We start from the raw sequence: 144,179 nt of genomic DNA on the forward strand, positions 1-144,179 counted from the left end.
AAATCCTCCATCTTGAGTTTCCACAACTCAAAACATTGACCATTAAATTTCTTGATATCTATATTTCCACTGCTCCCCATATTCTTTCACCACTAGAATCGATCTCGTAGATCTCCCATTGAACAGGGTCTATCATGGGCCTGAGTGAAACCCCTCAGTAACAAAGGCATCCCCTTGAAGCCAAAATAGCTCTGATACCAAATGTAGGTTTTAACGCCATACAAAAATTAGCTGCATACAAATTCTAAAACACAGAAAATAAACAATGCGAGAGCATAACACATAAAACACATATACACAAAGATTTTCCCCTAGATCCCAAATCGGGACTACCAGCTTGATTTTTCATTATATTCCTTTCAATGTTACAATACATATTTATACATCCGAAGCATCCAATACCATGGACCAAAAACCATCGCGTCCAATACCATGGACATAAAACCATCGCGTCCAAAAAACATGTGTGTAAATCATGCACAAAACCATAGGTGGGTCTGCCCAACCTAACATAGGTTATAAAACCAAAATTTTCCAGGGCGTTGCCCCGGACCCCATAAAGTAGGGTTACGGGTGCCCCTAAAACCCTCTGTTACCTCCCCCCCTCTAATCCCCGATTAACTACATGGGCTAGTCATGGAAAGAATATAACACAACCCAACATGATCCACTTCACCTGTCTCCTAGCTATGTGTCTCGTGAATGCCTTTTCTTTGTTGAAGATCACATCATAACCATGGTCTTCTAAAACTGCTACAAAGATGAGATTTTTATTTAGTCCTGGAATGAACATAACATCCTTGAGTTTGAGAGGAGATCATGACTCCCTCTGAAAGGTCACTGCACTGATCCTGGTAGAACTGTACCTTTCGTTGTCTCCAAACCCAATGTTCATCTTGAGATCTTTCTCCTCCAAATCACTGAAAAATTCTATATTCCCCTTCATGTGAAATAAGGAACTTAGGTCCAAGTACCACACACTCTCCATCACTGTTCTCACCATGCATGAGATGAGAGTGAAGTAAAGCTTGAACTCTACTACCAAAACTTCACTTGTTTCTGCTACTATAGGATCCTTCTTGCTTGCCTCATTTTGTGGAAACTTTGTGGCATAGTGCCTGAATTCAGGAAAATTGAAACACTTGATTTTGTATATATATTTCTTCTTTCCCTCTTGGCTATAATTATCCTTACATTAGGACTTCTTCCCCTTGGCCTTCATTCCTTTGTTAACTAATGAAAATTCCTCATCCTCTTCTTTGGATGAGGTCCCATCTCTGGTATTCTGCCTTATTTCCTCCTACACCAAGTCGGACCATAGGCATTCCCAATTTGGTAGTCTCTCCCTCCCATTCACAAAATCTTAGTAGTTGTGCCCGATCTTAGGAAGGCCTACAAAGGCTAGGATTACCAAATAATCTTATAGAATGGTAACAACAACTTTACCAAGTTCATCACGACATTGTTTGAACTTGCTCAAGTACTGGGGAACAGTGTCGTTCTTCTACATCTTGATATTTTGAAGTTTATCCTTGAGCGCAACCTTCCTTTGGTCACTACTATTCTGGACCAAATCTTTCATTGCTTTCCACGTTGCATACAATGTCTCTTTCTAGTGGATATTTATGACAACGTGGTCATGTACTCCCTCCAATAGGATTCTTCTTGCCTTGAAAACACACTTCTTCCATTCTACTAGATCCTGGGCATCAATTGCAGCTGGTTTTAGAATATCATTGTCAATGAATTCCTTAAATCCATATCTTCCAACACTTCCTCCATTCCATCCTTCTAAGTAACATAATTTGAGCTTCCCTCAAGTGAATACTCGAGTCCTATTCCATAGAAATCCATCCTTCTAGATATGAAGAATTGATCCTGCAAATCTGATCCTCCTACAATAACAACTTAGAAATTTATTGCCTACTGTGAATCCTGCTCTGATACCATATAGAAATTAATTTGTAGATTTAAAAATGCTCATGAAATTTACTAAAACACAAGACTCGAAGTTACTTTACAGGTCTACAAAACTTAATTCACCATATAGAGAACAAATCATAGACACGCAAAAGGAAACATCACACATCCACATATATTTATCTAGGGGAAAGAAACTACTCAAAACCACTTCCTATCTATATTGCATTAATCAAAGAATAGAGATGAAATACATATGCTTTCTCAAGCCTGAGCACACCAGACAAGTGTATAGTCTATCCCTCTACCTAACTGACTGATTGTGGCCAACACTTAGCCAACTTTCAAGCCCTCCAGGATCTTATTTCCTTGTGTCATTCCTTGATGAATTAGGCCCCTATTAATTAGAAAATTCCCTCAATTGGATTACGCAATTCCTCTAGGTCCTTCCTTTGATTGCATGCACCACCTATACACATTGGAATAGTCTACAATTGATAGGACATTGCCTTGGCATCTCCATCTCAACCGGGTAACTCAAATTCTTTACATGCATGAACTAATTTAGGTTGATTTATTAATTATCTGGATCATCACTGAGTGTGGTTGAAGTCACACTTCCACAACTTGACCTTCCACTACTTCCTCCAATAATTAGAACTAGTTTAACTGACCATAACTCAATTTAACTGAATTAAATTTCTACAACTGAAATTAACTGAAATTATGTTGCACCAACTTACTTCTAGTCGTAATTTCTTCCACAAGAGCACATTTATCACGCTTATCTCCAAACATGTGACCAAAAGCATATTTAAAGGAGCAACCCCCCATTTCATTTTCACCGCCTCTTTTTCTATGGGATTTCATGTACATAGTGCAAAGAGCATCCCAAAATCACGACATGCCTCTGCAATCTGCAACTGAGACCTAGCGATAGGACCCACGTAAGTATTCACACTCTCTACTTTTCTATTTGTGATTTTGTATTTTGTTGGCATCTATTGTTTTGTCTTCCTATCATTTGATATTCCTAACATATCATATTTACTCACCCTTAGATATATGTCTGTATGCATCTAAAGATCCTCTTTTACACCTTTTCCCTACTTCCAATCTTACCCCCATTCCATACTTTGTCAATTTTTCTATCTATTTTCGTAAATCCTTCTTCACCTTATTGGATCGATGGAATCTGAGACAATAATCCTTCCCCTTTATCCGCCAATAACATCACAACAAATACTATTTTTCTCACATTGCAACTTTCTCATCGCCACTAACATTTGATCCCACCTTATTGCAATCTCCCTTTGCAAATTGTGATCACACCTAGCCTAACCCATTGTTTGTCATTATTTTAAAATAGGCTTGTACGTGGTGATTTCCCAATGTACTTCCACTTTTTCCTTTTGTTTCAATCCATTCTCGCAATCTATGACTAAGCCTATCACAATCTATCATCACAGTTTGCCACTGAAACCCAATGGACTGTGGTTTTGTACACTATGCCACTTACTAGAATGGTGAATAATTTTGTGTTTTTCTCAAGGCCAGCTCAATTCAAACTGGTCTCATTGTTGCTCACCTACAAGGGAAAGAACAATTAGATAAGGGTTAATAGTGAGCCGCATATGAAACACAAGGTCACTAAGTTGGAGGGTCATATTGAACCAATTAGTGTTGCTTAAGAAATACTAGGCAATTGTTTCCTTAAATCAGATATTGGTTGTTATCAAGCACATCCATCTCAAGTTCTACTAGGTACATAGCCATAACTCCTTCCCTGTAATTTGTCTAATGGAATTGAAACTTGTATTATAGATGTAATTAGTCCTAGCTTAGTTACTAATTTTGTAAATATTGATGTTTGGATTCTCGACTATGATGGGTCAAAAACATAGGATGGAGCTGGTACAAGTTGCATCCTCATGGACCGAAAGAAGAACAAGACCTTGATATCCTGTCACTTAGAATTTCAGTGTACCAACAACACCACCGAATATGAAGCAATGGTTTTTGGTTTGAAGAAGGCCATAGATTTCAATGTATAGTGCTTAAAGGTTTTTGGTGATTCTGAAATCATCATAAGGAAGGTACGAAATACAATTCATTGTATTTCACCTCATCTTAAAAACTATCAACAAGAGGTATGGAATTTAATTTCTTCTTTTAAAGATTTCAATATCGTATCAGTGCCTAAAATCAGTGATGCTACTGAAAATACATTAGAAAATATAACATCTAGGTTTACACCTAATAGAGATGGTTTTTCTAATTAGATTGTCTATATACCCACCATTCCTGACAATGTAACTAATTTTTGTGTTTTTGATGATGATCAAAATTTTTTTGACGTTCTCACCAATGTGGACATTTTCAAGGATTCAATTATAGATGAAGACAAACATGATAAATCTATGGAAGAAATAGACAATATGTGCAAGGGCAATCTTATGCAAAAAGTTTTTGTATCTCTAGAGAAGTTATACAATCTACAAAGTTGATTCACATGACCACCCAACACAATAATACAAAGCTCTAAATTATTGCATGAACATATTAACTTGGGAATAGAAAAAGATCCAAATGATTTGTAAACCTTGGTACTTATTTCACTCATGAAGAATGCCATTCATTTATTTAATTGTTCAAGAATTACTGGGATTTTTTTCATGGATGTATGATGAATTCATAATGTATGATGAGAGAATTATCCAACATGTAATTCCTATCAAGGAAGGGGTCAAACCATTTCAACAAAAACTACGAAAGATACATCCAACTCTGGAACCCTTGATATAGAAAGAATTAAAGAAATTGTTGGATGAAAGAATTATTTTTAAATTCAGACACTCTACTTGGTTTGCAACTTAGTTCACATAAGAAAAAAGTCTAGTGAAATCCACTTATGTGTGGGCTTTAAAAATTCAAATTGTGCATTAGACAAGGATAATTATTAAGAGGATAAGATTTCTCAATTATCTTCTTACTTGATTTGTTCAATGAACTCTTTCAAATCTTGCATGATGACATCTTTACTACTTATTTCTCCAAGTGGGCCCACAAAAGGGATTTTATGATCTCGTGCCAATGACTCTAAACTACTGTGCAATTAGAAATAGGGAGCTATAGTGTTGATCATTCTCAACAAGCTATTTATAATTTTACGTTTGTAGCCTAAAATATTCTCTATCCAATTGGATTTCTAACCTATCTTTCTTTGCCAATGGTTCAATATTCAGATACTTATTGTCCCAATCCTACATTAGATCCACAATTTGGCATGCAATGTTTATAACCTTCAATATTTCTTGATATTTTTTATGGGTTTCAACCAAGGGAACCATCACTTCATGTAAGAGGATCATCTCATTGTAAATTTTCTTCATAATATCCTCTGTTGGCTTCAGTCCTTAAAGTATGGAAGACTGCAATTTTGTCGTGCTAGTACTAGTAGAGGACAACTTTTGATTCTTTGCAACAATATGATCAACTTGTTATTTTATAGAAGTCAACTCCTTTTGTAGTTTTTCATTTCGATTCAAAAGATACTTTTTATTATCATGTGATGTTGTTGCAAAGGCCATGTTTTCTACAATGACTGCTCGAGGATTCTTCCTATTATTAGATGTTATAACCCTTTCTATGTCGATGACAACAGGGTGAACAAGGTCATTGGGATAATACCTTCGCCTCTCCTATATGATCCTCTTCTTCCACTGGTCGAAGGTAAAGTTTGTTATATCCATGACCCTATCATCAGGTGGAGGAGAAATCCCCATCTCACTAAAAGGAAGATGCTCACTAGTGAGAGGAGGTTCTTACTGAATATTTGGCTCATCTTCAATAGGTTCAATATCTTCCTCATCTTCTAAATTTGCCTCTATGTCACGTGCCATTCATTCCTCCTCCATCTAATTTGGATTTTTGAAGGAATGAAATGAAATACATATATAAGTAGAAACATAGAGCTACAGTGAAAACATAACTTTAATTCAATAATAGCAAAGTACTTAAAATTCTTTACATGCAGAATAAAAATAAACTCGCTGGGGTGATGGTAGCTTATCTCATAGAAGAGATGTGGTAGCTACATGCCTTCTAAACAAAATTACAATGAGGCTCAGAGGTATTTTCATCATAAAGAATAAGTGTGAAACGCTAACCTTAGGAGATGAAGCACCAACATTTTTGGGCCCCATCGGTGCAAGCCGGACAACCAACTTCCTGGGGGTCGTAACTTTGGCATACGATCTCCATTTGGTGATTATAATACCTCGTTTTGAATATATCCATGAGGTGGAAACAATATAATGTGTGAAATAAATTTTGGCACTTTTGTAGTCTTTAAATTTTCCCAAAAATTGTCTTTTAGTACCTCAAAACAACTCAGGAAGTTTAGGATGCGAAAAACTACCAAAAAGATAAAGTTGTGTTAGAATTAAGGAAAATGAAAGGAAAGAGTGTTGGGTGTCCAAGTGGAATATGCAAGTAGCCACCAATATCCACCTAGATTAATCCTGCCCCCTTAGGAAGCAATGGTCCCCATTGCATTGAGTCCCTCAATGAGATGGTGAATCTTCTACTAAACTTGGTCCCTCTTGAGCCACTTGCCTTAGTACAGGAGCTTACTGACTTTGACAACTTGATATAGTTGGATCCTATGTTTGTGAGTATTATTGTTATGTGTTTCCATGATCCAATTAGTTGTGGCCTATTCAATGCATTTTGGGTTGAGTTATGTTGGTGTTAGTTGTTCTGCAATGTTTGATGTGTCTAGAAATGGTGGGAAGTATGGATGAAGGCAGTCCACATTGAACATTGGGTGTAGACCGAGGAATGGGGAAATGATGAGCTAAAAGGAATTATCTCTCATAGTCTTGGTGATGGTTTTAGGCTCATATCAGAGCGTTTGGAGCTTCCGATGGGATCCAACAAATCTTTCTTTCCACAAATGCAACCAAACATTTTCACCCACCTAAACATTATGTGGCACTCGATGCTGATCATGTCATTGTTTGTAATTAGCATTAGAATTGTCCAAGATGTCATGCACATTCTAGTGGATGTGCTGGATGTATTCAATAAACCTCGCTTCTTTATTAGCCTCAGACTGTACATGTGCATATTATGTTTGTGTATTCGCATGATCCATGGCAACATCAATCTCACACAATGGTTGAAATCCCAGAACCACTTGAAGGGGATTGCAGCTAGTCGATCTATGAAGAGTTATGTTATAATTGTGTTTCACATAAGGAAGGTTCTCATCCCAGGTTCGTTGATGATTAGAGTTGTATATGCGTATTATGTGCACTATCATCCTGTTGACAACCTCTATCTGACCATCAGTCCAGGGATGAAATGCACTGAACTTGGTGAGCTTGGTTTCCAATAATGTCTAAAGGCTTGACTAGAATGTTCTTAGAAAATTGTTATTCCAATCTAATATAATGGTCTTTGGGATCCCAAAACGTACTCACACTTGTGCAAACAAGAGTTTGGCAGTGTCCTTTGTTGTTACTCTTCTTTGAAGCTGCCAATATAGTCATCTTAGAAAATCAATCCATGACCATAAATACACAGTCATTACCATGCTTGGTAGAAGGAAGGCTCAAAAGATAGTCCATGGAGATGGATTCCTTCTGTTGGATGGGAGTAGGTAGAGTATTGTATAGGCCTTTATTTTTTATGGTTGTCTTGGCGATGGCACAGGAAGTGCATGATCTGATATATTTTCCAATGTCCCATCATATTTTTGGCCATTAAATAATTTTGTAGTATGACCATAGTTTTATCCACACTAAATAGTCCTACGACCCGAATGTAATTGGCCACCCAAATAAACTTAGCACGCTCACTTGAAGGAACAAAAATGTGTCGCAGGTAGCATAATAATGTGTCCTAGAGGTGGAAATCTATAACTTGATTTTCATCCACTAGCATCTAGTATGTGGTAGCAAACTCTGAATCATTTTTGAATAGTTGAGGCGATCCAGAGGTCTCATGGCCACAAGAGTTGAGAACAGTAGTCAGTTTTGCAACTCAGGGGAGACTAAGGAAATATGCAACATGATTGGTGCTACCCTTCTTGTATTTAATGTTCAAGTAGAATTGTTGCATACATGTAGACCACTTCTGATGCCGATTGTTTTGAAACTTCCCTTTTGTCTATATAAAATGAATAGGTGAGTGATCTGTGTGGATGATCATCTCCTTCACCAAAACGTAATGTTTCCATTGCTAGCACACCTGCATGATATAATACATCTCATTATCATAAGTGGGGTATTTTTGAATTGTATAAAAAAGTGTCTCACTGTGATAGTCCATTTCCGAATTTTATCGTATAGTGTCTCACTTTGATAGGCCATTGGATGCCCTTTCTAGGTGAGAATTGCACCAATAGAATAGTCAAAGGTGTCTGTCTCAATTTCAAGTGGTTGATGTATGTTTGGAAATGTGAGTACAGGTGTAGAGAAAAGGCAGTGCTTCAACTCAAAAAACAACTTCTATTGAGACTCGTACTAAGAAAAATTTTATTTCACTCTACCCTTTGTAACCTAATACAAAGGCCGAGTGATATGATAGAATCCCAACATAAACCTCAGATGAAAATTGGTAAGGCCCAAAAAACTGCAAACCTTTGTTAGGGTGGTTGTTTTTGGCATTATGGCCAATGTGTTGTCTTTGATAGCAACATGTTTGAAATATATGGTCTTGATGTCAACTTGATGATTATAGAACTATTGCAGATGACATGACTGATTGTACAAGTGTTATGGTACATGGATTACTAAGGATATGGAAAAGAAATGTCATTTCAGTTACAGAATGCATGGAAGTTGTGAAGATTGAAAATTATACATGGCCCCTATGAAGAAGAGTCATGTACATACACAAATTATGTGAGTAAAAGTCACTTACATAATCTAAACCATGGAAAATTGGATACCAGGGGCCATTACCATGGTAATTTCCCATAGTATTATGTCAACAATGTCTATTTGATCCCGTCAATAGAGACTAACAAAATTACCAAGGAATTTTCCTATGGTATTGGAAAAGGAAAAAACTATATAAGGAGATGGAGATAAAGGAGATAAATGTGCAATGGAATGGTTTATTCATGTGTCATTTTATCTGGAATAAGTGTGCACCATGGAGCAAGGAGATGGCTCAAATTTGATATATCTAAAAGTGTAGTGAAGAATAATGAATATACTTGTTTGATCTATTTATGTTTGTATATAACAATGTTAGATATGTAACTATGATGATGGTATTATCTAAATGTAGTGATATGTGACTTTAACAATATGTGTGTTGAGATCTGCATTTGATAGATGTTGTGTTCTGTAGAGAATAATTGATTCAATAGTTTAATCTATATGCAAGTTTTCTTTAGTATTGTCATGTACATTCGCGGATATGATTTAGTATTGTCGCATATAAACTCCGTGATAATACATTTAGTATGTTGAAATCAATATAAGGTTTTAACATGTATATACGTAGGTCTAATTAATAATAGTAGCATATATATTCTGAGTTAAATTTGGTCAAGGTTTGAATTGTTGCTTGATGATGATAGTTGATGAGTTATATTGTATTTGTTGTTGTTTGTCAATGATGTCTTGAACGGGATGGTTTGTATATTCTATGGTTTGGTTGTGCATTGATTTGATCTAGTTATAGTGGTTGGTTCAATATTCAGTGGCTTGATGTTTTAGCGATTCAGGTGGTTTACAATTCTTCAATGATTCATATTTTGAGATTCAATACTTCAATTTGGCATATTGGTTTGTGCTTATTGTTGGTGTGGGTCCAATTTGAAAATATGATGAAAGGTGGCCTATAGGGTTTGATTATTCTTTGAGGAAATGGATTCAGTTTGAAATATTATGAAAAGTGGTCCACGAAGTACTGAGAGTTGCAGCCTTCATTGAAGGGGTAGGAGTTTCCTTCTAGTAGGAGCTAGTAAATGAGATCAAGGGGTTGTTACTCCCTTCGAGTGGGTGCTAGAGAATGAGTGAAGGTTTTAGCCTCTTATAGGTGGGTGTCTGCATGATGGTAAGAGTCTGTGCCAATAGAAGATGTAATGAATATTTTCTTTATATAATAAGAAAGAAGACAAAAATGACAACAACGGTGGCTTTCTACCACATTTCATTTCCACCTAAAATCCTAGTGTCCATATGTGTTAATGTGTTTCTTATGCTTTTATGATTTATCTACTCTTTACTTCTCATGGATATTGCATAATAAATGACTCGAGAAATAATAATGAAATGATTAAGTTGAACATTTTACGGAAGTTATGAAAATTAATTAATATGGATATATGTGATTTGCATTCACTAAAGGCACGTACACACGCGACTTGCATGAATAATAGTAGTGTACATCATTATAAATGTGAAATTGGAAGTTAAATTAAATTAAAAAGATTGATTATGTAGAAATTCCTTGTAGATTCAAACTTCTTATGTAATATGTTGAAACAAAAGGCTTGGATCTACTCTAATCATTAGTGGAAATAATTAATCGATCGAAAAATCACAACATAAACATGAGAAAAGATTCATTCACATATGCTCATAGATTTATTTAAGGGGAAAGATTGCTGCTCAAAACCCCTTCCTATCTGTATATTTCATAAGATAAGAAAAATAGAGAAGATTTACGATGCTTGCTCTAACCTAAGAAACCTCTGCACTAGTACAATCTATCTCACTACCTCACAAGATGAATTTGTCCAATACTTAGCTAATTATGTTGTCTACCAAGCTCCTATTTCCTTATGTTGTTTCTTAAGGAATTAGCCCCCTATTATTTATAGAAATCCCCATCTTGAATTACGTAACTTATATATGCCCTTCTTTGACTGCATGCACCACCTTTATAACTCAGAAAAAATATATACATATGATAGTACATTTCCCTTGAACTCCAATATCAGCTAGGTAACTCGAATTTCATGCGTGCATGATTTAATTATGGTTGATTTATTAGTTAACCAGTTGAACACATGAAGTTACACGCCACTGCTAGACCTCCTACAAGTTCCTCTAATAGTTGGAACTATTTTAATTGACATTAACTCAGTTTAACTGAATTAAACTATTACAACTCAAATTAAACTTAACCTAGGATCCTAAAATTTAGGAAACACTCTACATGACTCCATTTAGGCCCTCAACTCAAATTAACTGAGCGAAATAAGGGAAATTAACATAGTTAACTCATTCTCATTGTCTTCTGATGTGGAATTACAATTTCGTCCTAAATTAATTCAAGGGAAAATTAAATCAGGATTTTCTTGCTGCCATTTTCAACACTCCCTCTCTACAAGAAAGGGATTATCTGCTACCCCGATCCTACCTATACTCAAATTAACTGAGCCAACTAAGTGAAATTCACTTAGTTAACTCATTCTCATTGTCTTGTGATGTGGAATTACAATTTTCTCCTAATTTAATTCAAGGGAAAATTAAATCAAGATTTTCTTCTTGTCATTTTCAACACTCCCTCTCAACAATAAATGGATTATCTTCTACCCCAATCCTGCCTCTATGGAACTTGAATTTGCATCTTGAAAATTCCTTTGTAAAAATACCTGCATTCTTGTTCCTCTGTAGGAATGTACTCCAACAACATGATTCTCCTCTACACACAATCTCGTAGATGGTGATACCAGATGTCGATATGTTTCAATAGATCATGAAAAATGGATTTGTGAATATTTTGATACAACTTTGATTGTCACATTAAATCAAATTGGGATCCATCATCTGACAAAATAACCCAACAAGAATCTTCCTCGTCCATATAGCTTCACAAACTACTAGACTAGTAGCCATGTACTCTGCTTATGCTGAACTGAGTGCAATTGATGTTTGCTTCTACTGTACTGAGAAAATGTTGTTGAACCAATACTAAAGATGCCTCTTAATGTTCTCTTCATTTCTGGTGGAATACCCACCTAATCTACATCTGTGAATCCTTGCAGCTTCACTCCCTTTGTCCTTTTGTATGAAAGACCAAACTGAGTGGTTCCTTTAACGTATCTGAAGACATGTTTAGCTGCCTCACAATATAGTTTGGTTGGCTTAACCATAGCTTGAATAAGTTGGTTAACTACATAACACATGTCTCATCGTGTGTTCACCAAATACATAAGTGAACCCACAAGCTACTTGTAAATAGTAGCCTCCACTACTTCACTTGAAGCAGCATCTTCCTTCCTCTAATTCCCTGCTAGAGAAGTCTCCATGGGTTTGTTTCTCTCCATGTGGAACTTCTTCATTATCTCATTAGCATACTTTCCCTGAGAGACAAACAATTCCCCATATCCTTTCCATACTTCCATGCCGAGGAAATAATGCATAAGCCTGAGGTCCTTCATCTTGAATTCTCTTACAATATCTTCTTTTCAATATTTGAACAACTTCTCATCATATACTAGAATTAAATCATTGACATATAATACTATAATCAATAATTTAACTTTGACCACAATATGGTAAAGTTTTGCATCTGCATCACTTTTTGTGAAGCCCAACCTAGTGAAATAACTGTTAATCCTGGTGCACCAATCACGAGGTGCTTGTTTCAATACATACAATGCTCACTTGAGTCTATAGACATATGACTCTATATCTAAGGTCTCATATCATTTTGGTCACTCCATGTACACATATTCCTCAAGCACTCCATTGAGGAATGTTGTCTTCACATCCATATGATGTATCTTTCATCCCATCTTCATTGCAAGAGCTATAATTGATATGATTGAAGAGTACCTTGCTACTGGAGAAATTTCTCCTCATAATCCATTCCCTCCACCCAAGAGAACCCCTTGGCCATAAATATGGCTTTGTGTTTCTCGATAATTCCATATTCCACTTGCTTCACGTTGTAGATCCACCTTGAACCTACTACTGACTTGTTGTCCAGCCTTGGGACAACTTCCCAAAGATTGTTTCTGACTATGGAATCATACTCCTCTACCATGGCATCAACCCATATTGGATTCCACACTGGTTCATCGAATGAGGATGGTTCTGTCTCAACTAGCTCATGCATCAAATCCATGTACCCAATACACTGATCTGGTGACCTCCTATGCCTTCATTGTGATATGGGTGCTCCCAAATTCTCTCTAGCATCACACAATAATTTTTCAGCTTCCTTGGTGCGCTTCCTTCCATCTCTATATGTCTCTGCATGAGTGGGTACTTCCACTCTCTTCTCCTCTGCTTGTGGTTGCTCCACATCAACCAGAGGTTCTTCCTTTGGAGCCAAAATATCCTCATCTGCATGTAACTAAATCTCCCTCTCAAGGGAACATCTCATGGCCTTCTCTTCATCAAACTTCATAGCTCTATGAAAAAATGTCATGTTGTGAGATGGAAATTACACCCGATAGTTGTGTGTATCAGTTTACCCCACAATTATGCCCAACTCAGATGTCGGCTCTAGATTTTTCCTAGCATCCTTGGTAATATGACAGTAAATTAATGAACCAAATATCTTGAATTGTGACACATTTGGTTTCTTCCCTAAAAAAGCTTCTTCTGGTGTAATCATCTTGAGAACCTGATGAGGACTCTTGTTATGCACATATACAGTTGTGTTGCATGCTTCAGCCCACAAGTGCAATGGTAGGCCCTGATCATGTAACATCGCATGTGCAACTCCCACAATACTTTTTTTTTTCCTCTTAGCCACTCCATTTTGTTGTGGGTTATGGGGTTTTATTAACTACCATCGAATGCCTTCTAATGCAAAAAATTTCTTGAACTCATTAGATACATATTCACCACCTTTATTTCTCATGAGAGCCTTCACTTTCCTACCAATGTCTTTCTAAATAAGTGCTTTAAATTCAAAAAATTAGGATAATGTCTTGTCCTTCTTCTACAAGAAAAAAATACAACTCACTTGAGAAATCATCTACAAATATATCATAATACTTGTGCTTGGTTGTGGAGGTTGTTGAGAACGGTCCACACACATCTGAGTGAACTCTTTCAAGGGATGCATGCACTTTACTATCCTTATCATGAAAGGTGTCTTTGGTGTAATTCCCTAGTGTACACCCTTTGCATGTATCTCGCTGCTCTAGTGCACCCTTGGGAAGTCTTGTAGAAATATGTTGCATGATCTTCAAGGCTCCATGTTGCAAATGGAAAAGTCTCCTATGGCATAATTAACCAATGTCTTGGCTCTACACCTTCTCTTCTTTCGTGGTCAAAGAAACGTAATCTTTTATATCCAATTTGTAGAGGTTATTCAATCGAACCCTGATCCACTTCACTTATCCCATGGAGATATGTCTAAGGAAATCCTTTCCTTTGCTAAATATCACATCGTAGCTAGGGTCCTCCAACATATCAACTGAAACTAAATTCTTCTTCAAACCCAGAACATACATGACATCTTTTAATGTGAGAGGAGAACTAGACCTCCTCTGAAAAGTAATTGTACCAATACTGGGTGCGCTATACCTTCCATCATATCCCATCTCGATGCACATTTAGAGGTCCTTCTCCTCCAAGTCACTGAAAAATCTTGTTGCTTCCAATCATATGGAATGAGGCTCCATTATCCAAATACCACACACTACCCATCATGGATGTCACCATATATGCAATGAGTGTCAAATCCAACTCGAATTGTGAAGCTAGAGCTTCACCTACCACTCCTTCTGAGGGCTTCTTTCCAAGATTCTTGTGCAAACACTTCGGGGCATTGAAGTGAAAAACTTCTGGAGAGACAGAAATATATATGGAAATATTTTATTGAAAAGATGAATTACAGATGATGATTGATTACAATGGGGTTTCTGGCTTATATACCGCCATGGCACCCTTTGGGAAAGGGCATGATCTTATGATCGTGCCCTTTCGTCTAATTAAAATTAAAATTAAATAATAAACCTAAGTTAACTAATTTTTTTACATAACATTGCCTTCCTCTCGAAAGAATTCTTTGTCCTCAAAGCATAAGTAACGACGGATGTTGTTGAAGAATGATTCATTCTCCCAGAAAGCGTCTTCTTCGGGTAAGTCCTTCCACTTGATTAGATATTCCAAGATGATCAAGGTCGCACACTTTAAAAGGTCTTGGATTAATCTCTCAAGTTCCACTTTTTGGTGATGTGGATATCAGTATGGCTTGATGTTGACAGGGTCTGACCCTGCCTTGACTTCTATTGTATGCTCAATTTCCCTATTAGGCGGTATCTTCATAGGTAGGTCTTGAAATACTTTTTCATGCTTCCAAATCAGATCTTGTATCTCTGGTGACTCTTCTCTGGTCATATTTGCAGATAACATTTCTAATTGGTGACATTGTATTGCATAAGCAGGTGCTCTTCTTCGACTCAGCTTCATCATCTGAGATGATGATACAACTTGATTTTCTGGTGCTTGGGATCCGTGTAGTTTGTACTTCTGACTTCCCCATTTGAATTTTATAAATTGTACTTGATGGTTGGTGGCATAAGTACCTAAAGTTTGTAGCCATTGGATACCTAAGACTACATCTACTCCTCCTAATGGTACCGTGAAGAATGGAGACTCTAGATTAAAGTCTTGAATCTGCAAATTGACCTTATGTCATTTCCCTACCTTTTCAATCTTCTTACCATTAGCTACCATCACTTTCATGTTTGGTAAGGGAAATGAAAAGATATTGAGTCTCCTTGCCACGGTTGCATCTACAAAATTGTGTGTGCTTCCAGAGTCGATTCTGGTGAGAATTCTGGGGCGTCTTCTGTGTCTTCTATGTCATAATCTTCACTGTTTGAATCATTGGTTGCTTCACAATTATATAGGTTCTTTGGTTCTTTTCCTTTAGCACATCTATGTTTGGGGTCCCACTTCTCACCACACCATTTACATTTACCCTCTTTTATCCTTTGCATTTCCACATTAGATTTTTCATCTTCACGATGATGTGGTGGAACATATCTTGTATTATTTGAATCCACATACTGGGGTATCCTTCGTCTTGCATAAGCTTTTTCTCCTTTTGACCAAAATATTAGTTCGGATTTCTTTTCGGCCGTTTTTTCTTTTCATCTTGCTACTTCTATAGATGTAATGTCATGCATCTCAAGTTCTGCTTGTAAAAGGGTTTTGAGTCCCGAGATGTATGACTGAATTAGACGAGATTCTGATAACCCAGGTACTCATGTTACTAAGGTCTCCCATTCTTGAGTGTATTCATCCACACTTCCTTTTTGTCATAATTTGATGAGTTTTGAAAAGAATTCTTCTTCCTTTACACCTTGGAATCTTTTGAACAATGCATCTTTAAATTTTCTCCAGCTAATGACGTGTGTTGTCTTTTTCCACCACATATACCAGTTATATGCTTCTCCTTCCATTTTCATGGATGCATGCCTGAGCTTTTCGTCATCGTCATTGATGTCATATATCTCAAATTATTCTTCTACTTTATTTATACATGCAACATTATCTTCTTCGTTTCCATCGAATTTAGGCATCTCGACCTTTGCCCTTCGCTGGTATGTTGCTACTGGTTGAGCGAAAAAAGGGTGTTGATTGGTAAACTTATCCCAGAGTTGCTTGTTTGTAAAGGCTGTGTTACTCGCTTCTTGGTGGGGTATCGCTGATTTTTTTGGGGATTCAACTTTGTCATGAGAGTCTGACGAGATGTGTTCTTGATTCTCTTCACCTTCTTTTAGTAGTTTTTCGGGTGTACAATTCGACCTTTTACACAGAATTTTCATCATTTTTAAGACCTCTCTGATCCCTGCTTCTGTCTGGACATGGTAATTTTCCATCTTTATTTCTATTTGATTTGTCGTATCGTGAAGATTTTTGATTTCATCAACTTGCTCCCCAAGCTTGATCTGGAATTCATTTAATCTTTTATTGACCTCATCGTGGTTGCTATTTATCCTATGCTCCGCATCCAACAATTTTTTTTGGAAATCCGCCATTGTCATTGTCGACATTGAGCGGGTTTGCGGGGGCGTGTATTTATTTGCCAGCTAAAATATTTTTCCTCCCCTTTTTTTTATTAGCTAAAATAATTTTTATACATATAAATTTTAATTAATTAAAATAAATTTAATTAATTAAATTAACTTATATATATATATATATATATATATATATATATATATATATATATATATATATATATATATATATATAACTTTTTAATAAATTAAAATAATTTTATTTAATTAAATTAACTTTTATATATATATATATATATATATATATATATATATATAACTTTTTAATTAATTAAAATAAATTCAATTAATTAAATTATATATATTATATATAATATAATTAAATAAAGTTATGTAATATATATCTATATATATATATATATATATATATATATATATATATATAAATTAATAATGATATAACTATATTATATATATTAGATATTACTATCGAACAGTCACGTTTCTTGATGGAACCCGTTGACTGTCCAAAAAAAATATCGAAATACCACCGCAATGGAAAAATGAATCGGTGGCTCAAGGATTTTCGACGGTTGGGTGTGCGCGTCGGTGGAGTGGATGTCGGGTCGATAAGAAAAACGAAGTTGGGGCACGGTTGGAACAATGACGGGGCTATTTGGCAAGCGCGCGGTCGGAGCAGGCAACACTGTCAGGAGAGGAGGGATACGTTGACTGTCGGGGCGTGGACGGAGGCAAGGCGTGTAGTTAGCAGATGCGTAGCACAACACTTGTGATCTGTGCGGAAAATGGGTGCTGACAACGCAATGGTGGAAACCTGATAGTTGATGGTTACGGTTAGTACAAATGCCGGGGAATAGGGTGTTGACAACAATGAACAGTGAACGACGGAGTTGAGGAAAACGGCTATGCAATAGTTACACAAGAGTGAACCCTCCCTAACACCAAATGGAGTGGTTGGTTGTAGACAGGGAGGTGGAGTCAGCGGATGGAAAGGGGTGTGCGTATGGAAATCGTAATTGGCAGTGGATGAATATAGTCTGAGGAGCGAACGCGCTCTGATACCAATGAAGTGAAAAACATCTGGAGAGACAGAAATATATATGGAAATATTTTATTAAAAAGATGAATTACAGATGATGATTGATTATAATGGGGTTTCTGGCTTATATACCGCCATGGCACCCTTTTGGAAAGGGCATGATCTTATGATCGTGCCCTTTCGTCTAATTAAAATTAAAATTAAATAATAAACCTAAGTTAACTAATTTTTTACATAACAGGCATAGTGTCCCAGCTCATGACAATGAAAAACTGTAATATTTGATAAGTCTTTCTTCTTTCCTACTTGACCAGAATCTCCTTTGGATTGGGATTTCTTCCCTTTCCCTTTCTTTGCATTTCTAGTCAAGGAAAAATTCTCCTCATCATCATGCTTGGATGAGGTTCCATCTCTAGTGTTCTACCTTATCTCTTCTTGAACCAAGTCGGACCACAATCACTCCCAATTCAGTAGCTTCTCCCTCCCATTCACCGAATCCTAGTAGTTGTTCCAGATCCTAGGAATTCCTAGAAGTGCTAGGCTTGCCAAATCATCTTCAACAACTGTAGTATCAACAACCCCAAGTTCATCCTGACATTAGGTGAATCTACTCAAGTACTGTGGTATTGTGTCACCCTTCTCCATCTTGATCTTCTAAAACTTGTTCTTCAATGCCAGCTTCCTGTGGTGCTAATTTAAGATAATAATGGTCAATTACTTCAATGTTCCTTATCACCCAGATGACAATTTCCAATTATATTAACTAGCAATCAAATTAACTTATACATATTGACAGTAAATAAAAATAGAGCATAAAAACATATGGAGAAGACAAGACAAGACAAGAGGAAACAAGATGTGGTAGGTGTCAGGGACAAATCCCAATGTTGGAAAACCCTTTGATCAATTCTTCTTATTATTCTTCAATAGTTCAGCAGAGAGAGAGAGAGAGAGAGAGAGAGAGTACAAATATGAGAAATACAAGCCCAAAACAGTTCTACCAAATCAGTAGAGAAATCAACAGCCAATGCATCCCTAACTAGAAATTCAACGGTGGTCAAAGCTTGCACAAATTGTTGTCCAAGAAACTCAATCAACAACAGAAGAATGTGACCTAATAAGGGAGTCAAATCCAACCCAAAACCAACTTGGTCAACTGAGTCAAAGTCTGTTATAACTTTGTTATCAAACCAAAAGGTCAACACAGCAGTCAAGTCGGTTAAACAATCCGCAATCACCTCAAAATTTGTGCCAAAGAATGTAACTTGCAGAGATCGGAATTATTCCCACAAAATAGAATTCAAAACTGGTCAAATACTCCAAGTCAACACTAGTCAACACATGCCCAAATCCCTGAAATTTTCGTCCTCCAAAACCAGTCCAGAAATTTTCCTTCTTCCACACATGGGAAGGAGAGAGAGCCTCCAAATTGTACGAACCAATAAAGAGAGGAGAGAGAATAACATGTGATGAGATGAGTGATGTCCAAATGAGAGAAGGGTCACTTCTATTTATACACTTTATTGAGGGTGAGGAGACACATCCATTGGGCTCCTTGAGCTTACATTTGACTGAGGCCAACCTTGAAAATTTGTCCATGAGAAAGAATAAATTAAAAATTCCATTTCTGCTTATCAAAATGAGATGATATTTATATCATAATTGTACCTCTTGAAAATATTAAACCATTGCAATAATCTCCATCATATGAGCTGTCTTAAGGTGGGCATTGGCCCTAGTTTCCAATTTTAAAACTCCCTCTAAATTGGGGATAATTCCACGTGCTAATCCATCATCATGCCAACCTGTCATCCTGTACCACCCCTACCATCACTGCCCTATAATGATCTGCTCTACTGAAACATGATGTAATAATGAAGAAGAAGTGATCAAGAGTGATACATAATAACATATCACTCTCCACTGGAAAAATTCAGTCCTTGATCTTCGATCAAGTTGTTGAACATCATGCATCCTAGTCATAGGCAGTACAATAGTACACAATGCATCCATCGGTAGTGCTATGGTCCCTAGCCATCGTTTACCAACTGATTGGTTATATGAGAGCTACTTCCCAAGAGTCTCAGACTCTATTGGTAGGATGTGTATTGGGGCATTAGCAGGAGAATGTGCACCACCCATCCTGCTCATATGCCATAGGAGAAGGTGAACCACTCATCCTATGCATATGTCAATCACGGGGGAAGATGAACCACTCACCCTACATGCATGTGTCTGGGTTGGGGAAGGTGAACCACTCACCCTACACACATGTCAACCATAATGGGGTATCACAGGGGAAGGTGAACCACTCACCTTGTATCCAGCGCACCACTAGGGGAAGGTTAACCACTCACTCTATGGTCGCTCATAGCTTCAAGAAGTACTGCAGGACCCCAGGAGCTCCTAGAGCTTTATGTCCAATTCATATGAGACCGTTATAGGAGGTTTGTTCCACGAATCCAAGTCTCCCTCAAATGGTTAGGAATTTGACCTTTCCCAAAGGCTTCATCAGAATGTCTGCAACCTTCTCATCCGTCATGATGTGTTGGAGCCTAACTACTCCCTATTTTACCATATCCCGGATAAAGTGGTACCTAATATCAATGTTCTTAGAGCAGTCGTGGAACATGAGATTCTCAAATAGATGAATCTCACTTTGGTTGTGATAGAATATCATGGTGGTATCTAGAATTTGTTCAAATAGCTCATTGAAGAGCTTCCTCACCCAAATTGATTCACAACAGGCCATTCTCGCAACAATTTATTCAGCCTTGATGGTGATTAGTGCAACCAATTCCTGCTTCCTTCTCATCCAAGGTATTAAAGCATACACCAAAGAGAAGTAGCACCCATACATGCTCTTATGATCCATGACGTTTCCAGGCTAGTCAACATTTGTATATTCATGTAGCCTAAAATTCTTAGCAGTGTATCTTAGGCCATAGTGGATTGTGCCTTAGAGATATCTCAAGAGATTCTTGGTAGAAATCCAATGAATGTGATGAGGCTCGACCATATATTGACTCAACATGTTCTCAGTGAAGTATATGTCAGGATGAGAGTTGACCAAAAATATCAGGACCCCCACAAGTTGATGATACTCAGTAGGGTTCACCAATCTAGGCCCATAAGCGCTTCCACATAGCTTCTTAAAGTTGAGTTCCATTGGAGTAGTCATGGACTTGCAGTCCACCATCCCACATCTCTCAAGTAGATTCATAATATATTTTCCTTGAGGAAGGAAAATCTCACCTCGCTTTTGCTAGACCTCCAATCCTAGGAAATAATGCATCAGTTCTAGGTCCTTCATCTCGAACTCGGACACCAAATCCCTCTTCCATTTATTAATTAGAGGATCATCACCTGTCAAAAATAGATCATCCACATAAAGGAATAGAATGAGAGGTTTTTCCTTTTCAACCTTGAAGTATAGGTTCGGGTTAGCATCTCCCCTAGTAAATCTCAGCTTCATAAGATAACTATCGATCGTCCCATACTAGGCCCTAGGGGCTTTCTTCACCCATAGAGGGATTTCTTCAACTTGCATACATGTGTCTCATGATATTTAACCTCGAACCCCTTGGGTTGTTCCACATAGACTTCCTCCTTAAGCGAACCAGGCAAGAAGTCAGTTTTGACATTCAATTGGTGAAGATTCCATCCTTGTAAGGCATCAATGACTATAATCGAGCAGATGGTGGTATATCAAGAAACTCGTGAAAATATCTCATGGTAATCTACTCCTTCCTTTTGAGAGAATCCTTGAGCTACAAATCTGGCCTTGAATTTCTCAGCACTCCCATCAGCTACATGTTTGATATTGTAGAGTCATTTTGAAGTGACCACGAACTTGTCCTTGGGTCTAGGAACCGCATCCCATACATCATTATTCATGATCGATTCATACTCCTCATTCATCACATCCTTCCAAACCCGGTGTTTGACAGAATCTGCAAATGTACAATGCTCAGATTGAACAATGGTACTCATGGTAGCTAAGTACCCTTGGTACCTATTCAGCTTCTTACTTTCACGAAATGTCCCCCTTGGTGCAATATGTTTCCCAGCATATTCAAGAGTATCTTTGATCCACAAATTCCTTTTCGTTGAAGTAGAGGGCTCACTAGCAAGTGGATCAATAGGATCCATCAAACCTTCAAAATTAGGCATCGATTCATCAAATAGAGGTTCATCCTGTTTATTTGCATCAACACCACCACTGTCCTTCCTTAGAATAGGAAGGTATTAGATATTTTTTAGAGAATAATCTTTATCGAAAGTGACATCATAACTTAATTCCACTTCCCTTTGATCAGACACATAGATTCTATATGCCTTCAAAGTTTCACTGAAGCCCATAAACTTTCCTTCTCCCAGATGCATCTAGTTTGTTTCTTTTCTCATTCAGTACATGGAAATATATGGGACAACCAAAGATTCTAAAATGAGAGACATCTAGTTTCTTACTAGTGAACACGTCTTTGGGTGTCTTGAAGTCCAAAGCTTGATGTGGGCATTGGTTTTGGACATACACAGTGGTGTTGGGAGATTCTCCCCATAAGAAATTTGGAAGACCTTGATCATGAAGCATGGCACGAGTGGCTTCCATGATAGTATGATTCTTCCTTTCAGCAACACAATTTTTTTCACGATTATATGTGGTGGTGGTCTCCCTCTTAATGCCAACTTCTCTACAATAGTCTTTGAATTCATTTGACTCATATTTGGTATCATTATCGGTCCTCAATATTTTGATCTTCTTCCCTGTTTGATTCTCGACCAAGGATTTGAAATAGCGGAACCACTTGAATACTTCATCCTTCTTCTTCAAAAAACAAATCCATGTTTTGTGATAGAAGTCATCCACAAAAATGGCATAATAGAAATATCGACCCAAATATGTCATGGCAACATACTTGATAGATCAGAATGGACCAATTGAAGAATATCGGTGGTTTGAGTCTCACGTGAGGGGAATCGTCCCCTTGTATGTTTTCCCGGTTCACATCCCTGACAAGTACCTTCATGATCTAAGTTGAATTTGGGCATCCTTGTGACCATCTTCCTTACATCGGGTAAGGGTTTGAAATGAAGGTGAGCAAATCTTCAATGCCATAATTTGGATTGAAGAGAAGTGTCACAAGTCATTGCTCCCAGTGGACTTCCTCCAACTTGATAGATACTGTTGGCTTAGTGGGTCCTGACCCAGGTTCAGAGTTAAGTTTTTCCAAACAAATCCCTATACAACAATGTAAACTTTGAAACGGGAACTGATATTGTTACCCGTTTCGTAGAGATAGCTAAAAAGTGACCTGATTTTGAAAAGGGGTGATGCAGAACACAGATGTTTTTTTTAGAGCATAGTTTTTGGCACTTTAGTTTTTTTTTATGTACATCACGTTTTAGAATGGTAGTGATTTTCATGTTGATTTAAAAAAGTGAGCATTCTGCATCACACTCCTTTTTGAAAAGCCCTGTTTTTTGGCTTTAAATTTTTTAATGTATAAAATGTAAATAATTATTTAGTAAATTTGATAATTTTTGAAGTGGTCGTTTTCTTCACATTTTCTTGTTTTTTATTATAATTTTAAATTTTTTTTTCGTGAGGTTTTTACTGTTTTGAATTTTTAAATTAGAAGGTCGATATTTAGACTTTTCGATATTCTACATATTTATACATCCTTAATTAATTTTTCAATCGACATGAAATAATTGTTTCTAAAAAACAATACTTTTTAACAATGGACATAAAAATAACAATTTTTAACATAAATATAACTAAAGAACTACACGTTTTGATAATTTTTTGTTAGAATTGACATGTCAAAATCACAATTTTTATACGATAATTTTAACTAAAAATGGTTAAATAATAGATTTTTCTATGAATTTCATGTCAAAAAAATAATAAAAATCACTTTTTTTTCAAAAAATAATGATTAACTTAAAAATCAATGCAAAAATCACATATTACCAATATTGAACGTATAACAACCCTAATTGAGTGTTTATTCTTCTCATAAAATGTCAAAGTCAAAACATTGCAAAGCTTGATTTAAAAGCATAACTTAAATTTAATCAACAATGTCACGTAATCCAAACTCTTCGTCCTCTAGAGTTTCATCATTGTCCTCTTCCACAATATTTTCTGTTTCATTTTGCTCATTTTCCTCTTCTAATGGGTCTTTGATGTCTTCGAAACTCCCAATGTATGTCTTTCCAAACATTCCATGTAATGGTGGTTGGGGTTCCTTTGCCTTTTTTGCCACACGTGATTCACTAAAGTCCCCTTTCTTCAACCCAATTTCTTGCATTGCATCTGGAAGAAATTGAAGAGCATTAATTCTTTGCTGAATGAAATTGCAATGTACTGGATCTTTTTCAATTGCAATGCAATTTCTTCCTTTTTGAAGGCAACATGCTAGTGTTGTGCCTAATTTTCAAGCACAAAAGAAATAATGAACTAAATTAGTACAATGACATATTAATTAAAAAAATAACATATTGGAATTCAATTCCATATAATAAAACTTACCTGAGCCAGAAAATAAATCCAAAACCCAATCTCCTTCATTTGAACAAATGTCTATAAGATAGTTAATCAATAATTGTGGTTTTTGATAAATGTTAACTATCTCTCCTTTTGCTTCTTTGTCTTCATATGTTAGTTTTCTCACAACAGCATCATAACTCAGTATTTGGCTATGACTCTTTCTGTCTACCCGATTAAAAATCATAGACATATGGCTATCATCTTTTGCCCAACTATCAATATGAATGAACTCGCAATCATTTATAAATTGTTGATCTTCATTGTGAAGAAGATTTGACTTTTCCCTGTAACATGAAATAGTAAAAGTTAAATTAACTTGTACATAAATAAATTTTTCAACATTAATCAAATATACATTTTAAACATCTTACCATGTAAGCTGCATCCTTGAATTTGTTTTCCCCTTGAAGCTTGACAATATCATTGCCAATTGTGTGTCTAAATGAAATGTCACAAATCTCAATAATGGTGATTACGTGACTTCTACAAATCCCTCAACCACTTTACTAAAAGCTTGATCAGTATAAGGGTCACTATCATAGTCAATGTTTGGAATATTGAAACCATGGGGAATATCTGCAATGACTAGGGCATAATCCCTTTTAGGTATGAGTTTAGCAATGTCTTCAGAGTCGCCTTGTATTACTTGATATTGAATAGTGTCTAGCCCATTCCAAATGAAATGATTAAGAGTTGGATCAAGTTGAATATCCTTAATACGTTTCTTCCTCAGTCTTTCGATCTTTATTTTTTCGATAAAGGTTTTGAAACTATCTGGCACTCCATTATCATCCTTCCTCATCTTTTATTAAATAAACAAATATATGTGTAAGTTATAAATTAAAAATATTACACAGGTGAATAAAAATGAATGTATAAATCAAGATACCTTTTTAAATGCAAGATAAAAAGCTTTTAATGTTGATGTAGAACTTGAATATGGATAGTTGCGTACGACATCATCCCAACTATCTTCATTCAACAATCTAACCATTTGTTCTTGAATTTTCATGTAAACTTTGTGATTGCATAGATAAAGTAACAAAAAGTTAATATAATGATATGTATAACAAATACTACCAAGAACGGCATGTTTTATTTAAAATATAATTATAATCTAGAAATAAATAAAAATATTTCAAGAAACTTACTTTTGAAATTCTTCAGACATTTCCTCCAATGATAATTCCCCTGACCTCACACGAGATAATATTGTTTTGACAATTTTTTCATCTTTCACTCCTTGCATCGCCCTCCAAGGTGTGATAGTCATATCGTCTGGAAGATGCTTCATTTCAGGAGCTAATTTACTGTTGCCACATATGAATGGCTTAGACTTTTTGACCTTCTGGTTTTTAATGGCAATGTCTTCCCACATGCCAAAAATCTCATCAATCAACCTCAAAACATCTCCAGTTCTAAATGCCAATTGGAAAATGTTATCAACACCTCTGAATAAATCACTATGTTTGCTGCCCTTTCCACCTTTTGAATTGGTTTTCTCTTCAATTTGATATCCTATTTCCATACAACATTCCTTTCGGAACTCTGCAGTAACTTTTGTCCTATCCCCACCACATTTTTCTTCAAATTCACTATGAATAAATCTAACCCTTTGGATGAAAGTCATAGACATCCTATATTCATTATCTGAATTATGATCCCATGCCACTAACTTTGCTTCTGTATCAGATAAACCAGCGTAAATGATATATTTCATTGTTTCAAAACGTGGGTTATTAGGATATTCCTCCATCAATTGTCTTTGAGCTTCTACAGAATGGTTCCCCCCAAGCACAAAATAATTGTATTCAAAACATTTTGACTTATCAAATGCTTCTTTGTTGGGAACTTGAAGTGGATCAACAAGAAGCACATAATTAACCACATGAGCATATGGATTGTACCTCATCAATATCTTCAAGTTGTGAACATGCAGATGATGTGGCTTTCTAACTTGATATTGACATTGTCCTTCACTTGCTTTATAGGTTTGCCTGACATTAAGCTGAAATTTGTGACCACCATCAATTAAGTTTCTCTTTGTCAAATTCTCTCGAATGACATTTTGTTTTGTTTTGATAATGCCATCTTCTAAATCAGCTCCTGGTGTAATGATTTCTCTGCTTTCTTTTGAAGTTTCACTAGGTTCTTGACTGCTGGTAATGACTACTTCAAAATCATCAACTCTACTTTTCTTGGTCATAACATTCCCACCAGAGTTATTCTTGGGCATTGTTACTTTTGGATTTTTATGGCTCTTCTTAGTTCCAATGTCATCTTCAGTAATGACAACATATGTTTCATCGTCAATTTCAACTTCATCGTTCTCAAAAGTAACTTGTTTACCCTTGCTAGATTTATCCACCAGAGACCTTTTTTTCTGATTCTTTGGATGTAGTTTTGTAGCATTATCAACTACTTCATTTTGCCTATTTTCCATATTTTCTTCTGACACTGAGTAAAAAATGCTGACAACTTTCATGATATCATTCTCAATGAAATGAATGCCTCCCAACCTAATTGAACAACTTTCAACGAAATTCTGCCAAACAAAATATCATATGTCAATAAAAAACAAAGTTAAAAAATATAGTGAGACACTTTCAAAAACGCAAAATACAAATATAAATAATAATACTTACGATGTTTTGTGTCGTCTCATTTACGATTTGACTACACAACTTTGTAGATACCTCTCTCATGTCATACAATGAATATGATAGTTGGTATTTAACCCTTTCATGTGACTTGGGAGCTTTTGTAAGTACGTAAACAACTTCAGTGTCCGGTACCGAACACATATCTACGACTCTTCCCATCACCTCAAAAATTCCATTATCATTCGGTATATCGATATATCGATATATAGATATATATTCACATTTGCGCTTTCTCTTTCTTTCACATACCACATTCTTGATGGAAATTTCACCTCTTTCGAATTCTTCCAGTCTCAAATCATCTTCTTATCACTTGAGGAACTTGAAAGATTTGTAGTCATGAGCTCAGGTGGAGTTCGTTCACCAATGTTTCATTTAGATGCACCTTTATGAGTCTTTGGTCCAGAAAGATTCACTCAAATTCTCTTTGATGCCATTTTCCTGAAAAATAGAAACACATAAATCAGTAAATAATAAAAACATATTAACTTAAATTAACAATGAAAACATATCATAAATTTTAAGTAACAATCGCCCCACCCACCGCCCCTCATATTCCAAAAGGACATGCATTAACATTCCAGTGTAAAAAAGTAAATCACGAATAAAACATTTTTCTCAGGCACCCTCACCCACCCCCCCCGCACGGCATGGGCGCCCTCACCCACCCAACCCCCCCAAGCATCCCAACCCCCCCACCCCGGCGACCCGGGCGCCCTCACCCGCCCCACCGCCCGGGTGCCCCGGCCCAACCCCCACAACCCTCTCCGGCCCGAGCGCCCTCACCCACCCGCCCACACTAACTCTCTCCCTACTCCGCCCCTGTCCCACCCGCCCGACTGACCAACCCAGGCACCCTCACCCACCCCTTCGGGCGACCTCCCTACCTCTCCCCCAACCCGCGCGCCCCGCACCCCCTCACCCGCCCGCTCTAACCCTCCCAGCGCCCCACCCCTCCGGGCGCCCTCGCCCGCCTGCCTGCCACACCCCTTCGGGCGCCCTCACCCAGCCCCCCGCCCGGCACCCTCACCCACCTTCCCACCTCACTCGAACCCCCCTCCGCCCGGGCTCCCTACCTCTCCCCACACCCACCCGCCCGCTCCAACCCTCCCGGCGCCCTCACCCCTTCGGGCGCCCTCGCCCGCCCATCCGCCCGACGCCCTCACCCACCTGCCCGCCTCAACTGAACCCCCCTCCGCCTGAGCTCCCTACCTCACCCCCAACCCGCCCACCCCGCACCCCCTCACACACCCCTCACCCACCCGCTCCAACCCTCCCGGCGCCCTCACCCGCCACCCCGCCCGACGCCCTCACCCACCCGCCTGCCTCACCCGAACCCCCCTCCGTCTGGGCTCCCTACCGCACCCCCTCACCCCGCACCCCTTCACCCGCACACCCCGCACCCCCTCACCCGCCCTCTCCAACCCGCCCGCCCCGCCCCTTCAGGCACCCTCACCCGCCCGCCCACCCCACAACTCCGGGTGCCTTCACCCGCCCCCCCGCTCGGTGCCCTCACCCGCCACCCTGCCCGGCGCCCTCACCCACTCGCCTGCTTCACCCGAACTGCCCTCCGCCCGGGTGCCCTCGTGCAGGGGCCACCCGGGCCGCCCGCGCCCTCGCCCGGTAGGCAGGGCGACCCTGCCTGCCCGGTGAGGGCGCGGGCGGCCCGGGTGGCGCCTGCACGAGGGCGTCCAACCTCATGCAGGCGCCACCCGGGCCGCTTGCGCCCTCGCTCGATAAGCAGGGCGACCCTGCCTACCGGGCGAGGGCGCGGGCGGCCCGGGTGGCACCTGCAAGAGGTTGGGCTCCCTCGTGCAGGTGCCGCCCGGGCCGCCCGCGCCCTCGCCCGGCAGGCAGGGCTACGCCCCCCCTCATGCAGGCGCCACTCGCGCCGCCCGCACCCTCGCCCTGCAGGCAGGGTGGCCCTGCCTGCCAGGCGAGGGCGCAGGCGGCTCGGGTGGTGCCTGCACGAGGGAGCCCAACCTCGTGCAAACGCCACCCAGGCCGCCCGCGCCGGGCGAGGGCGCGGACGGCCCGGGTGGCGCTTGCACGAGGGCGCCCCCACTCGTGTAGGCGCCACCTGGGCCGCCCGCGACCTCGCCCGGCAGGCAGGGCGATTCCGGGAATCGCCCTGCCTGCCGGGTGAGGGCGCGGGCGGCCCAGGTGGCGCCTGCACGAGGGCACCCACCCTCGTGTAGGCGCCACCCGGGCCGCCCGCGCCCTCGCCCAGCAGGCAGGGCGACCCTGCCTGCCGGGCAAGGGCGCAGGCGGCCCGGGTGGCGCCTGCACGAGGGTGCCCCTCTCGTGCAGGCACCACCCGGGCCGCCCGCGCCCTCACCCGGCAAGCAAGGTGATTCCGGGAATCGCCCTACCTGCTGGGCGAGGGCGCGGGCGGCCTGGGTGGCGCCTGCACAAGGGAGCCCACCCTGATGCAGGCGCCACCCGGGGGCGCCCGTGCCCTCGCCCGGCAGGCAGGGCAACCTTGCCTGCCAGGCAAGGGCGTGGGCGGCCCAAGTGGCGCCTCCACGAGGGCGACCCCCCTCATGCAGGCGCCACCCAGGCCACCCGTGCCCTCGCCCGGCAGGCAGGGTGATTCCCGGAATCGCCCTGCCTGCCGGGCGAGGGCGCGGGCGGCTAGGGTGCGCCTGCACGAGCCTCGCTCATGGGGCTGAGCGAGGGTGGGTGAGGCCGAGGGCGGAGGGGTGGTGAGGCGGACGGGGGGAGGCGGGTGAGGCGGGCGGGTGGGCCTGGGGGAGGGTGGGTAGGGCGGGCGGGCGGGCGATTGCGGGTAATGGCGCCTGGGCCGGGCGGGCGAGTGAGGGCGCCCAGGCCGGGCAGGCGGGTGGGTGAGGGCGCCCGCGGGTGAGTGGGGCGGGCGGGCTGGTGAGGGCGCCCGCGGGTGGGTGGGGCGGGCGGGTCTGGGTGCCCGCAGGTGGGTTGGGCAGGCGGGTCAGGGCGCCCGTGTCGGGCGGGCCGGCGGGTGAGGGCACCCGGGGGTGGGTGGGGCATGCGGGTGAGGGCGCCCGGGGGAGGGTGGCCCGCCCGGAGGGGTGAGTCGCCCGGGAGAGGGCGTCGGGAGGGGTTGGGCCGGCGAGTGAGGGCGCCCAGGCCGGGCGAGCGAGTGAGGGGGGCGTGGGTGGTTCGACCGGAGGGGTGGGGCGGGCGGGTTAGGGTGCCCGTGCCGGGCCGGGCAGGCGGGTTAGGGGGGACGGGGTGGGTGGGCCGGGCGGGTGAGGGGGCCCAGGTCGGGCAGGCGGGTGAGGGGGGGCTGTTAGGGTGCCTGGAGGGGCTGGGCGGGCGGGTGAGGGGGGTGCTGTTAAGGCGCCCGGAGGGGCCGGGCGAGGGGGGTGGGGCGCACCCACGGGTGTTAAGAAAATGAGGTTGACCGGGCCCACCATGCTCACGATTTTTCATTAAACTAATTTAATATAAAAGTTTTCAAGAAAAAAAAATTTACTTACCTTTTAATTGCGAGAATTCTTCGTTGATTATGTTGTTGATAGCGATTTAGCTGCTCCACAAATTCATGACCTCTTTCAACGATTTTCAGAAAGCCTGGATGTGATGTTAGTAATAGTGATAATGAAATTTTAATAGGTAAGTGAAGTTACAAGGATGTTTTATTGTACGGTTAATATGGGATAATTTGTTTTACAATATTATAAAGTGAATATTATAGATTTTTTTTACAACAGGTTGAATGTGGGATAATTTGTTTTAAAATATTATAAAGTGAATATTGTAGTATTGGAAAGCGAATATTATATGGTTTAACTATTATAATAATTAATGTAGAAGTTGTAGTGTATAATTTTAATTATGATTTCATAAAAAAATTTAGTTTACATTTTCCAATAAATTGTAGAACAAAGTAATAAAGGTAAATAAATTTAACGGACTTTTTGTAGGGAAATATTTTCGCGAAACGTTTTGGAGGGAAATATTTTTGCGAAAATTTTTGGAGGGAAAATTTCATTCTTTAAGCTATATAATATCTTTAAGAGACTCTACATTTGTATCATTCAACATCTTCTATTTGAAAGGGATGGATTGTTCTGATAGTGAACTTTCGATTTATACACCATCAACTTCTTCATCGCGTAACAACTCTATTCATATTGATGAACATAGTGGGAATTCTTCCACTATGAATAGAAAGTCACTTCTTCCACTTAGTCCTGATTCTAAGGACTATGAGAGCAGCACTGATGAAAGAGGGGATGGAGAATTTCAAATAAATAAAGAGTCACAGATTCCACTTAGTCCTACTTCTAAGGACTATGAAAGCCGCAGTGATGAAGAGCATGATGGTGAAGTTTAAAAGAACGGAGTGTCACGATGTCCACTTAGTCCTAATTCTGAGGACTATGAGAGCAGCAGTTTTGAAGAGCATGATGGTGAAGTTCAAAAGAATGGAGGGTCACGGTGTCCACTTAGTCCTAATTCTGAGGACTATGAGAGCAGCAGTTTTGACGAGCATGTTGGTGAAGTTCAAAATAATGGAGTGTCACGGTGTCCACTTAGTCCTAATTCCGAGGACTATGAGAGCAGCAGTTTTGAAGAGCATAATGGTGAAGTTCAAAAGAAGGGAGTGTCACGGTGTCCACTTAGTCCTAATTCTGAGGACTATGAGAGCAGCAATTTTGAAGAGCATAATGGTGAAGTTCAAAAGAAGGGAGTGTCACGGTGTCCACTTAGTCCTAATTCTGAGGACTATGAGAGCAGCAGTTTTGAAGCGCATGATGGAAAATTTCAAAAGAATGGAGTGTCACAGTGTCCACTTAGTCCTAATTCTGAAGACTATGAGAGCAGCAGTGATGGAAAGCATGATGTTGATTTTCAAAAGTATGGAGTGTCAAAGTGTCCACTTAGTCCTAATTCTAAGGACTATGAGAGCAGTAGTGATGAAAAGCGTGATGTTGATTTTCAAAAGTATGGAGTGTCACGGTGTCCAGTTAGTCCAAATTCTAAGGACTATGAGAGCAGTAGTGATGAAGAGTGGGATGATGAATTTCAAAAGATTGGAGTACCACAGTGTCCACTTAGTCCTAATTCTGCGGACTATGAGAGAAATAGTTATGAAGAGCGTGATGATGAATTTCAAAATAATAGAGTGTCACTGTGTCCTCTTAGTCCTAATTCTGCGGACTATGAGAGCAACAGTGATGAAGGACAGGATGATGCACTTAGTCCTAATTCTAATGAGTATAAAGGTAGCAGTGAAAAAGGACGGGATGTAGCATCTTCAATAAGTAAACAGTCACATTTTCGACGTAGTCCTAATTCTATGGACTATGAGAGTAGCACTGGCAATGCATATGAGGAAGAATATCCATTAAACATCGAGTCAGATTTTCCATTCAGTCCGAATTCTAAGGACTACGACAGTAGCACTGAAGAAGCAGAAGATGAAGAATATCCTCCAAGTCAATATTTGAAAAGCAGAGCTGATCATAGTGTGGATAACATTCCTCTTAATGATGATGAAAAGCCTTATACAAATGATGATCAAATGATGGAGATGTTGCCAAGAAACATTGTATCAAGGAGTAGGAGCAGACCTTTTCATATCAATGCAAGTTGTTCTAGTTATACAAGGGGTAGAGCAGAATATCTGACGAGAAGAAGTTCTATCAGTGCTCTCATTTCAAGTGAATGTTGCCAAAAAGATTGCTTGAAACATATGGATTTCAAATTTGCATTAGAAAGCAGGAAGAGATATTTGTCAATGAATAAAAGCATGCAAAATTCATATTTAGTTGGGTGCATGCAATCTACATTGTCAGGTTATGATTATCATATTGGGACTTTTTTATCTGTAGAAAAGGTTTCAAAATGTTTCATTCGGTTGGGAATTTTCGTCTCTCGAGAATTCAAGAAAATTTGGAAAAGGATCCCACATTTTATTCAGAAGTACGTCATAAAAGACAGTTTGGTCCATTATCAAATACTGCAATGTCATGGATGAAAGATTTCTTTTCAAAGCATGGAGAGTGTATTCCAAATGGAGAGACAATACATATTCCAGATAATTTTTCAAGACAAGAAATCTAGAACTTATACAAAGAATATGCAGAAGGTGCTGAGGGACATGGCCAGTTTATTACATATCAATATTTTGTGAAGGTATGGAAGAAAGAATTCAACAATGTCCGTATTCCTAAGAAGACAAGGATGGGGATTTGCAGTACATGTGATTCTCTTAAATAAAAAAGGGACAAATGTGAAGGCTCAAAAAGAGGTAAGCGTTCATAACTTTAACTTTTAAAATTGTATAGTCATCAACTATGAAAACATATTTCTTAATGAATCTCTTTTATGTTGTGTAGATTTAATTCTCAAACAACTTCAGGAGCATCGCGAACAACAAACAAACAAAAGGAAGAAGTTGTACAAGCATCGAAAGAAGTGTTATGATAATCTGAATAAATATTTGGGTTTGATAATTGATGGTATGGACCAGAAGAAAACACTTTTACCAAATTTTGTTCGCAGACCCAAAAATTTACAGGAGGAAAACTTTATTAAATTTCACTTGGTCGGTTGTATGGTCTTCAATGGGAAAATGTTGCCAAGGGTGTACTTCACAGCTCCAAATATTCATAATGATGCAAATCTAACCATAACCATAATTCATGATGTGATATCTCATTGGTCTGGTAATCTTCCTGAAGTTTTGTATCTACAATTGGACAACACTTGCCGTGAAAACAAAAATCAGGTTGTTTTTGGATATCTAAACATGCTTGTTGAATTGGGAATTTTTCAGAAGGTAAAGGTTGGTTTCCTTCTTGTTGGGCACACTCATGACCATATTGATCAGATGTTCAGTCGTTTTTCAGTCACATTGAGGAGGAAGGAAGTTTGGAGCTTGCCATCACCAATTGAATGTATTAAGAAATCATACATGCCAGAGCCTACTTTTGATGTGTTGGAAGAAACTATTGACATGCGAAGTTTTATTCTGGGATCATATGGTGAGGGGAAATGCATTGAACAACTTAATGACGTTAGCTTCCAACATCAATTTCGTATCAAAAAAATTGATGGGAAAACACTAATATGGGGCAAGAAGTATTCAACTACTACAGAATGGGCACCGTCATCAGGATTGCAATTTTTGAAGTTCATTCCAGATCATCTAATATTTGCATCAAAAATATTGTTATTACAATCATTTGGTGAAGTTCAAAATGCACGTAGACAGAACAGGGATATAAATTATTCTGATTGCCTGGAATAAATTAAAAAATGTATTAGATATACATATGAGTACTTTGACATTGCTGATTCAGTTTGGTGGGAGTCGTTTTTCAATAATCAAAGTGATATCATTTCGACAACAATAAATGAAGATATACCTTTGAAAAATCCATTTATTTGGCCACATAATGTGTCGAATGAACATGAGGAAGTAAACATTGTTGAGCAACAACAATCTCAAGGTATTATTAATTCTTCATAGGCAGAGGAAAGAGAGATGTATATTGGTTCCAGAAGATCTCGTGCACAACGTGAAGCCATGGAAGACCTTTATAGGGGTTCAGTACAGGATATTAAGGAGGGTTGCATGATTTCAGTGCTAGCAGATGGAGATCCCAATGGCTATCCATTTTGGGTTGCTAAATTTATAAAGGTCTTTACAGAAAATGAGGATGTTACAAGTGTTGAAGTACATTGGTATGCCACAAATACACACCCATTCAATGGTGTGTATAAGCCAGAGATGGTAGTTGACAAAAAAAATGGCGGAAAAAGAAAAGAAAGGGTACAAATGTAAATTGCCGCCGCACAGGCATATTAAAATTGGAGGATGTAGACATACTTGTTTATGACTTCAATTTAACAAAGATAGGAACTCTTCACTTCAAGACGATAGAGATTCTGAAAAGGTTGTTACCAGAAGGAACAGTGTTGACATGGGAAACACCTGAAACTAGTCCTAGATCTAGAAGAATTTTGAAACCTGAAATGTTGGGCATGCATTTGGACTCAGATGGGGCACTAGTTGATGAAAGAGAAGAATATGGAACATCTTCGTCAGCATCCAGTCACTCATCTGAAGATGTGAATTCTGATGGTGTGCTAGAAAACATGAGTGATTTTGACTAATTATTTAAGACAGTTTATATAACTGATGTATGCATCGTATCTTCAAATAAAATTAATGTTTTCCATATGGTGTTAAATGAGAAGTTATGAGGCATTTTTATGTTGCTGGATTATATGTCTTAGTTATGATAAATTTTATTGTTTAAAATATCTACAATGCAATATTAAATTAGAGATATAAAATATGTTTTATTCAATATACAAATAATGACTTTTGAATGCATTTAGTGATGTAATTTGTTCATAATGTCATGGTTTTTTTTATTTTATAGTTGAAAAAATTTCAATTTTTTTTGTATCTAGCATGTTATGGTTGAAAACATGTTAAATTTATACTTAGGAAAGAAAAATGATATTCTACCAAAAACATTAATGTGTTTTTTCCCACATAAACAACTTTGTTTGACACATATAAATTTGGTTTTATTAGCATTTTTTTTAAATACTGAAAATTGACCCTAAAAAAAAAAATCATTGTTCGAGTGTCATCACTTTCATTTTGAAGCTATATTTTGCACGAAAATTTCATAGTAAATTTTGTAGTCACTGCCAATTTTAAAACATGTTCAAAATTGACGCCTAAAAAATAAAAACATCGTTCTAGTATACACACTTTTCGTTTTGAGCACTGTTTTTGATGTTTTTTTGGGGTTTTTTGGCCAGAGTTCCCGTTTTGAGTTTATAGTTCCCGTTTCAAAGTTTACATTGCTATATTACTACTGGCCCTTTTGGCATCAATCCACAAAGTGCAGACTTAAGTCTCACCCAAAGCAGTATTTGGGGACACTGGAACCAAGTTTTCGCACCCAAAGATGAGCATGATGTTATTTTATGCCCTAAACCTAACTTCACATAAATCGATAAGCCTCTAAGGCTTATCGATATAACTTTCTTTAACCAGATTTTATACCTCTGTGAATGTTCATGGTTGTCTTTTGTGGACCCTAAACAAGTGAATCAACCACTTACGAGCCTTTGTGATTACTTCTAATTTCGTTTATGCCCAGAACGACTTAAGTGTTTGATAACTTTAACATGCAATAAGTTGTTCTTCGTGTAAACAGTTAGTATTACTTGCATTCATATAGCAATATAAATCATATAAAATCACGCATCAATACAGTATTAATTCATAAACCCATCATTCATCATAATATAATAGTGCATTCATTCATAAAAGAAATAAATAGACAAAACATAGGAATGGCTGGAATATTCTATTTATTAATGCTTTAGTTCTTCTTGCAGACTCAAGATTTCCATGTGTACTCAGTTGTAGGGGTCCGCACAATCAATTGTAGACTTTACTCTAGGCCTCTGTGCACATAGTTGTAGAGCCTCTTTTCTACTATAAGACTTCTTTGCTCTTCCCTTAATGACCCATTACATTTGTCTTCATTGATATCTACTATGCCTTAGACTCTTGAAGAATCTCATTCTTATACAATCCCATGGTCCGCATACCATGGGTAGGTCTATACAAGCCGACACAACTTAAATAAAAGAGGGTTAAAACCCCTTATGACACTTTACTATCTACACACTCTGTGACCACAACTTGTGGAGACTTTACACTTTTTACAAAAAAAATTGGGCTTTTTCCCCAAAACTTGGGCTTTTTCCCCAAAATTGACCCTAGGGGACCCTGTCCCAATAGGCCCCCAACACAAATGTCATGACTCACCCCTGAGTCACTCTGCTAGCGCGGAAATCTTACTGCAGAAACCTCCCAGATCTACTTGTGCCATTGCTACCTCAATTGCGCTCTGCGTGGCTGCCTATTTGATCTACTCCACTAGCTTCTCTGTTGCAGGTCCTACGCTGTCTTCCTTGATCTTCTGTTGTGTTCGATGTAGGCTTGCCAGCTTTTCCTCAATGGTCACAGAGATAACATAGGCCTCATCTAGCCAAGGCTCTAATATGGCCTTGAGGACGACCTCTTTCCTTTTCCCTGCCTCCACCTATTCTAGCAACTGTTTTGCTTCATATAGCTTAGCCAATCATTGTGATATGGTGACAGTGCATGTCGTCGCTGTTACTTCATCGTACTATTGCTGCAATTCACGGGGTTTTGTGTTTAACCTCTATAGGTTAGGATCTTCTTGTAGTGTCGTGACTACCTCCATGGCCAGCTCGAAGAGTGTGGTGCAATCCCTCACCGTGGTATCTACTACTATGACTCCATCCTTCACAGTAGTTTCACACTATTCTCTAACCTCTGGTAGAGTTGAAGGTTGTGACTTCAACTTGAGCTCTGTTATCTTCAGGTTCAATTCAAACTAAACCTTGGCCACTTCTGTTTTTTCATCGCACACACTTGCAACTAGCTTCTTGATCTTTGCGTCCAACGACACTTCCTCCAGTATATGAAGATCAGGGAGTGTCCTCCATGCCTCAGCCACCACAACTACTGTTTTTTCATTTTGTACCTAAAGCATCTTCCATGATTCCAACACTTTTGTCTTCTCCACGAACATCTATTCATTGTTGACCTTGTACTCGCTGATCATGCTTAGCACACGCTCCTCTCATGCCTTAATTTCTACGATCACACCTGCTTGCAGTGTGTGAAGGAACTCGCTAGGGATTGCAACCAAGTTGAGGCCCACATTATTAAAATTACTGACAATAGACTTGCCAGTGTCTGCCTCCATGTTTAGAGCTCCGTCAGGCAGCGTGACTACACGGAGATCCATAGATCGAACCAGCTTTGTTGCTTGACTATTCCCCGGGGCCAAGTTGGTTGATGCAGCACTGCCCTGTCCTGCACCTTCCTGGAGTCTAGTTGTTTGGATATGTAGCTCATGCATACCTATTTGTATGGCACTTAGTGCTTGCTTCTGCTACTGCTCAAACTGCTGCAGCAGTTCTACTGTTGTATCCCACACCTTATCTCCAATATCATCCAAGCTGCCCTCTGTCAAGGTAATTCTATCTAGATATGACTTAGAGGCTTTTGTATTCTTGCGCGGTCCTTCCTTTTCCTGCTCCCTATACCGCTTCACTTGGAAGGGAGTGCTCTCCGACTTATCTCCACTGCCCTTCTTTGACCACTCTTCTTCCTCCATTTGGGGCGAAGGAGATTTCTGACTTTTGTCAGAGCGGCACTTCTCATGTTATTCCCATTCCTTTGCAGTGCACTCTTCTCCTACTCGTGCCTTATCCTCAATCTCCTTCTTCCTCTTCTCAGACAACTACTGAACCTTCAGTCTAGCCGCTTCCTTTTTCTGGTTTTCCATGGACTTGCCAGTCCCGGTGGCCAAATCAGATTCTGAATGCCAATCTGCTGGCCGACACTTGAGGACCTCTACAATAGTGTCATCCATTGACAAGTAGGGTAATTTGAACCAATTTTGATCAAGATCCTTCCATGCCTAGATATAAACATGGTGGAAGTCTGCTTTGAACTCTGTGTACCTAGATAGCTACTCATACACGGTTGGTGACAACTGCGACTTTTGGTGGATGGTTGTACGAATGCTTGTCTCCATCAGTACCCAAAAGAATTTTCCTTCTCTAACCTGCGCAGTGTCCTTTATGCCCCATAGAGATGCAAACTTGGTTACTTTTGGTAAATCTATCTCGATTGGAGGGAACTAGCTGTCCTCCAGTAACTCCCATGTGACCAGCACAATCGATAGTAATAGCCATGAATAGTGAAAGGCCTTACTTTGGTCCTATGCCTCTATGTAGTTCATGAGGAACTCGTTACATAGGTAGTGCACCTAGTTGAATTGTATTCCCTCCATGCACTGAGCTACCAAATAGACCACTGGTGTTGGCACCCCGTCCGCGCGACACTTCCTCATGATTTTGCTAGCCAAAATTTGAGTGGCAACCTTCACCACAGGGTCAGTAATGCTAGTAATGGAATACCCACGCGGCTTCTTGACAAGTTTGAAATTGTCCTTCATCTTCTCAGTGAGGTCACACTCGCTTGTCTTTCCATCAAACGCCTTGGCCGGATTTAGTTGTGAATGAGGTAATAATGTGATTCGATGGATCAGCATATTGGTTATGGGGATCGTCTCACTTAGCCACAGGCACCCGTCGTGCACCAGGTACAACAATTGCTTGATGACAGTTAGGTTTATTGGGGCACGTTGGTAGTGAGGCACCCATAGTAGTTTCAGTAACCCCAACTTGTTAACTCCATGAATCCATTCCAGCGACTCTAGCACGGTGACACCAAACTCCTTGTAGAACACCCTCCTCATGAAGGTGTCTATCGCTAGGTTGGGGAACCAATTTAGGTCCGCCAAATCCCAATCTTCAAGCTTTAGATGTGGGATCCATGCCAAGCGCAAACTTTCAAAGGGTAGTTTCTCCAGTAACAAGGGTGTGTTAAGGAGGAACTGTCCCTCAGCTGGGTCTTTTGGTACTTTTACTTTGCCCTGGTGTGGAGGGATCCAACTGCTTAGAAATAGGGTCTACTCCCTCAATATCTATGTCTTCTATGCCCTCCTCTACTTCCAGATCTACCACCTTCCCCTTCTCTTTTGTAGTTAACTTTTCTTTCCACTGCGCCTGTGTAGCTACATGTTTCCTTGGGGACTCACGTAGCAACATTGGCTTCTTCTTCTTATCCTTCTTTGGCTTGAGAACCTCTCTTGTCAGCATAGGATTTGGCCTAGGTGACCTTAGGACCGTAGGCACTGTTGTGGGAACCTCTATACTCACATCCTTAGGGGAAGATCCCTCAGAGGCAATATTCTCTTTAGCACTTGCAGTTTCTGAGGGACCTAGTTCTAACATGATGTCGTAGATAATATTTCTATTTGATTCAGAATACTAAGCGAACACGAGGCTTGCGATAAAATCCTCAAAGAACTCACGGTTCATTTGCAACAGATAGCACAAATCATAAATTCTTAGAATGCAAAGTGTTTCTCGTTGGACAACCACCTACAATTTATAGGTGAATTTGAATTCAAATTCGATCATTCCCTCCAAAATCTGTTCATAAATGTGAGATTGGTGGCAGATTCCCTAATATTTCACTCTTGATTTCAGCCTTAAATGCCTTAAATGCTGAACCCACACTCCTCTTAACCATCTCCTAGCAGTCAAATCATGAATAGTGATGATAACGATCACCTTTTGGTTGCGCTGTGTGGTCTCCAACCCTATAGCGCAGCTCCCTTCGCACAACTCTACAACCCGAGCAGTGTAGTTTATAGTCCCATGCCTCCTTGCAGCTACATGGAGTGCTAAGACTTTGCTACCATCATGTAGTCATCGGGCCAGATCCCCAGTGTATGTAATCATCTTCCATTTACCTTTTCCAGAAATGGATCTCTATTCAATTTCACAAGCTGAACTGCTTCACCATCAGTAATCTCTTTGATCACATATGGCCCCATCTAGTGCATCTGAAATTTTCTTGGAAACTTACTGTGATATAATAAAACTAAATCATTTACCTTGAATGTGTGCGGTTTGATGTGCCGATCATGCCATGCCTTTTTGCGGTCCTTCTGAACCTGTTGATGGAATCCAGCCAAAAACCTGTCTTCTTCGAGCTCTGTTAGCTATGTGAGTTGTTCTTCTAAGGCTCTGTGGTCCACCATCCCTATGACTTCCACTATGTGTAGAGTAGGCATGTTATACTCCATAGGCATCACAACCTCTACGCCATAGACTAGCCTAAAAGGCATCTAACTCGTAAGCTTGTTACAAGTAGTTCTATAGGCCCATAACGCAGCTGTTACACACATGTCCCAATCATTCCTCTACACATTGCAGACCTTTGTCAGTGCATTCTCTAATAACTTATTAAACACCTCAACCATCCCATTGGCCTAAGGATGATATGGCATACTCTTTTGATGATAAACTTTTAATTCTTTTGTTAGTGCGTTGATCGTTTCATTAGGGAAATGTGTACCACAATCGGTCATTAAAATATTCAGGCAACCAAACCTGGTCAACGCATACTCAAACAAAAATTTCACTGTTGTTGCCCTTGTATAGTCCTTTACACGTTGTGCCTCCACACATTTGGTCAAATACTTAGTCGTGGTGATGATATACTACACACCTATCTTCTTACTTGGAGGTTGAATCAGGTTGACAAAATCAATTGTCAATTTTGTTAGAGCCTAAATCTGCCTTAGGCTGAAAGAAGGAAAAATTCAGGATAACCACAAACCACGCTCAGCCTCATAGCTAGCCCTATGAGGACAGGAGAGGGCTCTCTCCAGGTCACACTCAGTAAAAATACACAATAGGGTCTGAGATGACTTAAAATGAATAATGATTTTAGGCTAGTAAATAGATATGAAAAAGAGACAATTTTTGAATGACTGAATTTTCTGGGCTGTGTGGGACCAAAGGACCGCATGAGCTGGGAAATTAAATCAAAGACACAAGATATTTCGTGAGGCAAGATAGGCGGGAGGTTTAGCAATCAGATTTAAATAAAATGGAGTGGAAAGATTGTTGAGAAAAGCTAAAAAGGGCATACACATGAATCCTTTTCAGACAGAAGAAGATACACAAAATATGAATGCTTTACAAGGCAGAGCATAAATTGAATTCTACCTCTTCTACTTAAGAGAATTCAACCAGAAATGATTATGAATGGATGGTAAACATAACAGAATACATATGAAACATAGAAAGAAAAACACATTTGCTAAACTCACACCACAAGGATCTCATGAATCAGAGCTACATCATTCTATTAATTTCCAAGCCAAAACTGTACAATGAAAGTGCTGAGTTTTTCTCCACGCTATTCCCAAAAACTCCAACCCTTTACAAATGACTTTCAACACAATAAATAAGCTTTTGCATGAGAAAGTGGATCGAACCAAAGTTGGGGGATTGTTTAATCATTACAATGGAAATGAAAAGCCAACCATCAGTAACAGGAGCAGCGTTACATTTAATTTCCCTGATGATCAATTAAAAAAAACTAAAATATAGCGTAGATCTTTTGGGGGGGACTGTTCGCCTTCCTTTTGGTCGTTTTAATAAAACTATCATTTTAATAACATGGCCTTTAAATAAGATGCGCCTTTAATGAAGAGAAAACATATATTGTTAATGAGCGGGCCCACCTGCAATTTTCATTTAACTCACCCACGCGCCAATATTCACTTTCAACTATCTTCACTTCTAAACCACAGTACCATAGCCAAAAATCATTGAAAAGGATTTGAAAAACTTACTTGCAGAAAATCGCACTGAAACAAATCGAATTCTTGTAGAGCGGAAGTGATTTGGCCTTTGGGTCTCTGTGCGCCGCGCCAAAATATGTATGCGTCGCGCCACTTTGGAAGTGGTTTTGAGGCACTTCCTGGAGTCAAAATTGAGCCCAAGTGTGCTTCCTGGAAAGCCCTGCCTGTCTAATTTCCAGCCCAAGTGAAATGTTTCAATTTGGATGTCATTTTCTCCTCCAAAACTTCAATCTCCCAAGACTGCTTCTTGTGTGTCAAAATAAGGGCAGAGAGGTCATTTTTTTGGGTGTTTTTGACCTCCTGAGGACTCAAAACTTGCCCAAAATTCTTAGCCATGCACCAGTAGTCATGATTTTCCATGGAAAATCCATAAATATAAAATTTTTGTCATTTGGAGCTCCCTAGAAAAAGCGTGCGCCAGGTGGCGCGGTGCACAGGGAGAAAAACCTTGTTTCTTGTGCAAAAAATTTCAAAATGCAAAAATGTGCTCCAAATTTCTTGAAACTTGGGCTGTACCCTCTCCATCACATGTCATCGTGGGCCAAATAGGCTTTAGCCAAGATTCAGAGCCGATCTCGCTCTTTTTGCCTCTTTTGTCCTTTTGTCACCTTCCTCAATTTCGCCTTTAGGCTCCTGATTCTCGCTTTGGAGCTCAAGTTTCGGGCCATGTAATGGTAAGTCATGCGCCTCAGCATTGATTTTTCCCTATTGGCCTTCTCCAACAGCTTCTCCAAGTGAATTTTCACTTTCTCTAAGACATACTCCCGGTCCTCATCTCTTTGCTCCATGGGTCTACCTTGTACTGCCATGATGTGTTGTCGGTTTTCCTTGATCAGTTGCAACTCTATCTCAGCTTGCCGATCCTCAAGTTGTTTGTCTCTCTGGTCCAGGTATTTCATATTCCATTTAGCTCTCTCCAAGTCAAGGGATAAGGCTTGGATCTCTGTTTGCTGCTCCTAGATGATCTCTTTAAGCTGTGCACTTTGCGGACCCGTATTTGTATCATCATCATGAAGGAGAACGAAGTCGGTCTCTCTTTCACTTGATGGCCCCTCATCATGCATTGGCTCCTTACCTCTATCCTGTATGTATAGTGTTGATGTCAGAAGCGAGGCCCCTTCCACCCCAGGTGGAGATAACACTCGCTTTGATGCTGCAAACAAATTTCTAGCGCCCCTCTGATATGTGATGAATAACGGCACACTAGCGGTTTCATGGCTCTCATAGTGATGAGAAGGCCCCCCTATCTCAAATCTAGTCTCTGAAGGTCCCTGTGAAGCTTGGAAGAAGTCATGAGAGATGAAATCATCCCAAGTGATACCCTGTAAATCAAGTTGATGCACCATCAAAATCTTGATGAGAGCAAAATGACAAATGTTGTTGAACTGCTGCTCAGGGGTCTTGTGTTGCACAAGGGCAGTCATCCTCTCTATGTTTTGGCATATGAAATATGGGATGTTCATCATGTGTACCCGGGTGAAATGCATGAGCAACCTGATGTGATAAGCATATAACCGGGAGAAACAACCTTCACAACTGAAATACTTCATAATTAACTTCATTAGAGGGGCATATTCATCTTTAAGATATCGGAAGGGAAACACCCTCTTAAGCTGCCTCAAGAAACCAGGTTTAACATATGGCTCATAATGCTGTCGGTCAACTTTTTGTCTCTTGTTCCATGGCTCTCCAATATTAGGCATGCCGGTAGCTAATGAGATAGAGTCCGGTGTAAGTGTGAAAGTAACACCGGCCAAAGTAACTTGAGCACCATGTAAATGTAGAACAAATAGGCGAGCCAACTCATGGTGAAATTGAACATTTGCAACCTTTTCACAAAACTCATAACATGATTGAAACTGAAAAAAAGAGACGGCAAGAGGGCATGCATGCAATTCTGTGAGGGTATTTGGTTCTTCTCTAACATGTTTGCCACTTTTATGATGCCTCTGGGGTGCACGTTCTTCCGTGGGTGAGTCACTATGAGTTTCCACCTCATAGTCGGATGAATGATCAGATGACATAATTGATGCTATGAAAATTGCTTGGAGAAATGAATGTTGGTCGCAAGACTGTGTTGGACTGCTGTTGTAATATGGTCGAAATCTGTCACCGAGGGAGCAATGTAACAAGGGACTGTTAGGGAGGGAAAATACGAAGGGATTAGGAGTATTAGGATAGATTTTATTTAGGGCAATGTAGGAGGGTTTGGGAATTTTTCCTAGGGTAGGGTTTGGGGGTTTTACATTGGGCAATGGGTGAAAGGAAATCGGGGATAAGGGTGTAGTAGTTTTAGGGGATAGGGAAATATGACATTCAAAGGGATATGGTATAAGGAAAAAGGGACAGATGGGATGGAAGGGGAACCTTGGTAACAAAATGATGAATTTGCAAAACTTAACAATAATTGACATAAGGATTTTTAGAGGTAGAGTTTGGAAATTTTGTTTCAAACATTTGGAACCATAAACCACCATCACACAACACAGAAAAATGGATGAACCACTGAGATGTTGACCCTACCTATCACGTCCAAGCAATTCAATGGTGATTTGGAGGAATTTCGGGCTTTTTTGGGTGTTAGACTGTATTCGCCGCGCGGTACCAGTGCGTCGCGCCCGTTCCAAATGGCACTGGAGGATCACGTACAATGTGCTGCGCCGCCTAATGTATGTGCCGCACATGCCAAGACACCTCCAACTTTACCCAAAATGTGCGCTGGCTCACCCAATTCACTTTGAAATGCTTCTCTCCGACCTTGGCATTTAAAATGACCTTGATCCTTATGAGAAAATCTGTATAAAGACATGGAGACATGGTTTTGATTTTTGTTTCTTCAAAACCCACTTTTGCAACGTTTTGTTTTGGCACTTTTTCCACAATTTAATGCAACTCTGTTTTTCACATTTCCTTTTTGGATTTTTGACTAAAATGATGAAATTTTTAGCAATTTTTTGTAGGGGTAGCTGACATGGAATTTGTAAAAGGATGATCAGAATCTGTTTTTTTGAAGTACTTCATGGTGGAGAACTTTACATATTTATCATAAACATTAATTTGACGATTTCCTCATTTGACGATTTCCTCTTCAAAATAGAGTTTTGAAGAGGAATCACCCTTGAGCATTATGGATGATGAAAATCTGGGGATGAAACTTGTTGAACCTCCCTCTAGCCTACTGGCATTATTGGGTACTTTGAAAACACAACTTATGAAACCCTAGACCTATGACCGACATGATTTTTTGCCTCATCAAAAGACCAAATATTGATTGTCATTTAATGAACTTTGATGAACAAACCTGAGCCATCAGGTACAAAGCATGAGGGTTAATGACTGACAAGACCCTTCAGTCAGATTATGGCATGCCCCTAGCGGAATGCAGCTAAGTGAATGGAGCTAGACACCTAAAAATGAAATGTAGAAAGAGCTTTGATCTCCGACGGAGGAATGACAAGACCGACTCTAACATTGGCTCCAATGGGGGATGGTAGCTCCTCGAAGGTGCCAAGAACGGCAGATCTTTGGGAGAGCAGACAGTGCCTTCGTCCATTGGGCTATGGAATCATTATTTCGACAAACAACACAAAACTCTTGACTCATTTATTGAAAAAAAACTTGACTCAAACTGACTTAAATTTGGACATAAAATGACTCGAAGACTGACTAGACAAACTCAAACCAAAACTGAAATAAAATGGTATTTATAGTGACAATGGAAGTAGCATAAACAACTCAGAAATGGTACCACTTGAGCAGCCGACCATTGATCGGCCCTCTTGGACAATCTTCCCCGTTCATTTCCTTCAGGAGAAAGGCATTCCGACCTTGATGTGTTGCAATCTTGAAGGGACCTTTCCAGAGATTCTCGAATTTACCGTGCTTACACTTTTCCTCATTCCTTGCATCCCAATTCAGTACCACATCATCCAACTGAGATTTGTTCGCCTTTGCTTTTTTGTCATAAATTTTCTTAATCTTCTCCTGCAACTTGGATGTGTTTTGAAAACTTCTTCTCTGGTCTGCTACAAATGGACCACTTGATTCAATCATCACTGCATAGGATCGTCTTCACTGCCGGCCTCCTGAAGAATTTGGACTATCGGAGCTATGAGAGAGGTAGGAAACACTGTATCAACTCCATACACAAGCTCAAAGGGGGACATTCCAATGGATTTATTCTGACTGACCTGATCTGCACAAAGTGCATTGACCAACTTCTTATGCCAGCTCTTCTTGTTGATTTCCAGCAGCTTCTGAATGATGTTGACTAAACATTTGTTAGAAGACTCTGCCAACCCATTGCCTTGCGAATGATAGGCAGTCGAGTGACCCAAAATGATGTGATATTTATGACAAAACTCTACCATCCTTTTTTATTTGAAAGCTGCTGCATTATCAGTGATTAACTTATTCGGGCAACCAAAGCGAGACGAGATGTTATTTTCAAGGAATGAAATAATTACCGCATCTGTAGCTTGTCTGGTGGGAATTGCTTCAATCCATTTCGTGAAATAATCTGTTGCCGTGAGAAACCACCGATGCTGACCAGAAGAAGCGGGATGAATTTTACCAATGAAATCCAATCCCCATTGCTGAAAAGGGGCATTCACCTCAACAGGCTTAAGCGGCAAAGGCTGTAATTTCTGCCTTCCTTCAAAAATCTGACATTTATGGCAACTCTTGACAACCTTATATACATCAGCAAACAATGTCGGCCAATAGTATCCCGCTCTCAGAACTTTATTTTCTGTTGTTTTCCAAAAAAGGTGACCACCACAATCTCCTTCGTGGAAATCCTACATGACCTGCTTCGCCTCTTCTTCCACCAAGCAATTCAACAGAACGCCACCGGGATCTTTCCAATAAAGTGCAGAATTTAGAATGCAAAACTTAGCAGCCTTTAATTTGAGAGTTCTACTTTTGTTTCTAGTCATGCTGGGCGGTGGTGACAAATTCTGAAGCACATATAAGATATCTAACTACCACGAAGAAAGAGAAAATCTTTCAGATACCTGGATTGACGAACCTTCCTCATTCTCATCGGACATAGCAATGATCAGATTTATTTCTAAGGCGTGCAAGTTTGATTCCGCCATTAACTTTGCCAATCCCTGTCCTTTAACAAGCTTTGTGGGCTTTATCTCCACATCATACTCCAACAAAGTTGCAATCCACTTGCCTCGTCTTCCTTCCGCATCTATCTACACTAAAACATCTTTGACAACAACGTTAGGAACATAAGCCAAAATATGAGAATGTAGAATGTATACCCGAAAATCTTTCAATGCTTTCATAAGTGCGAGGGCTTGTTTCTCAATGATGTTGTACTTTAAGGCTGCATCTCCAATAGCTCGGCTGAAGAAAGCAATTGGTCTTTCGTGATCATCTCTTTTCTGCATCAACACCACTGTCATAGTATGCTCCGAAGCGAATGAAAAGAATATAAAATCCTGAGTGTATTCCGGGTTGATTAGAACTGGAGCTGAAGAAAGAGCCAATTTGACTAAATTGAAAGATTTTACAGCCTCTTCTCTCCACTTCACTTGGCTGTCTTTCTAAAGCATGTTTGTAATCTCTCTTAAGTGTTCAGCAAGATTAGGTACAAAGCGGCGTAAAAAATTCATTTTACCATTGAAAGATTGAATCTCCTTCTTATTTCGGGGCAGATTGATCTGCTGAATTGCTTGTACACGTGCTGGGTCAATACAAATTCCATCTTTTGAGATAATGTGCCCAAGTAGTTTGCCTTCCTCCATGGCAAACAAGCTCTTTTTCGGATTCAGCGACAGGCCATATTTTCTGCACTTTTGGAAAACAGTTTTCAAATGATACATGTGTTCTTCATCTGACTTGGAGAACACTATCAGATCATCAAGGTACACAACCAAAAAGACATCCTTCTCATTGGCGAAATCCAAGTCCATTGCCCACTGAAATGTGGCACCCACGTTCTTCAAACCAAAAGGCATTTTAGCATAGTGAAAAGTTCCTCGCGGAGTGGTGAATGTTGTCTTGTCTCGGTCATCTTCATGGACAGAAATTTGGTTATATCTAGAATAACCATTGAGTAGTAAGATATGAGATGCTCCAACTACTCGCTGAAGTATATGATCCATTTTGGGTAGTGGATAGTTATCTTTCAATGAAACTTTATTGAGATTCCTAAAATCAATGCACAAGCGAATCTCACCTGTCTTCTTTCGTACGGGCACCAAATTAGAGACCCAGTCCGAAAATCTAATGGGAGCGATGATTCTTGATTTGTGCAACCTGTTTATCTCCTTTTCAATTGATGGTAGTAGTTTTGGATTTAGCCTTCTCAACTTCTGTCTGAAAGGTTTCTGATTAGGCTTAATGGGTATAGTGTGATGAATTATATTGGTATCGTATGTCTTCAAGGCAGAATAGTCTCAAGCAAACACATCATCAAATGAAGACAGCAAACTGATATATTTGGCTTTTATCTTTTGTGGCAACGCTTTAGATAGTTTTACCATTTTAAGATTAGCAGCGGTTCCGATATTGACCTCTTCAACACCCTTCTCTGTTGGCTGCAGTGTTGGTTTGAGGGCTATGTCATCTTGATCAAAGAGTTCTTCTAAAGGTATCAAGCCTTTAGGAATAATGTTATCCTTTAGCTGCAACACATCCATAAAAATTCTCAAGATCTTCAATAAAACTATGAACATGGCTACAACAGTCCTGAACTAAAGCCAAGGATGGATACGATTCTTTATTCCTTTCAAAGAATATTGTATGAAAATCTTTTAAACAATGAATAGAAGCAGGTGGCAAACTTTCATACCAAGATCGGGCTTCGTCTTTCAGAGTAGCCATAAACATTTTCATCAAACAGTCTTCAGGAGAATTGATCTTTAGTTTATGCACATGAATGTGAAATTTTACCAGATGAAGGGCAACGTCATTACCTTCCATATTTCTGAACATAGGCAAATTCTGAAGCCAATCCACCTTGGGCATTTTATTCGGAAAACCTGGGATGTGATCTCGGCTCATGGGAGCGTATCGTCTTGCAACCCGCTCCATTTTGAAAATCTCAAAGATACTGATCTCTCTGCAGTGGAGTCACCATGAAGGACTGATTGCTGGATTCCTCAGTGAATGGAGTCGCCAGGTGAATGATTTTAGCCTTCTTATGTTTGATCGCTATTCACCATCAACAATCTGCTCTAAACTTGAGATATGTATTGGGGCAAAACAATCTTCAAGCAAACCATTTTCTTCCCCAGTGTGGTCGCCACTATGTTAGAGCCTAAATCTCCCTTAGGCTGAAAGAAGGCAAAATTCACGATAACCACAAACCATGCTCAGCCTCGTAGCTAGCCCTACGAGGACAGGAGAGGGCTCTCTCCGGGTCACACTCAGTAAAAATAAATAATAGGGTCTGAGATGACTTAAAATGAATAATGATTTTAGGCTAGTAAATATATATGAAAAAGAGACAATTTTTGAATGACTGAATTTTCTAGGTTGTGTGGGACCAAAGGACCGCATGAGCTAGGAAATTAAATCAAAGACGTAGGATATTTCGTGAGGCAAGATAGGCAGGAGGTTTAGCAATCAGATTTAAATAAAATGGAGTGGAAAGATTGGTGAGAAAAGCTAAAAAGGGCATACACATGAATCCTTTTAAGACAGAAGAAGATACACAAAATATGATTGCTTTACAAGGCAGAGAATAAACTGAATTCTACCTCTTCTACTTAAGAGAATTCAACCAGAAATGATTATGAATGGATGGTAAACATAACAGAATACATATGAAACATAGAAATAAAAACACATTTACTAAACTCACACCACAGGGATCTCATGAATCAGAGCTCCATCATTCTATTAATTTCCAAGCCAACACTGTACAATGAAAGTGCTGAGTTTTTCTCCACGCTATTCCCAGAAACTCCAACCCTTTACAAATGACTTTCAACACAATAAATAAGCTTTGCCATGAGAAATTGGATCAACCCAAATTTGGGGGATTGTTTAATCATTACAACGGAAATGAAAAGCCAACCATCAGTAACGGGAGCAGCGTTACATTTAATTTCTCTGATGGTCAATTAAAAAAAAACTAAAATGTAGCGTAGATCTTCTGGGGGGGACTGTTCACCTTCCTTTTGGTCGTTTGAATAACAACTATCATTTTAATAACATGGACTTTAAATAAGATGCGCCTTTAATGAAGAGAAAACATATATTGTTAATGAACGTGCCCACCTGTAATTTTTGTTTAACTCACCCAGGCGCCAATATTCACTTTCAACTGTCTTCACCTCTAAACCAAAGTACCATAGCCAAAAATTGTTGAACAGGATTTGACAAACTTACTTGGAGAAAATTGCACTGAAACAAATCGAAATCTTGTAGAGCGGAAGTGATTTGGCCTTTGGGTCTCTGTACGCTGCACCAAAAGATGTATGTGTCGCGCCACTTTGGAGGTGGTTTTGAGGCACTTCTTGAAGTCCAAATTAAGCCCAAGTGTGCTTGTTGGAAAGAAATACTTGTCTAATTTCCAACCCAAGTGAAATTTTTCGATTTGGATGTCATTTTCCCCTCCAAAACTGCAATCTCCCAAGACTGCTTCCTGTGTGTCAAAATAAGGGCAGAGAGGTCATTTTTTTTTGGGTGTTTTGACCTCCCGAGGACTCAAAACTTGTTCAAACTTCTTATCCATGCACCAGCAGTCATGATTTTCCATGGAAAATCCAAAAATATAAAAAAAAATTCATTTGGAGCTCCCTAGCAAAAGCGTGCGCCGGGTGGCGCAGCGCACAGGGATAAAAACACTGTTTCTTGTGCAAAAAATTTCAAAATTTCAAAATATGCTCCAAATTTCTTGAAATTTGGGCTATACCCTCTCCATCACATGTCATGCTGGGCCAAAGAGGCTTCAACCAATATTCGGAGCTGATCTCGCTCTTTTTTCCTCTTTTGTCCTTTTTCCACCTTCCTAAATTTCGCCTTTAGGCTCCTGATTCTCTCTTTGGAGCTCAAGTTTCGGGCCATGTAATGGTAAGTCATGCACCTCAGCATTTCTTTTTCCCTATTGGCCTTCTCCAATAGCTTCTCCAAGTGAATGTTCACTTTCTCTAAAACATACTCCCGGTCCTCATCTCTTTGCTCCATGGGTCTACCTTGTGCTGCCATGATGTGTTGTCGGTTTTCCTTGATCAGTTGCAACTCTATCTCAACTTGCCGATCCTCAAGTTGTTTTTTTCTCTGCTCCAGGTATTTCATATTCCATTTAGCTCTCTCCAAGTCAAGGGATAAGGCTTGGATCTCTGTTTGCTGCTCCTGGATGATCTCTTTAAGCTGTGCACTTTGCGGACCCGTATTTGTATCATCATCTTGAAGGAGAACGAAGTCGGTCTCTCTTTCACCTGATGACCCCTCATCATGCATTGGCTCCTTACCGATGTCTTATACCTGTAGTGCTGATGTCAGAAGTGAGTCCCCTTCCACCCCGGGTGGAGATAACACTCGCTTTGCTGCTGCAAACGAATGTCTAGTGCCCCTCTGATATGTGATGAATACCGGCACACTAGCGGTTTCATGGTGCTCATACTGATGAGAAGGTCCCCCTATCTCAAATCTAGTCTCTGAAGGTCCCTGTGAAGCTTGGAAGAAGTCACAAGAGATGAAATCATCCCAAGTGATACCCTGTAAACTAAGCTGATACAACACCAAAATCTTGATGAGAGAAAAATGACAAATGCTGTTGAATTGCTGCTCATGGGTTTTGTGTTGCACAAGGGCGGTCATCCTCTCTATGTTTCAGCATATGAAATATGGGATGTTGATCATGCGTACCCAGGTGACATGCATGAGCAACCTTATGTGATAAGCATATAACCGGGAGAAACGGCATTCACAACTAAAATACTTAATAATTAACTTCATTAGAGGCCTGGCATATTCATCTTTAAGATATCAGAAGAGAAACACCCTCTTAAGCTGCCTCAAGAAAACAGGTTTAACATATGGCTCATAATGCTGTCGGTCAACTTTTTGTCTCTTGTTCCATGGCTCTCCAATATTAGGCATGCCAGTAGCTAATAAGATAGAGTCCGGTGTATGTGTGAAAGTAACACCGGCCAATGTAACTTGAGCACCATGTAAATGTAGAACAAATAGGCGAGCCAACTCATGGTGAAATTGAACATTTGAAACCTTTTCACAAAACTCATAGCATGACTGAAACTGAAAACAAGAGATGGCAAGAGGGCAGGCCTGCAATTCTGTGAGGGTAGAAGGTTCTTCTCTAACATGTCTGCCATTTTTATGATGCCTTCGGGGTGCACGTTCTTCCGTGGGTGAGTCACTATGAGTTTCCCCCTCATAGTCGGATGAATGATCAGATGACATAATTGATGCTATGAAAATTACTTGGAGAAATGAATGTTGGTCGCAAGACTGTGTTGGACTGCTGTTGTAATATGGTTGAAATCTGTCACCGAGGGAGCAATGTAACAAGGGACCGTTAGGGAGGGAAAATATGAAGGGATTAGAAGTATTAGGATAGATTTTATTTAGGGCAATGTAGGAGGGTTTGGGAACATTGCATAGGGTAGGGTTTGGGGGTTTTACATTGGGCAATGGGTGAAAGTGAATTGGGGATAAGGGTGTAGTAGTTTTAGGGGATATGGAACAATGACATTCAAAGGGATATGGTATAAGGGAAAAGGGACAGATGGGATGGAAGGGGAACCTTCGTAACAAAATGATGAATTTGCAACTCTTAACAGCAATTGACATAAGGATTTTTAGAGGTAGGGTTTGGAAATTTTGTTTCAAACATTTGGAACCATAAACCACCATCACACAACACACAAAAATGGATGAACCATCGAGATGTCGACCCTACCTGGCATGTCTAAGCAATTCAATGGTGATTTGGAGGAATTTCGGGTGTTTTTTGGGTGTTACACTATATCTGCCATGCCACCTGTTCTATGCGTCGTGCGCTACCAGAGTGCCATGCCTGCTCCAAATTGCACTGGAGGATCACGCCCAATGCGCCGTGCCACCTACTGTATGCGCCGCGCCTGCCAAGACACCTCCAACTTTACCCAAAACGTGTGCTGGCTCACCTAATTCACTTTGAAAAGCTTCTTCCTGACCTTGGAATTTAAAATGAACTTGATCCTTATGATAAAATCTATATAAAGACATGGAGACATGGTTTTGATTTTTGTTTCTTCAAAACACACTTTTGCAATGTTTTTTTTTTGGCACTTTTTCCACAATTTAATGCAACTCTGTTTTTCACATTTCCTTTTTGGATTTTTGACTAAAATGATGAAATTTTTGGCAATTTTTTGCAGGGGTAGCTGACATGGAATTTCGCAAAGGATGATCAAAATCTGTTTTTTTGAAGTACTTCATGGTGGAGAACTTTACATATTTATCATAAACATTAATTTGACGATTTCCTCTTCAAAACAGAGTTTTGAAGAGGAATCACTCTTGAGCATTATGGATGATAAAAATATGGGGATGAAACTTGTTGAACCTCCCTCTGGCCTGCTGGAATTATTGGGTACTTTGAAAAAACGACTTATGAAACCCTAGACCTATGACTAACATGATTTTTTGCCTCATCAAAAGACCAAATATTGACTGTCATTTAATGAACTTTGATGAACAGACCTGAGCCAACAGGTACAAAGCATGAGGGGTAATGACTGACAAGACCCTTCCGTCAGATTATGGCATGCCCCTAGCGGAATGAAGCTGAGTGAATGGAGAGAGACACCTAAAAATGAAATGCAGAAAGAGCTTTGATCTTCGATGGAGGACTGACAAGACCGACTCTAACATTGGCTCCAATCGGGGATGGTAGCTCCTTGGAGGTGCCAAGAACGACAGATCTTTGGGAGAGAAGACAGTGCCTTCATCCATTGGGCTATGGAATCATTATTTCGACAAACAACAAAAAAATCTTGACTCACTTATTGACTAAAACTTGACTCGAACTGACTCAAATTTGGACTTAAAATGACTCGAAGACTGACTAGAAAAACTCAAACCAAAACTGAAATAAAATGGTATTTATAGTGACAATGGTAGTAGCATAAACAACTCAGAAATGGTACCGCTTGAGCAGCCGACCATTGATCGGCCCTCCTGGACAATCTTCCTCGTTCATTTCCTTCAGGAGAAAGGCATTCTGACCCTGATATGCTGCAATCTTGAAGGGACCTTTCCAGAAATTCTCGAATTTACCGTGCTTACGCTTTTCCTCATTCCTTACATCCCACTTCAGCACCACATCATCCAACTGAAATTTGTCTACCTTTGCTTTTCTGTCATAAATTTTCTTAATCTTCTCCTGCAACTTGGACGTGTTTTGGAAAAGTTCTTCTCTGGTACGCTGCAAATGGACCATTTGAATCAATCTTCTCTACATAGGATCATCTTCACTGCCGGCCTCCTGAAGAAGTTTGACTATCGGAGCTGCGAGAGAGGTAGGAAACACTGTATCAAATCCATACACAAGCTCAAAGGGGGGCATACCAATGTATTTCTTCTGACTGACCCGATCTTCCCAAAGTGCATTGACCAACTTCTTATGCCAGCTCTTCTTGTTGATTTCCAGCAGCTTCTTAATGATGTTGACTAAAGATTTGTTAGAAGACTCCAGCAACCCATTGTCTTGTGGATGATAGGTAGTTGAGTGACCCAAAATGATGTGATATTTATGACAAAACTCTACCATCCTTTTTGATTTGAAAGCTACTGTGTCATCAGTGATTAACTTATTCGGGCAACCAAAGTGAGATAAGATGTTATTTTCAAGGAATGAAATAATTACCGCATCTGTAGCTTGTCTGGTGGGAATTCTTCGATCCATTTTGTGAAATAATCTGTTGCCGTGAGAATCCACCAATGATGACCGGAAGAAGCGGGATGAATTTCACCAATGAAATCCAACCCCCATTACTGAAACAGGGAATTCACCTCTATGGGCTTAAGCGGCAAAGGCTGTAATTTCTGCCTTCCTTCAAAAATATGACATTTATGACAGCTCTTGACAACCTTATATACATCAGCAAACAATGTCGGCCAATAGTATCCCACTCTCAGAACTTTATTTTCTGTTGTTTTCAAAAAAGGTGACCACCACAATCTCCTTTGTGGAAATCCTCCATGACCTGCTTTGCCTCTTCTTCCACCAAGCAATTCAACAGAACGCCACCGGGATCTTTCCAATAAAGTGCAAAATTTAGAATGCAAAACTTAGCAGCCTTTAATTTGAGAGTTCTACTTTTGTTTCTAGTCATGCTGGGTGGTGGTGACAAATTCTGAAGCACATATATGATATCTGAATACCACGGAGAAAGAGAAAAAGTTTCAGATACCTGGATTGATGAACCTTCCTCATTCTCATTGGACATAGCAGCGATCAGATTTATGTCTAAGGCGTGCAAGTTTGATTCGGCCATTAACTTTGCCAATCCCTGTCCTTTAACAAGCTTTGTGGGCTTTATTTCCACATCATACTCCAACAAAGCTGCAATCCACTTGCCTCGTCTTCCTTCCGGATCTGTCTGCACTAAAACATCTTTGACAGCAACGTTAGGAACATAAGCCAAAATATGAGAATGAGGAATTTATACCCAAAAATCTTTCAATACTTTCACAAGTGCGAGGGCTTGTTTCTCAATGATGTTGTACTTTAAGGCTGCATCTCTTATAGCTCAGCTGAAGAAAGCAATTAGTCTTTCGTGATCATCTCCTTTCTACATCAACACCGTTGCCATAGTATGCTTCGAAGAGAATAAAAACAATATAAAATCCTGAGTGTATTCCAGGCTGATTAGAATTGGAGCTGAAGAAAGAGCCAATTTGACTAAATTGAAGGATTTTACAGCCTCTTCCGTCCACTTCACTTGGCTGTCCTTCTTAAGCATGTTTGTAATCTCTCTTAGGTGTTCAACAAGATTAGGTACAAAGCAGCGTAAAAAATTCATTTTAGCATTGAAAGATTGAATCTCCTTCTTATTCCGGGGCAGATCAATCTACTGAATAGCTTGTACACGTGTTGGGTCAATACGAATGCCATCTTTTGAGATAATGTGCCCAAGTAGTTTGCCTTCATCCACGACAAACAAGCTCTTTTTCGGATTCAACGACAAGCCATATTTTCTGCACTTTTGGAAAATAGTTTTTAGATGATACATGTGTTCTTCATCTGATTTGGAGAACACTGTCAGATCATCAAGGTACACAACCAAAAATACATCCTTCTCATTGGCGAAAGCCAAGTCAATTTCTCACTGAAATGTGGCACCCGTGTTCTTCAAACCAAAAGGCATTTTGGCGTAATGAAAATTTCCCCACGGAGTGGTGAACGCTGTCTTGTCTCGATCATCTTCATGGATAGAAATTTGGTTATATCTAGAATAACCATCAAGTAGTGACATACGAGATGCTCCAACTACTCGCTGAAGTATATGATCCATTTTGGGCAGTGGATAGTTATCTTTCAATGAAACTTTATTGAGATTCCTAAAATCAATGCACAAGTGAATCTCACCTGTCTTCTTTCGTACGGGCACCAAATTAGAGATCCAGTCTGAAAATCTGATGGGAACGATGATTCCTGATTTGTACAACCTGTTTATCTCCTTTTCAATTGATGGCAGCAGTTTTGGATTTAGCCTTCTCAACTTCTGTCTGAAAGGTTTCTGATTAGGCTTAATGGGTATAGTGTGCTGAATTATATTGGTATCGTATGTCTTCAAGTCAGAATAGTCCCAAGCAAACACATCAGCAAATGAAGACAACAAACTGATATATTTGGCTTTTATCTTTTGTGGCAATGCTTTAGACAGTTTTACCATTTTAGGATTAGCAGCTGTTCCGATATTGACCTCTTCAACACCCTTCTCTGTTGGCTGCAATGTTGGTTTGCGGGCTACGTCATCTTGATCAAAGAGTTCTTCTAAAGGTATCAAGCCTTTAGGAATAATGTTATCCTTTAGCTGCAACACGTCCATAAAAATTCTCAAGATCTTCAATAAAACTATGAACATGGCTACAACAGTCCTAAACTAAAGCCAAGGATGGATACGATTCTTTATACCTTTCAAAGAATATTGTATGAAAATATTTTAAACAATGAATAGAAGCAGGTGGCAAACTTTCATACCAAGATCGGGCTTCGTCTTCCAGAGTAGCCATAAACATTTTCATCAAACAGTCTTCAGGAGAATTGATCTTTAGTTTATGCACATGAATGTGAAATTTCAGAACATAGGCAAATTCTGAAGCCAATCCACCTTGGGCATTTTATTCGGAAAACCTGGGATGTGATCTCGGCTCATGGGAGCATATCTTCTTGCAACCCGCTCCATTTTGAAAATCTCAAAGATACTGATCTCTCTGCAGTGGAGTCACCATGAAGTACTGATTGCTGGATTCCTGAGTGAATGGAGTCGCCAGGTGAATGATTTCAGCCTTCTTATGTTTGATCGCTGTTCACCATCAACAATCAGCTCTAAACTTGAGATAGGTACTGGGGCAAAACAATCTTCAAGCAAACCATTTTCTTCCCCAGTGTGGTCGCCACTATGTTAGAGCCTAAATCTCCCTTAGGCTGAAAGAAGGCAAATTTCAGGATAACCACAAACCATGCTCAGCCTCGTAGCTAGCCCTACGAGGACAGGAGAGGGCTCTCTCCGGGTCACACTCAGTAAAAATAAACAATAGGGTCTGAGATAACTTAAAATGAATAATGGTTCTAGGCTAGTAAATAGATATAAAAAATAGACAATTTTTGAATGACTGAATTTTCTAGGCTGTGTGGGACCAAAGGACTGCATGAGCTGGGAATTAAATCAAAGACGTAGGATGTTTCATGAGGCAAGATAGGTGGGAGGTTTAGCAATCAGATTTAAATAAAATGGAGTGGAAATATTGTTGAGAAAAGTTGAAAGGGGCATACACATGAATCCTTTTCAGACAGAAGAAGATACACAAAATATGAATGCTTTACAAGGCAGAGCATAAACTGAATTCTACCTCTTCTACTTAAGAGCATTCAACCAAAAATGATTATGAATGGATGGTAAACATAACAGAATACATATGAAACATAGAAATAAAAACACATTTACTAAACTCACACCACAGGGATCTCATGAATCAGAACTCCATCATTTTATTAATTTCCAAGCCAAAACTGTACAATGAAAGTGCTGAGTTTTTCTCCATGCTATTATCAGAAACTCCAACCCTTTATAAATGAATTTCAACACAATAAATAAGCTTTGCCATGAGAAATTGGATCAACCCAAAGTTGGGGGATTGTTTAATCATTACAATGGAAATGAAAAGCCAACCATCAGTAACGGGAGTAGCGTTACATTTAATTTCTCTAATGGTCAATTATAAAAAAATCGAAAATGTAGCGTAGATCTTCTGGGGGGGACCGTTCGCCTTCCTTTTGGACATTTGAATAACAAATATCATTTTAATAACATGGAATTTAAATAATATGCGCCTTTAATGAAGAGAAAACATATATTGTTAATGAACGGGCCCACTTGCAATTTTCGTTTAACTCACCCACGCGCCAATATTCACTTTCAACTGTCTTCGCTTCTAAACCACAGTACCATAGCCAAAAATTGTTGAACAGGATTTGAAAAACTTACTTGGAGAAAATCGCACTGAAACAAATCGAATTCTTGCAGAGCGGAAGTGATTTGGCCTTTGGGTCTTTGTGCGCTGCGCCAAAAGATGTATGTGTCGCGCCACTTTGGAGGTGGTTTTGAGGCACTTCTTGAAGTCCAAATTGAGCCCAAGTGTGCTTGTTGGAAAGCACTGCCTGTCTACTTTCCAACCCAAGTGAAATTTTTTAATTTGGATGTCATTTTCCCCTCAAAAACTGCAATCTCCCAAGACTGCTTCCTGTGTGTCAAAATAAGGGCAGAGAGGTCATTTTTTTGGGTGTTTTTGACCTCCCAAGGACTCAAAACTTGTCCAAACTTCTTAGCCATGTACCAAAAGTCATGATTTTCCATGGAAAATCCAAAAATATAAACTTTTTTTCATTTGGAGCTCCCTAGCAAAAGCGCGCTCCGGGTGGCACGGCGCACAGGGAGAAAAACACTATTTCTTGTGCAAAAAATTTCAAATTGCAAAAATGTGCTCCAAATTTCTTGAAATTTGGGTTGTACCCTCTCCATCACATGTCATGCTGGGCCAAAGAGGCTTCAGCCAATATTCGGAGCCGATCTCTCTCTTTTTGCCTCATTTGTCCTTTTTCCACCTTCCTCAATTTCGCCTTTAGGCTCCTGATTCTCGCTTTGGAGCTCAAGTTTCGGGCCATGTAATGGTAAGTCATGTGCCTCAACATTGATTTTTCCCTATTGGCCTTCTCCAACAGCTTAGCCAAGTGAATGTTCGCTTTCTCTAAAACATACCCCCGGTCCTCATCTCTTTGCTCCATGGGTCTACCTTGTGCTGCCATGATGTGTTGTCGATTTTCCTTGATCAGTTGCAACTCTATCTCAGCTTGCCGATCCTCAAGTTGTTTGTTTCTCTGCTCCAGGTATTTCATATTCCATTTAGCTCTCTCCAAGTCAAGGGATAAGGCTTGGATCTCTATTTGCTGCTCCTTGATGATCTCTTTAAGCTGTGCACTTTGCGGACCCGTATCTGTATCATCATCATGAAGGAGAACAAAGTTGAACTCTCTTTCACCTAATGGCCCCTCATCATGCATTGGCTCCTTACCGCTGTCTTGTACCTGTAGTGCTGATGTTGGAAGTGAGTCCCCTTCCACCCTGGGTGGAGATAACACTCGCTTTGCTGCTGCAAACAAATGTCTAGCGCCCCTTTGATATGTGATGAATACCGGCACACTAGCGGTTTCATGGCGCTCATATTGATGAGAAGGTCCCCCTATCTAAAATCTAGTCTCTGAAGCTCCCTGTGAAGCTTGGAAGAAGTCACGAGAGATGAAATCATCCCAAGTGATACCGTGTAAACTAAGCTGATGCACCACCAAAATCTTGATGAGAGCAAAATGACAAATGATGTTGAACTGCTGCTCATGGATCTTGTGTTGCACAAGGGCGGTCATCCTCTCTATGTTTTGGCATATGAAATATGGGATGTTCATCATGCGTACCTAGGTGAAATGCATGAGAAACCTAATGTGATAAGCATATAACCAGGAGAAACGGCCTTCACAACTGAAATACTTCATAATTAACTTCATTAGAGGGGCATATTCATCTTTAAGATATCAGAAGGGAAACACCCTCTTAAGCTGCCTCAAGAAACCACGTTTAACACATGGTTGATAATGTTGTCTGTCAACTTTTTGTCTCTTGTTCCATGGCTCTCCAATATTAGGCATGCCGGTAGCTAATGAGATAGAGTCCGGTGTAAGTGTGAAAGTAACACCAGCCAAAGTAACTTGAGCACCATGTAAATGTAGAACAAATAGGCGAGCCAACTCATGATGAAATTGAACATTTGCAACCTTTTCAAAAAACTCATAGCATGACTGAAACTGAAAACAAGGGACGGCAAGAGGGCATGCCTGCAATTCTATGAGTGTAGTCGGTTCTTCTCTAACATGTCTGCCACTTTTATGATTCCTCCGGGGTGCACGTTCTTTCGTGGGTGAGTCACTATGAGTTTCCACCTCATAGTTGGATGAATGATTAGATGACATAATTGATGCTATGAAAACTGCTTGGAGAAATGAATGCTGGTCGCAAGACTGTGTTGGATTGCTGTTGTAATATGGTTGAAATCTATCACCGAGGGAGCAATGTAACAAGGGACCATTAGGGAGGGAAAATATGAAGGGATTAGGAGCATTAGGATAGATTTTATTTAGGGCAATGTAGGAGGGTTTGGGAACTTTGCATAGGGTAGGGTTTGGCGGTTTTACATTTGGAAATGGGTGAAAGGGAATCATGGATAAGGGTGTAGTAGTTTTAGGGGATAGGGAACAATGAAATTCAAAGGGATATGGTATAAGGAAAAAGGGAATGAAGGAAAAAGGGACAGATGGGATGGAAGGGGAACCTTGGTAACAAAATGATGAATTTGCAACCCTTAACAGCAATTGACATAAGGATTTTTAGAGGTAGGGTTTGGAAATTTTGTTTCAAACATTTGGAACCATAAACCACCATCACACAACACACAAAAATGGATGAACCACCGAGATGTCGACCCTACCTGGCACGTCCAAGCAATTCAATGGTGATTTGGAGGAATTTTAGGCGTTTTTTGGGTGTTAGACTGTATGCGCTGTGCCGCCTGTTCTATGCGCCGCGCGCTACCGGTGCACCACGCCCATTCCAAATTGCACTGGAGGATCATGCCCAATGCGCCGCACTGGCCCAGTGTGCCGCGCCACCTACTGTATGCACCGTGCCTACCAAGACACCTCCAAATTTACCCAAAACGTGCGTTGGCTCACCCAATTCACTTTGAAATGCTTCTCTCTGACCTTGGCATTTAAAATGACCTTGATCCTTATGAGAAAATCTATATAAAGACATGGAGACATGGTTTTGATTTTTGTTTCTTCAAAACCCACTTTTGCAATGTTTTGTTTTGGCACTTTTTCCACAATTTAATGCAACTCTGTTTTTCACATTTCCTTTTTGGATTTTTGACTAAAATGATGAAATTTTTGGCAATTTTTTGCAAGGGTAGCTGACATGGAATTTGGCAAAGGATGATCAGAAATATGGTTTTTTGAAGTACTTCATGGTGGAGAACTTTACATATTTATCATAAACATTAATTTGATTATTTCCTCTTCAAAACAGAGTTTTGAAGAGGAATCACCCTTGAGCATTATGGATGATGAAAATTTGGGGATGAAACTTGTTGAACCTCCCTCTGGCCTACTGGCATTATTGGGTACTTTGGAAACACAACTTATGGAACCCTAGACCTATGATTGACATGATTTTTTTCCTCATCAAAATACCAAATATTGACTGTCATTTAATGAGCTTTGATGAATAGACCTGAGCCAACAGGTACAAAGCATGAGGGGTAATGACTGACAAGACCCTTACGTCAGATTATGGCATGCCCCTACTGGAATGTAGCTGAGTGAATGGAGTGAGACACCTAAAAATGAAATGCAGAAAAATCTTTGATCTCTGACGGAGGACTGACAAGACCGACTCTAACAGATTTCTCAAATGGCTGCAATGATACCTGCAGATTCAAAGGGAGATCATCCTTCATGATGGCTTGTCGGTTCTCTGACATGCATTGCATGCCCTACAATATGCCTTGGAATCCTTATGCAATGTGGGCCACCACAACCAGCACGTAAAATCTTTTGCGATGTTTCTTTTCCTGCATAATGGCCTCCCACAACCCCTCCATAAGCTTCAGCGAGGATACTGCTTCATTTAAAATTCGAGAGTATCTCGTCTGATCCCATTTTATACAAGTGACCTGTAATAACATAAAAATCTACCACGTGCACCACCAATTCCTCCTTCTGTTGACTAACGTATCCTTCTAGAGTCGTTCCCGTAGTCAAGAAGTGGATAATGTCTGCAAAATGATTGTCTGCTACCTGCACTGCAAATAGCTATGCATCAGGCAACAGCTCCTCTAAATTGGTAGGCTCCTCTCATGTTTCAATCTGCGACAGATGATCTTGCCTTACATTCAATCGCCCTGGCTTCACAATTACTTCGAAATAATAGTCCTGAAACAACAACAACCATCTGCATATTCCCCCCCCCCCAACACAGGCTTGTTGACTAGGTATTTTAATGCAGAATAGTCTGTATACATCTTAAAGTGTCTGCCTAGCAGGTAATGTCAAAACTTCTAGAGTGCATACACCATAGCCAACCCTTCGTGCTCATTCGTTAAGTAATTCTTTTCAACCTTAGACAATTTCCTGCTCACAAATGGTATCAAGTGATCCAATTCTCCTTCATCGGCCTGTGTTAGTACTTCTCCCAGCGCAATGCATGATGCATCCACATGCACATGAAATTCTTTCTTCCAATCCAGGAAGACTAAGATTGGCGCAGTGACCATTTTCTCCTTCAATACATCTAGACTCTGCTAACATTCTTCATTCCAACAAAAGGTAGAATCCTTCTTCAATAGCTTTTTCATCAGCACGGTAATCTAAGCATAACTCTTAATGAACTTTCAATAATATCCAATATGACCCAACATTGCGCATAGCTGTTTAACACTCCTTGGTGCCTCCAAATTAATTATGAAGACGATCTTAGCAGGGTCCACCATCAATCCTTGTCTGCACAGTACATGACGTAGCAAGATTCTAAAAGGGATGCAAAATAAGCACTTCTTCAAGTTTAGCGCGATTGGATACCTCCGGCATGTATCCAGCATCAAGCGCAAACTAGCTACATGGCATTTGACTAGTCCAAACAATGTCCAATCATCAAAATATACCTCCAAAAACTTGTGAATGAACTCTTTGAATGCCGCAATGACTACACGTGAAAAGATTGTCGACACATTCTTAAGTCCAAAAGGAATTACTGTATATTGAAAGCATCCCCACTCAGTCACAAAGGTAGCCTTGTTCTTGTCTTTTGGCACGATCTTTATCTAATGGTATCCAGAGAATCCACCTGTGAATGAATATGCTTCCTATCCACCAACATTCTCCAATACCTCCTCTATGAATGGAGTTGGAAAAGGATCATGAATGCAAGAATTGTTCAGTTTCCTGAGATCTACGCAAATCCTTATCTCATCCTTCTGCTTATTTTCTTGAACTACCATTGGACTCACCCAATTAGATTCTTCAATTGGTTCAAAAATACTCACTGCCAACATCTTGTCCAACTCCAAGTGGACCTTTTCCTTCTACTTAGGATTAAGGCGATATGCCCTCTACTTAATAGGCTTCACATCTGGTTTCAAAGTTATTTTCATCACTCCCAAATCACCTATGATGCCTTTTAAGTCTGAAAACTTTTTGGGGAACAAATCCTAGTACTCGCGGAGCAACTCAGCGACCCTATCCACCGTAGCATCATCCCAATAGTCTCCTAGCTTTGCAAAATTTGGCTTCACCTCTGTGCCAATGTTCACTATTCTGGTTTTCAGTGACACAGTGACATTTTTCTTCTGGGATATTAATGTTCCTTTGGTCCTCCACTTCTTCTTCAGCAGTCACATTGTAGCACTCTAGCGTATGGCACAGCTGGGTTGTCCAATATGGTTGAATCAAATCCAAGGGATCCTGTGGGATTTTGAATATCATTTCCTTGACCTCCTGAATGCTTCAACAATGCATTCTAATCCATCTTCAAAGCTGAGTGTGATTAAGAATCCCTGTCTCAAAATATCCCACTCGTCAGTGTCATGGAGGAGCTCTGTCTCCAGGTGCCAATTCATTGGTATTACATCCAAAGTGTGACAGAACAAATGCACCCACTCTAGTTGTGGCGCTGCTCCATAAGCATTAATCCATTTTGCTAAGTGATCACGCGGATCACTACTCCCATCATATTTATCTATCAGTTGCACTTTTGGGCAACCAAACCATACCCTCATCATTTTTCTGTATTCACGCCATCCATCAAAACTATCTTTGTGTGTACCCCACCATACTGCGGGTGTAGCATGCAGCGCCAAATCCAGTGCTTGGAAGTGATGCTTCTCAGGCACTTCCCTTTCAAATGAAGCCATTTATCGACATTAGTTAGACCATCATAATAAGGCAATCTCCTTACCTCCGATGAGACACAATGCAGTGATTTAGTCATCATGTTACAGTGTAGCGTAGATACTTCATGCAACCTATTCTGCAAGTGTTCCAACTCCTCGTCTAAATCAGATGTACAAGAACTTTCGTGGTCCCATGAAATGCATCCATCTGTTGTTAGTTTCACCCAATCTTGGGCTCACACTGTTATTTTGTAGATCTAGTCCAAATCATCATTGCTTTCATAATCATGGACCAGTTTAGTATAACACGGTCCTTCTGCAGGGTCCAAAGGTACTACTACACAAAGCGATTTCCTCTCAAATGACATTGTCCACATCTTTAAATTGATCACCACATTCATGTCAATAACCTAGTAGATCCCAAGGAGTGTAGGGTATGGATTGCTATCATCAACAATTTATATCACTTCGAAATCTGCCAATGCGCTCACGCCTTCAATATCTACTGTCACTACCTGCAATTTTCCCATGGTGATAATATTTTGTTGATTTTCCATTCTCAATTGCACCAGAGACCACTACATCGCAGGTCTCCCCATTCTTTCCCATGCCTGTTTAGGAAAAGCATTCGCATCCGACCCCAAATCCAGAATAACTTGATCCATTTCATACTCTCCTATTTGCATAGTGAGTCTCATCTCACGTCCTATTCTTGCCTTATGCTTATCAATTTTTTTGACTACGTGCAGGCCTTCAAGAGAATTTTCTTTTTCGACACACTTATTTATCAACTCCTATAACCCTTTCACAACCTTTCTATCATGAAGCAACTTCATACATGTCTCCAGGAACGTGGTAAGCGTGGAAGGGTCCATTTCTTTAGACTGCTTATCTTGACTCCCTGAGGTAGAAGCCTCAACGAAGCTTTTCCTTGCTTCCTTGCAGGTTTCTTTCAAATGCTCCAAATCAACCCCAACTTCTTTTTCTGGAGCCTTTTGGAACCATTCACTCTCTTTAGGTTGCTTTCCCTTATCCTCGCCAGTCGTCATTCCACTTCATAGCACGATATTCACATTAGGATCCTCTTCACGGGGTTGATCCCTCATCATCTACAGGTTCTAGGTAGGCTGCGTCCCTTTTCCCGCATCTTAGCTATTAATACTAGGTAGTTTTCTGTTGCGTGTTCAAACTGAGTATAGTATCAACGCGATATGTACATCGAGTCCTATACTCCTGTGCGTAGTGTCCCAACACTCCACAATTGTAGCAAATGACTTGTCGCTGACCTCTTACAGGTCATCCTTTGTCTCGGCCTCATCTACGCCCCTAATATTCTCCTTACGCTCCCCCAACACCTTGATCCGGAGGCCAAGTTTTTGTTTGCATCTAATATGTAGATGTTCTCTCCATCATTAAATCATAACTATGGCAGTTGCACTCATCGTGACTCACCGATTTACAAAATTTGTAGAAGAGCTGTTGAGGTATCTGTACAAATTTCTGCAACAAGTGACAATTGTCTGTCACATGTTTTCCAGCTACCTGACAGATAGTGCACCACAGTGCGAGACCCATACTTGTCCCTACTTGAGCTTCCGGTCTTAGAGGTATCAACCCTCCTCCTGCAAAATAATTTGCGAAGATAGGGAAATAATCTTTATTATGCCCCTGACTCTTACATTTGAAACACCAAACTTCTTCACGCACCTCTGGTCGAGTTCTCTAGCTTTCTTTAGACTTTGGAACTCTAGGAAAAGATTTTGCAACTCCGTGTGAATCTATTGAACTCCGAAAGAAACATCTTGAATTGGTGTCTCATGCAATCTCTAGGGCTTCCACCTGGGTCCCAATATTTTTCCGTGATAAAGTAACCCTTAGGTGAGGCAAGAGTGAAGCTACAAACCATTTGTGGTGTTGTCCATTTGTAAGATTCATGTTAGCTTCGCGGATCTTGCATTTCAATCTCTGATCCAGCTCCTAGGGTGTTTTTCTAGGCTTCACCATGATTTCCTTGAACCCAATGATTGATTGCATTTCAAACTTGGGCTACTGAATTCCTTATTCAGTGCAGTCTGAATGTCTGCCAAAGCAGTCGTCAGGTTATCGGTGCAATAATTAATGTACCATGTTAGCGCACAATCTTGTAAAGTAGTAACCAATGTTGTTTTCTTCACTTGATCATCTGTAATATTCTAGGCTGTCCACCCAGCCTTCGCAACAAACTAAACTTGGTCCAGGTCCTCATTTCCCAAGCCCTTAAAAATGGGAAATTTCACTGCATTCGCCATATTGAACGGTGGTAGAGGTGGTGGCGGAGTGGGCAAAGGTGTATGTTGTGGAGGTGAAGATAGAGGTGGTGTGGGTGGATGGTGTATTCATGGGAACCCTTGCCTTATTAACTAGATATCGCTCTACGGTGAAGCCTGCGCTGCTCCTTCATTGTCACTCAGAGGAGGCTCAATTAGTGGGCTATATTCAGGGCCTATTCTCCCTCTATCCTTGAATAGATTTCCATTTCGCATAGCTCCAAACATCAAGGTAATTGCATAACCCGCTTTGCACGCAAGAGAATTTTAATCCAAGTATTCAAAGATATTAAATACTTACCTCGCGGTCCCTTGAAGAAGTGTCTCTCTACTTCATTGTAGCTAACTGAGTTATCAACCGTGAATTTTGTCACTAATCCTTTGATGATGTGATCAAGCCAGTTATTGACAGTGCACGTGATCTTGTCTTCAGAGGCTTCCAATATCCACACTAACACTGGGGTCCACACTATTGGACCGTTAAGCCTCCACCTTCCTTGGTCGTCTGCTAACTTAGCGATCCACTCATATAGCTCGATTAGGAAGAAACAAAAGAAAATTTCGTGTATCTCTATGTATGGATACCTATCCAACCACTGTTCTTTCATCAATTGTAGATTTCTGTTTTCTTGCACTAGGAATTCGTAGACCTTTCTATCCAACCACTCCTCAATTTCTTTCTTTTCTACATTCTAGTGATGCGACATCACACATCTCCTATGTAGATCTCGGTCCTCGGAATGGAACCATTTTTTGGCTTAGTGGGTCTTCAACCAGGTTCAGAGTTAAGTTTTGCCAAGAAAATCCCTATACTATTGGCCCTTTTAGCATCAATCCATGGAGCGCGGACTAAATTCTCACCCGAAGCAGTATGGGGGGATGCTAGAACCAAGTTTCCAAACCCAGAGATGAGTGTGATGTCATTTTATGCCCTAAACCTACCTTCGCATAGATCGATAAGCCTCTAAGGCTTATCGATATAACTTCCTTTAATTACATTCTATACCTCAGCGAATGTTCACGACTATCTTTCGTGGACCATAAATAGGTGAATCAACCACTTACGTGCCTCTGTGATTACTCCTAATTCTATTTCTTCCCAGATCTAAGCATTTGATAGCTTTAACATGCAACAAGGTATTCTTCGTGTAAACAATTATTATTACTTGCATTCATATGACAATATAAATCATGTAAAATCATGCATCAATACAGTATTAACTCATAAACCCATCATTCATCATAACATAATAGCGCATTCATTCATAACAAAAATAAATAGACAAAACACAAGAATGGTTGGAATAATCTCTTTATTAATGCTTCAGTTCTTCTCTTCGCACATAGCTGCAAAGCCTCTTTTCTACTCTAAGACTTCTTCGCACTTACCCTTAATGACCCTTTACATTCATCTTCATTGATATCTACTATGCCTTAGACTCTCTAAGACTCTCCTTTTTATACAACGCCATGGTCTATGGACCATGGGTAGGTCTATACAAGCCAACACAACTTACATAAAAGAAGGGTAAAACCCTTTATGCCACTTTACTATCTACGCGCTCCGTGACCACAACTTGTGAAGGCTTTACACTTTTTACAATAAAATTTGGGAATTTTGCCCAAAAATTGACCCTAGGGGACCCTGTCCCAACAGAGACCTTCAACCCTGCATCCAAGAGTGAACGCAGCTCTTGGGTTCCTTTACCAAACATGAATATTCCCATCAATGGATGTCACCTTAAAACCTTTGTCTTCCATCGCACAAATAGAAACCAAGTTCTTTTTCAGATTAGGTACATATAACACTTCTTGTAAGTGGAGGGTTTTACCTTGATTTAAGTGAGGAGTAACAGTGCCAATTCCTTTCTCGGGACAAGCCACATTATCCCAAAGAATAATATCCATATTTGTCTTCTTTTTAAAAAAGTTTGAGAGAGCTTATTTGTAACCAATGAAGTGTGTTGAGGCACCACTATCAATCAACCAATGGTCCAATCTATCTAGATGAGAGGCAGTGGAGAGGGCAGAAATAAGGTAAAATTATTTTTTCTCTACAACATTAACTTCTTCATACCTAGATTTTCTCTACTTCTTAGGAGGATGACCATTTCCATTTCGAGCAACGAGATCATTCCTCTTTCCTTTGTTGTTGAACCTATTGTCCCTTTAATTCTCATTTCCCTTGAAGTTTTATTTATTTATTTCATCATCTCTTGGAGTATCCTTATTGTGAGGACACTCTCTAGCGAGTGGAAAAACCTGTTTTAATTGAAGCACCTTCATTTCCTTCCTTCTATGAATCCTGCCTTGAATCCTTGTCACCAATTCCTTGGACCAACATTGTTCTTTCTGTTGTTGAATTGAGGCTTCTGTGATCCATATCAAGTTTACTAGAGATTTTTCGGTGTAAATCACATGATATTTCATTTGATGACATGTTTCGAACCAACCAGCGTGGTTCATCATCAGGACAAGTTGAAAAATCACATCAAGCTTTGCATGGTAAATAGTCAGAGCAGAACCTCCAATGGCTATAATTCATGACCAGACAAGGGCTATATTGACCAATGGCTAAATTTTGACTGGGGATCAAGACCAGGGGAAAAAAAAATAAGATGATTTAATATAATAAATTGGAAGAGGGACACTTGTCGACGCATTTTGAACCAACCAGTGTGGTTCATCGTCAAGACAAGTTGAAAAATCAGATCAAGCTTTGCATGTTAAATAATCCGAACAGAACCTACAATGGCTATAATTCATGACCAGACAATGGCTTCAAGCTTTGCATGTTAAATAGTCAGAGGAGAACCTCCAACAACTATAATTCATGACCAGACAACAGCTTCAAGATTTGCATGTTAAATAGTTAGAGTAGAACCTCCAACGACTATAATTCATGACTAGACAACGGCTTCAAGCTTTTCATGTTAAATAGTCAGAGTAGAACCTCCAAGGGCTATAATTCATGGCCAGACAATGGCTTCAAGCTTTGCATGTTAAATACTCAGAGCAGAACCTCCAATGTTTATAATTCATGACCAGACAATGGCTTCAAGCTTTGCATGTTAAATAGTCAGAGTGGAACCTCCAACGTCTATAATTCATGACCAGAAAACGGCTTCAAGATTTGCATGCCAAATAGTCAGAGAAGAACCTCCAACAGCTATAATTCATGACCAGAGAACGACTTCAAGCTTTGCATGTCAAATAGTCAGAGAAAAACCTCCAACGGCTATAATTCATGACCAGACAACAGCTTGAAGCTTTGCATGTTAAATAGTCAGAGCAGAACCTCCAACGACTTCAAGCTTTGTCGTTGGAGGTTCTGCTCTGACTATTTAACATGCAAAGCTTGATCTGATTTTTCAACTTGTCCTGACGATGAACCACACTGGTTGGTTCGAAACGCATTTACAAGTGTCCCTATTCCAATTTATTATATTAATTTTTATTATTTTTTTCCCCTAGTCTTGATCCCCAGTCAAAATTTAGTTGTTGTTTGGTCATGAATTATAGCCGTTGGAGGTTATGCTCTGACTAGTTAACATGCAAAGCTTGATCTGATTTTTCAACTTGTCCTGATGATGAACCACACTGGTTGGTTCGAAACGTGTCGACAAATGAAATATCATGTGATTTACGCTGAAAAATCTCTCGTAAAATTTTTCTTTCTCTTAGAATGAGTGGAGAAGGCAGTAGGATTGTTTCCATTCAAGGGCTTGTTGAGGATGGTACAAATATCATAAATGCATGCCAAAAATAGTTCTTCTAAATCAGCATCCAATGTAGCCTTAACTGAAAATTCAACGGTGGCCAAAGTTGCACCAAAACGTCCTCCAAGAAACTAGGTCAAAAACAGAAGAATGCATCCTGCCATGGGAGTAAAATTCAACCCAAAATGAGCTCGATCAACCAGGACAACTTATGCTATAATTCTACTGTCAAACCAGAAAGTCAACGTGGTAGTCAACTCAGTCAAAAAATTCATAATCACCTCGAAATTTGTGCCAAAGAATGCGGTTTGTAGAGATAGAAATTCTTCCTACAAAATAGAATTCAATGTTGGTCAAATACTCCAAGTCAACATTGGTCTACGCACGACCTAATCCCAAAAATTTTTGGCCTCTAAAACTAGTCTAGAAATCTGCTTTCTTCCACACATGCGCAGGAGATAGAGCCTCCAAGTTGTACGAACCAATCAAGAGAGGAGAGAAAAGAAGATGTGATGAAATGAGTGATGTCCAAATGACAGAAGGATCACTTCTATTTATACACTTCGTCGAGGGTGAGGAGACACATCCATTGGGCTTCTTGAGCCTACATTTGATTGAGGCCAACCTTGACAATTTGTCCATGAGAAACAATAAATTCAAAATTCCATTTCTTCTTGTTAGAATGAGATTATTTGTATATCAAAATTGTACCTCTCAAAAAGAGCAATCCAATGCAATAATCATCTCCATCATGTGAGTGTTCCTAAGGTGGAAGTTGGCCCTAGTTTCCAATTTTAACATGTAGTCATTGTTGTTCTGAAACAAGTCTATCAAGGCTTGCCACATTGCATATGGGGTATCCTTCCCATGGAGATTCGAGACAATATGATATTGAAATCCTTCTATTATAATCCTCCTCGCCATTTCCACACATTTCTTCCACTTTGCCAGATCTTGAGAATCATTTGATGCAGGCTTAGGAATATCATTGTCTATGAATTCCTTTAACTCGTTACCTTCCAACACTTCTTGCATCATGTCCTTCCCATAAATATAATTCGTGCTAGCCTCAAGGTCATACTCAAGTCTCAATCCATAGAACCACATCTTGGTGGCTTTGAAGAATGATCCTGCAAATTTGATTTACCTACAAAGGAAAACTCAGGTTCTTCTCTTCTATTGTGATTCCTGCTTTGATACCATGTAGAAATTCCTTATAGATTCAAAATTCTTGTGTAATATGCTAAAACAAAATACTTGAATCTACTCTTCTCATAAGTGGAAATAAATAATTGATAGAGAAATCACAACATAAACATGAGACAAGATTCAATCACATATGCTCAATGATTTATCTAAGGGGAAAGTTTGTTGCTCAAAACCCATTTCTCTTTGTATATTGCATTAGAACAGAAAAATAGAGAAGATTTACAATGCTTTCTCTAGCCTGAGCAATGTCTGCACTAGTATAGTCTATCTCACTACCTCACAAGCTGACTCTGAACAATACTTAGCCAATTTTGTTGCTTTCCAAGCTCTTATTTCCTTGATTTGTTTCTTAGGGATTTAGCCCCCTATTAAGTAGGGAAATCCCCATCCTAAATTGCAAAATATCTATAGACACTTCTCTGACTCCATGCACCACCTGTACAACTTGAAAAAATTATACAACTGATAGTACACTTCCCTTCAACTCCAATCTCAACTGAGTAACTCAAATTTCATGCATGCATGAGTTAATTATGGTTGATTTATGAGTTAGCTAGTTGAACACATGAAGTTGCACCCCACTGCTAGACCTCCTTCTAGTTTCTCCAATAGTTGGAACTAGTTTAACACATATTAACTCATTTTAACTGAATTAAACTATTACCACTCAAATTAAACTCAACCTAGGCTCCCAAAATTTAGGAAACACTCTACATGACTCAAGTTAGGCCCTCAACTCGAATTAACTAAACCAACTAGTTGAAATTAAATTAGTTAACTCATTCTCGTTGTCCTGTGATGTGGAATTACAAATTTCTCCTAATCTAATTCAAGGGAGAATTAAATCAAGATTTTCTTGGTGTCATTTTCAATAGATTCACACCCCCCGCTCCCCCTCATAGTATTTTTCCTAACAATTTCTATCAGTGAAGGTCCATCAAAAGAAGCATGCTTTCTTAAAGGGAGATCTATGAAGATGAGAAGTCATGAGGGAATATTTTCCTCCAAGCCACCTTTCTTTAATGGTACTAACTTTTTGTTTTAGAAGGTTAGAATGAGAGTGTATTTACAGTCACTAGGATTTGATGTATGAGTAGTTGTTTTAGGTGGATATGAATACCCAAACTCCATTCCCACAGATAATCCAAGAAATAAATAGTATGAGAAAAATGCAAAGGTAATGAATTTTATCTTGGGTGAATTAGGTGAATCTGAGTTCGTGAAAGTCATGCAGCTTAGCACCGCAAAGAAAATGTGCGATAAACTGATCCAGAGATATGAGAGTGAAACTAAGGTAGAAAGTGCCAAACTTAATTCATATAGAATGAAATATGAATCTCTTAGAATGCATAATGATGAGAGTATTGAGAACTTTTTCCTTAGATTAGACGAGATTGTCAACACAATGAAAGGTCTTGGTGATGAAATAAAGGATTCTATTTTTGTTGAAAGTATTTTAAGATCTCTAGAACCAAAGTTTGATGCCAAAGTCTCTTCCATTGAAGAAATGCATGATTTGAAGAATCTTACCATTGAACAACTCCATGGGATCTTGAAAGCTTAGGAGATGAGAAATCAGGATTATTAGGTGTGAGGGAAGCAACCTTCAAAGCTAGGTACAAAGGGAATGAAAAAGAAAAGTCTAAAGATACAAGATACATATTAGTTGAGGAAGAAGTGAATTTTGTGAGAAAGTTGCAAGTGGGAACTGGAAAATTAAAAGGTAAGCTTCCCTTTAAAAAAATTTCTTGTGGAAGAGTAGGTCAATATGCATCCAAATGTCCATATAAAGAAAATCATGATAAGGAATAAAAAGGAAAGAATGTTGACAAGAAAAATACCAAAAAGAAGTTTTCTACCAAGAAAAGTTTTTATTCAGATAGTCAAAGCACATCTGATGATTAAAAATATTCATATTTATTGAGAAATCTTTCGGCATTCATCACATTGAAAATATTTTTTCGATATGTTTCAAACCATCTAGTATGGTTCATCATCGGTACAAGATGGAGAATTAGATCATGGAACCAGATTAAATAGAGAGATCAATGTAGAAACCATTAATAATTTTAACGGTTATAATACAAGTTTTGAAAAAGAATGTTAAAATGGACGTAAGTCAAATATTTAGATTTAGATTAAGTCAAAATTCGGAATAAAATATAAATAAAATTAATTTAATTGGAATAAAATGTTTTATGAAATAATATTTTAATATATAAAGTCAAATATTTAGTTTAAAATATAAATAACTAAGAATTAAATTAATTATTAAGTTTGTTATCACTTCATACTTTTCCTAGGCTGAGGTAGAAAACTACAATGGTAACCATAAAACCACTTTTAAAGCTGGGATCTAGCCCTTCCTGCTTTAGAGAGGGATCTCTCTATATGATTTAGATTTCTGCTTCAAATTTTATGCTGGCTATTTGAGTTCAAGATGGGTTTTTTGATAGTTTGGTTGAAAGATGCAGGAAAATTCCATTGGGCATGGAGCCATGAACCTTTGGGTAATCAATCACAAACTAACAGAGTAGTTGTAACAGGGCAGGATAAACAAACTTTTGGACCTTAAAAAATGTTTGTGGGGTGAATAGGATGAGTATGATTTAATTTCAATTAAATATAGAGAATACTGAGATGAATTCTATATTTAACATTAGAAAGAAAACATGGCTATTGCTAACAAGCCAGAGCAGAGTACACTTAAGAAAATTTAGCCCTTAAAATTCTTGCAACAATAAAGAGGGAACAACCTATGGAAATTGAGAGAAGAAACAATTTAACATAAGAAGCACATTACAAGTTGTTTGACATGGGAATCCTAGAACAAAACTCTCTGTATTTTTGCAAATTGATCACTTTGAGTCCAATCCACATACATAATCCAACCTCCTTTACATCTTTAGAATTTGTTTATATAATGCTTTACATAACAATTTTACAAAATAATAGTCATTACTTAATTACAAAAACAAATATATTTGAAGTATCTCTTAAGTTCATGTGCGAAAAAATAAACTTAAAATATATTCCATATGTACTAGCACAAATATAGGAAAATATTCATGGATTCAAGAAGAATAAATATTTATCCAACTGCTTCCCTTGAAAGTAGAACAGGTCCCTAACTGAAGTTTTAGCATTTCTGCTATCATAATAGGTCCCTCTGCAATAATTCATCAAAACTGCTTCTTCGATTTTCTCAATTCTGCTGGAAAATCCTTAGCCTCTAAATCTATAAATTGGTTCAATATTTCCAATCCTATGCCTTTAAATATGGAGTGGCCATAGTTTTTTTTCCACATAAATTTCAACTATCCATTTCAAATAACCATTCCCCTCTTTCTCGTGATTTCAACAGCTGCTGACCCATTCATCTTCTAACACTTTCGCACATTGTACTATCGAGGTGCTATATGTCCTATAATATAGCCATAGTACCTTTTCAGAGCCTTTACCTCATGGAAACTTTTGACTTAAGAAACATTACAATAATAGTGAATTTTGATATTTCCTTGGCCGCTTTGGCTTTAGCCCCTTCTTGCATTTCTTTACATAAGGTCGCAGGCTATGTCCATTGTCTTAGCCCTTGAGGTGCTAAGGCATTTAGGCTCCTGCTGGGGGCAATTTTCCTTTATAAATTGATTAGCGCATGAGCTCTTTAGTTCTTCATAACCATGTGCTAGCCCCTCTATCGGAACTTTTGAAGTGTCACATGTTACAAAACATCGATACCCTTCAACTTTTGACTTGCAAACTCCGATCATAATGTCATTATTGCCACGTGGCACATTGTGAGTGGTGACACGTGTCACCCTATTTTTCCCCCTTAAGATGCCCCAAAGTGTCGAAACTACTTGCCATGTGTCTGTTGTACTACCACATCATGCTGACGTCAGATACCACCGCCACGTCATACTGATTTCAGATACCATGTTGATTTATTAGAACCAATTGTATTCTACCATGTGTCCTGCTAGAGGAGAGAGAAAAGGACTGAACCTACTCTCTTTTGTAATGAAAATCCCTTTTAAATTCATTTCAGCATTCCCTAATGGTTTAACACTATCGACCCTTTTTCCCATTGCAACTTTGCATATCGCAACTTTTTCCAATTTCCAATCTGCCCCATTTGCAATTTTTCGATCCCTGAACACCGATATGCTCTATTCCATGTATCTCACCGACACGTGATTGTCGATTTGACCTTATGTTGTGATGTGTGTCAGACCTCCGATCAACGATCACTGATAATACAGAGCCCACCAATATGTCGATCACATATTTTCCCTTATTCCTTTCTTCCGATATGCAAACGTCGATGTGCCACGAACCTCCGATATGTTATTTTTCCTTACTTTCAAAGGTTTGAAACCTTCAAACTTCAACAAGCCATATCTTTTGATTCAGAAGTCCATTTTTAGACTTCCACATATCATCAGAAAGCTTGTTTAGAGCACTTTCCAATGGAGAGCATCCACTATGGACATTAAGTTCTTATATCACTTGAAAAATTACTGCAAATGTATCTATTCATTTTCTCTTTGAATAGTAGAAATCCCACTCACCATGATGATCCTCTATATGAAACTTGCAGCTACCATAGGAATCCTTCTGAACAATGCACTGCAACACACATTCTTACCAGTTTGGTTGACATCGGTGCCAACGTTCACTCATGAGAAGACACTCATGACAACTCACTGATGACCCCTTAAGGACCTTACAACTCAAATCAAGACTACTGGACCCCTTTTGGAACACATATTTCCAGTGACTTGAGAAATTTGAGACCCTAATACAAAACTAATTTAGACTATAATACATGGTGAATTATAGGCTAAACTTTACAAGAAAATTACGAAAATAAATAATTGGACATATAGACTTTGATTACCTATATTATAGGACCCCAATATTGGCTCCAATGGGGACGAAATCCTCCCTGTGAGGCATCAAGAACACCGTATATCAATAGTATTCTTCATTGGGCAATTATTTGATCATAAAAAACTAAGACTAACATTTGTAAATTGAAAATAATATATATAGCAGTAATTTATATGAAACCTAGGGCCTTCACTCTGGGCCTCAATTTCTGATGATAACCACCCACACCTACAGTAATTGGAATAATACAATGATATATGCAATGATGTATTTTGAGATCAACTAAACCTAGGTGAAGTAGTGTTTGACTAACCTGCCATTAACAGGTCCTCATGATAGTGTTTCTCTAATCATATCCTCTAATAGAAATGCATTGGTTCCACAGAAAGCTAAAATCTTGTAAGGGCCTTTCCACAAACTATTAAACTTTCCATTTTTTTCCTTCTTCTCATTCATGGAGTCCCATTTTATAACAAGGTCATTGAGTTGTAAATCATCTGCTTTGAATCTCTTGTCATGAATTATTTTGATCTAGTCCTGAATTGTCAGTGCCTTGTTGTATACTTCTTCTCTGGTCTGCTACAAATGTGTCATTTTCTTGATCCTTGTTTGTGTATCATTGGATTCTACTTCTACTTCTTGCAACAATTTTAGCACTGGAATTCCTAGAGAAGTAGGAAAAACTTCATATATTCCATATACCAATTGGTATGGTGACATCCCAATTTACTTCTTTGTGCTTATCCTATCCGCCCATAGAGAATTTATCAATTTCTTATGCCAAGATTTATTGTTTTCCTGCAACAACTTCTTTATGATGTTGACTAATCTCTTATTAGAATATTATTCCAACCCATTTCCTTGAGGATAATAAGCAGTAGAATGTCCTAATACTATATTATATTTGTTTCAGAAATCAACCATCCTTTTAAATTTGGAAGCAACAGCATTATCTATGATAATTTTATTAGGAAACCATTTCAAATAGAGAGAATTTTATTAGGGGTTTAATCAGGCATATTCCTAGACTTGTTACTAGAGAGGATAATTTCAATCTCAATAGGCCAGTGACAGAGGAGGAGGTTAGTGAGGTCATCAAAGAAATGCAGAATGGTAAAGCACCAAGCCCTGATGGTTTCAATGTGGATTTCTTTAAAGCTTGATGGAATATAGTTAAACAGGATATTCTGGAAGTAGTGGAAGATTCCAGGTTGAATAGAACTATTTTTAAGGTGCTCAATACTTCCTTCATCCCCTTGATCGCCAAACAGGACAATGCTTAGACTCCAGACAAGTTTAGACCCATAGCCTTGTGTAATGTGGTTTACAAGATCATATCCAAGGTTGTTGCTAATAGACTCAAACCACTTCTTCCTACTCTAGTTTCTGTAGAGAAATTTGGTTATGTGGTAGGCAGACACATTCTCAATAACATCATTCAAGTGCATGAGGTGGTGCACTCATTGACAAGCAATTGGAAAGATAGTATGATTATGCAATTGGACCTAGCCAAAGCTTATGATAAGCTTAATTGGTCCTATATAAGGAGGGTCCTTATTGCTTTTGGGTTTGATCATAACTGGGTTAGATGGGTCATGGCCTTGGTAACTTCTTCCAGCTTTTCAATTCTGGTTAATGGTTCTCCTTCCAAGACTTTTACTCCTTCTAGAGGCCTCAAGCAGGGTGATCCGCTCTCTCCCTTTCTCTTCATCCTCATGATGGAAGGTCTAGGTCAGTCTATCAAGCATGCAAAAGAAGTTGGTAATATCAAAGGCCTCCAACTTTCAGAGACTGGTCAGGCTTTGACCCATCAACAATTTGTTGATGATACTATGTTGCAAGGAATCCCCACGGTCAAAGAAGCTCTACCGTACAAACATATCCTCTCTGACTTTGCCATGGCTACAAGTATGGAAGTTAATCTCTCCAAATCTAAGATTTTTTTTCTTTAACACCAATATAGCTATTCAGAAAAATATCTCCAGGATTCTAGGCTTTCAAAGGGATGTCCTTCCCTCCAAATATTTGGGAGTTCCTCTTACTAATAAGCCTTTGCACAAGGGCATTTGGGAGTCAGTGATTAATAAGATGCAAGATAAAATCAGGAAATGGACATTTAGATCTTTAAACCTGGTTGGTCGGTTAGAGCTTACAAAAGCTGTTCTCCAATTAATCCCCGTCTTCATGTTATCAACCCTTACAACTTTTTAGAACCATTCAAAGAGACTTTCTTTGGGGTAAAGGGGAGGAAAGAAAGAAATGGGCCTTGGTAGCTTGGGAGAAGATCTACAAACCAAAAAATTATGGGGGTTTTTGACTGGATGATCCAGAAGTACTAAGTAAAGTTTTAGGGGCGAAATTATGGTGGTGCTAGGTGAAAGACCCAAAGGCGCAGTGGGCTAGAATCTGGAAAGAAAAATATGCCATAAATTGGCAAGATAATGATCTAATAAGGATGTCTGGCATTATAAAGGGATGACACATTTGGAATAAGGCCTGGGGAAATAGAGGATTAGTTCAAAACAACAGCCTCTGGGAAATCAGAGAGGGTGATATTGCTTTGTTTTGGGAGGACAAATGGCAACAAGAACCTACATTGTTAAGAGAGAACCTTCTGGACCTCAAGAAAGAAACAAATACCAAAAGGTTATTCAAGGTAAAATATTTTTGGGATCAAACCAACAGTGAAGGAAAATGGAGAACCTGGAAGAATTTGGATCACAGGGAAGACAACCCACTGAAAGCCAAAGCAGAGGCACTTCTGAGAATATTGGAACAAAGGAAAATTTTAGTGATAGGGGGGCATGACCAACTTAGATGGGGCAACAACAATGCAGGCACCTTCAATCTTAAGGAGGCAAAACACATACTCCTTGAGCTGGTTTCCAATGATTCGGACAGGGTTTGGCAGAACATATGGAAACATCAAGGATGGATGAAGATTAAACTCTTCCTATGGTTGGTTCATCATAGGAAAATTTTGACTTGGGATAACATTCGGAGGAGGGGTGTTCTGGGCCCTTCCAGATGCTAGCTCTGTGAAGCCCAAGAGGAAACAATGGAGCACCTTCTCAATGATTTCATTTTCACCTCTTGGTTGTGGGATACATTTGCCACTATCTTCCAGTAGACAGATAGGGACAAAGGAAGTATTATCAATACCCTAATCAATTGGAGAAGCAACTTCTCTGATTTTGAACTTCTAAGCTCTGCCTGGGCTTTAACACCAAGCTTCATAATTTGGACTGTCTGGAAAGAAAGGAACAACAGAATCTTCAAGAATGAAAAATGTTCCTCCCAACGCCTTTTTGAGCAAATCTTAAGACAGCTTAAGGAGACGGTAAGTACCATAGTGTGAACTTTCCCTAAAAATCCACCTTCAGAAGCTAAAATGCAGATTCTTTGCAAGTTAGGTATGCAGGGGCTTATTCCACAGGGCCTGGACATGAAGGTTTTGAAAATGGATACTAAGCAGGATTATTGGCATCCTCCCCCTCAGGGTTTTTTGAAGTACAACATTGATGGGGCATCCAAAGATAACCCGGGTATTGCTGGTTGTGGAGGGGTGTTAAGAGATGAAAATGGCAGTCTCCTTTTTATTTTTCATTGCCATTTGGGAAGAGCCACTAACAATATGGCAGAGTTAATGGCTCTGGAGCAATGTTTGGAATTCCTGAAGCAAGATAATCTCTAGAATGTTATTGTAGAAGCTGATTCTGAGTTAATTATAATCTCGGTCAAAAGAATCAATGATGGCATGGAGCCAGAAAAAGTCTCAAAACAATGGAGGTTGCTCCAGGTCTTTCAAAGAATTCAGCTTCATCTTCGTGGTCTTCACACTGTGAGTTTTAACCATGTGCGAAGGACCACAAACAAATTGGCAGACATCTTGGCCAATCAAGGTGTACTTTGTAACAATAGCAGGGTTGCGATGAATTGGCATTAGATGCCTCTGAATATATTAAAGGCGTAATATCATGACCAAGTGGATGAGGATATAATGGTGTTTTGAAACAAAGACACAGAGGCAGGGTCGAGTTGATTTTGATTCTTTATGCAGGGTTTTTTCAAAAGCAAGAATATTTTGGGGATTTAGGGAACTATCGGCCTCCCCAACCCTCAACAGTATGAACACAGAAGTTTTAGATCAGAGTTGCTGAGCAGATATAGTTCTGCGGATAATCGGCTGAAAATATGGATTTTCACTCTGCACGAGTACATGCAATCATGGAGAAGTGATGGTAAGTGGTGGAGAAGTGATGGTAAGTGGGGCCAGAATTCCGGCTTTCCCGGCAGCCTAAAAACCCTCGTCTTCCTTTTTGTGGATGCAATACCGCTCGGGAGGTGGTTTATCGTCCATCGCAAGCCTTTCACGCGGGAAGTGGTTTTGCGGAGTTGGGAGCGATTCCACTCACCAATCAACACGTGGCATTGTACAGTGAAGGAATACTACCCTCATCGCGTGCTAATATTCGGAATGTTAGGCCCGTGCGATATGCACCTCGGCCATCAGATCATACAAGACAGATCAACAGTCAGGAACAATCGAGCATGTTGGTGGGTCCAAGATGGCTATCACATGGCTAATCGCCGGGCTACTTGGTATTGCGATATTATCCTCCGCCATTGGATCTGGCATGGAGGATCAACGGTCAAGGGTAATGGCATTGTTCCCCTTCCGAACCCGAAATCCTTTTAGTGGTGTCCCTAATTCCTCATCGGGTCCGTTTCTAATTTTTAAATTGTTTGTTGTCTCCGGCTCGAACAGTTTCAGCTTGGTTTGTATTTTGAGGTAATGGTAGTTTTCTTGTTTTGGGGACCAAGGCTCAGTGTTTAAGCCTAGGCTATGAGTGGTTGGTTTTCTTTGGCCCATAATTCCTTTGGGAATGTTGTATATTATGTAAGTTGTTTATAGTTATAATGAAATAGAAGTTTCGGCTCTTGATTCAGCAAAAAAAAATAAGAAATCTAACAAAACATAAGCATTTTCTAACATCATCACCACACACATACTCAAATATACATATCATGTCAAATAATTTCTATAACATACACATCTATCTGTAATAACATTAAATAGACATATATAACATGACCTAACAATATACACATCATTACCAACATATAAATTATGTACATCAACATGAATAGAGAAAAATGTAATATATATATATATATACAAATAAGTCAAATAAATTTTAAATTTAGGCTTTTGTGATCCATAATATTATATGAAAATAAATTTTTCGGTGAAAATCACATAGTAGTACAGATCATCGACGTGTTTCAAACCAACCAGTTTGGTTCATCTTCAGGAAAAGATATAAGGAAAATTCAAATAATTTCTATAAATATTTGATACAACATTACTAATGGCAGCCTGGTCTATAAAAAAGACGATGGATGGTCAACTACCTCAAGAGTTCAAGAATGAGGTGGAGGAGGAGGTGGTTGGTCTACTCTCTAAGGAGAAACATGAGGGAGTGGGTGATCATGAGGTGAATGAGGAGGAGGTGGAGTACTACCAAAAGGATGACCACCCTCATCATCATCCAATGGGATAGTACGTTTGGGTGAAGACTATGTATTTGTTGCATGGTCATCCCGAGGAGGTGCAGTACTACCAGAAGGATCACCAACCTTATCATCATCCGATCGGGTAGTACTAGGTGAAGACTATGTATCTGTTGCATGGTCATCCCTCCTCAATGCCAGTATAAGCCTAGTAAATCCAATGATATGACACATAATACTCATCATGTCACGTCACAATTCCATTCAAAGTTATAGGAGCCTAGGATCTGCCCTGATGTCTCGATCGATCGTAGGGTAGACTCTCACCTCAACCAAAATTCTAGAGAGTTGGTCACCCGACTCCATCCTCAATCTAATATCAAGACTATGTGTGGGCTGCATGCCCACGAGTATATTCATCTGAGGACATCCCTCAGCCTCTATGACCTCAGCCATCTCCCCATTTGCATCTAGTGGGGGACGATACATGTCCCTAATGAATGTGTTAATGTCTCAAAAATATATAGTACACAACAATAGTTAGAAAATTTCATTAAAATTTTTAATAAAACAAGTTAAAGAGTGTTCTAAAATAAATTTTATTCTAATTAATTAAGACAATAAAATGAAACTATATTAATTCAAAGAAAACACTAATATTACCTCTCTCATTTGTTGGCTATTCTTGTGTGAAGAGGAAGTTGGGAAGCTGATTCCAATCCATCCCTACATAAGAATAAAGCACCATGATGGACATGTGATTGACCACACTTCCTAGTATCCTTAGTGTGTCGGTGGAAATCTTGGCGGGATACTTCGGCTAGCCCCTCTTGGCCATCGTCTCGCCCCACATGTGCATGTGTACCTCAATGATTAACCTAGGAGGGTGACACTGAAAAGTAGGCCTCTTCTCCATAAACCTCTGAAAAAATAAACAAAACAGCTCTAAAGAAAAATGAAATTTTGACCTCCCATGTATCATAGCATGAAATCTATCTAAAGCTATACAAAACTGTCGTTAAAAAATGGTAGACCATCTAAAACATCGTAGCCTCTGCACTACAAAATCAACATAAAACAAAAGAGGGAAACTAATGTGCTTCCCATCAATAATAGAATGTGAAATGGTACTCACTAATAATGAGAGGCATGTAATCTCCTTTGCACCAAAAGAGGTGATCTCTAGCTGTCCACCAGACACCTAAAAATATGTTGGGGAAAATACATGATTTCCAACGTATCTTTGAGAGTAAATAAGTTGACTATCTTCTGAAACACCATGGGGGAAATCAAGGAACTAGGGAAAATCATCCCCTATCCTTGATAGGCCAGTGATAAAATAAATGTCCTCCTCAGTGGGTTCGTACCACATGTCAGTATGACACAAAAAACTTGTTGGTGGACATCCCACCAACAAATCATGTGTGCCAAAAACCTAGAATTCCCCTTCAGGGATGTACCATCCTCATAATACTTAAGGATGCCTACATTCCTCAAGAAGCCCTAGGTCACTGCGGTAATAGGGGGAGAGTACAAATCCCTCTCCATTTCAAGTGTTTCCTAGTCCCATACCATATTGTACTGGTTAACCCTCTACTCCTGACATTGTTGCTTCTTTCTCCATCAATGTCTCTGCATGATTGACATATAAAATACATCAGCTTCATGCATAAAACATAATCTATATATATATATATATATATATATATATATATATATATATATATTAAATGAAAAATGTGTTTATAAATATAGACATATAAATTTCAATTAAAAAAAGTTTAACCTCGTTGTGCCAAAAAAATAGTAACGCACCATACATGGCGTACCAAAAAAAAAGGAACGCATCGAAAAATGGTGTGTACATCGACTTGACGCACCATTTTCGATAAACATACATATATAAAATTAGTTATCTTTATTTTTCAATGTGGTGCATTGACATAACATTTCACACTGGTTCGTTAATTTTACGTCAATGCACTACACTGAAATGTTTAGGTTACCAAACGCACCAGAAAGTTAATTTTACCATACGCACCACCGTAAAAATTATAAATTTTGAAGTGGTGCATCATGGAAATTCATGGCTTGGTACGTTTCCATTTACCAAATGCATTGAATAATATTAAAAAAAAATGGTGTGTTACCATTACACACTGATTTGTTGTGCACCCTATAAATTTACAGGGTGCGCCGCAAACACTGCAAGCTCAATCTCTCAATGCACTGCACAGAAAAAAATTAATTAATTAATTAAAAATAAATAATAATAATAATAATTTAAAATTAAAAAAAAAATGCATTTTTTAACTAATTTTTAATTCTATTTTACTAAAAATTTAAATTAGTGAGAAACATAGACATTACCTGGACATTTTCTCGTCAAGGAGGCATGGTTGTCGTGTAAACGAGAAAAATGAATTTGATCACCATTTGACAACATTCGAAAGGCACACAGTGAGAAACAGACAAAAGGATGGAAAGAAAGGGAAGCACTGGTGGCAGGGCGCTTCATAGAAGCAAAAGTAGCACCAGTGCTTGAGAGATATATAGTAGTGAAAATGGTAAAAGTTAATTTTACGACTATAAGTTTTTTTTTTATTTAATATTGTTCTTATGCCCTTGAACCTCACAAACCAGTGGGGATTAATTATGAAGCAGATCGTGATTTTTTAAATTAAAAACCCTACCACAGTACACCATGTTATGTATGCACCGAGGCATTTCAAAATAGTAATAGCTTCAGTGCTTCATGGGAGTATATCACTGCAACAGTGGAAATGAATTTTATGACTCAAATTTTTTAAATTTAACCATTTTCCGATGCTATCGATTAGTATATGCACCAATCCTTCGATTTCACCAAGTGCGCCACTATTTTTAACTTAAAAACCCTGCAATGGTGCACCATGTTGTATACACACTAGGACATTTGGAAAAGGTCATAGCACAAGGGCTTCGTGGGAGTATAGCACCGGAATGGTGAAAATGAATTTTATGCCCGACATTTTTTAAATTTAACACTAGTATGTTGCTATCGAGTAGTATATGCACCAGTGCTCCAGAGTTACTTAGCACACTGTTATTTTATATTTTAAAAAAAATAACCCTCAAATGGTGCACCATTGTGTATTAAGCAATAGGATGTATAGTTCCATTAACAGCACGAATTCTTATTATATGAGTATCGAACAGATGTTTTTTAAATTAAAACCTCGCCATAGTGCACCATGTATTTATGCACTAGGGATTTTTTAAAAAGGGAAAGCATTGATTCTTTATGTGAGTAAAGCATCGAAAAGATGCCAACTAATTTTATGACCAACATTTTTTTTTTTTAATTTAACCCTTTTCTGGTGCTATCGAATAGTATACACACCAGTGTGCCTTATATATGTAGCACACCATTTTTTGTATTTGTAAAAAAATAACCCTGCAATGGTGTACCATTTTCTATTAAGCATTGGGTCCTTCAATTCAATTAATGGCACTGGTGTGTATAATATAAGAAGTGCACAACCATTTTTAAGTTAAAAACCCCACAACAGTGCACCATATTGTTTATGCACTGGGGCATTCGTATACAAATTTAGCACTAGGGAATCATGAGAGTATAGCACCAAACTAGGGAAAAATAATTTTATGACCAACATTTTTTAAATTCAACCCTTTTTCTAGTGTAATCAAGTAGTATATGCACCAATGTGCATTATGTACTTAGTGCACCATTTTTTTTTATAAAAAATAACTCTGCCATAGTGCACCATATGTTATTAAGCATTGGTGTGTATAATTAGGTAATGCATCATTGAGTTCATACATTATAGGTTCATCATTAGAAAACATCGACTAAAACATCCACCTGCCCAACTCCGCTAGTGACCTCCACTACAAACAGATTTTTGGACTATTATTATAAGGGATTCTACAAAAACCTCTACTAGAGGCTCTTTTCCTTGTAGTGTTGGAATTTGTGCAAACTTAAGTCTCCTTTTGAAAACAAATAATCATCCATCAAAATTGGATAACCATCATTATGCAATTTTGTAGAAATGGGATGATCAGGACAACGTTCGTCCAAGGGTTCAACATGATTAAATGATTCAAGATCAACAAATTGGTTACCAACTAGAATAGGATATGAATGATCAATGAAACAAGAATAATCTTCATCTTGAAAAATAGAATAAGGGAAAAGTAGCTTCTGATAAATGAACTTTTCAGGCTGAAAAATGCAACCTCCCTCTTTCGAATTAGTACTTGAACTAGTATAAAAGTGATGATTATATAAGTCAAGACACATAGGGTAAAAAGAAGGTAGAGGTTTATCAGTATCTCTTGTAGATACAATACTTTCATTATAATCAATATTATCATTAAACACAATATTGGTATTTAGAATGATCAAGGAATCCATTGTTGTATCAAATTCAATAACTTTTTTTTTTAGGTTTTATGACTTCAAAACATTCAACAAGGGGAACCCAATAGGGTACAGAGAAAGGAGGAGGACAAGGAAAAAAGAAGTAGTAGGTTCCTCCTTAGAAGGTTGTGTATAAATTCTTTGTAGATTTAAACTGCTAATTGTAATTACACTAAAACAATAGACTTGAATCTACTCTACTCATAAACGGATACAATTAAACGGTCGCAAAATCATGAAGCATACAAGAGAAAAAATTCAATCAACGCATTACGTAATAATTTCCTATGGAATTCCATAGCTAAAAACCCTTGTTACTTGTATATTTCATTAGTCATAAAAATATGAGAAGATTACAATACGTTTCTCAAGCCCAAGCAACCTCTACACTATCTCTATCTATCTCACAACGTCCTAGACGAGCCTGAGCTAACCAAAATTTGGCTTGCCCAAGTCCCTATTTCCTTGCATTTTTTTCTTGGGAATTAGACACCTATTAATTAGGGAAATTCCTCAATATGAATTGTGCAATCCTCATAGGCCTTCCTATAACTACATGCACAGCCTATACAATTTGGATGATTATACAATTGATAGTACATTGTCCCTGAACTCTAATATCAACTGGGTAACGCTTAGATATGGCATGCATGAGATATTTATGAGTGAATCATCATTTCATTGGTTGAACACATGAAGAAACACGCCATTGTCTGGCCTGCTACTAGTTCCTCCATCAGTTGGAACTAGTTTAACTCTTTAACTCAGTTAAACTGAATTAATTGATTACAACACAAAATAAACTCAACCAGGGCTCCTATAATGTAGGAGAAACTCTACATGACTCTAGTTAGACCCTCAACTCGAATTAATTGATCCACTTAAGTGAATTTAACTTAGTTAACTCGTACAAGTTGTCTTGTGATGTGGAATTGCATTTTTATTCCTAATTTAATTTAAGGAAAAAAAAATTAGGATTTTCTTGTTGCATTTTTAAAAGGTTGAGGTTCCCTTAAAGAAAAAACATATGGAATATCTGATTGAAAACATTTCATTGAACTTAAGATTTCCAATCCACATCTCCATTAGGAAATTCATAACAAATATGAAGAAATCTATCAGAAAACTCTTCAGGATATTCATATTATATTACAAACATCTTGGTATTCATACCTGTCAAAAGCTTAATGAATCTCCTTAACAAGTTGTTGAAAGGAATGAATAGAAGCAACTGGTAAAGAATAACACCACTTCTTGACATGGCCTTCAAATATGAGGGTAAAAAACCTAGCAAAAATATCTTTGCAATAAACTCCACCTCAAAAGAAAAATTGAACAAAAACAACTACATAATCAAGAATGATTTTTTGGCCCTTTCCATAAAATTTTAAATGTGACAAGTAATGAAAAAAAATCACGAGGATTGAAAAACCTAAAGAATTTGAAAATAATCTTGGTATTAATATTTGGGATGAATCCATTTTAAGATAAGAGATTAAAATAAACTGGTGGACTTCGCTTGTCATTTGGCCCTCCTAGCGCCAGAATGTTGACAGTACTAGAAACCACCAACATACATAGGGTCTCCCTGATATGAAGTCCCAGTTAGACCTCACACCATTTGGAGTACGAGCCCCATCTGGATATAAGGCCTGACCACCACTGCAAAAGATCTTGGAGGTACGACTTGGCTGCGAAACACACATAAGAGATCATGTGCATAACTTTGAGGACATCAAGTGTGTAAACTTTTTGAGACACCCATTGTAAACTGTAAAAAAGAGCTTCCACTAAAAGAGAAAATGAAGTGAGTCTCTAGTAGAAAATTAATAGTACTATCTTAAGAGAGACACATGAGAGAAATAAGGAAGGAATCATTAATTATTCCTGCAAAGTAGTTCACAAGATAACAACGATCATGAAATTGCATACAATACAAATTCAACTAGAAAAGCACCAAATCTAACGAAATAGTTCATTCTCTTCAGTACATATGAATATAAAAATATACTGCAAACATCTAAAGAATAGTCTTACAACATTCATGATACATGCATGAAAGTGTATTGGCTCCAAGAGCTTCTAATGATTAAATGAAATATCCAAGTACATCGTTACAATGATGAAACACTAGCCCCAACAATGGAACATGAAGCTACCTCTTTATTCTCCAGAGAATTATTTTCCTCCCATGCACAATGAGAGAAGCCAAGGTTAATTCTCTCCAATCCCAAAATCCCTTTGCTTAAGTTATGAGGCCTTATTTATAACAAACGAAAGTGACCTTTGAGCTTCCTCATAACTCTTCATATTCCTACAATGTATGGACTTCCATATGACTCTTCAGATTCCACAAGTGTCTCTTGATATTCCTTTTACATTTGAAACTCTTATTTTCATAAAAGACAAATTACATTCAAAATGACTGCTATAGAAGGCAAATTTACAATAAGACAAAATTCCTCATGTAGGAGGAAAATATAAATCAATATCTTGAGAGTAGAGTTAATTTGTAATGTGTAAATGCCATGCTTTGAAATTTGTTGCAATAACTTTAACTCTTGATGGTATATCTACATTGTATCACATCCTCACCTCCAATGCATCAGATAGTATGGATTTGGAGTTTGATTGTATACTACTTCATAACATGGATAACTTCATATGATTATTTTTTACCTCAATCACATATTGTAGAATGGTGCTTTTGGTCACCTCCAATATTTCTCGATTTTCTGCTTACCTTATATGTTCATTGAACTCTTTCAACCCTTGCATGATGGAATATCTACTCCATATTTCTCTAAGAGGACCCACAGAATGGATTTTATGATTTCATGTGAGTGACTCTAAATTGCTACACAATTGGACATAAGCAGTTATAGTTTCGATCACCTCCTCACCAAGTTGGTTATAATTCTAAGTGTGTATCCTGTAATATTCTCTGTCCATCTTGACTACTAATATATCCTTCCTAAACAACCATTCTAGAATATTCAGATACTTATTGCCCCAATCTTACATTCGATCCATGGTTATGCATGCAACCTTCATAACCTTTAGGATTTCTTGAGATTTTTTCTATATTTCAACCAAGGGCACCATCACTTTATGTAAGAGGATCATCTCATTGTAAATCTACTTCATAGTGTCCTCTATTGGTTTCATATCTTCAAGTATGGAAGACCATAGTTTTTTGTGTTTGTACTGATAGAGGATAACTTCTGATTTTTTGCAACAAGATGATCAGCCTACTATTTTAGGGAAGTCAACTCCTTTTACAGTTATTCATTTTGATCCAAAATATATTATGTATTATCTTGTGTTGTTGTCACAAATTCCATATTTGCGACAATGACTACTTGAGGATTCTTCCTGGTATTGGATGTTATAACCCTTTTTGTGTCTATGGAAATAGGGTGAACAAGGTCATTGGGATAGAATCTTCTCCTCTCCTGTATGATCCTCCTCTTCAGTTGGTCAAAGGTAAATTTTTATATATCCATGACCCTATCATCAGGTGGAGGAGAAATCCCCATCTCACTGAAAAGGAGATGGCCACCAATGAGAGGAGGTTCTGAATAAATATTTGGCTCATTGTTAGGCCCCTATACTACTAGTGTAACCCCTTATTATTATTAGTACAACCCACTTATTATATTGATGTACGCATGTAGTGCCCATATTATTACTACTGTGCTACATAGAAGCCCACTATTGTTATTATTGTGCCCTTACATTATTATTTTTCTCTCGGCTCTGATTATGTTATGACCCCTTAGACTCCTATATATAGAAAGGAGGTCTTTTCATTTGTATCATCGAAGAATTGCTCATTTATGTAATGCAAAGGAGGTTTCCCCCTCAAAGAGGCTGAATTCTAAGGCGTTGATCTATCTTTTCTATCTTTTTGTGAGCTGGTTTCATAACATTTGGTATCAGAGCTTTGGATTCTAGGGTTTCGCTGCTCCAAACAGGTCATCGTGGAATTTTCACTATAACCTTTTTTCTGCGATGTTTCAGAAGCTAAAACAAAAACCCATTTGAGAAGACATCGCGCTGAGTCTCAGATCTGAATTTCAGATCTTTTTGCACTATATTTGCGGAGATATGATCTGAGGAAGTTGGTCTTTTTGCAGACTCCTGAATTACATTCCAAACAGGTGACCTGGGGAAAAGCGTCATAACTTTCTCTCTCAGAATTGGATTAAAATTTCATAAGAAGGTATAGAAATAGGATAGACTTTAGTTTCTTGTATATATTTTTCAGAGCCAAAGGTCGAAACAGTGGCACGTGGCACTTCATAAAAGTTCGCTCTTCTGGAAAGGTCTATAATCAGGTCATCTTGGGAGATTGTACATAACTCTTTCTTGGAGAATCCAATTTGGATTAGACTGGTGGCATTGGAAAGAGGACATAGAGGGCTACTATATATCGCAATTCAGAACTTAAAGATCTAAAAGTACAGAGTTACAATTGTTTCAAGATCGAGCTCCTAAAATCAAGAAAAAGCAAGATGAGGAAGTTTGATGGCAAGGATCCGGTAAATTGGATACTTCAGATGGAGGAATATTTTGATCTACATGGTGTACCACTGTTACAAAAGGTATGTATTGCATCTTCATATTTAGAACCGGATCAATTTTTATTGTATGAAGGGCTTTGTTCTCGTAAACAACTTGTTACGTGGTCAATTTTCACGGAGGAAATGATAGCACAATATGAGGATACAAAGAGCAACGCCTTATTTATAGAAACACCACAACAATTGGAAAGAGTAAAAGGGATTTTTGACATAATGAAAACCAAAATTATGGAAACCAGGAAGCATACCCCTCACAACTATAAAGATGGAAGTGTTGTTTCTCCTAGCCTTCCACAACCTACAAGGGTTACGCCACAACAATTGGAAGAAAAAATAGAAAAAGGGCTTTGTTACAATTGTGATAGCAAATGCACTAAAGGTCATAAGTGTGTTGAGAAGAAATTATTTTACATAGAATATGAAGAGGAGGAAGAAAAGGATCAAGAAACATCAAAAGAATATGATATACGCCGGGACCCCACCCTAGAGAAAGAAGAAATGAATCAGTCCATATCTTGTAAAGCATTGGAAAGAATTACCACTCCTCAAACTCTCAAGATAGAAGGACATATCAAGAAGAAAAAGGTGCAAGAAGTGAAAGATCACATCGAGAAAGAAGAAATGAATCCAACCATATCTTGTAATTCATTGGTCAAAATTACCACTCCTCAAACTATCAAGATAGAAGGACATATCAAGAAGAAAAATGTTCAAGAAGTGAAAGATTACATCGAGCATCAAGAAATGAATCCGACCATATCTTGTAAAGGATTGGAAGAAATTACGACTCCTCAAACTCTAGAGATAGAAGGATATATCAAGAAGAAAAAGGTTCAAGTAGAGAAAGATCACATCGAGCATCAACAACAAGTTCTCCAACTTTTAAAGGATAACGCCACTTCAGTGCAAAATCAAACGAAACAACAGGTAGATCAACATCATAGTGAAAAATATTTTGATGTAGGTGATTTGGTATTTTTATTGCTACATCTCAAGCAAGCTATTTATGAGAAGGAAATGTTGGCAATACTACATGCACTTAAAAAATGGCGACCTTACCGAATGGGAAGACTCTTCAAGGACGAGGATGTGGAAGCATTGTTTTGTGCTATTTCTATTATCCAAGCAGATTGGATAAATGAAGCAAGGGATGAATGGAAGAAGGACGAAGAAGTATGGCCACTTACTCAAACGTTGCAAAAGATCCCAATTCAAACAATATTGCCAGAAATTGAAGAGGAAGGAAAAATCATATTGGAACCTGGAGCAATCATAGAAACAAGAACCCGACAGCTACGAAATCGATCAATTTCAGAGTATCTCATCAAGTGGAAGAAGTTACCCGCTGAAGATTCCACAGGGGAGGACAAGAATTTTATACAAAAGCATCAAGAACTACTCAAGCGTTGAGGACAATGCTTTTTGAAGGAGAGGGGCATGTTAGGCCCCTATACTACTAGTGTAACCCCTTATTGTTATTAGGACAACCCACTTATTATATTGATGTACCCATGTAGTGCCCATATTGTTACTATTGTGCTACATAGAAGCCCATTATTGTTATTATTATGCCCTTACATTATTATTGTTATCTCGGCTCTGATTATGTTATGACCCCTTAGACTCCTATATATAGAAAGGAGGTCTTTTCATTTGTATCATCGAAGAATTGCTCATTTATGTAATGTAAAGGAGGTTTCCCCCTCGAAGAGGCTGAATTTTAAGGCGTTGATCTATCTTTTCTATCTTTTTCTTGAGTTGGTTTCATAACACTCATCTACAATAGGTTCAATATCTTCCTCCTATTCTAACTCTTCCTTTATGTCATGGGCGATTAGTTCTTCCTCCACCCTCTACACAACGTCTTCTTCCTATTTTTTCTTCATCTTCTCTTCCTCTAACTGCTTTCGGTGTTCCTCTTCTTTTGATCTTTGTTTATTTAAGGTTTCTTCTTGATGTTTCTTTTGTAGCTCCTCTACTTTTCTCTTCTTTAACTCTTCTTTCTTCTTAAGAAAGTCATACTGCTTCTTCTTCTCTTGTTCCTCATTCTACTTGCATTCTTCCACCCTTTTACACTCTTCTTCTTGTTTCTTTGCTTCTTATTTCATTTTCATTTCTTCCTCCCTTTCCTTTCTTTCATGCTCCACCTCTATTACACCTTTGCAAAGAGCATCTGCCTTGAACTTTCTAATTCTCTATACTAATAGATCATGCTTTGTCCTCTTCTTCAGTAATACAATATTATCTTGGGCGATCACTTCCTGTTGAGTCCCCTACATCTGTATATATAGAAAATGTTTAATATGGAAGGGGCATACCTCGTCACCTAGCCAATTCATCTTTAATGCATTGTACTAGTTTTTAATCTCCTTATCCTTTGGAATTTTCATGGGTACATACACCTAGGAAAAACTCAGCTTAGTACAATGTTGTCTACAAACCTTCCTAGGGTTGTATCTGTGGACATTCATTTCTCCAAAATGAAGGCGTTTAAGTTCTTTAATCTTAGCTTCAACCGCCTTAAGCTTATTAAGCTCATGTCATCTAATATGTAAAGGAAAAGAGGGCCAAGGAGACTTCTTCTTCCTTTGGAGCTGTCTAGACAAACTTGTATTCAATTGATAGGCAACTTCCTGCATGACCACCTTGTTGGTCACATACCTTAACATAAGGTGGGTGGAAACTTGGCACCAAAAAAATATGATGTATGTGCCTTGTAGTGAGGCAAACCAATATGAAACCTCATAGAGTGCCTCCTTCATCCAAACTGTCATCAAGGGAGATTCCACTTCAAAAATCATTTGATATAAAATTGCAAAGAAGTTCACACCCAGTCTCTTATATACTCGACATCTGAAAATATTTATAAATGGAGATGAATAGGTAGTTTCTCTTTAGGTGTCCAATTCCATTTCATTCCTATGAATGCATAATGGGCACAGATTCAATCCAACAGAAAGGTAGACATATAAAGTTCCAGTGACTGGTTGGCTTCTAAAGCTTTCTTTGCATCCTACACATTGATCTGCAAATGTTGAGTGAGGATGTTAGCCCAGTTAAAGATCCTACCCCTAGAAACAACCAAGTTGACAAAATAAATCCATCCTTCCTCAAAATATTATGTTTTATTTCTCGCATGAAATTTGTAGCACGTCACCATAAGATATTTATAGACTCTCCTCAAGTGCTTGGTATTATAGAATGCACTTGGATTTTGGTAAAAAATTGCAGGATCTTGCCACCATGTCCTAATAACCTCCTTGGTGGTCAAGTTAGCCAAAGTTGCATAGGATTGTGTGTACAAGTATTGTCCAGTGGTTAAAAATTTATAATAGGAATGTAAATCATGTGGATGGTAGGTGGAAATCTCCTTCCCACTTACACTAATAATTAGATTGTTTCTATCCAAGTGTTGAAAAATCCATCCAATAGCTTTTGCATAGGGTAGTTGATTTAAAAACGGAGTAGATGTTTTCTTCCTCTTTTCCGAAATCAAACAAAATAAAAAAATAGGACCATGTTGACGCTTTGTAAGGTAAAATGGGTCTTGAAAAAAACATGTTTTTCCTATGTCTCTTCAAGTCATGAATTAGTCTTCACATTTAACTTAACATAAGAAACATACCAACACAAAACTCATGCAAGCATAATGAATAGATAACAAAATGTTTTCTGACGAAGTTCACCCTTTCTGGGCTACATCTCTAGGCCTTCCAACATAGCTAGACCATTCATATATTGAGTAGAAAAATGAAGTACATAAATGTTTGTTGATGGAAACATGTGGTTATTTCCTCTACAAGGTAATCTTCTCCTGCAAAGAACTCTCATGTACAATAAAAAACAAAGCATCTCCTACAAATATTCCATATTCCAACTAAAATGAGCATGTGAGTGCTTCAATTCCACATTGAAGCACATAAACAAAACTTCCCTCAACATAGCATAATGAGAAAAGTAAACCTAAGATGAACCCTATAAGTAACAGCTACTGCAATAGACTTCTGAAGGTGATAAAACACCTACAAGGCTTTCTCCATACTCAAACACCTTCCAGAACTGCTTCCAAACCCTAATTGATCCAGATACCCTTAGCCTCAAACGTACACAAATACTACTTAGATGTGCCCAAATCAGAAATTAGACATCACCAATGGATTCATAACATCCAAAAACTCCTAAGTGCACTCTTTCTGAGCTCAATTTGGCCAAAACCGCCAAAATTCATTGCTCCCCAAGCTTCGATATGAGTTTTTACTGATAATCATCCCACAATTCAGACCATTGGTCTAACGGTCCTACAATTCCGCCTAGAATTCCACTAATAAAGTGACAAATTGGCCCTCTTCCGGCACATTTTGTAGGATCATTAAATTTTCCTCTAACCCCTCAACTCCTCAAATCTTGGTCATATAGACCACATGGTGCTGAGCATTTGGCCTTAACGCCCTTCCCCTCTAGCCTAGCCCCTAAACTCAGGGTTGTGGTCTTATGGGTGCCATGGGTCTAATGGTTGGGATAACCACCCGCCCTTCCTACCGGGTCCCTTAAACTTTGGTGTTGGTCATGTGGATGGTCCAAAGGACCTGGAGCTAGCTCCCTTACCAGAGTGCCCTTCTACAAGTGCCTTCGACCTAGAGTTGTGGTCATTTAGTGGAGCATATACCAACAGGTCGGGGTTATTACCAAGTTCCCTTTCACTGTAGCACCTTTTAAACTCTGTCAAGGGTCATTTGGATGATGGTGTGACCAGGGGTTGGGCTAAGGTCCCAAGCCCCCTCTCCACTATTGGGTCGAGGGTCATATGGATTCACGTAACTAGGGTCAGGGATGGCAACCTTGCCCCTTCCTCTGATGGTTACAAACATAAATTTTAAATATAATTTTGGCTCTATGGTTATCAAAAACCACTACTCGGATTATTCCTAAAGTGCTTTGTTATTGAATGGGAGGTTCTATGTTCGAACCTCTCGAGCCACACCCAGACCCATAACAAAATGTTGGCCTCTTTTGGGGTGCCACGTGGCACCACTTCATTGGTTCACCACACCAAAGTGCGAGACAATCAAAATCTCAAAACTACTAATGAACTGGAGGATTCCAAGTGTCAGCACCTGGTTGGCTCATACCTATATGGTCACCCTAGTGACTCAACAGTACAATCAACCTAGTCAACATGCCTGCTCAAATTTTACCTGTTGGGGAAAATGATCAGAACACGATATTTGGAGCATACGTTGTCAGATTGAGATTAAATGAATGTTGTTGGGTTCAGAACAATGAGCACCTCGACTTGATGTCAGTTTCAAGACTTTTTGGGAATTTCCATTTTTGAGCAAAATTTTGATCACCTGATCAGTAGCACTTGAAATATGCATGCTACCTTATGAATTCTTAACCTCTTTATGTTAATGTATACCTGCATATCCTCTAGGATCTCTGGGATATCCTTCTAAATAAAAGCATCCTTTATATCTTTCCATGATACTTTGATGGATTTATCAATAAAGCATTATGTATCTGATAATATTGGTACACTTGGTTTGGAACATTCCCCTGCCTCCTCAGTATTTTTTTCTGAAGTTTCTCTTGATGGCACTTGTCGAGTGGTGGGAGGAATTGCCTCTATAGAAGATGAAAGGTTAATATGTTATATATGCGAATAACCTACAAGTGGAAGATCACTCATGGAAAACAAATATTAGTTCCTTAAAATATCCTAATTATTACATGAAAACTATAGAAACGATAATGACTAAAATGGATTGCCCAAGCTGGGAGCACAATCTTAGAAAATATGAGACAGTGTGGCTTCACTGGCTACTATAAATGTGCATTGCACCAAGGAAAGGGAGAGAGAGCCAGGTAGTGCACAAGTCAGGATCATAGTGCACAAGGGAGATATGCCTTAGTGATTAGAACTGTGTGATGCACACTTGTGAAAGTGAGGCCCTCCATAAGGGAACAAGTTGTATCAACAAGACACAGAGGAAGATACATTGTTGCCCGGCAGTGTGCAATTCACAATTGCAATGGGAAATGGATTCTTTATTGTGGACTAGAAGTTTGTTATGTGTTATGGTAGAGAAGCTTCTTCATAGATGGGCGTATTTTAGGATCGCAATGAGTAAGGAGTGACTGCCTGCTACTTGCAAGTGCACACTACACTGTGAGAGAAAGAAAAACATGAAAATTGCTAAGTGATGATCATCATCAAGTCGAGGGTATATTAAAACTGAGAGGAACAATCTTGCATGAGTTGATATATCCCCTCGCAATCATGACTAGAAGGTGAAAGGTCATGAAGTATGAAGAGTTCATAAAAACGTCAGATGTGACAGTAAGAAGATACTTGTAGGAGATAAAATAGACAAAAATGAAACTTAATATGTGAAAAGAATATTAAATTTCCAATAAGTAAAGGAAAAGAGAAACCGAAAATGACAAAAGTAAACAAAAGCAACACTTCATAAAACTTACCAAGAATTGGTGCACTTGTGACCAAGAGTGAGGAATTTATTCTTGCAATGATAAAATGTGCCTAGCTTGAAGTGAATAGTGATTGTGAGAGTGAGCAATGAGATGGGATCCTTATAAAGGAAAACTACATGCAAGTTAAGATTATGGTTTCAGTGCATGCTTGCCAATTTCCACTTGATCACTAGGTTAGGTGAGTGAAGTGAGTGAGAATCCCTATTTTCTAGGACCTCTCTTCGCATGCAAGCAAGGAGAATGCATGTGTGAAGGATAGGAGTGTGCACTTGTTGGAGACAAGGAGTGCGCACTTGCTCAAGCCAAGGAGTGCGTACTTGTTGAAGCCAAGGAGTATGCACTTGGTGTTGACAACGAGTGTGCATTTGTTGAAGATAAGGAGTGCACTTCCCTGTGAAAGAAAAGTGTTCTTGACTAGGAAATAGAAGTGTGCTTTGACTCGAGAGCACATTTTTCTTCGACAGCACATGTGTGGAAATTAAATATGGGAAGTGCGCTCTCACAAGGAAAGAAATAAGTGCTTTATTGCTTTTGAAAGTTGTGCATGTAAAGTCAGGAAATTTTAACTAGGTTATAGAGAATATTATGCTTTTCCTATCTTTAGAAAGGTAACAAGCCAAACTTATAAAGAACTAGAAAGTGACACTTAGATAACTTTGATCAAGGGGAAAATGCAACAATTGGAGATGTCGAAAAGAAAATCAACACTTAGGAAACATAAACAAATGACAAAGTAACATAAGATAGCTTGAAGCAATAGCTCATGAAAAAAATGTAGGCCCCAAATTTGAATGAGGAAAAAATTTTGGAGGGTCGTCGTCGCAGTGACAACAAAGCATTAGAATGCAAGGGTCATAATTAAACTTCCTGAACATGGAAAAGTTGTCTTATGCAGTTTATAAGGTTGTCTAACACTTCAAGTTGTACATTCTGAAGATTCGTTTTAAAGTAATCATTCCCCATCCCATGGTTAGATCATTATTTGTACATAAAGATTTATGGGAACAAAGAGTGAAATGGATGATGTCCTTGCAGGAGTATGACATTGAATTCAAACCAACCCACGTGATCAAAGGTGATGGTCTATGTAAACTAGTTGTTAAATTCGTGACCTCAAAAGAAAAAGAAATGTTGGGATGGGGAGAAGAGATTGAGATGTACAATAATGATTTTTTACATTCACCAAATATGCCATCATCATGGTACATCGAAATAAATCAATACTTGAAGCAAGGAACCTTTCCTTCACACCTAATATAAAAACAAAAGAGGGCCATAATATTGAATTCTAAATCTTATCAATCTGTCCATAGAGTTCTATGTCAAAAAAATCACAACATATATTTTTATCTGTGCCTAGAATCTTTATATTATGATAAAGTGTTAAAAGAGCTTCATGATGGGATAGCCAGAGGACACTTTGCTAGTGAAACCATAACATACAAGATCATTTCATAGGGGTATTATTGGCTAACATTATTTAAATATTCTCATGTATATGTGCACAAATCTGAAATCTGTTAGAGGTATGCAGAGAGAGAAAGAGGATCATCAGCCTCATTGCATCTGAAATCAGTGGAAGAGCCATTTCAACAATGGGCACTAGATATTATTGGTGAGATTAATCCTCACTCATCAAAGAAACACAAATACATATTCATGGAAACATGATATATTATAATATGGGTCAACACCATTCCACTAAAACAAGTGAACAATCAAGCAATGATACAATTTCTCGAAGAATATATTATCTACATATTTTTCATCATTAATATTATATGGGTTTTCCTTGTAAAATGGAATCATGCTTAAAGATTTTGCTAATTATTATAACCAAGGTAATGGGTTGGCTGAATATAGTAACAAACATCTAATTCACATCATTATGAAAATTGTGTTGAATCAACAAAGCAATTGGCATAACACCATCCTAAATGCCATTTGGGCTCAGTGATTCATTCCTAAACCTTCCCTTGGTAGTAAGGAACAAATCCGACCTCCAAACCTTTACCTATTATGCAAAGAAGGAATGATAGGCCCCGTTGAAGCTAGAAGAGGAAAGAAAAAAGGTATACAATAAGTTCTACTCTCACTATAAAAAAATTAAATTATTGTTTGATAAGAAATACACAAGAAATAAGGAATTTAGCGTGGGTGACCTTGTTTTGAAATGGGACAAATCCCATGAATACAAAGACAAGCATGCCAAGTTCTAGTCTCTATGGTTTGGTCCATTCCAAATTTATGAGAAGCTTGGCCTTCATACTTATAGACTACAAATCATAAACAGATATTGAGTCCCTTCTAGTAAATGGACAAGATTTGAAGCTTTACTTTCATTATCAACTCTTTGGGATGTTATTTTAGATGTACATATTGTTTTCATGTTGAATCTCGTTTTATGTTATTTTATCCCATTTCCTTTATTTCATTTCATTTTTTCAAAGAATTTGCTTTTTAATTCCACTACTAGGCCCTTGTACATAAGTAAAAGTCCTTTTATATGAACAAATTTCCTTGACCCAATGGTGACATGTCGAATGTTTTAAAGAAACTATAGTACTTTTCCAACTCTTGGCTTACATTAGATCTCTCTCTACTAGTTTAGTCCTGAATACCTTAATAATTCAATGATATTTAGATGGAAAATATGACTAAGATTAGGTGGAGAACTATAGTCATATGTAATACCCTGAATCCTTTGTAAGATCTCCATCACTCAAATTGGTCTTGAAATGTCCAAAGGTGTGATAAATGTGTCAGCCCAATTGTTAGAGAAGGGAAAGGGAGAAAATGGAAAAGCGAGAAACCTATTTTAGAAAATATTTAAAGTATCAGAAACACAAGGAACAACCTCTTTAATTATAAAATAAGTCAGGATCCCTCATCCACCCTAGTGCAATTAATGCCCAAAACTTGCAAATTTGAATAAAAAAATAAAAAATAGAAGGGTAAAGGATTGAGAAAGGCTTCCTACACAGAGAGGTGATGCAAGCAACTTCGTTGAGGCTATGGATGCTCGTTAGTAGTAAAGCAATTCTTGTGATTTCCTGAGTGACAATGTCAGGCCATGGATGTTAATGGAAATGGAGTAACATCAGAGACTCATTTCAAAATTTGAACATTTTAAGCTCGCATATATACTATCCATATATCAAAATTTTTGGTGTCTGACTAAGATCCTATGATATGTTATAAATTAGCCTAATGAAAGTGAAAAAGAAACTAAATCCATAACCAGGGTTGAATAGTGAAACTAGTGCGGTCCATAGATCTGAGTCAATACTTCCTGAAGATGAGACTTCACTTCAAATAATGGTTGAATAGAGATGTTGAGGTCCTACTCATGAATCACCAATTGTTGTAGCCACTACAACAACCCCAAATTTTCAACATTATCAAAATTTTGAGTTCCCATATCTTGAGCTTTCTAAAGGAAAAAATTACATGATTCTTTAAGTTTATATATCCTACTGATACCTCTAATTTTCTTCTACTTATTAAAATTTTACCAAAAGGATTTATCTCAACTTAACTCTGCACTGTCTAACTAGTCTCAATTCCATCTTGTATTCTCAATCTGCGATAATCGTGCATTATTGCAATCTAACTTGCATTACATTCTCAACCTTCAATAATAGGACATTTCCATAACCTAGATTGCTATATCACACTTTGTAATTTCAATCTATGGCTACGACATTATGTTGCACTCACTTACCTCTAGTTGCAAATTCTTCCATGATAACACATTCATTTCTCCTATCTCCACATGTGTGACAAAAATATATATAAAGGGGAAGCTCCCGATTTCATTTTAACTGTCTCTTTTTCTCAAAGGTCCCAAGTACACATTGCATATATCCTCCTCATATCGCATCTTTCCTTTGCAACTTGTGACTATGACCTAGTGTTAAGACCTGGTTATTTAGTGTGCTCTCTCCTTTTCCAGTTTGTGATTTTTTTCTTTTGTTGGCATCTTTCATTTCACATTCCTAATGTTTCATATTTCATCACCCTTAGATATATGTGTGTGTGTTTATGCACCTAAATATCCTCTTTTACACCTCTTCCCTACTGCCAATCTTACCCTCATTCCATAGTAAATTTTTAGATCTATTGTCATAAACCCTTCTCCTTATTTCATTGGTGGAACCTATGATAGTAATCCTCCCCCCTTCATTCGTTGATAACAGCACAATAAACACTATTTTTCTTGCAATCTAACTTTCCCACCATTGCTAACATTTGATCTCTCCTTATCGCAAACTCCCTTTGCAAGTTGCGATCACACCAAGCCTAACCCATTGATTCCCATTATCACAACCTATGCTTGCAAGTTGTGATTGTGCAATGTACTTCCACTTTTCCCCTTTGTCACAATCCATTCTTGAAATTTATGCCTAAGCCTATCACAATCTATCTTCACAATTTATGGCTAAAGCCCACTGCACTGTGTTTTTGTAAATTGTGCCACCTACCAGAATGGTGAATAATTTTGTGTCTTTTTCATAAAAATTTATGTTGACATGTTGATATCTTTAAAATGTTAGGAATTTTCAATCTCAGGTGCTTTGGCATATCATTTTCCATGGGATATGGCACCAATGACAAGAAGAAAGCCTGGAAAAGAGAAAGTAGAAACCAATATTGAAGGAGTGGTTGAAATCCCAAGAGCTAAAGTGCCTACCTACAAGGACACTACTTTTTATGTAGACAAATCAGTGCCTTTAACATGGCCAGTTATATACCAAACCTTCTCTAGAAAATGGATTTGTGAAGAAGAAGAAGACTACAATGTGTACATTAATCTAGAATTAAATGTCATAAAAGATTTATAATTAAATTAAAATATAATCTATTAATTAATTGCCAAAATAAATCCATTATTAAAAATAAAAATAGAAAATGAAATTAAAAAAAAAAGTGATTAAATAAAAAAGTGATTCTTTTCCTTGTGCTGGTTGGCTCCCCACCCTTGCAGGATTGCATATCATATTTATAGCTTCCATCTCTCTTCTTTGTACATCTAGGTCCTGTAGATGAGTCTTATTCTAGACTCGAAATGTAGACATAAAAATTCAACCTATGGAATATCTGAGCTCTCAATCCCAAAAGCCATGGTTTCAAAAACTAGTTTCCCATCCACCTATTTGTCCATGTGTAAAAACCATTGAATGGATCTTACTGTGTACAAATGATGACAACATGATAGTCAACGGAATACAAGGTAGATCATTGGTATCATACACATCATAAGACATTTTAGAATATTATATGATGCCTCAGCCTCATGAGAATCTCAGTCCATGGTAGTATTGCAAATTCAGAACACTAATTAAGGTTATTCTAAAAACATGGTGGAAGGAACCTAGAAAATTCAGGCATAAAAGTGATGGAACCTATAAGAATAAAATTCTTAGATGGTTATACCAATTTTTTATTTCCATGTGTTGTAGAATCTATGGGAGAGAGGATGTACAATATTTGAGGAGAGTTTGGTTCCCGTGATACATACATGTGCCACACATGAAACCATTTTCAATTGGTCTGATTTGCTAGCATCTTCACTCAAGTCAAATGTCAGGAGCGCTAGGCACCTAGCAGAAATGGAAACACCTAGAGTTTTATATAGCTTCCTACTTGTTATATGGCATATATGCTAAATTGGAATTCAAAGCATCGAGATGGAGATGGAATTTTTCCCATGTGTTATCACTCCAAAATTTCTCTAGAGTTATTCTGAAAGAAATGATAGAGGTAACCACAAACCTACTTTTGAGATTAGGATCTAGCCTTCCTAATGCTCAGAGAGGGCTCTCTCTTTATGATTTAACTTTGTTTAGTTAATTTATTTTATGCTAGTTATTTAAGCTTTGATTGGGTTTTGATTTTGATTTGGTGGTGGAATCACTGACTTAGATGGATAGAGGGATGTCCTTTACCATTGGGCTATGGGGTCAAGTGTCAAGAAAATAGGACTGGATCAAGTTCTAAAGATAGTGTTTACAAGGCAAGGTAGATGAGTAAATTCAGATCTTTTAGGTTGGATGGTGAAGTGGTTTTCAATCAGGGTCAAGGAGCAACTAAGGGTTCCTCAAACCGGATAATGAAGGAAATGGTAGGGGTCAATCGAAACTAGGGAGAAATGAAGGATTCCCTACTCTGGATATCAGAAGAAAACATTAAAATGATTAATTGTTCAAGACAGAGTGTACTTAAACAAATTCTATAATAAATTTCTAGTTATTTCATTCAATTTAGATAACATGCAAGTTTGTCAAACACTTAAGAAAATAACAATTTGACAAAAAGAAAATACTTCATTGAAGTGTTCCAACACATGAATCCTATAATGTAATTTCTTTATTACTCAGTCTATTCTTCTGACTTGAAAAATTGGTACAATAAACCCTTAGGTTATAGATCAATACAACTATAGAAATGTCTAGCAATCCACCTTCTATACTTTGAATTATGAAGTATTTATACAAAAATTTATTACAAAATATCCCAAACTGTTTAGGGAATTATTCTAGGAAAAAGAAATATCTTCATGCAAGAAGATAGAGATAGATATTCAATTGTTGTAAGTTGTCCCTATTTATTTGGCTATGTTGTCTTATGCTTTGATCTTTTGTTGTTTTTTCTCCTTTGTTGTTGGTCTTCCATGATGATTTTTCTTTTTACTTTTCCTTTTAACTAATACTCTTTCATATGATAATATTTGACTAGGCTGACCTGATTCTTTTCTTTTACTGCTATGTATTCACTTTTACCTTGCAATTTCACAGTAGATCATTTAATTTTTCCCAAGTCTCTATATCTGGTAATTTGATATTTACCATTCTTCTGTAGACTTCATCTTCTTTTGTGTATTTTGCAAAGGTGGGCTTGTTCACAAAAAGGTGTTCTACCTCATGCTGGAGGTAAAATAGGTTCTCAAAAGTCTGGTACAAAACTTTTCCTGTAGGCATCCCTTTCATAGAAGAATTATTGGCTTGATCTCTTGCCACTTCTCTGATTTTCTAATTTGGCATACCATTCTGCCTTAAAGCATCAAACCTAACCATGAACCTGTCTATAGTTAGCTCCATGGTTTGGTATTTGTCCTCCGGTTGCATCATTAGGTTTCTCTTGGTGAGCACTTTCTTCACCTCCAGTATAGTGCCAGTCCTATCAGCTATGCCCAATTCCTGTAATTCATATTTATTTTTAGAGTTAAGGAATTGGATTATTCTTGAGGCTTCTTCTTGCATGTCTCCATGTTTGGCCTTAATTCTCTGAATTACTTCAGTAGCATTTTTGACTAAATCATTTTGTTCAAAGATGACTTGTATAGATGTCCAAATACCATTGACAGAGTCAATGATATTGGCCCATAGTTGTTCTTTAGCTTGGGCAAGTGGCTCCTTTAATGTTAACTCTTTTTCTAAATTCTTCATCCTCTCAGTCAACCTGTTTGACTTTTGTACTTCATTTTTGTGCATAATTTGGGCCATTTTATTCTCATCCTATAGAATCCTTATCTGTTCTTTGAGTCTATTTATTTCTGTGGTCTAAATGGACATGTCTTCCATGGCTTTGACCAATTTACTTGCCTGTTCACTTGGCTAAGTTGTTGTTGTTGTTGAACCTATTGCTGATGTAGTTTTTGTTGCGGCTAGAAGTGTTGTAGCCAATGGAGCTGTTGGGGCCAATGAAGCTGCCAAAGTTGAAGGAACTACTATAGTGACTGTAGGAATAACAGTGGCAGTGGGTTTCTCAAGGCTGGCTTGTTTCAACTGTATCAAACTGCCCAATTGCTTCTCCATTTCTTTCAATTGATCATTTAATTGAAGAATGAGGTCCTTCATCTCCTCTTGCTAGGTTTGGCTCTCAAGGACCTCCTTGGTCTATGGATGTTCTAAATGAGGCAGCTTCAGTTACTTCTTGAAAGTAGAAATATCCTCATTTTTATTTTTTATCAATTTTTTTGCAGCCTTGACATCATTCGGATTATATCCAAGCTCAATCACCAAGTCTTCCAATGACTTGATCTTATTGTCTTTGGCCTATGAGGATGCCTTTTCTAGCTTATACTATGTTGTGATATTATCTAGTGAGCTTTGAAGTTTTAGCACAGTCATTTCTTTGTTATTCATGGTGGAATAGATCATCTCACCTGCTTGTTTATAGAATTCAATTTGGTCAATAGGGTGAACATCCCTAGCCAAAACTTCAAAATCTGTTTTCCTGTAGAATGTTGATAATTTGGGTTGTTGGACTGTAGGCTGCATAAAAGTCATTTGTATCTTACTATTCTTAATGTCAAAGGCTGAAATTAATCTATTCTGATTTGTAGGTGTTTGTTTGAAGTATTGGGCATAAGTTTCAGCCTTTAATGCCACATTCCTCAACTTAATTTCTTTGTACTTCTCTTTTATATCTTTCTCTTTATCCATTGGCTTGTTGGATGAAGAGACTTCAATGCTAAGGTTTTTTTCAATAAATTGAGTGTTTGAAGTAGAAGGTTGATGAGTTTCCTTTGAAACTATTGGGCCCTTACTCCTTCCAACCATTGTGTCAATATGAATGATTTAAACTTTCTCAATGGTGTCTTCTTGCTCAGTTACAAGATTAAGCTTTGGCTTCTTCCTGTAACTGATCTCAAACATGTCATTTCTAGTGTCCATCCCAGAGCTAGAACCTTCTTCCCTGGGTCTTTTCACATTTCTGTCCTCATTGACTAGAGTCTATCAAATAGGAGTAATATTCATCTGTTCATGTAAGTCTGGAACCTGCAAAAAGGAACTAGTATCTATCTGCTTTTCCACATCTATTAAAGTATTATCCATATCTATTAAATTGTTCTCAAACCATTCTGACTGGTAGGCATATCTTTCAATGTTTGGCCTGGGCTCATGTATGAAAGGACTCAATTTGAATTTGAGCCTTAGTTTGTTTATGACTCCATTAGGGTCATACTGCCACATGAAACTGCTTTTGAAGTTCATCTGTTGTAAGATTTTTTCTGCCTCTTATCCAACTTCCCTATTATTACAAACAAAAGGGCCCAATTGGTTTTTCATTTTAATCTGAGTCTTCTTCCTAGCTGACAAGAAATTAACCTCATCAGATTTTATGATTTTCCTGAAATACTCTAATGCAAATATCCTTGTTATCAGGAAATCTAGTGTCTATGCAGAGCTGCTAGTCCCACTAAGATGGGTATCTATCTTAGAAACAAACAGATTAAAGTTACTTTTGTTTTCCTTTATGAGAAGTAGATAGGAGAGGATCAAAGAATACCAACCTCGATCTTTCGCTCGGTTCTTTGCTTGTTCATTCTCCTCACCAACAAGTCTTTGCCGCTTCTTCCTTGACCACTCTGCTTCAAAGAGTACCTATAAAGTCAAAGCAGCATAATACCTTCAAAGTGCAGAGATCTACAGTCATAAGAAATATAGGACCAAACATATATTGACCACACAAATGCATATACTATCAGACATACAAGAATGTGGAGGAAAACTTGAATATCTTTATTGATGTAAAGATTAGAAGAGAGGATTACAACCCATTGATCTGACCCAGCATCATCCCCCCAGCATGAAAGCCCTTCTTCACCTCATGAAAAGCTTATATCACCCAACACTATGATATTCCACCACGAAACCAACAACACTTCCTTACAAGATACAAAATTCCAGCCTCCGGATCTCTGGGATGAGGGATCCATATATAGATGATTGCAGGGAGGTGAGTCAGTTTCTGGGATTTTGATTAGTGTCTTCTCTCTGATAGTTCTTGATTCCACTTGGAGATTGATGATATCTTACTCATCCCTAGGTGAATTTAGAGAGGCAAGTGTCACAGAACTTCTGGAAGATTCCATGATCATCCACCTCGCAAACTGTCTCTGCCATTTGTCCATTCTCGCCCATCGCACCCTACAGAAGGGCTTTCCAGAATGCATTGCACCTTTTACACTAGGCATGTGAGATGCATCGCACCGTTAGCAATGAGAAACCTGTATGGTCCAGTTTTGACCAGTTCTCAGCAGTTTTCTGTGGAGAACTTCTAGCAGATGATGTAATCAGCTAACCTTGTTCCTTTAGGGCATGAAACAACACTTTTAGGGACTCAGAAGCCCTTGATTTATGGACATATATGATTGGGGTTGCAGTGCCCAAAAATGTCTATAACAGTTGCCCCCTAAAGCATGAGTTCGTTAATCTTTTGATGTCGAGTGAAATGCTTTATCATGAGGATCTGAGGTTTTTTGAATTGGAAGGCGACCTGTAATAAGATACAATACAATACATTATCTTCATAAAATTTTCATGATCTAGCTGAGGCGGGCATTCCCATGCTCAGCTTTATAAATTCATTTTCGTGTACATAGGACAAACAACCGTCTATGTGGCAAACTGATGATTCTGATAGAGCCATCATCCTTTGATTTGGATGATCATCTGTGCAGCAATGATGTACATTTGATGTCTTTATTTTCCTTAATCTATCGCAGCCCAGATGGATGAAACTAGATCCAGGGTCTTCAAACTCGTCCAATCTTTGCCCCAATTACAAGTCGATCCATGTGAAAAATGTTCTGGAGTCGAACATGGAAAGACATGGCCTGATGACCAGCCAATGATGTAAGTTGTTAACAGGCGTGAGAGGAATCACCGATAATGATGATGACCCTCAAGGTACGATAGTACAATTCGCGTGGTGTGAAAATGGGACTTGGTGTCGAACACCATGCAAAATCTCTCGGTCGAAGTTCATTGATGTAAACCTATCGCCGAAAGTGAGAAACTTACCATTGAGGCATGCAAGCTTCAAAGTACTGAAAGGGTTGTTCCTAGGTCGACTTCTTGGATAATGAGCTGATGTCGACAAGAAGTGACCCGTCGTAGGAGGGCCTTAATTAATCCCACATCTATGACATGGAATGGAGCAAATGACTTTTGGAGGTGAAAACGATCTGATGATACAAGGTTCAGGGTGGCGGTCATGAAAGAATGAAGTATAAAGGTATTGCAGTGGATGAGACACAAGATGGGTTTGTGAATTCTCTGATTGATTTCTCTTGAACATATCAGTGACACTAAAATTGATTGGTAGCGTTAACCCCAAAGATGGATGGTATGGTGGACCAATGGTAATATGACCGGTGAATTGAATAACCCAACCCATCTCAATCATGGTGATGGAGTGAAAGTGTCATGTTCAAGACCAACTCGCTACCAATAAAGTTTCTTCAAGTTTTCTTCCCAATTTTTCCCCAGTCATTGTTGACCAGTACCTCTTTATTTTTATCAAGCTTGAGGAGGAAACATATGCTTGTTCTATAATTTTCCCTTCGGGCAAACCCGTCGCTATGTTTTAACGAGCCTAGCGACAGTGAAACTCGTTCCTGTCTGCATGGACAAGTTTGTCGCTATTAGTTTTAACGAGTTTAACGACAAAGACAACTGGATCCTTTTCCAATTTTGAAGAGTCTGAAAAGGGACAGAAAGGAAACTCCAGTGATCCTTTTTTGTAATGTAATCCCTTAAGTCTGAAAAAGTATAAAATAATACGAAAGGGATTAATTTTTGATAGTTTTAACAAGCTGAACAAGACAAGTGCTCGATATTTTTGTGTAATAATCCCTCGGGTCCAAAAAGATTAAAATCTAGAGGAGGGATAGCACTCCCAGTAGCTTTAACGATCTGGAGAGGCCAAATGCTCAACAATCTTTTCGTATTTTATGAGTCAGAAGAAAAGAGCTTAAAGGAGACTCGCTTCTTGAGGAGCGAGTGATATTTTCAAGTAGCAGCTAATTCCAGGCAAGGTTTGGAATTTTCTGATTACGGCAGTGTCACAAGGATGGCTAACAAGATCACTCGTCGCAGATGTTCCTCAAAAGGGTAAACAATCAAATGGAGGCGTATGATCAGCTAAAACAGAGTGCAGGTGATGATGAGAACATGACCATGGCTCAAGAGCTGATGATAATGCATTCACAATGGTTATTTATCGAAAATTGGTTCATTTTTTAATGATCTTAAACTCTGGGGGGAAACATTTGGTCATTGCTTAGGTTTAATTTTTAACGAGCTTGAACTGCATAAAAACTGCTTGTGATAATGGTCATCGATTATTTTATTTCACCGCTAACACTTTGTTCTTTCGACGGTCGTACTTCCTGTTCAATTGCTTCATCAAACCGATTAGAAATGAACAATACATGCTTGAAAAATGAGTTAAAACACTAATACCTTACTCGAATTATGTGAAAAGTAATTTAAGTTTGGTTTTTACCCTTCATTTTACCATTTCATTTGAACTTTGGTTTGTTGGAGCTTTGGAGGTGCTTTCCCCCTTGATTTTCACTAGTTGATTCCGGGAGATTCTGTGGATGATTCTCGGGGTAGTTTCGACTAGGTAAGAGCTAAACCTAAGATCTTCAATTGCATTCCTTCCTTTTTGAATTCTTAGCATGTTTCCCTATTTTTCTAAGTCCCTGGGGTTTGAAAAATTTTCCCTGGCTCCATCGCACCCTTACTATATCGAAAGGTGTGATGCATACTGGCCTGGCCATTTAGCCAGTCAGTATGCATCTCACCCAGTACACTGCTGGGGTGCGATGGGCACAAGAAGGGAAACTTTTGCACTGTTTTCTCATGGAATTTTTGCCTATTTTTTGCCAAATCAGGACCCTGACTCTTCTCTTGTTTGTTTTGCAGAGATTCATCGAAGCAAAATGGTTGTTACATGGCGAGAATGTGAGCATGAAGAAGAGGACATGGTTGCTTTACATGATCCGGGTATGGTAACTGCACTGTGGAACTGTGGCCTGCTCAAGTTTTTCCACATCTCTAGCATGAGGCAACAAATCAACTTGTTGCAATATTTCCTCGATGCATGGGATCCTACCAACCAGGTGTTCCAGATCAGAGGCAAATCCATCCCCTTGACTGTCGTGGACATCTATTTTTTGACCAGTTTATCGAGGCATGGTGCCCCTCTCTCATTATCAAGTTCCGCCCGTGGGGGCGAATCCGTGAGAGATTACATTCGTCGGTACTACAGAGAGGGATCTCAGCTGAGTAGGGATGGCAATATCAACATCTGAGATGTCACTGATCGGTCCTTGAGGACCATTTTGTTCACGTTTGCTAGACTGGCTGGTAGTGCGGCTCTTCACGTGGCTAACAGGTCCTATATGTAGTACGCCTTGGAATGCCTCAAACCAAAGGTGTTAAACTGGTGTGATGCAGTACTCCCTGTGATGACAGAACAACTGACCAAGGTAAAAAGTGGAAGATCCAAGAATTTCGGTTATGGTTCTATTTTGACCGCTTTTGCCTTGGAAAAGATCCCATTGATGCAGCCGCAGTACATTTCACTTGGTTTATCTCCAATGACTGAGCCATGGATGCAGAGATGGGTTGACCTCATGGTCCGACATGCTGGTCAGTCCCAGGTTTCTTTCTCTGATACCTTCTTCAAGTGGTTTAATCTTCAAGAGATGGTTTATGCCGAGTGTCCATATGCTGGTATGGATTTCAGAGGTGACCCGAATTTGGTGCTGCCGGCTGGTGAGCAGTGGGGTGCTATAGGTAAATTCTCTGACCATATCCCTATTTATTGTTTTTATAATTTTATTATGTTTTCTTCTTTCAAGGCTAATAAAAAACTCTTGTGCTCATGCAGATATCGGACCAGTGCAACCAGCAGTACGCCTGAGAGCACCAGTTGCCGCTCCAGCAAGAGAGGCTCTGGGGAGGGCTATCCTTCACGACCTAGATGTGGCTGAGACTCTTGTAGCATTACAAGAGCAGGTCAAGGATCTCACTCTTGGTATCCCGAACGTGAGGACCGACAAGTTGCCTTTGAGGCTGCAGCGACATACTACTGGTGTGCCACGTCGATGGACTAGGCTTTTACGCATGATTGCACAGGCGGTGACTTGCTATCACCAGCATCATTAGACTAGGGTGCCCCCTAGCATTTTGAGTTTTGGGTCATTTGACCGATTTTGTCTTGATCGCAGAACATTATGTACGAACCATAAACAGTTATATATATATATATATATATATATATATATATATATATATATATATATATATATATTATGTTCGGAGCTTTATTTTGGTTAAGTTACATGATCTTAATGCAAATATTGATGAAATGCTTCTTCTATAAATGTTGCAAATGTCTATCTAACACATAATTTGCCAATGAGTTCGTTAATGTGTTTAAGTTTCTGTAAATATGTTGATATTGAATAGAACCAAACTGCCTTTCCAAAATCTTGACCCTTAGGAACATGCGATAGATAGCTGGATTTCGTACAGAATAGATACCGGTGAGTTGTAGAGTGACGAGTTGTGAGTCTAGCCTAACGACCAGTCAGTGTATGCCATGCGTAATGGAATCAGAGAGGAGTTATATCAACGCGTTGTATTCAGCGATGTTGTTCGTTGACCGACCAATACATACCCCTTTGAAACTTACTAACTCGCCACTTGGATCAAAGATGGCCCAGGCCGTAGAGGATAGGTTCCGCGAACTACGACTCACTCCATTGGCATATCCAACGACTGATTCCAATAGGTTCGACATCTGCAACACATGGAAAAGTGGATTACCTAACCAAAACAAATACCCTTAGCAAAAGAAAAAATGTAACAAAATCACAGGGGTTACTATACCGAGCTAAGCATAGTAACGCTTAAGGTACAACCCGTTGTGGGGTTGCGCCAGTGGAATCCCATCATAATCCACTAACTCGTAGGCTCCTTTTGCTAGTACACACTTGAAAATATAGGGGCCCATCCATAAAGACTTGAACTTACCTTCTCCCAACTTATGGGACTCCTGGTCGTAAAGTAAGACCAGGTCACCTTCTGAGAAGACACGGGGTTTGACATTCTTGTCGAACTGTGCCTTGACTCATTTCTTACGGGCTTCGTTAGCCAAAGCGGCATCATGACGGGTTTCATCCAATCGAATTAGTTACAAGAAACGAGCCTCCTCTTTTGAAGTTCCGGGGAGAAGGTCGACTGCGTGCTTGGGGGACGAGATTTCACACTGAACTGGTAAGATCGCTTCCAGGCCATACACCAGTTGAAAGGGTGTAAACCGAGTTGCATTCCTCACCGACATCCGGTATGCCCACAAGGCCGAGTACAGGATTAGGTGCCAACTCCGTTTATGGACTATGATCATCCTTTGCAGCATGCACTTTAGGACCTTGTTGATTGCCTCAACTTGTCCGTTAGCTTGCGGATAATATGGAGTAGAGTTGTCGTGAGACAGTCCTAATTTGGCAGCCAACTCAATCATCATGTGATTGTGAAAATGTGATCCATGATCTGTAACTATGGCCTATAGAACGCCGAATCTGCACACTACATGATTGAAAAAGAAGAGGGCAACCATTTCGCCGTTGTTGTTTAATGTAGGCATCGCCTCAGCCCATTTGGTAAAATAGTCTACTACGCCTATGATGTACCCATGTCCCCCGGTCGAGTTGGGGTTACATGTCATGAAATCTATGCCCCATTTGGCGAATGACCCAATAGCAACTACTGGTTGCAGAGGTGCGGGTGGTATTCTGGTTTTGCGATTGAAGATTTGACAGGCATGGCAACTTTTGACTGCAGTTATGCAATCTTTGAAAGTTGTTGGCCAGAAGTATCCTTCTCGTAAAATCTTTTGCGTCGTAGCATAACCAGATTGAAGCCCCCCACACGCGCCTGAATGGCAATCATTCAGGACATTTTTGGCCTCCTCGTGGGTGAGGCACCTCTGCAAAACTGTATCGATAGCATGACGGTAAAGCGTATCGCTGACGATCATGTAGTCTTTTACTTGGTATCGAATGCATCGTTGTTCCGAGCAGGAGGTATTAGACCTATATGTTTAGGTTTGGAGATAGATTATTATGTCTCCATACCACGGATTGCTTGAAGATATCAGAAACAAAGATTCGTCCACGATCGCTTCTTCTGATGTTGCATCATTGGACGACGATGGGAGATCGCATAGTAACTCCGTGAAAACCAAGGCTTTCTTCGATTTGGATTTTAGGAATTCCAGATCAAACTCTTGTAAAATTTCTATCCATTTTGAATATTCCCCCCAGCAACTATCGTGACAATATATAAGTCATGGGGTTGCAATCTGACAAAATGGTAGTTTTTCGAAAGAGGACATAGTGTTGAAATCTTTGTATCGCTTGAAGAACTACGAGAGCTAGCTTTTCAATGTAAGAGTACTTGCTCAAATAATATATAAGATGCTCAAATAATATATAGGATGCTCAATTCCATTGTCTTCTTGGACTAAACCATTGCGATGGTCGTATCCGCTGTAGCTAGATACAGGTTAAAGTCTTTTTTATAATCAGGAGCATACATTAATGATGCTTTTATTAGGGATTCCTTTAAATCATCAAAGGAAGCTTGCACAACCTGATCCGAGATGAAGGCTACTTCTTTTTTCAATAGACGAGTATAACCTTTAGCAAGTTCGGCATAATTTGGAATGAACCTCCTCAAAAATTTTGCTTTCCCTTGGAGTTTCTGAATCTGAAGCAAATTTGAAGGTGGAGGAAAATCAATGATTGCCTGAACCTTACATGGGTCGACACGAATCCTGTCCTTTGAGACCACAAAGCCAAGTAAAGGACTAGAACTGACACAAAACACACATTTGTGTGGATTGAGTCATATCTTGTAGTGTCGACAACGTAGAAAAATCGCTCTCAAATGTTGCGGATGATCGGTCTGATTTCACGAATGAGCTGGAAGATCGTCGAGATATGGTTGAACGATGTTCTTTATGTCATGGAAGGCCTAATTCATTGCCCTCTGAAATGTTTCCCCTGTGTTCTTTAAACCAAAGGGTAGCTTGCGATATGCAAATGTGCCCCACGGACAAATAAATGCAATCTTTGACTAGTCCTGTGGGCGGATGTTAATTTGATTATACCCGGAAAATCCATCCATAAATGAAAATATTTCACATCCGGTGCATTCATCAATTATCTTGTCAATGAAGGGTGTAGGGTAGTTGTCTTTTGGACAAGCTTGATTTACATCCCTATAATCGACGCACACTCTAATTGTTCCTTGTTTTTTCATTACAGGAACAATATTCGATACCCATTTGGTTAGAGGAACCGAGTAAATAAAACCAGCATGGAGAAGTTTTCCAACTTCTACCTTGATGGTAGCGGCTTTCTTGGAGTGCACCTGCCGTAGCCGTTGTCGTACTGGTTTGACATCTGGATACATCTTAATTTCGTGTTCAACTATGCTCGAGTCAATGCCTGGAATTTCATCCTACGACCAAGAAAAGACATCTCTGAACTCGCAAAAAAGAGCTTAATATATTTCCAATTCTGAAGAAGAACAACATTTGCCGACATGAATATTCTCTACAACATCTATTTTGGTCGAGATATTTATGGCAATAGTCTCTTCAATATTGGACAAGTTTCATTCAGAATCCACCGTGTTTACAGTATTTGATAGAAAATCAAAAACTGAGGGATGATGAAGGTCACTAGAACTATCTTCCTTGTAATCCGGAAGATTGGAATGATGGTGGTAATCTTCGCATGGTGCCCTGTCAATCATCATTGACTGAACAATTCCTTCATCTGTAGAATGCACTTGCAACCAAGGATCTGAAGGAGTGCCATATTCCTTAGACCTATCTATCCAAATGCTTGATGAGCATTGATTTGGGTTTGCCTCCCATGCCGAAAACATTGATTGCTACAATATTTCTATTGGGCTTGGAGGAAATACCTGCAGATGATCCATGCTAATATCATTTTCGGACATCTTTTGAATAGAAGATATCATATTGCAAGTTCCCACCATTGCCACTTCCGCCAGATTGATTGGAGGTAGTAGGGCAAAAGTCCCCATTAATATAGGGTCTTTTAGTAGGCCTACTCCAATATTTTGAAGCGAATGAGGGATTCCATGGATCATCAGAATGCTTCCCATAACTTGTGAACTGTTGGGGAGAAATGTTTGTTGGTCGACAATTGTAATACCTCCTTGGAAGGGAAATTCAATCTTCTTGAAGTGGGTCGACACAATGGCAGCCATAACATATATCCTGGGCCTTCCCAGTAGGATGTTGTAATCGAGGTTTCCGTCGATCACTTCAACATCAATTTCTACTGTTTTGCCCCCCAGTTCGACTTGCAAGTTACTTAAAATCCCATATGGGGTGTATTTTCGTCCATCAAAAGCTTTTAATGTCGTCAAAGATCGCGACAATGGTGGAGATCCTAAAGTTTTCCAACAACTCATCGACACAATACATGTAGATGCCCCCTCATCAATAATTGTTCGATGAATGGTTTTGTTGAGGGCTTTCACTTGAATAAGGAAAGCTAGTTGAGCTGGTAACTGAGGGTCATATCCTTTATGATTAAGGGCCACAAGATTGGAATCCGTTAGGTCAATCCCACCTATTGCTGATAATAAAGCCTGCTTTTGGGAGGGGCAATTTCGCAGTACCTCAAGTGTCGACATAGCGGACAGCGATTGGGCCAGATCATCCACTATATTATAATGTTGTGCTGCTCTGGCACGAGGATTAAATGTCGATTTGTGTATTACTCCCTTCGGCGACTTTATCATTAGTTCAGGAATTATGGGTGGCACAACTCTGGTCGAAGTTGTTGTCTAATTACTAGGTTGATCATTAGCCTTGTTGTCCGACAGCTATGGGTTCCTATTATCTTTATTCCTTATCGATATCAAAGCATCATTTTGCTGCTTTGAAACAAACAACATTAGCACTTGGGATGAGGAAGCATTGTCACTAGCAACCATTTTTGTTCCTAGATTCGGAAACGGATCAGTCAATACCACCGAGGTTTTTGAATTCTTAAAGAATTTTCTAAGCTCAGCTTTATGTGGACAATCTTTCGTCCAATGATCCTCATCACATATGAAGCATGGATGACTTGGCTTCCTATCTCTAGAAGGATTTGCAGAAGATTTTTCAAGAGACGACTCCTCCTATTTTTTCTTCTTCCCTTTCTTTTTCTTCTTGCCCCTTGGTTGCTTTGGTTCTTTGCCTTTGTCAGTCGACACGGCAAGAAGTTTCTCATTTGCATTTTGACTTGAAACCGTACGAGCCTTCTTTGATGTAATTTTTACGGTTTTTGTGCTAGTCGCACCTATCACGCCATCACCGGCATGAGAGTATTTGCTTGATTTAGGAGGGGGAGGAACGGAGAATTCCAGTCTAGGAGCATCAGGGATTTTATCGTAGAGCATGCCAGACTGAGTATATATCAAGTCTAGATATTGCGCACGAGCAATGACTTGCTCTTCAGTGATGACTCCTCCCTTTGCCACATCTTCCATAATAGAAGGTAATAATGACTTAATAAACCATTCAGCTAGCAGCTGATTAGGAACATATGTTTTTACCATTCTACGACGATGTTGCCACTCATGAATATGATCAGATATGTGAGTGGCCATTGTCTGTTTGAAATTGGTAAGAAGCTTTGTTCCTGTTTCGTACCTTATGGGTAATTGAAAATGGGTTAAAAAGGTTGTGGCTAGGGTGTTGAAGTTATCGAATGAAGCTCTAGGCAATTCGATATACCATTTTGCTGCCAGACCAGTTAACGTTCGCTGAAAAAGGCGAAGCCTAATCGAATCATCATTTAGAGTGTTAGATGAACACCACAGATGAAAGGTCATCACATGGTTCGACAGGTCTTCACCCGGATTTCCATTAAATTTAGGAATATCCGAAGGAAGTTTATGTGGAATCGCTGGCCACCAAGGGGCGTAAGCAATTGGATCCTTTGTTAGCCGATTTAGATCTGGTAACTCTAAAGTTGCCATGAAGGGAAACTGTTGATTCAGGTTCGGCGAAGCATACCCAGGATAAGATGGGATTGCTTGAGCAGTTGGTCTTTGCATACTAGCATAGTGCATTTGATGCTCATAACTTTGGTAACATTGATGGGCATAACCACTATGAAATGGTTGATGTTGACCGTTTTGAATATATGGCTGCCCATTACTTGCAAATATTTGGTGCTCAAATCCTTGGTAAATTTTTTGGAATTGCGGTTGTTGATATTACACCAGCGATGGTTGTGAAACCATTTGCTATTGTCCAATACTGGTTGTTTGACCAAGATGAGAGGTGATGGTACCCATTTGAGCTTGGGTCACTCTAGTTAAGGAGCCACTAATCGATGATTGTGGTGGCATCGTAGAGACAAGAGGCTGTTATATTACGACCTGAGAAGCTTGAGGTTGGGATACAACAGGCAACGCTTGTACTTGTGACAGAGTCACAATAGCCGATGTAGTGGGGATATTTGACACAGGTAGACTTTGTTGCATTGAGTATACAACTCTTCGTTGTTGAGGCAGTATCGACACCCAACCACTAGATGTAATTCCAGCATAACCTGAATTCTGTTGTGAACTCTTGTATGTTTGTTATCCTGGAGGAAACAATAAAAGGGTATATTGCCCCCCATACGATGGTAATCCAGTGCTCAAAGGAATGATTTGCCTTTGAGGACCAGACTACCCAAATTGACACTGCGAAGGATCAATTTGCTGAGACTCAACATAAGAGATTCCAAATATTATTCAGGGCGAACAAATGGGAACAGACCATACTGTCGAAACAGCCCCTGGATGAATTCCATCCAGTGATTGAGAGCTAGTTGGGACCGACGGTACGCCAACAAACATTGTTGGAGTAATAGCAGGAAGTTCTGCTGCTGCTGTGTCAGATGACATAGTCCTAGATGTCGATGGTTGTTCAGACATATCTAGTCTATCCAAAAGATTTCCTAGCGATTCTACAGGAACTTCCGATGACAGGAGACTAATTTCTGACGAAGAAGGATATAGGGTGATCCCAACTCCAAAATGCGATGGAGTACTAGATGGAGGATCCTCCACAATCTCTTCTATAGCAATCAATCCAGGTGGAAGAGGTAGACCGTCAGGTCCATAAAATATTTCCGGTGCCGAAGAAGGTATAGATTCTGCAGTGACAGATGTTTGGGGAATAACACCTTCCGAATCAACTGTAGATGGAGCTGGTTCAGGAATAGAAGTGTTTACTGTCGCACTAGGATCAGTTCTACTGTCCTCCTATGGCTGTGGAACTTCTTCTGTAGAGGCAGGGATACCAGAAATGTTTGGAGTAACTGGAGTCTCTGAGGGTGTTCGAACACTTGTTCCAACCAAACCAAGGGACTTTGATCCAGTTAAATGAGTTCGCTTTGTCTGGAATAGTTTTGTTTCTGGAGACAAAGATGGTTGACTCGGAAGTCTCCGTGAACGACAGGGTTTCAATTGACTTTCCTCCACGATTGTGGATTACTTGATCAAACAAAAATAAACGGGAAAATGATTTTGAATTAAATGAATTTTAGATGCTTTGACACAACTTGCTTTTTCAATTTTTACGAGTCGAGAATAAACAAAATATGACTCTAGTCTCCTTTGATTTTTAATGAGCCTAAAGTGACAAGTGCTCAGATGGACCTTTTCCTTTAAGGAGTCTGAAAAGGAACGAAAGAGACTACTCTGGAAATCTAGATAAAGGGATTACCAAACCAATTGCAAAACTGCAGAATACTTTTTACGGTACGGCAGTCAATCTTCCCGAATGTTATGTTCAATGCATTGTGATCGATAGGGCGGTAGACACGGCTTCCTAAGGATAAAGTATATAGCCTATTGTGGTATCCCAATATATACTCGACGGTATGTGGGAGCACAAGTCCGTACTGGCACTTGTCATCTCAAAGAGGAGGAATCACCCAACCTACGATGAAAGTGATAGTTACCAGGCTTTACGACACCGGAATATGTCTCTAGCCTAGACTTCTAGATGTTGTGCATTAGGTTCCAAAGCATCTTTATGTTCATTGAATTTATTTTACAGTTGATCTTTCTTAAGAAGTTTGGCTTTCAGGTTCATCGCGTGATGTAGATATACAATTCCTAAAATGCAATCTAAGATGATAAACAATCGTTTGATCTTCTTCTTGCAATGAAAATCCTAGCTACTAAGGAAAGAGAAATGAGATTCTTTCAACATAGAGCAAAGAGCACACACTAGATGCACTGTCCTAAATCAAACCAACAAGCAGTCTAAATGCAAATGCACATGCATGTATTTTTTTTCAGCCTTCTTAATGTGTGAATGACATAAAGAATGCTGAGTACAAATCTGAATTATCTTTTCAAAGAGACAGTACTAACAAATTTCTCTTCAAAAATGAAAGGAAGATAATGACGACACTTTGCAACTTTGAATTGAAAACTGCTTTTGACACTTGAAAAACTACTAATTCAAATCAAATAAAAGAGTAACTGTATAATCGACCATCAAGAACGATAGGATTCTTTTCTTTGACTGAAAACGACACTTGCGACACTTCCAAATCAAAAGACGACAGTTCGATTACGCTACTTTTTGTAAAAGAGAACTCTAAATAGCGCACAATACATAAAAACATTCACAATTCTTTGTACTATGGAGGCGGAATCATGTAAAGGAAGGGAGTTTCCATAGTGGTATAATGATCACAGACAGCAAAACTCATGAATAAAGCTGAAGAGAGTGAAAAAGAAACCAAAATCTGGAAGCAGAAGAGGTCTTATCTGATCAGCGCACCTGCAACACAGGGAAAGTGCGATGCAGTGCATCTAGTATACACGGGAGGTGCGATGCATCCAGATTCCCAAGAGGAGAAAGTGCAATGGTCCAGGGATGAGACTTCAACTTGGTTCTTGGTCACAGTCTGCAGCTTAGTTCAGGGATTTAGGCCGAGCTACTGATAGTCAGTAAATAGAAATCACAGGGGCTAATCTAATGAGGTTACTAGAGCCACCACCAGGGAAATTAGGATGTTTTCAAATCGATTATTTAGTTTATAAACAAAACCCGGAGATAGACTGAAGCAGCATTGATCTACTTTTCACTTGCATAGCAAATGCACTTCGAAGGCTAGCTGGCTTGACTTCAGGCTCCGTCTGTAAGTTTATAAAACAAACAAATATAGACAAGCAAACAATCTATTCACTCCCCAGTGGAGTCGCCATTTTGTTATTGGGAAATCTAGTGTCTATGAAGAGCTGCTAGTCCCACTAAGACAGGTAGCTATCTTAGAAACAAACAAATTAAAGTTACTTTCGTTTTCCTTTATGAGAAGTAGATAGGAGAGGATCAAAGAATACCAACCTCAATCTTTTTCTCGGTTCTTTGCTTGTTCCTTCTCCTCATGACAGGTCTTTGCCACTTCTCCCTTGACCACTCCGCTTCAAAGAGTACCTATAAAGTCAAAGCAACATAATACCTTCAAAGTGCAGAGATCTACAATCATAAGCAATATAGGACCAGATATATATTGACCACACAAATGCATATACTATCATACATACAAGAATGTGGAGGAAAACTTGAATAGCTTTATTGATATAAAGATTAGAAGAGAGGATTACAACCCATTGATCTGACCCAGCATCATCCTCCCAGCATGAAAGCCCTTCTTCACCTCATGAAAAGCTTAGATCACCCAACACTATGATATTCCACCAGGAAACCAACAACACTTCCTTACAAGATACAAAATTCCAGCCTCCGGATCTCTGGGATGAGGGATCCATATATAGATGATTGCAGGGAGGTGAGTCAGCTTCTGGGATTTTGATTAGTGTCTTCTCTCTGATAGTTCTTGATTCCACTTGGAGATTGATGATCTCTTACTCATCCCTGGGTGAATTCAGAGAGGCAAGTGTCACAGGAGAAGTTTCTGGAAGATTCCATGATCATCCACCTTGCAAACTGTCTCTGCCATTTGTCCATTCTCGCCCATCGCACCCTACAGAAGGGCTTTCCAGTATGCATCGCACCTTTTACACTGGGCAGGTGAGATGCATCGCACCCTTAGCACTGAGAAACCTGTATGGTCTAGTTTTGACCAGTTCTGAGCAGTTTTCTATGGAGAACTTCTGGGAGATGATGTAATCAGCTGACCTTGTTCCTTTATGGCATGAAACAACACTTTTAGGGACTTAGAAGCCCTTGGTTTATGAACATATATGATTGGGGTTTCAATGCCCGAAAATGTCTATAACAATCCTCATGGGGAGGTATTTGGGCAGCTTGTGGGGAGCGAGTTGGCATCCATATATCCTGATTTCTGTGTGGTCCTAGTATAGATACCAGTCTCCCACTCTATTGTTCTTAGCCAACTGTAAAACTCTCTTAATCTCATCATTGATCCTAGGTTGATAGCTACTGGTTAGCATGTTTACAACTGGATGAACAAATGAATCAATGAACTCTTTATAAGAAAAAACAATGGAATATCTTTGGATCAATGGTGTCCAAAAGATGACAGATCTTGGATTTCCCTTGGTGTCTAACTTTTGGATGCTGACTGGAAACTTGTCTGACTGAAAGTATAAGAACATGTGAAACAATACTGATGAATATTTGAACACTCTCTCATTTGGTAATCTGATAAACTATTCATGGATTATGTCTGCTATGAACTGAGCAAAGTTGTAAACTGTAGCAGGGGGCTTGTCTAAGAAAATGATAGAAATGAAAGCAAGAAAAACCTCATACACGTGTTCATTAGTGGTGTACCCTAGAATGCAAGAGAGCATGGTTATGATTTGTCTACTTCTCTCAAAGAAAATGGTGGCAGCATATGGAGGACTATCTGTTGGAGTATGAGACTCTTCAATGATGAAAGTCTGAAATATCTGAGCTTTCTTGGGAAGGTCTAGCTTGGTGTAGAGTTCAAGTAAGCCTTCAATGGAAAGTGGGGTCTCATTTGGGCCTGGCTAGATCTACAGCATTTGATTTATTGACTCTGCAGTAATGGTGAATAAAACTTGTTGGTCAGGGGTGACTATGGCTCTTTGACTTGGAACATAACAAGCTTGACAGAAGTAGATGATTTCTAGGAATAGGTGTACCTGTGGGAACAAATACTTGAGAAAATTTGATTTCCATAGGTGAATCTCATAATTCTAGTTCAAAAACTTATCTTTACTCCAGCAATGGAGTTTTAATAGGTGGCTAGGGGAAGCAGTATCTTTAATTTGAAATTCTCTGTCGGATAATGGGAGGTGGTCAATATCTAGGTGAGGGGTTTGCAGGGTTCTTACATCCAAAGAGCTTTGGGAAGCCATAATTTGGTTTATTGAACTGAATTTCTTTTTCTGTGGCTTTAGGAGTAAGGTCAGAAGGTATGGAACAGTGGGAGGGTAATTAGAATCTGTAGAAAATGGGTTTGGATGCACAATAAGTTTTTCTTCAATTTAGAAAGGTTTTTTAATTAATTTAATTAATTAACCTTTTGAATATTATTGTGCATAGATTAAATTGTAGGGCCATTCTGGTTTTTTCAAGAATACCTGGAAATTGATGGTTTTTGGTGCATAGATAAGGTTCTGTGGTAGCAGCAGAGGTTTTTGAGGCTTCAGTTGTCAATTTTCTGCTTCAATTTTGTGTCTACAATGTCTTCTAGTTGCAAAAGGTGGCTAAATTGGTTGCACAGAGGCTCAGGGTATCGAAATTGGTTAATAGAGGTTTGCAGCGAAAATGAGTGAAAAGAGAAAAATGGGGCTTTTCGGCCTCTTAACCAAAAACGGTTACATTTTGGCACGAGAAATGGTGAATGAATAGTGGGAAATTTTTGCTTAGGTGGGGAGGCAGTTTTAGGCCATATTGCATCGCTTTTGGGTGGGGGCGGTATTTTTCACAAGCACACGATATAACCCGATGCCGCCGTGTAGCCAAATAGTGCTTGACCAAAACTGTGAATCTCACGTGCCTTTGGACTGTTAACTCTCAGATTGTGAATCTATGAGATATTGATATGTGCCATTGGATTTGGAGGTGGGAGATCAAAAGGATATTGCATGGTGAAGTTGCACGAAATGAATTGGGATGTGGTTGGCAAGGCCCGGGGATTAATTACAATGAATTGTAATTAATTAAAAGGTAATGACGAGAGTTTTAATATAATCAATGGGTTAATAAAGGTGGGGACCATGGGTTTATATGATGGATGTTTTAACTATACACCAAGTTTTGGTGAGTTAAAAGGGTGTCGGGGAATTATGACATGGGGGATTATAAAGTGGGACTTTAGGAAATAACTTAGGATAAAGGGTTTTAGTGGGTTTTTAAAGGGAAAAGGGAAAATTGATAAGGGGGAATGTATTATTTGTGATGGGAATGTGCTTCCCACTAGGGGAAAGGGGTTTTGGGAAGGCAGGATGATTTTTGAAGGGTAATGTCTAGGAAAATGTGTGAAACAAAGGGATAAAATGTTAAAATGAAGGGAAAGGGTTTTTACAAGGAAGTGATAATGAGGGGAAATCAATAAAATAAGCATCAATAAAATAAGCATGTGGGGGGTCTAGTGAGATGAGGGGAAATTAGTAAATAAGATTTAGTGAATGTCCTTTTTCTTTGAGAATTCCTCCTGCACATGAAACATAGCATCAAGTATGATGAAGGTGCATTTGAGCTAGCAACCTTGTGCACTTGAAAAACTTCTTCTACCTACCCTATATTTGCCATAGCATTTTCACTTCATTCATTAGGTGTATTTGATCTTGTTGACCCTTCATTTATTTTTCTTTGATAAGAAAACTATCTAATTCTAACCTTATAACTTCCAATGGCTAAAACTAAGCTCATGAGCTCATTATTATTCTCTATCTAACTACTAATATGCCAAGATTAAACACTTTGGCTATATATTTATTCTCTATCTATCAACATGAAATTTAAAGAATGAATGAGTCAAGATTAAACTATTTGACCGTCATGGATTGTGGCATTTTTGACAAGCTACACACAATCTTATTTTGCAAAGTAAAGTAAAAGTAGTGGCATTTGAATTTTCACACTTTCATGATCTATTCTCAGCGCTTTTTGGGGTTCATATTTTTTTCTTTTTTTATCTTTTTCTTTATTTTTTGTCCTTTGGTTATTCTTTTAGGACATACCCTCTTTACATTTTTTAATTTTAATATGGGAAAACATTTTTTAGAAAGCAAAAGTATGTACAATATTACAAGACTAACCATAGCCAATTCAAAGTTATGAATCCTATTATTATAGGACCCTAACACCATGATATCCTACATATACACATTTATTGCAAGCATTTTATGGGAAATATAGTATAGAGGAATGTACAGCCAGATCATAGAGAAGTCTGCCTCGAATGTATATCAAAATTTAATTGAGACTGAACCACCTTGCATGTCTAACAGATCAAGGATTCCATTACCTAAGTGTTGTAGTGGCTACAACTACCCTCCAAATTTTTTCTTTAGCTTAGTTTAGAGCCTCCCTACCAACCATCCTTATCATCATGTCTTGCACTGTCCAGGTACATATGCTTCAGTTGACTTTTAGTGGCTTATCAGCTTGTGTTTGCTAGCTTGTTTTCCTTCCACCCACAAGCTTACATCACGTAACTTGGTCGTGATCTAGCTATTGTGCTCACATGGAAAATTGTGCAAAACTAGAGGGGAACCAACCTTCCTCTCTAGAATTGCACATAGCATCAAGGCAGCCTACTTCTCTCGAGAAATGTGCAAAGTTAGTAGGCAGTATTCTCTCTGAAAATTATGCAAAGCAGCCCATCACTGGGCTTGCTCTCAAAATTTTCGCAAATCTGGCTGACAGACTACGCTTTAGTCCAGAAATTGCACAAAGACTAAGGGGCATCCAGAGCCACTCAGCGCAGAAACTACGCAGAAATCATCCAGAGGCTTGTTGCCTATTAAATGTGCTCCTAGGTTGACTAGCTCCCTCCAAGACTAACCAATCTTTATTTTCATGCATGGGCTGCTTTTTCCCAAAAAATAAAAAAGCATCCCTAGATTTTAAGGATCCATTTTTAGCAATTTAGGGTTACATGCAAAATTCATTTTAGAAACCTCCCGCCAAGTGTCGCCTTTTCCTAGATTTGTGGCATGCGTGTCATAATCCTCGATCTTATCAAAACCATTTATTTTATGCTTCAGAGCTCATTCTTCACTTCAATCTTGGAGCTCTAGCACTCCCCATCTCATCTAGGAGCATTCGACACACAACTCATGTTTTTCCGGGTAAATCCACTTTTCATGTATTTTGTTACTTTTCTGTCGCTTTTTGTATTTGAGTTTGTGTGAGTGTTGTTTTCTTGGTTTTGTTGAATGCCTACTATCATTTTAATGGATGTTAGCTTGTAGAAGCATTGTTTCAATTTTTTCATTGCATCTCACTGTTGTCGCATGCATGACATTATTTCTGCACTGACGGTCGTAGTTGGGGAGACTCACTTTACACATTTACTTGTCTTCCCATTTACTGAATCCTACACTCATTGTTTTCATGCATGATCATTCATTCTTGTCTGCACTCAGCTTCGCAAATGCATTCAACCTTTTCAAGTTCTCAGTCGCCCATTGATGGGTCTGGGTTGCCTTGGCCCAGACCTTGCCTTGCTCGACTTGCACTGCACATTTTTTAGAGTGAAGAATCTACCTTCCTCCTAGGAATTGTGCAGAACTTGCCCAATGCTAACCTCCAGGATTTCTCTGCTCAATTCTGAGAGGCAGTTCCCTGTTGGCCCCCAGAATTGTGTAGACGCAGTTGATTGGGTTGCAGTCATTGTTGACTGAAACTATGCATTGTGCAGTTTCAGTGCTCAGCAGGGCAAGCTAGACTATGATCCACATAGTTTGAGTATTCAATCAGCCCACTAACTGTTTAGACTTTGTTCTGCATAGTTTAGTCTCCTAGCCTCCCTGTGAAAATTGTGAAAACCTTCCAGTCAGTCACCCAGGTGTGTTGCATGTCAATCCTCAAGTTGCTTTTAGTTTTCAACCAACAGTTTTCTTTCCATGGGTGTTTCTCTACCTCTGGGTATCACAAATGTTCATCCATCTCTCGATAGTATAGGTACAATAGCTTCCAAGAGAGTAGGGTCAAAGGACACCATTGAGAGTGCAACTAGAGATGTAGTCGAGCAAGTTTCTATGGGTTTGCCCATCTATGAAGACACTAAGTTGTTCATAGAAAAGGAGATCAAGATGAAATGGTAGGACAACAATGGCATCTTTTCAGGCACATTTGAGGAGGATCTGGAGGACTGCAGGGTCTATGTCAACATACACAAGTCTAACTTGTACCATATGCATGTAGGTATCCTGCATTTCCATGCGCGAACATGATCCATTGGATTGTCTCGTATAATGATCCAGAGACAATGGTGTTGAGAAATGTTAGTGGAATAAAATTTTCTACCTTCAAGGCCAAGGAATTTCAGGAGATGTATCACTTGCCGCAATCGATGATCACAATGGACGCACCCTTCACTAGATCCAGTAGTAATTCAAAGTCAAGAGACATCTTGAAGAGATGGGTGAAAGAGTAGTGTAAGTTTAGGATGACATCCAACAAAGTGTATAAGAAAAGTATATTGCGGAAGGTGTATCGGCTCCTGGTCATCTTCACATGTCACTTATATAGCTAGGAGAGCACAGAGACCTTCCTGTAGAGTTGGGTGATTCTGTTGGATCAACTAGCGAATGAAGGAAGACCTTTCAACTAGTCAGTCATGTTGGCTTTCTAGTTGAAGGAACTAGTAACAATAGCTCAACATCTACACAAGGGTCAGATAGAAAATCTTGTCATGTTCGCTTACATACTTGATGCGATCTGTGCCCGTCAATAGTTCCCAGGCTTAGGTTAGGAATGGACACCTTCAGAAACCTCTACGCACACTTATTTCGTGTTGTTCTCTGAATGCAGCTTCCATGGAGTTATCATATAACAACCAGACCACTTCGTCACCCTAGTATACAGGATGATCTTTGAGCAGGATCCACCTTGCATGTCACAGGTAGCGATGGAGGGATTGGTTGACATAGCATATTAGTATGCCTCACCCGTTGGCACCTTCATACAGATGTACAGTGTGGAGAAGGCTCCTCGTGTTTTACCAAAGTTTTCCATGGATAAGCTCGTCATGTAAGAAGTGTCATATCACATCTCGACAGGGTTGCTAATGAGACTGCACAGGAGAAATAAGGCACCTTGGCACGCTCTTCCTTTGTGGAATGGTTTGTATGAGATCCATGTTAGGACCTCATATTGTCTCTTTTTGACCATGCATTTTGCTAGGATGTCATCCTTCTTCAACTTATATTTAAAGTTCTTGTTATTGTTTTAACCAAATTATTCCAAAGGTACACAATATTTCTTCTCATCACTATATGTTTAATTATTTTACATATAATTACGCTATCTTCATTTGTTAATCATTGAATTGATAGTTGTTGAATGGTTAAAGAATGATGTGTAGTCCACGTTGCTAAAACTTCCTGGAGATTGCAAGATTACTTCTATAATTGATGAAATAGTAGGAACAACGCGCAAATATCGTGGTTGAACAGTTGTGATTTGCAGTCTAGATTTGACAGCAGCAGAAGAAGATCACCGAAGGAGCTGCTACACTGGATGTAATGACCATGATTTAAAGACAAAATTACTATAACAACATTTTGTTGATGGGAAAACTGATTTCCCTATTTTTGTATAAAGGGTTAAAATAGGACTTACAATGTAATATGTTGTAATAGATGTCTCCTCTTTAAAAAGAGGAGACATCTACATTAGAGGGGGATGAACAGACTGCAGGAAAAGGTTTAGCTGAAGGAACAGAACTAGAATCGTTTTTTCTGTAATATGACATATTGATGGATGAATAAAATCTTGTTCTGAACATTTCTTTCTAGTTCTTGTCTCCTGGGGAATCTTGTGAGAAGGATAGGGCCCACCTTCATCACATGATTCACCCATTATATTTCTGCAGTGTGTTAAGTGTGTCTTTTATCCATGCCTTGTTAACAGTACTGTTTACTGAATATTGTTTTCGCATTTTTGCTAAAACTTTGATTTCTTTCCAATTGATTGCTGCATTATTTAATTTATTCATAGTTCATTCATGACTGTTTCATTGGAAATTGAGTTTACAGAGAGAGTTGGCAACGTTGTAATCAGAAACTGGTGTTGAAGATTCCTGCTCTAGGAATAGGGTCATGTTCTCTGTTACAGCATAGCTGGTGCTTTCCCTTGTAGATTGATTCTTTTTCATTAGATTACTCCTTTAATGAAACTAAGCATTCTTTGGTAGCTGTCCGCAATAGATTGTTTTTGCTGTAACTCAGAGTGGAGGTTCAGTTTGCTTAAGCAAGGTGTGGCTAGTTTTTTTACTACAACTTTTATTGTTTTTAAGATTGAGTACATACAGTACGTAGTTTCCTTTGAAATAAACAGACTTCCCTGGGTTGACAATCTATGTAGCACTTGGTTGTTTGAATTAATAAGCAATTAAAGTGACCAACATTTTCACGTTGTTGCCAGGGAAGGTAATCATAGATTTTAAAAGCACTGATGATTTTCTTTTAGATATGTAGGATGCATGAGAGGATGCAAGAAAACTAATCCTACAGGTGGCAAGGGCAAAGGAAGAGGAGGAAGAAAAAATTTTATTGATGAGATTATTTCAAAATCTGAGACTTCTCAGAGGCTAAGCTCTCAGAGGCCACAGACTTAGCACTCTCTCTAAATGGACTACGAAACGAAGGAAGTAGTGGGACCTGAAAGTGTTGAAGAGATAGTAGAACATACTGAGGAACTAGTAGAGGAAATTGAAGAACCAATAGAAGATATTGAAGTTAAGGAACCAGTTCAGGACATTGAGAGTCTAGCAGAAAGCCCTGAAGACTGGGCAAGTGCAACGGGGGAAACAATGAAGGACTCTTTGGTGGGGGACATGGAGGAGGAGAAGGAAGAGGCGATAACTCTCTCTCCACCTTGGAATTCCCTATTGGGAAACTTCCCAGAGGAGCAACTCCTATGAAGAACATCCCACTCTCAGCCTTACCTAACTTCCATGGTTTATCCTCTGAAGACCCTGATGAGTTTCTTTTCAAGTTTGATATATTGTGTAGAAGTTATGAATATGTTACTAATGCTCAAAATTTGAAGTTATTTCCAGCAACATTGAAAGGAAATGCACTAAGATGGTTTATGAGCCTGGGAGGTCATGTGATCACAACATGGGAACAGATGAAGGAGAAGTTTCTGGCAAAATATCAAGATTATTATTTGACAAGAGAGAAAAGGGAGGAACTATTCAAGATGGTTCAGAAGGAGGATGAAAATCTGGAGGACTTTATGGAAAGACTCTAGTATAATCTGCAGAGATCCAATCACCCCAATGTAAGTAAAGATATTCTTAAGACAATATTATTGAAAGGGGTAAGGGATGATTGTTTAGACATGCTAAATATGCTTGGTAAAGGGGACATATCTAAAGAATCGTATGATGAAATTGTCAACCTTTGCAAGATATGTTCAAGAGGTGCTGCAAATAGATCAAAAAGCAGGACAATACATATTCAAGAGTCCAAAAATTAGCCAGTGGGGGAGCAACAAGAGCTGAAATAGGTAATCTACTTGAAGAATTTAAAACTGAAATGTTAAGCTCTTTTGCTTCACAGATTGATACCTTGCAGGTTAAGAGAAAACAGGCAGAGGCAGAAGCTGCTTTGGCTGTCTTCTATCCTAAATGCAGAGAAAAACATCCACTAAGGGAATTCCCATTGGACAAGGTACCCATTTGCACCATTTGTGAGAAGGACCATGAAACTCAAAAATGTCCTTCTTTGCCAGGGATAAAAGCAGCGTTGCAACCAACTGAGGAGGAAGCTAAAGCATTTTATTTGCTGACACAGAGGAGGCAATGGCAACCACGAGGACAAGGTATGAACTCTAGTATGCCATTTAATCGTTGGAATAATTATCCTTCTTTTAATCAAGAAAAATATCCACCCTTCAACCAAATGCAATACCCACCCCTTAATCAAATGAATTTCCCACCCATGCAACAAACAAACCCTCCCTTTGTAGATCTTGCAATGTGGACTCCTTGGCCTCCACAACAATCTTATTTTAATCAATGGAACCCAAACTGGAGAGCTCAACAAATTCCATTCCCAAACCAATTTCCTCAGTTTCAGCAACAACTCTCTCTCCTGTCAGGTGCTCCACTGAACAATCAGACAATGAGACCCCAGCTACCTGTACAACTGAACCCTAACCCTAATAATAATAAAGTTGTGCAAGTCATCGATATTCAGAACCTACCTACATCTCCTGTGCAGTGTAATGATATTCATTTACGATCCGGGAGAGTAGTTGAGCCGATTATTGATGATATTACCTCTTCTGACTCTGACAAAGAAGAGACAGAAAAGAATAATTTACCTAATAAGGGTGTTGAAACAGTTGAGCCACCCTCTAATAAAATTGTTGAAACAGTAGAGCCACCATTCCCTGAGCGGCTAGCTCTCACTAAGACACCTGAGCCACCTGCTTTTAATCTTCTAGGGGAATTGCAGAATCTTTATGTTAAAATTCCACTTTTACAAGCACTCAGGGATGTACCGATTTATGCCAGAACTGTCAGAGACATTTGCATCAAGAAACCTGGCAGGAAAGCTAAAGACCCCCTTACAGTTCATGTGATGGGTGATCTAGCTACTTTAATGTCGGGAAAAACTCCTCCTGTAAAATATGGTGATCCAGGCCATCCTACAGTCACAGTACAGGTTGGAAAAACTATTGTTTCGCGAGTTCTGGTAGACTTAGGTGCTGCTATAAATATTATGACCCTTGAAACTGCACAACTGTTACAGCTAAAAAATGTAATCAGAGAGACACCAACCATCCTCGAATTAGCTGACCATTCCACAATCAAACCAGAAGGGGTTATTGAAGACCTGATCATTTCAGTTGAATCCTGGAATTATCCAGCTGACTTTGTCGTATTACAGACTAAAACAAAGTTGGGGGGACATCCTCTAATTTTGGGAAGACCCTGGCTGGCTACAGCAGATGCCTTTATCAGCTATAGATCAGGTTCAATGACAATTTCTAATGGATGTGAAACCAAGCAGTGTACTCTTTACCCTCATGCTACACCTATGATTAACAATGATGATTCTGTATGGTTAGACTATGAGGATAATGACACTCAACCCATTTTGACCATTGGACAAGCCTTAACTCTTAAAGACACCACGGAAGATGAAGTAATTAGTAATTTTATTTCTGAACCTTCCTCGGTCACTTCTGAAACATATAATCAGTTAACTGCAATTTTGGAACCTGAAACCCAGGAAAAGCTTAAATCTGAAAATTTACCTCAAACATCAACTGCTATCTCCTCTAAAAGCATAACAGTAGAAATCAAACCTGGCAAAACATTGAATATAAACCCCAATTTATCAGATGTTGAAACACAACAGCTAATGAAGTTACTTCGTGAAAACAAGGAAGCATTTGCATGGGACTACACAGACATGAAGGGGATCTCTCTTGAATTATGTACTCATCGTATCTATATTAAGGAGGGGTGTCGACCAATCTGTCAACCCCAGTGGCAAATGAATCCCAATTTGAGGGAACTTGTTAAGGAAAACCTTCAAAAATTGCTTAATGCATGGTTTATATACCCCATATCTAACAGTGAATGGGTTTCTCCATTGGTGATAGTACCTAAGAAAAACGAGAAATGGAGAGTATGTGTAGATTACATAGCCTTAAAAAAAGCCACTCAAAAAGATCATTTCCCCTTGCCATTTATTGATCAGGTGCTAGACAGCTTGTCAGGAAAGAGATTCCTTTCCTTTTTAGATGGTTTTAGCGGATATAACCAAATCAAAATTGCACCCCAAGACCAAGACAAGACCACTTTTACTAGTTTGTGGGGAACTTTTTCCTATAGAGTCCTCCCCTTTGGGCTGTGTAATGCTCCAGCAACATTTCAAATAGCAGTGATAGGAATCTTTTCTGATATGCTTAATGATTCTATGGAGATATTTATGGATGACTTTACTCCTTATGGTGTGACTTTTGAAGATGCATTACAAAACCTTGAGAAAGTACTTAAACGTTGCATACAAGCTCACCTTTCCTTGAGCACTGAAAAATGTCATATGATGATGAATGAAGGAATTTATTGGGACACTTCATTTCATTCCTAGGGATTCAAGTAGATCCATCCAAAGTACAGGTAATTCAGACTCTTCCTATCCATAAAACACAATATGATGAGAGAAGTTTTTTAGGACATGTTGGATATTACAGGAGATTTATTAAAGATTTTTCTAAAATAGCTTCTTCTTTGTTTGTGTTACTTATGAAAAATGGTGAATTTAAGTGGACTGATGTCTTTCAGAAAGCATTTGATGAACTTAAGCATCAGTTGCCTATAGCTCCTATTCTAAGGGGACCTAATTGGGCACTTCCCTTTCATATATCCTCTGATGCTTCAGACACTGCAATTGGAACTGTCTTGGGACAAGACGAAAATAATCTTCCTTATGCTATCTATTTCATTAGTAACAATATGACCCCTGCTGAGCTTAATTACACAGTTATCGAAAAGGAATTTTTAGCATTCATTTATGCTATTAATAAATTTTGACATTACATTACTGGTTACCCTACTTTTTTTCATAACGATCACTCGAACATTAAGTATTTAATGAACAAATCTATTACAAATGCCCGAGTTACCAGATGGTTATTATTATTACAAGAATTTGATATTACAATTGTAGATCGACCAGGTAAAGAAAATGTAGTTGCTGACTTCCTTTCTCACATAAAAACTGATGATAATACTCCAGTAGATGATTCCTTTCTTGATGAATACTTATTTGCAGTATCTGCTCACTCACCTTGGTATGTAAACATTGCAAATTAGTTGGTTGCAGGAAAGTTACCATCACACCTATGACACTGGGAGAAAAGAAAGATCATTCAACAAAGTGCTCGGTATAGCTGGATAAGTGGGTGTCTTTTTCATACAGGACTTGATCAGGAAATTCGAAGATGCATTAGAGAAGATGAGGTTTATGATATACTGAAGGCTTGTCATGATGGCCCTTGTGGAGGGCATTTTGTGGATAAGAGAACAACACATAAAATTCTCAGGATGGGTTATTATTGGCCCTCACTTTTCAAGGATGCAAAGAAATATGTCAGGGCCTATGATAGCTGTCAGAGAATGGGTCAACCTAATCATAGAGATGAAATGCCACTGAACCCCTAGGTAATACTTGAACCCTTTGAAAGATGGGCTCTAGAATTTATAGGACCCATCAATCCTCCATCCAATCAAAGAGTTTATATATTGGTTTGTACAGATTATATGACTAAATGGGTGGAAGCGAAGGAACTTACTAGAGCTAATGAGGAATTTGTTTTAGCCTTTCTATTTGAAGAAATATTTGTTAGGTTTGGAGTGCCTAGAGAACTAGTCATAGATGGAGGACCTCCTTTCAATTCTCATGGTTTTAAAGCTATGCTTCAAAAATATCATATTAATCATAAATTGACTACACCTTACCACACCTAAGCTAATGGTCAGGTGGAAAGTACAAATAAAGTCATAGAGGCCATTTTAACAAAAACAGTGAAGGAGAATAGGAAGGATTGGTCTCAAAGGCTGCCTGAGGCATTATGGGCTTACAGAACTACCTAGAGGAACACTACAGGTTTTTCACCCTATGAATTGGTTTATGGTAAAAGTGTTGTTTTTCCTGTGGAATTTGAAATTAAAACCTTAAGAACTGCTTTAGCTGTTAACCTTGATTTGACTGATGCACAGACAACTAGGTTGCAGCAGCTTCAGGAATTGGATGAAAAGAGGTTGGATGCCATCCATCAAACAACTATGATTCAACAGCAAAGAACCAAGTGGCATGATAAAACTATTAAGCATAAGCAGTTCCAAAAAGGTAATTGGGCTCTATTGTATGATTCCCAGTTTGAAAATTTTCAAGGAAAATTACGAACAAGGTGGCTGGGAACTTACGAAATAGATACTATTTTTCCCAATGGAATAGTAAGGCTCCTAACAATTGATGATTCTAGAACACCATTGTTAGTGAATGGGTATCAACTCCGTCTGTATCAGCAACCTATTTCTAAGGAGGATTTTAAGGCCACTTGCATGGAAAATTCACATTATATCTTTTTGAGGGAGCCTACCGCCCCTCATTGCATTTAATCCTTGCATTATATATTTTTTTTATTATTAGATTGGATTTCTTGACTAATAATCCATGTCAAGGGTTTCCATGTTACAACTTATTATTTTTCAGGTCTCGGATTGGGAGGCTGGTTGAAAAGAACAATCGTATTGCAAGCAGAATCAAGTTTCATTTTGGGAAATATTCTCATCTCACCTCAATTCATAACTCATTCCCCCACATTACCTCTCAGCAACATTTTCCTATTTTTCTTTACAGCAACATCTCTCTCAATTTTTTCGTGGCTGAAACACCAATTTTCCCCATTTTCCCCGTTGCTAAAACACCAACTTTTCCCCATTTTCCCCGTTGCTGAAACACCAACTTTTCCCCATTTTCCCCGTTGCTGAAACACCAATTTTTCCATTGCTAAAACACCAACTTTTCCCATTTTCCCTAAAACACCAATTTATTTCCCATTTTTCCATAATTGAAACATCAATTCTTCTCAAAAGGATGAATGCATATTATTTTCCATTGTGAGAACCATCTATTGATCCTTATAACTTTGTTCTTTCACTACCTCCTCCTATGTTTATAAAAGCCTTTCATATAAATACCCTCATATTTCAAAACTCTTTTCGATAACCATGGTTGATCTATTAGAAACGACATTATATCTTCAGAATATCAATCAAAGGTAAACATGAGGTATGCGTTTGTTATGTGTAAATATTATTAAACTATAGTTAATGAAAAGATCGTGACATGATAACCACAATCTCCGTACGCTCAAACTCATCATTTTAGCTGCAGTTGGGGGGTGGAATACCAAAATTATGCAATCATTTCACGATATGCCAATCACCGTCGTTTTTTACCACGATCATATCTTGTCACCCCATCTCTGTCCTATTATGTCACAACTTTATTTGCAAAATTTACTCTGTTTCGGGTGTGGTAACTCGGCTTTGCACTGTGCATTTTACTGAAGCTAGTAACTATGGGAGGTTTTGCTATCTGAAATGAACCTGGCTCAACAGCTCTATTGGAATTACACCCAGAAGTATATCATATTTTTCAGCAGGTAGGCTGGGTAGATTATTTTCAGAGGCTCCAGGGATTTGATCCTCAACAAGTCCTTGAATTTGCACGTATTTTATGGGAAGGCTACTCTACTATTCAAGGAGTCTGAACTCCAGTTTCAGAAGATGATATAGCACAGGTTGCAGGCCTACCAGCCGCTGGCATTCGATGGTTCAATCATAAACACATCATTTTGAATGCGCAATAGGACTTCCTTCTACCAGGAGAGCAGGTCGAGCCTAAAGGCAGGGGTGTTGCACTTCATTCATTACCACTTCCATGGCTGACGATTGCCAAATTTGTCAAGCACTATCTCACCTATGAAGGACGTTACCAGGTAGTTTATCAGCATGATTTTGTCCTATTGAATCATTTGAGACATGGTTGACTGTTAAATATGTCGTAACTTGGGTGTCTAAAGAATATGTCACATTATTGTTTGAATGCAAAGTACCCACACCTTTCCTTACCCATCATCGTCTTGTCCAGCTTTTAATTCAGAGGGGGTTTTCCCAACAGAATCTCCCTCCCCTTAACAACCCACCCCCGAAACCCCATGAAACTACTGAAATTCCTCAAGCAGCAGCCGAAAATCCTCAAGAAACTGCTGAAAATTCTCAAACAGCAGCTAGAACTCCCCAATTAAATGCTGAAAATCCTCAACAGACCCCTGGAATCCCTCAGTAAATTGAAAATCCTTCTGCAAAACAACCAGGGAACATCTTTGATTCCCCACCACCCACAGCAATCCAATTGATCCCTCCACTACGTTGACCCCACCCCATAATTTAGCTGAATCACCCATTCCCACTGTCCATATCCCTAGTGATGATTCTGATGACAACATTCCCATTGCTAAGCTATAAAAAAGGGGCAAGAAAAGGCTGCACCCCTACCAAAAATACGAACAAGGGCCTCAATCAAAGAAGCTATCACTCCTGATGACCCTCCTACCCCAGAGAAAGCTACTCATAAAAGAAAAACCATTGTTCTTCCTGCCTTTTTACCTCAAAGACGAACGAGGACATCTTCTAAAGCAGCAACTGAAACCACCACCCTAAATCCCCCACCTATTATCTTAAAAGCCCATACCCCACCACAGTCCCAAGGCCCTAAATCATTACCTACCTCACCCTTGGGTACTGAAATGCAAAATTCCCAGGATTTTGTGACATCATTCCTTTTGGAAAACGTAGCTATCACACAAGAACTAGCTACCGATCCAGCAACTACCACACAAGAACTAGCTGCTGATCCATCAAATTTAGATACCCAAGATGATGAACGACATGTAGCTACCCCACAAGAACCAGCTACTGACTCAGCAGTTGCCACACAAGAACCACCTGCCGATGTCCATAAAACAGATGACTAGGATGTAGCTGCCCCACAAGAACCAACTACTGACTCAGCAGTTGCCACACAAGAACCACCTGTTGATGTCCATAAAATAGATGACCAGGACGTAGCTGCCCCACAAGAACCAACTACTGACTCAGCAGTTGCCACACAAGAACCACCTGCTGATGTCCATAAAACAGATGACCAAGACGTAGCTGCCCCACAAGAACCAGCTACTGACTCAGTAGTTGCCACACAAGAACCACCTGCTGATGTCCATAAAATAGATGACTAGGACATAGCTACTCCACAAGAACTAGCTACTGACTCAGTAGTTTCCACATAAGAACCACCTGCTGATGTCCATAAAACTGATGACCAAGATGTAGCTGCCCCACAAGAACTAGCTACTGATTCAGCAGTTGGTACACAAGAACCACCTGCTGATGAGAAAAATATAGATAATCAGGAACCAGCTACGCAGTCAGCAGCTGCCACACAAGAACCATCTGTTGATATGCAAAATTTGGATGCTCAGGATGATATAGCTATTACAGAACCAGCTGATGATTCAGCATCTGCCACACAAAAACCACCTGCTGAGGCTACAAATAATGAAGCTGCTATGGAACAATAGCCCTCCCATCCACTAGAATTAGCTACTGATACTGTGACTGCTACACAATGCCTAGTCACCTTGGCTTCCCTTCTACAAGAAAATGAGTTTCTTAAATCAGAGCTCGAGGTTTATAAGTAGGAATTAATAATGGTGAGGGAAGCCTATGAGAGAGAGCTTAATTTGTATACTTTAGCTCATGCAGCATCCGCAGCTGAGAAAAATGTAGACAAAGATCAATATAATGAATACATGTGTAGCCAATGTGGTAATATTTATCATCAAGCTGGCTATAAGATAGTTGAAGTTCCATTTCCTAGAGCCACTCCTGCACCTACTTCTGTTACAATTAAAAAGGAATGCCCTGCTGTTACACAAGAACCAGCAGGGATTTCAAAGATTTTTGTAAAAGAAATTAAACCACAAATATCTCAGCCTACTCTGGTTATCAAAACTAAAAGTCCTGCACCAAGGCCTACAAAGACTGTGTTCACTCAGATTAAACCTCGGCGTTCAAATACTATCTTCACTCAGACCACAAGCACTCAAGCACAAATGGATATATGGAAGAAGGAATATGTTATGTCTCAAAAAAGGATCTTGCAGGAACACAAATTATCATGGCAAAATCATATATATGCAAATTGGGAAGTTTTGAAACAGTCTCGTGCGTAGAACAAGGAGAATAAACAGTTAAAAACTAGATTATCTCTCACGTTTGATATGGTTCAAAGACTACTGGCCACTAGGAAACCATCCTTTAATTATTCTGTGTTTCTTGCAGAACACTTAGCGTTCTTCCAAGTAAAGGCAATCAGAGATGGACGACCTCATGAGGTAACTAATCATCACCATGATTATTTGCATTCAGTATGGGTCTATCATCACTTGTATTGTCCTCCTAAGTAAGTTTCAGACCTCAGCTCTTCAAATCAAGCTTTGGAAATGAAAGAAAGACATTAAAAATCAATGTAACTCTGGTTCTGCACTTTCTCTCATGGTCACCTATGGTCCCGCACCTTCTGTGTACAAAAACTGCGGACCTGCCCGCTCTGTCCCTAACGGTGTAGGTGTGTACCCCTGTGAAATTCAAAAGGCGCAAGTATTATCTTAAAAAACTCACTTTGGGTTAATTCTAGAGGTTTCTAGAAGGAATTTTGACGTGGATTGTTCGCTCTGGGGTGGTTCATGCATCCCAAAAGAGAAGGAGCTAATCCCTTGATGAGAGGAGCTATCCCTTTGAAGGAGGGCTTTATCCCTTTGAAGGAGGACCTAGTAACCTCCCTCCATTGCACTATAAATACAGGAATTGGGCTGGTTACAGGGGAGGTTAGAAGCTGAACATTTTTGAGGGTAAATGCTGGTGAAATCAAGACTTCCTAGTTGAGCTTAAGAGGAGAGATCACACATCTTTTTGGCTTCATTGGGGAGTGAGTGAAACTTGTCAAAGTAGAGGAGACTTCTTGCTGGACCCTGGGAGGAGCTTGTACAGCGTCAAGGCAAAGGTTGTAAAGTTCTTCTTCTTTTGAATTAATACAATCAAACTCATTTTTCTCAACAAGTATCTTATGTTATTTATTTCATGGACTCCTTGACTTTCATGTTAAATATGTTTTATGCAATTGGCTTTTTAGGTGCTATTTAATTTGTTTGCCTTGTTTGTGTTTGCAGATTCGCGAAAAGGAGCTCACTTGGATCAAAGGAGCGAGGGCATCCACAAGCTTGCCTTGGACCTAAGGTAGGACCTAAAAACACTTGTTTTCTATTTTTTTATCAAAGCATATTTAGAGAAAGATAGTGTCTGGTTGGTTTGCTTGTCATTAGGTCTTCTTTAGATTCTAGGAAGGTCTATCTTTTCCACAAGATCGACTTATTCCGTGTGACAAAATGGCGACTCCACTGGGTTTTATAGAAATTTTTGTGCCTTACAGCTTAGAGCATGAAATGTCAATAATCTAAGGGATCCAAAGTCCCTAAACATGTTGTTCTTACCCTTAGAGGAACAAGGTCAGCAAACCACAGCACTGCAAATCAGTTCTCCACTGAAAAACACTCAAAAACAGGTCAATTTTGGATCAAAGCAGCTGCTCCAAAGGCTACCTGCGCTGCATAGCAAGTGCAACAAGGGCTACCTGCGCTGCATAGCAGGTGCAATAAAGGCTACCTGCGTTGGGCATACTTGGACATGTGGAGGAATCTTTTTCTCAATGTGCCAGTGCCCAGGAAGCTTCCAAAAAGACACTTGATCATAAGATTCGCCTAATGATGAGTTAAGAGCTTCTAAAACTCCAAGTGGAAGACAGAAACTCCAAGTGAAGAACTGAAGAACAACTGGAGTTGAAGAGGACAACAAGTCACACATCAAGCTGACTTATCTTCACTCCAAAACTCTATATAAGGATCTCATCCCATGGGATCTGGAGGCCGGAATTTTGTGCAAAGAATTGCTGTTGGTTTACAGTTGTGAGCATTGGGTGATTGCTTGAGGGAGGTGAAGAAGAGATTTCTCTCCGTCGGGAAGGTGATGCTGGATTGGACCTCTCATGGTTGTATCACCGCCTGAACCTTACTTCCATATATTAATAAAGCATTTGAGGTTCTTCTATTCGCATGTGTTTCAATGATGTATTGTCTTACTTGCGTATTTGATTTATGCTAATCCTTGAATCAGTTATGAATGCATGCCTCTTGTAGTTTCCTTTCTTTGTCTTGTTTGCAGGATCTCGTGTAGCTGGGCCCGTGAAAAGACTTGGAGCTGGGAGCAAGGGGCGAATAGAGGAGATTGGATCGACCATTTGCGCAAGACATCGGTAAGTGGATCTCTTCCTTCTATCTCTTGCATGTCATAAAGAAGAAACTTTAGATAGCTTTGCTTTCAGCTGTTGCTAAGGAACTGTCACCCTTAGAGTGGGTTAGGGTCATTCCGAGTTGGATACTTTCCCCCACAACAGACTGGCGACTCCGCTGGGGATCGTGTCTTGTTGGTAGCTTGTGTTTCTCGCTATTCATTTCCTAAACAAAGGGAGTACCAAATCGAACTGCATTCGAATCCTTCGAATGCAAAGTAGAGGGCAGCTACTCTAGCTCAGTGCTGGGCATGTTTATGATTTGAAGAGCTGATCCACAAGGACTCTTTTTAGCTCTTTGTGATAGTGTTCATCTTCCTTAATCATCCTCTAGTGTATACTTGACTGACAGCCTCTGATTTGGCCAAAAACCATTGATTTTTGAGCAAACTGTGACCCGGAATCTGAGAGAGACGAGAGTTGTCTCATCAGTGCAGCTGCAGCAAAGGCTACCTGCACTGCAATGCAGGTCTCGAAGGGGCTACCTGCGCTGCATCTCAGATTGACAGTGCAGCACCTGCGCTGATCCAGTTTTGCCTTGTGCAACTGGGATTCCCCACTGTCTGTTGCCCAGTTTTCAGTATTTGCAGCCTGTTGTCAACCTGTATACCCAGCTGAAACCACTTCTCTTTGCCTTCATTCCGCCTCAGTTGTATGAAGAAACCGTGATTGTTCTTATTGTATTTCTTGCTTTCATTCACAGTTTCCCGTAGCGAAAGTGAACTAGTCTTGCTATGACCTCTTGGATCTAGACCTGTGAGAAAGTGTCGTTGTGATTCTAAGAGTTAGTTTATTGCTGTTCATAGCTGCTTGAGCATTTGCTTTCGTTATATGGTTCGAATTTCAGTATTTCTTGTGTTGAAACGAGTGAATCTTAAGGTGTTCTTTTGATTATTGGACAAAAACTTGTTTTCTTTCACTTGAAATTGAATTCAAAATTATACAACAGCTTTCTTTTTGTAATACATCAACATTAAGGAAGAAGAAAAGAAATACTTGCATTGTGCATGTGCATTTTGACAGTTTGCATGTTGATTTAGGAAAGTGCATCAGTGTGTGCTCTATGATCTGTTTGAAAAGATGACGTCTTTCTTTTCCTTCAGTAGTTAAGGTTTTCATAAGTTGAAAGAATTGAAAAAGCTTGCTTATCATTCTTAGACTGCATTTAGGAGTTGTATCATACATCACGTGGTGATCCATAAAGGCAAACTGCTAAGCAAGATCAACCTAAAAAGAACTGAATTTATCTAACAACGCTTTGAAACATAACGAAACACAGTAGAGGTCTAGGTAGAGACGTGAACTGGCGTCGTTAAACATAGTGACCGTCGATCTCTACGAAGGTGGGTGATTCCTCCTGAGGGACGATAGCACTAATACGGACTTGTGCCCCCGCGTACCGTCGCGTATATTGGGGGACCCCTATAGGAACAAAGCCTTTATCCATAGGAAGCCGTGTCGGCCGCCCTACTGATCGCGATGCAGTGAACACAGCATTCACGAAGATCGACCACTCGTACCGTAAAACGTATTCTGTGGTTTCGCGAAAGGTTTGGCACACCCTTGCCTAGAACTCCAGAGTAGTTTCTTTTGGCCTTTTTCAAACTCTATAACTGAAAAAGTCCATCCGAGCATTTGTCACTTCGGGCTCGTTAATACATCGAAGGAGACTAGAGTCATCTTTAGCTTTTTCTCGACTCTTAAAAAGTGAAAAAGCAAGTTGTGTCTAAAGCGTCGTCATATAAAATTCATCTTAAATGGAACATAATTACCCCTGATTCCTGCGTTGATCTTAAGGTTGAGAACATGGAACACACCAACAAAGGGATTCCACATGATGGGACCCCTAGCCCTTTCTCCTCTTGGGGAGAAGTTGGTGCGCCCCACATGGCCACATTGTCGCTTCCAGGGCTGACAATTGGCCTGCTAGTTTGGCTATTCTCAACCGCTATAGTTCAGACCACCACGGTTCCTGAACAGTCGAGTCAACAGTTAGACCAGTCTAGAGCTACCCTCCAGCCTTCCACTTCTTATACGCCTTCCTCCGATCCTTCTTCTTCAAAAGGTCAAGCCGCCAAAAGCGCGGCTCCCATAGAAAAGAAGAAGGAAAAGAAGAAGAAAGAAAAGAAGCAGAAGGAGCCAAAGGCGCCTGGGGGCAAGCAAAAGGTATCTAACGAAAACTCACACACAGCACGGACCGGGCCCAAATCGCCATGTGTCATATGTAGAGGGAATCACCTCCACCATGATTGTCCCAGTATTCCCCGGATACTAAGGGACTGGTCCCCTCGTTTGCACAGTTCGGAAGCGTTAACCTCTGACAACCAGGTTGAATGCTTACCATCGACCAGCGAAAGTGAAGGTTCTAGACGACGAAGGGGAATGAGATTCCCCTGCGAACTGTGTGAAGGCAATCACACCCTTCGCCGTTGTCCCTTTTTAGACGAAGCAAAGAGAGTTTTGGAAGATCAACCGGCTGCCCCGTTGCTACTTCCTCCTGGATACCAAAAACTCGCGCCAAGTCCTTCGTTGGTCGAAAATACAGCTGCCCCGCTCATAGGGCCAGCTGAAGTGTCAGTCACTGAAAGTGAACCTACTAAATCCGGACCAGACGAAAGTCCAAAGGTCGAAACGGCAGTTGACCCGGTTCTCCCTTCAGAAGTTTCATCTTCAAATACCACAGTCACTGAGGATTCATCTTCAGTTGACACCCTCACCGAAGAGAGTAAGGATGACACCGTCCAGGTTCTCTTCATCAACACCGATTCTGATGAACATCAGGGCAATGTGCCCACTCCTTTATCGCAGGAAGGAGCGTCGTCAGGATCATATCCGGCCGTATATT

The sequence above is a fragment of the Pinus tabuliformis genome, chromosome 2_2 (assembly GCF_031772625.1).
Source record: "Pinus tabuliformis cultivar Carrire ecotype Pingquan chromosome 2_2, CPIR1, whole genome shotgun sequence".
In the NCBI taxonomy this organism is placed as follows: domain Eukaryota; kingdom Viridiplantae; phylum Streptophyta; class Pinopsida; order Pinales; family Pinaceae; genus Pinus; species Pinus tabuliformis.